Genomic DNA, 144,179 nt, shown 5'->3' with positions numbered 1-144,179 from the left:
ATTGGCATAATTATTGAATAATTTGTTGAATTGTAATTGTTAATATTGAATTTACCTTAGAATAAGTAATTGAATATGTTGGAATAATTAATAATTTTACTACATTATTGCATGATTTGTGTTTAATTATTTGCATTAATTTTAATTGTTATTGAATATTTTTTATTGTTTGTATTTATATAATGATTGAATAATTTGTTGAATTGTAATTGTTATTGTTGAATTTACCTTAGAATAAGTAATTGAATATGTTGGAATAATTGGTAATTTCACTACATTATTGCATGATTTATGTTTAATTATTTGCATTAATTTTAATTGTTAGTCTAGAGTTTTTTTTTTAATTTATTGAATATTTTTTATTGTTTGTATTTATATAATGATTGAATATGTTGTTAACGTTGAATTTACCTTGTAATTAGTATGAATGTTATATGTATAGATGTTATGTTATATACAATATTAGTATAAATGGAGTCAATTGGTTGTGGCTTTTGTCAATATTTGCAGGTTTGTGGATTTGGGTAGTATCCAGTATAGGGGAGGTGCTGTCGAATTTTTTTTAACATTCGAAGTTAATTATATAATTATTCGTATACAATTGTGTAGATGCGTAGAACGAAAACCAGAGCTGGTCGCTCACGTATGGTCGCAGCTAGTTCTTCTAGCAGCGAGGATGGCGTATCCTTAGGTGCCTCTCAAGAAGAGACACCTACGCCACCTGCACCGTCAACCAATGCTGCCTCTTCCAGCGCGGGTTCACAGCGCAGAAATAGCGTGCCTTCGCAGCGGAATCAGTTCACTCGCAAGTACGAGGAATAGTGGAAGGACGACCTTTCAATGTAAGTTTGTTAAGGTTTTAGTTTTTTCTTTTAAATTACAAAATAATTTATGAACAACTTATCAATATTTCATGAATTTAATTTATTTTCAGGTTCACAAACATTGAGGCCGCCCAAGTAATATCATCGGTGTTTAATCGTCGATGAAGATTCCATTATTTCAATGGAGTCAGGTATCCAGACATCCTGAATGGATACCTCAAATCGATGCATGGTTTAACAGATTTGAGGTTGATGTTAATTTCTAATTTCCAGCTTATTTCTAATAATTTATTAATATAATTGTAAATAAATTATTATTTTTATTTATCTAATTATTTATACATAGCACAAATTCGCCTCGGACAGGGCGCATGACAAAGTTGTGAGGAGGGTATGGGAAAATCACGCGGCAACTAGGTAACATCGAAAACAATACAAGATTTTTTTAGAATTTTTTTCAACTTCTAATTTCTCGCTATGGAAGTAGGTTGCGTGATTTTTGGTACGAATTACAAAAAAAAGGCAAAAAAAACCGTGAGAGATAGGGGTCTCCAAGGCTGGAACAACGTGGCGGTTTGGAGGGATTTCAAACCGATATACATCCCAGAAGATATATGGCCGCACTATCTTGAGCATGTGACGTTTGAGCGGTTCACACGACGCTCACAGTCTGGTGCTGGCAATCGGAATCGGCTAATTCATGGCTCGGTGACAACGCACACCGGCGGCTCCATTCTATTTGCAGCACATGCGAAACGGATGGTAAGGTTAATTTAAATGAAATATATCGTTAGATTAATTTGTTGTTAATTAATCTTTTTTCATTATAGGCTACGTCTCTTGGATGTGAGCCGAGCCCGATGGAGCTGTTTGTAGAGACGCACGTGCGGAGTTAAGACCGCCAAAAGGGGGCGCAACATTCGTTGACATCCGTGCTCAACACTTCGTGGTATGTTTGTTCAATCATTTTATTTTGTAAGTTATTATTTTTATTGAATTGAATAAGATAATTACTTTTTTTTTTATTTTCAGGAGACCTATAATAGCTGGTTGAGGGAGAGATATGGGGACAATCCTTTGACCCATCTGGAATTCGATCCGGATTTGTGGATGGAGGTTGGATCGTCTGGTGGACCCAATAAAAATCGGGTTTACGGGCTCTCCAACTCTACGGCCGAGAACTTGCAGGCGGCCCATAGTGTTTCAACCGTTGGGAGCTCCCAATCAGTATCGAGCACCCAATCTAAGGAGTTCGTGGCCTTGCAGCAACACACGGCTCAGCTCATCGAAAAATACGACCACCTATTAGCGGAGCATGCACAACTCAAAGCGGAGCATGCACAACAAAAGGCGGAGGATGCACAACGGTATGCACAACTCAAAGCGGAGCATGCACAACTGTATGCACAACAAAAAGCGGAGCATGACCAGCTTCGCGAATTTATCATGAACATGGCATAACAGAGTGGTGATACATGTGCGCCTCCTCTTTTTTGGCCGTATAACAACCAGCCTCCTCCTCCAGCTCCACCATTATGTTAATTTGTAATGAATATTATTTAACTTTAATAGTTAATTTTAATTTTTTTTTAAAACACATTTAGTTTGTAATGAATATTATTTAATTTTATTTCTTTTGTTTTTGATGTTTAATAAAAATTTTATTTGCATAATTGGTTTTTTTATTGCCATTAATTTATATAATTTTATATTATGTATTCTAAGTAATTTTTTAAAAACATATTTAAAAATAATCACAGAGGGTTTTACCGACGGAATATATCCGTCGGCATTTGACAGTAGCTGCCACCGTCACCGACGAATTTACAGACGGATATATTCGGTCAGTATTACAGACTCACCGACAACTTTACCAACAGACTTAATCCATCGGTATTTTACAGTGCCTACCACAATTACCGACGAATTTACAGACGGATATCTTCGGTCGGTATTCCAAACACTCACCGACAAATTTACCGACGGTATGAATCCGTCGGTATGTTACACTATCACCGACGGGATAAATCCATCGGTATATTTCAAGCGGGAAAGTTTTTTTTGGCGTGCAATTTCCGTCTGTAAAACCATCGGCAAATGTTTTTTTTATTTTTCCGATCGATATAGCGACGGACTATGGTATTACTGACGAAAGGAAAGCCGACAGACTTATTTCGTCGGTGATGATGTTGGTAAATAAATTACCGACGGAATATTTCCGTCGGTAAAACTGTGAATCTTGTAGTGATCCTTTTTATCCATGGTTGTTGTTGCTAGAGACTTCTTTGGTTGAAAGAAAAGTTTCTAATAGTTTGTTGATGGTTTCCTCCAAATGGTGCAGCTTATTAGTTACACCTAATTCTAGTTGTTGCGTTCCATCTTGAACTCTTGTGATCAGTTTATTATCATGAAATTCCTTTAGCAACTGGTCGCGGATAGCTTATGGAACAATTACTCTTTTTTATAGAAACAAAGACCATTTTGAATTGAGTGTGGACCAGTGGGATCCATAGTTGATTGATTGCTCACTTGCTGTATATATAGATCATCGTTTGCTACCCTCTTATATCATCCCAAAAAGTAACCTTTGGAACAAACAAAGGATTAAGAAGAGGGCTATCAGAGCGGCGAGAGAGGGCATCACCTGCTGAATTTTCACATCCTAATCGGTAAACAATTTTGTAGTCGTAGCCCAAAAGCTTTGCTACCTACTTTTATTGTTTAAGAGTGGCCACACATTGCTCCAGGAAATATTTAAGACTCTTGTGATTAGTTTGCATGAAGAATTTTCTGCCCAAAACATAGGGTCGCCATGTTTGAATTGCTTTTCTAATCGCAAGCATTTCCTTGGCATGGATGGACCATGCTCGTTTACTAATTCTCAAAGCGTGACTCATGAATGCAATTGGTCGGCCCTTTTGAGTAAGGACAACGCCGATTCCGTCACTTGTTAGTGTCAACAATGAAAGAGTCATTAAAATTGGGCCTGGCTAAAGTCGGGGTAGTTGTCATGGCTTGTTTGAGTAGTTTGAATGCACCCTCTACTTTGTTATTCCATTGAAAGCTTCCTTTTTTAAAGAGATTGGTAAGGGGACGAGCAAAAAATCCATAGTTTTGAACAAATTTGTTGTAATAACTTGTCAAGCCTAAAAATCCATGCAATTTAGTAATATTAGCAGGTTGTGGCCAAGCTACCATGGCCTCAATCTTTTTGTTCTTTACCCCTTCATGTCTCACAATATGGCCTAAATATTCCAGCTCTTGTTTGCCAAAATCACATATGCTTGCTTTGATGAAAAACTAATGTTGTCTCAGGATATCTAATTTGTGGTTCTCACATGTTCTATATGTGATTCCCAGGTAGAACTATAAACAAGAATATCATAAAAAAAAAAATTATCATGAACTTGTGAAGATGAGCATGAAATATGGAATTCATAATGGCTTGGAAGGTGGAAGGGGCATTACATAAGCCAAAAGGCAAAACTAGATACTTAAAATGGCCATTATGGGTTCTAAAGGCAGTTTTTGGAATATCAGGAGCATGTACTCGTACCTAATGATATCCAGCTCGCAAGTCTAGTTTGGTGAAATAGGTTGCCCCATACAACTCATCTAGCATGTCATCTACGACAAGGATGGGAAATCAATCTTTGATGGTGGCTGAATTTAGTGCCCGGTAGTTTGTGCAAAATCGTCAAGTGTCATCTTTCTTCTTCACCATCAAAATGTGAGATAAGAATGGGCTAGTCCTAGGTCGAATGACTCCCAAGAGGAGCATTTCTTATACTTGTTTTTCAATCTCTGCTTTTTGAAAATATACATATCTAGCAGCCTTCCTTCTGGTAGGTTCATTGCATGCATGACCACCATTGATTAGCTTCCCCTTCAAGATAGAAAGATGTTAGAGATACCTTTTGATTATCGGTTGTGCCTTGAAATTCGAAGAATTGAGTTACTTTGCTATGCCATTCAATCGGATATTCTCCAGAGTATTTTGGAAATGCCAACTTTTCCATCTAGGAAGAGAAAATCTATTTGTTGCCATCGTTCTCCTCCCGATGTGAATGGAGAGATCCTTTTTATCCATGGTTGTTGTTGCTAGAGACTTCTTTGGTTGAAAGAAAAGTTTGTAATAGTTTGTTGATGGTTTCCTCCAAATGGTGCAACTTATCAGTTACACCTAATTCCAGTTGATGCGTTCCATCTTGAATTCAACTCTACTGAGTCCAGCCTCTAAGGCCTTGATTCTCTCTTTGTTGAACACCATTGTAATCATGCTGTGATACCAATGTTAGGTCCCGATCAAGCAGCAAAAACAATTCTGATGAATACTTACTTTCTTTGGGCGAAAGTTAAACCACATGTATTTGTAAGAAAATTGTTATCCTTTATTCATTGCTAACATTCCAATAAATAATGTTAAGCTTAACAGATTAATTTCAACTCATGAAACTAACTAGCCTTATTTCAAGGAAATAAGTTGTAACAACTTATTTCAAGGAAATAAGTTGTAACAACTTTCAATGAGCAGAAATGCGAAACAATTGTAGAGAATAAAGTAAAATAGAAGTTTTAGACTTAGTCTAGCTCAAATTGAAAACCTGGTGGGATTCTTCATAGGGTTCGATCAGATCTTCTCGGCCTATCAAAAGCCTCCTAGTTCAACCACGTTGAGAATTAAGAAGGGGGGAAAAACAAAGAATCTCTATGCAACTGAATCTCTCTAAATCTCATAAAGTTTTTGAAGATAGCTAATGCCTTTAATTTTCATTCCAATAACTACAATCAGACTTGACATAATCAAATATGCTTCATAAGATCTCTCTGTATGTTGGCAGAACCCCAAGATTTAAGGAACAACTTCCTGGTTTGCATCCCTCGCTAGTGTATCAAAGTTTACATCAAGGGTAAATAAATGATTTAGGTTTCTAGCTCCTACATAGCAAAGTGGCCAAAGTGTGCAGGGCTAGATCCTAGACGTAAATTTGGTTGAAAGTTCAATATTAGATTTCAGTTGATACGGACCTGTAAATTCATCCTATATGATCGATTCCTTCGTCAAGCAGACTTCAAGCTCCTAGAAAATTCAAGTTCCTTATCAACTTGTCTCTCCTCCAAGCATTAGCAAATCAATAAAGCAAAACAGTGGGTCTCTTTCATTGTGACCCACTGTTTTGCTTTATATTGATTTGCATGTATAAGGAGCTATCCATATACAACTACCTACTCAGCATGAGACTGGATTATTGAAGAAGATGACGACCTTGGGCATATCGCATCCCTAGATATCGTTTATTCACATGGCTTATTCCCCACAGACAAGATGGTGGGTTTGTATACTAATTCTCGGACGTATTAGCTTGGGACTGTGCATTGTATCTCAACCTTGACCTTATCCTAAAACAAAAGGATGACATTGGTATCCTAAAACCACAAAAGTCAGGGAAATGCACTCATCGGGGCCATAATCATCTTATCCTTGTTCATATTCATTACCACACTACGTTTTTCTTCTTCTTCACTTGTTTAACCGCATCTCTTCACCGCATATGACTGAAACAAATAAATTTCGAGAATTCTTAAAGTGAACTATCCTTATTTTGGCTGATGCATTCTCTTTAAGACAAGTTAGAATTATTATTATTTCGCTCGAACTTGAGACCTTCTAATGGCCAAGTTGGGCTCAGATGATACATGGGATTACATTTTGCTTAATGCTACAAAAATATTGAATAGGTTTACGTGAGAGGAGAGAGGCGCCCATTCTTGAAGGCCAGGTTTTAATGGTTTTGTTAATGAGGGTGTTGTCCTATCCTGTTAAAAACAAAATAACAAATCGCAAAATACATTGTTCTTTTTATATCTAACACAACGTCTTTTTTTTTTCCTTCTCATTCCTAGAAAACATTTTGTTCTTGTTCCTCTGAGATTTCCAAGAATCCTAAGTGTTAATGCTAATTCATCACCAGTTAGATTCATTCAAAATATATATTAAGAGGGGGGCCGGGAGTCTTAGAATCATTTTCAACACATCCTGTAAGAGGGTTAAGAATTAAGATAGAAGCAATGAATTGAAAGGAGGCATGAAGCATGCACATGACTATGGCGATCGAGTGATAGAGACCCCAAGAAAGCAACCTAGACATACAGTGCACGTGAGAGCACCATTCACAAAGTCATTCACAGACGCAAACATTAAGAGATCGAGAGAAAGAGGCCTCCTTGCCTTCCCTTTCATGTTTGACAGTCAGAGGCTGAGAGCACTAAATAACAAGGAAAGAGAAGATGCCTTGCCTATCCCTTTGCTTTTTGCTTTGTTGGGAAAAGAGCACTGTTCCTGTCTTGATCACACCCCAGAACCCCTTATATTGGGATCCCCAACACCACTCAAAAATTAATCTCTTTCAAAACTTTCTCCCCTCGTCCTTTAACTCACACCTATTGCCTGCCTAGTTAGACCAAGCACATGAGCTAGCTAGCTTTTTCCCTTTAAATTCTCACCCTTGATCATTTTTTAGTTGGGTTTCTCGAAACTAAATTAAATTTTTTTTAGGAGTTTCAATATTTGAATTATTGCAAATCATAAGTTATCTTTAATAATAATCAATACAAATTACAAATGAGAAATCTCCTTAACCCTTTTAGAAAAAAGATATTGTTATATTTTTTAGTGCAAACTCTTTTCTTTTATATTTTTCAGATGTTTTGTACTATTATACTAAAATATTATTTAGAAAATAAGAGACATGATATTTTTTTTATAAAAAAACTTGAAAAATCTACAAATGGTAAAATTTATTTTTATTGTTAAATAATATTACATATATTATTTCATAACAATTTTAGAAATTTATTCAATCAAGTATATACTTGATTTTTTTACGTTTAGAATTGTAATTTCCTATATAAATTACATTCTAGTCCTCAATTTATAAAATTTATTACAGTTAAGTCACACTTGATTAATCATCCCATTATAATTTTTTACCAATGATTCTTATGAGTGTAACCCTTTAGGTTTCTTAATAAGTTGGCCCAAATATAAATCACAATCATAAATAAAATAGGATTAAATTTATTAATTTATTCTCAATTCAACTATTGATTGATTTACATTTTAAGATCAAGTACAAAGTCTAATAACGTGTTATAATCCTCAAAATATTAGAAAAGTCATAAGTGGTTTGAGTCAACTTTTCAGTGACTAGTTTTCCAGAATAATTATTATCCCTTCATCAACAATGTTTTGATTTAGATATTAGCATGTAATGTGTCTACTATGTCAAATCATGCTTGTTCTCAACACCATAGTCATTAATTATTTGAATACGATTTGAAACTCTTTTCAAATCTCATTTCACCTTATGCAAGGATTTATAATCAATACTATTTGAAAATTTGAGAACAAATAAAATATTTTTTTTAATTTACCTAAGATGATGAAACCTCTTTTGATTACTCAAATGCCTTCATATTATTTATGTTATACCTAATATCAGTTTGTTTATTATCCTTGATTAGGACAACATGTAGTAAGATTAAAATATAGCATTCCCTATATAAGATAACTTAGTAATCTCAAGTTTAAAGATTACTTACACAATTATTATGTGAGTCTATCCATAAACACAGATGATCTCTTCATATGAAATTCTCATGCGAGTCACTTTAGTGTACATGATATCTGACAAGCACGTATATATTAGTTCCATGTATCTCTCATACCTCAATTTATGAGAACAATTATTTTCTTTCATAAAAAAAATAAAATAATATGTATCAATCTCGACGACTATAATTAATGTCTAATTTTAATAGAGCATTGACCATGAACATTTAGAAATAATTCTTTGATGCAATAGAAATCCTATAATTATAAAAACTTTATAATTTATTTTACAAAGCATTTTTATCACAATAAATTTATCTTTACTTTAGATTCATTATCAAATATTAGATTTATTAATCAAATAATTGATGAATATTAATAATAAATAAATTTTTTTTATTAAAATTAAATATATTAACAATAACAAAGTTAAACAACCGAATGACTACAAAGCATAAAAGCTAATACTTTTAACTGGTATCCTAAGGAGAATGTTGCAGGACCACCAAGTAAGAAATGTAATCTTCTGCACATGAAATAATTTATCAAGGAGAGGGTCACAGACCCACAGGGCTGGCATATGCTAAGAATATATGTGCAATGTTTTCTCCCTTTGAAACTCTCAAAGGCAAAGCTGACTAGGGGCATGATCAGGTGTGAGTCCATGCCATGTCACGTGTTAACGTTGCTAAGGAGGCAAGGTGTAGGTCCTAATTCCAGTTTTGTTCCCTTGTGATTAGGTCGTGAGCAGGGTGCCGGGAACAGGAATTTTCTCTAGACAATAACATCTGTGAAGTTTTGTCATTTCTTTCTCATTTCAGCTTGAAATCCATCCATCATAAGCTTAGTCCATTTTGAATCTTGTGGACACTTATATATGGGTTTCATTCGTATTGTACTTGTAGTGATGACATTACCTATTTATTGTGAAGACACCCCTACTTAAGTCATTAATGAATTTACTGAACTAAAATATGTAGACAAACGAGAAATTAATCAAGTCTTTTCTAACTAATTCAAAACACATAAATACAACAAAAACAATAATTTAAAATAAATTTAGGAGTATCATTAATATAATGTAAGATTTGCAAGAGATTACTTGAAGATTAGTTCTTTCTTTTAATGTTTGATAAACTCTTTTATGAATCATAAACTATTTAATTATCTGGTTTCTAATGGTAATTCATATGAATCAACAAATCAAAATTTTTTTAAAATCCTTTTATGAGAGAGGAATTTATCATATCTTGAGTACTAACTATTTTCTTTTCTTTTCTAGTCTATCTGTGTAAATGTGTTCAGGTATTCAGTTGTCTATTAGTATGGAGAAAATTTTAAGGTATAACATCATGTTCATAGAAATACCAGGATACCCCTATTAATTATAAAATATCATTTTTCCCCTTTAAAAATATATCATATATTATTTCAAGATGATTATTAGAAATTCATGCAATAAAGTCCCTGCTTGATCTTTCTAAGTTTAGAATTGTAATCTTTTGTATTAATTAGAATCCAATCCTTAATTTCTAAAACTTATTTATAATCAAGTCTCATATAATTAATCATCTCTAGATTTCTAAAACTTAAGGATTTCTCAATCAATACTATTTGAAAACATATAAAAAATTTTCTTTAATTCACTTAGGGTGATGAATCATCTCTAGATTTCTTAAATACCTTTATATAGTTTATATTATACTCAATATCTGCATATTTATTACATTTGATTAAGACAATGTGTAGTCAAGATCAAAACATAGCATTCCTTATATAAGATAATTTGATCTTAAGAATAAGGATCACTTCCACAACTATCACATGAGTCTTTACATAGACACGAGTAATCTCTCAATATTGAATCTTCATGTGAGCTGATTTAGTGTACTTGTTATTTAATAAGCACTTATATAGTAGTTTCAAGTATTTCTCATACCTTAACTTATGAAAACATTTACTTCTTTTAATACAGGAAATGACATAATATGTATCAGTCTCAAAAAATCTAATTAATATCTAGCCTTAATTGAATATTGACCATGAACATATAAGAACAATGCTTTAATACAATAAGAATCCTCATAATTATAACTACTTTATAATTTCATTTGCAAAATATTTTTGTCTTAAAGATTTTATCTTTACTCTAGATTCATTAACCAAACTTAAATTAATATTAAAAATAAAAAATGCCTTGATAAATAAATAAAATGTATGTTTTACATGAACAAAATTAATGCTACATGTAACCACTTGATTGACTGAATGTGATATATACTAACAATCTTCCACATACATCAAAGTCAAACACTTCTATTTAATATTATATCGTTTCACATGGTGATCATTTTTCTATTTAGGATAGTGTCTTATTAAAAGAATCTGCAACATTCTCTTTGTAAACCCTCAGTCAAAAATAGATAAATTTAGGTTAAATGGGTGAGGGGTAACTATTAATTGAAAAATGATAAATTATAGAGAAAATCTTATGATTTGGGATGAACATTTCTAGGAGGTTAATTTAAAATTTAGAGAAGATAAAGTAATAAAATAGTTTGCGAAATATTAACTAATGATAAATTATGAAAACTCCCTAACCAGGTAAAAATAATAATTTGAAGGAGGAAATTTTGTAAATTGGGTGATATTATATGTAAAATAGAAGGAAATATCAAATAAACCAATGCATGACCCTTTGCGCAAGAAACATTGAATTTTAATATAATTCTCGTGCACAATCGCACTATTGGGACTGAAAGTGGTAAGAAATTCTGAGAAAAATTTTATGATAGTTATGAATAGTAATCTCCAAAGAATTAGTCTAAGACCCAAGATGATTTAAGTACATTATATGGTAAGCGAAATTCGGATTTTGGCGTAAAATGTTTAACTTTTCAATTTTACAATATTGAACATTTCTCTTAATCCGATCGTTGGATTGGGTTAAAATTTTACGTGGGGTCTTAAGCCATACTATTTTATCTTGGGGTAAAGTTTGAGGGTGATCGAAGTTCGGGATGGTCCTGAAAATAAAGGTACAATGCCGGGTCAGTGCAATAAACCAAAATTTAGGGGGGTAGGTTGGGGTATAATAGTAATTGACCTATAAAACCTAATGTAACTATGTTTGCTACTACTGTTCACGTTGGACAGCAGCTGAAAAAAGAGGAAGAGGCTTCTCTCTTACTTCTCTTCGAAAAAATCAATTGAAAAATCCTTTCAAATTATGAGATTGAAGCTTGCAAATAGATTTGTGAAGAGAGAAACACATTTAGGCTGAAATTAGAAAGCTTGGTTGGAGGAAAGGAACTTGAGGGACAAGTATGGATGGTGAAAAAGAATAAAATTGAAGAATAAATTGGTAAGAACTCTTCAATTTGAACTCGAAATTATTAATAAAAGTGTTCTACCTTATTTTTTCCTCTTGGATTTCATAATTAGTAAAGGATAATTGAAAAACCCTCATGTTGCTTCATGTTAGGTTGATTTTGCCCAATTATTGTTATAATGGTATGAGTTATTATCTAAAAAGTAATTAAGGCTTAAAGAAGGAAAACAAGAGAATGATATATTAAAGATGGCCAAGATGGCCTTTTTTTCATCTCAAAAATCAAACTTGCTTATCTTAATAAATCAAGTGGAGGAGCAGTCATCGCCTTTAAGCCTTGATACATCGATCATCCCCTCCAATCCAACCAAGAAATAGCACACCTCATCATCCATCCACGAAGAGGTACTTTGATTTATAAATTCTCATTTTTCATGCTATGTCAAGTTCTTCATATAAAAAAAATATTGCTTTTTCTTGGCTATTGATTCCTTATATTATGAGTTTTTATTCAAAGAAATAATTATGGCCTTTTCTTGAATAACGTTTTATACCTCCCATGTATTTTCCCTCCATTCAACACATTCACTATGACAGTCGATTTTTGCCTCTTCTCTGACAATCGGCTTAAGCACTTTAGCATGTACTTTAAAACATAAAGCTTTTTCCTTTTAATCTCTGGTTTGTGTGAAACATTTTCTCATCATCGTAGAATTCATCGGCCGACCAAATCAACTCCAAAATGTTTTTGTCCTAGCCATTATCTCAGTAATCACTTTGTTTGTTTTGCATCTCTGATCTGTTGCAAGCCATCTAGAAAATCAATTCCACTTCACTGCATCATTTTGCTTTATCATCTATACCTAATTCTTTCATGGGTTTTGCTCACTGTTTTTCTTTAATCTAACTTAATTTATCTTCAAGGTGGTTTAACCATGCTCAATATTGCTCTTCTCGCCTAGGATCGCCTCTTTAACCTTTGTCTTTATGCATTAATTTGCATTCTATCAATTAAAATGTGATGCTCACATCAATATTGCTTGGCAATTTATAAAATGTGCAATATGTGTGCAATAAGCGCTATTACACCATGCAAATGTTGTGGTGTTTTTTTTTTCTTATGTTTTTTTCTATTTTAATGATCATGAACTCATGCTGCCACATTGTTGTTTTTCTAGTCTCACTTTTATTCTCTTTTATGTGTGTCTAACCCGTTTTGACCTTGTGATAATATATACATATATGTTTCAAAAGAAATTTTTCAAGGGAAAATTAAACTGGGCTATAATATCAAAAATCAAGTTAATTTCTCATCAAAATTAGCCAAAACCATTATTTGTTTATCAAAGACAAATTTGTAGTGTCAAAACATATCAAAAGCAATTTACTGGGTCAAAGCCACCCATCATTTCACGGTAAAAATATTGGTTTTAGAGTCAAGAACAATTTTTGGTTGTCAAAAAATATTTTTTAGTGATCAAAATGGTTTCTAACACTAAGTTTTACTTTACCAAAATAATAATAAATATATGTTTAAAATCATAGCCTTTGATTCAGTTTAAAATCATTTAGATCTTAACAGTTGCATCAAATCATGCACGATCTGAACTGCCCAACCAAGTGAGCTCACGGATTGACCATAGACCACACCAAACTTAAGCCCAACCTGTGTCTCTTTCTCTTCCTTCATCAACAATGAAACTAGCTGTTATTTCTCCTGTTTTTTACCACCGTATACCTCGTGACCACCACATAAAGACGCGCCTCCCCACTCTGACAAACCCTGAGAAGTTCCTAATGTTAACGTTGCTTTTAGCAATGGCAAAAGGCAAGAAAACATAACGGGCAAGTTAAACGTTATCTTTGCCGATCACCCTTCCTAATTGGCTGTGAGATACACGACCACCATCAGTTCATGGACCAGATCAAGATCCTGTTGGTGAGCTGTTTGACACGCCAACATCTCGCCAAAATAGATATTAAGCCACAGAAACTGGTGGCGCGTATGTCTCTTATGCTGAGTGAACAGTGCAGGTAAACAGTCAAGGGTTAAATAATACTTTCATTGTCTAACTAGGGCAAAGTAGTAATTTTACTTAGACTCGGTAATTTCTCAAATATGAATTTTAGTTTTTTAATTTTTATTCTTATTCTTGTGTAATTAAAAATGATTATTTTTTTGTATGTTTATTTATGGATATTTGCTTGAATGAAATGTTTGCGGCAAGTTATAGCACACCAAACCCAAGGGATCAAAGACCTCCAAGCAATTTTGAGGAGAGATAAAGATTGTATCAATGTTCTATGATGAAACTAAAAAGATGAGGTTGTAATTTAATTTTTGAGGATTACCCGAGAGAAATGTCGGTCCTCGTGTTTGCTAAGTCGATGCTTGAATGATTGATCGATGGTTGATTAGTATGACTTGTTATTCGATTAATTGCTATCACGTACAGTTATATGTTGATTTTTTGTTTGATTTTGAACGATGCATCTTTGTTAAGTGTTTTTTCAAATAATATTTTGGACTTTTACTTTGATTTCAATTATATGACTTAATTCTTTGATATGAGAGTACTTAATGAATACTGATTGATGTTGATTGTAGATGTCAACTCACAATACAAAATTGAGTCGAAATGACTCAATGAATATCGATTGCCTAATTATTTTAGTGTCCTAACCATTGATATAAGATGAATTTTGATGATTGTCGAATTGATTTCAACTCCTCATGTTCAATCGGTTCACCCATAAGCATAAGCAGTTCATTTTCAACCGATCATTTTTCAAAATCTTGTGTTCAATTGGTTCAGCTATGAGTAGTTCGTTCTGACCAAATGATTTCAAAACATGTGTTTTTCTAATTGGTTCACCTATGAGCGGTTCATTTTGACCTATCATTCTCAAAATCTTGTATTCATTTAGTCCACCTATGAGCTGTTTGTTTTGACCAATTGATTTCAAAACATGTATTTTTATGATCGATTCACCTATGAGCGATTTGTTTTAACTGATATTTTCAAGATCTTGTGTTTAATTAGTTCACCTATAAGAGGTTTGTTTCGACCAAATGATTTCAAAACATGTGTTTTTTTTATCGATTCACCCATAAATGGTTCATTTTGACCGATTCTTTTTAAAATCATATGTTCAATCGGTCCACCTATGAGCAGTTTGTTTTGACCAATTGATTTAAAAACCTGTGCTTTTTTTATCTATCCATCCATGAGCAGTTTATTTTTAACCAAGTCTTTCAAAACTTGTGTTTTCTAATTGATACACTCTTGGCGGTTCATTAATTATTGATCAACCACTTGAAAACATATTTTCTTTATCATATTTTCATGTGGTGCATTATACATAAAGCTAAATCATGTGGAAAAAGTCATGTTCATCAAGACTCATTACATTATGGATTGGAATAGTGTTAGCAAAAGTCATGTTCATCAAGATTCATGGCACTGTGGATTGGAGCAGTATAGTGGCAGAGCTGTCCTTGTCACAGAGAGTTGCAAAGACTGCAGAGGGAGGGTGGGGTTGTCTTTTCATTGGGATGCATTTGGCATTAAATAGATGGTTTGGGAGAAAACAATCAATGCAAATTTTAGTGGGGCATGGTGGGGCAGCAGGCCCTAGGCTGCAAACACCTAGCGCTGGGGTTGCCATGCACTGCCACAGAGAGTTTCAAAAGTTGCAGGGGATGGGGTTGTGCACCAGGCTGCAGACACCTGGCGCTGGGGTTGCATGCCCTAAGTGCTAGAACCAGACCTGCGCACCTGGCTGCAGACCTAGGCGAGCGGGTCTGCAGAACCGTGCGCCTGGCTATAGACCCAGGCGAGCGAGTCTGTAGAACCGCGTGCCTAGGGTCTGCAGACCCGCTTCTTGGGATCTGCAGAATCGTGCGCCTGGGTTTGGAGACCACAGCGCTGGGTGCAGACCATCACTTTTAGGGTCTGCAAACCCGCTCCACTGGGTCCGAACCCATTGGTAATAGACCTAAGGCTAATGGATCCCACGTCAAGACCCAATTCTCTTGGGTCTGGTATCAGGATCAAAGGGTAATGAGTCCTGCTTCAGGACCCAAGACTAATGGGTCCTGCGGAGGACCCAAGGTTCTAGTCTTAGGTTTCTAAATATTATTATGTGTTATAAATATTATTATTTTCATTATAATTAAAAGTATTAATATTAAAAACAGTATTATTTGTGTTACAAATATTATTATTAAGGGTAATGGATCCTACATTAGGACCCAATTCTCTTGGAGCCTACGTCAGGACCCAAGGCTAATGGGTCATGTGGAGGACCCAATTCTCATGGGTCCTGCGACAAGACCCAAGGGTAATGGATCCAGCATCGGACCCAATTCTCTTGAGTCCTGCGTTAGGACTCAAGGCTAATGGGTCATGTGGTGGATCCAATTCTCTTGGGTTATTAATATCAAAAATATTATTATTATGGGTAATAATAATAATATTTTACCCAAGGCTAATGGGTCCTGCATCAGGACCCAATTCGCTTGGGGCCTATGTCAGGATCCAAGGCTAATGGGTCATGCGGGTGACCCAATTCTCATGGGTCTTATGTAAGGATCCAATTATCTTAGGTCCAGCGAAGGCCCTAAGGGTAATGGGTCTTGCATCAGGACTCAATTCTCTTGGGTCCCACGTCAGGCCCAAGGGTAATAGATCCTACATCAGGACTCAATTCTCACACAGGACCCAATTCTTTTGGGTCCGGCGTCAAGACCCAATTCTTATGGGTCATGCGTCCGGATGCAATTCTCTTGAGTCCAGCGAAAGACCCAAGGCTAATGGGTCCATTGTCCGGGCCCAAGAGAATTGGGTGCTGCGTCAAGACCCAATTCTCTTGGGTCCCGCATCAGGACCCAAGGTTCTATAGACTTAGGTTTCTAAATATTATTATTTGTATTATAAATATTATTTTTTTTATTATAAGTAAAGGTATTAATATTAAAAATAGTATTATTTGTGTTATAAATATTATTATTTTCATTATAATTAAAAGTATTAATATTAAAAATAGTATTATTTGTGTTACAAATATTATTATTATTATTATTATTATTATTATTATTATTATTATTATTATTATTATTGATAGTTTTAATATTAAAAATATTATTATTATAATTAATAATATTATTATTAAAAATATTATTAGTTGTATTATAAATAGTATTATTTTTATTATAATTAATATTATTAATAAAATAATTAATAAATTTGAAAACAATTATTATCAATATTGAAAAACAACCATAGATTTGATTTGAAGGGTAAAATTAAAAATTATTGTTATTGTTATTGTTATTGTTATTGTTAAACACGGTGGATTGCTATAGTGTTTCCCCACATGATTTTTTTTGTTTTTTTATGATTTTTTTCAAAATTATCTTTATCAATTTTATTATTTTAATATTGAGCTGGTTGAGAATTTAGCTTTATAATGTTTTTCTTTACAACATTGTGGATTGCTACAGTATTTCCCACATGATTTTTTTTATTTTTTTTTGTTATGACTTTTTCCAAAATTATTTTTATTGATTTTTTTTTAATATTGAGCTAGTTGAGAATTACAATTACAATAATGCAAAATCATGTGGGGAAAGCATTATAGCTTTCCTCACAAAACACCGTGGATTGTTACAGTATTTCCCCACAAGATTTTTTTTATTTTTTTGTTATGATTTTTTCCATAATTATCTTTGTCGATTTTATTTTTTTAATATTCAGGTGGTTGAGAATTTAACTTTGTAATTTTTTATTTTTTACAAGTAAAGCTAAATCATGTAGGGAAAACAATGTAGCTTTTCTCACAAAACACTGTGGATTACTACAACTCATTTTATCTAACTTTTTGATCACCAACACAATTTTTTTTCTCTCATGGAATATTAGCTTCATCGCACCTTCAGTTTCTGTTACTTATCTAGCACTAGTTCGCAATCATAATATCATCAAGCACATTTGCTCTATAATCCCGCGGCAGCACGAGGGCATGCCATCTAGTGTTATACTATACTACGTATATACATAAATAAATAAAAATTCCTAAGTGATGGTTGGACAATGATGGTGATATTTTGTATGTAGTTCATGTTCCATACTTCCATTAGGTATTTGACATTTTATCCAATGTTAAAAAGGGTGGTAAAAATCAAGAATTTAATCCCTTGTGTTTGATAATTGGAATGTTATGGTTCTTATGTGATTACTTTATTGTGTGCGCTACCAAAGTCAAAAGGGCATCATTTTTTCAAGGATGAGAATTCTAATTATTTGTCTATTTTTTTACCTTTTTTTTCTTGTGACCATTATAACGAGAGATTCCCTATGATTAATATATGCAATGCACATAGCTTTAGGTCAAACACTAGAAGGATATCTTTGCTTGATTTCATCTCCATCCACGTAACCAATTCTTTGCTTAGACTCTAGAAGATCTCATATCATAAATGACCCTTATGCCGTATCGCAACATGAAACGGTGTCGGGTCCCTTATTCCGATTTCATTTGTAATTTTTTTATTTATTTAATCCAACTTTTCATCTCTATGATTGTCAAGATTAATTTTCAATTGTACCTATGTGTTAAGAGTTTTTCCGTATGACATGTGTTTAATTGTACTTTTATAAAAATCTTCTGAATTAATATTAAATAATATATGAATTAGAAAAATTTGAATGAAATTATAAACAAAATTAGTGGGTTCCACGGAAACTTTTCCTACACGCATGCTAAATTTAAAATCTCATTTTGCATAGTGTTGATTAGCGGTTAAGGTATCTTTATATCTTTATAAAAATAAGAATATAAATTTGATATTCAGGAAACGCACTTGTTAAGAGGGGCAGCCACAAATCCCGAATTAGACTAGTTTTATTCTTTTAAAAAAATAGATATTAATAAAAATCGGATAACATACTTATTAAATTGAAAAGTTTGACAAATACACAGGTAAAGTTTTATATTTATTTATTGTCTTGGAAAAATGATGCAGCATGCCGGGAACCTTGAAGAATCAGCAAAGTAAGCCCCTTGCCTAATGTGTTTTAAACTTGAGGAAGTGCGAGAGGACCGTTATTAAATGCAGCGCTCGCATGAGGCTCTCAGGTTAAATTTGCATGATTAAAGACCACAGGCTCAGGCTCCGGCTCCGGCTCCACAGTTTAATTACCCATGGTTAAAAGCTAGGTTAAAAGCTAGTTTTCCATGATTGAAGTCCATCAAATAGACAGATAGATACTTTTTTAATTGTCATTTCTAATTTATGGTAAGAGGGCCTGTTTCAAATTCAAAATACTGTTGGTTTACAATGGGATCCAAGTACAATAATTTTATTTTATTTCAAATTAATTTTTTCTTAGTATTTTTATAGTATTTTTATATTATTTTGATGTACTAATATGAAATATTATTTTAATATATTTTTAAATAAAAAATATTTTAAAAAATAATAACTACTATTTACAATATCAAACAGACTCATAATAAATTTCCATGTGTATCTTAATCATCTATGGATTCACAATTGAATTATTACATTATGCTTACTCAGGTTTAACTATAGACTTCTAATTACCTGGTAAAAATATAGAATTTACAAGTCTGTGAGGATATATCATGGACAACAAAATAAAAACCAAAACTAGCTACTTCTACTGCGTCATCGATCAAGATCGAATGAATCTCTTGAGAATTCTAAGAGACAATCGTGCTTGTTTTGCAAAATAAGATATATAATATATGTTGTAAGATAAGTTTTTTTTTCCTGAGGAAATTGCAAGACTTTGGCCATCAATCTGAAACCCTTTGCAAAATTATATTACCCCAACATATAATATGAACATAACTTTATGTAACCGTTATATCTAGTAGGTAGCGCAGTGGTAAGAGTTTGGAACCAAGGGGTTTGCTTCTTCTATAGTTTCAGGTTCGAGTCCTGAGATTGCTAATATTGATAGTCACTGAAAAATTACCTGGTCATTAACTTCAAGGTCCGTGAGGATTAGTCGAAATGCACGCAAGCCGGCTCGGACACCCCATGTTAATTAAAAAAAAAAGTAACTCTTTGTTAAGAAAGAAATATGATTGATTGGTTTGGTAATTAAGAATATTTCTTTCTTGAATATCAAAATCTAAACCTTAAATAATATTTTGAAAAACAATTTTTTTATGAATTCCTTGATTTTTTACATAATAATTATTATTGTTATTATTATCTAGTCCTTCTGCTTTTCCATTTATATAATAGAATAGTATTTACAATCGTATCGGGCCATCTGCCTTGAACTTTTTTAATTACATTTTATTTTCAAATGAATTATTCCATTAATACTTGCTTCAAATACTTCCTACATATTAAAATTAATTAATTAATAATAGCATTTCCCGCGCACCAAACCTTTAAGAGAAATAAATAACTCACCAAAATATAGATTCCTCCACCTTCAAAGCTACAGCTTTTCCTTTGCAAATCAATGCTTAGATGTACGTGTTAAAATTAGTCTTCACACAAACAACAAATCTCCATCCTTCACCAACACAAGGACCCACCATTAAACACAAAAAAAAAAAAAAATCTCGTCTGATCACCACATACTACAATCACCCACACATGCATCTTTACTTCAACAAGATCAACGGCTTGAAATTCAAATTTGGATGGTGATCATTCAAGGTATGCAGCATTAAAGTAGGGGTAGTTTGGGGATAATAAACTGGTCAAAGAATCAGTGCCAAGTAAGCAAAATTCCAAGCTGGCAATGGCTGCAATTAGGATGGACACGCGCATGGAAGGATCCCTTTATAAAGTCCCTTGCTTCTGTTCCCATTCTCTTCATCTTCGAGGCGTGCAAACATCCTTCCTTTCTTCCTCATTTTTTTCCTGTCTCAGTCAAGCGTGACATTTTGTGCTCATTAGCCATCACCCTCTCTCTCTCTCTAGATAAGTTCTAGGGGGGAGAGATAGAGAGAGAGACAGAGCACACTTGCTTGTGTTTTAAATACTGCTCCTGTCTCTCTGATGTACTTCTTTTTTCATGACTATTAACTCCTATTTTGTGCCGGTATTGCAGCTTTTGAGTCTCTGTCAAAACCCACACAAAAGTGAAACATTTTCCCTAAGCCTTATCTCTCCTTGATGTACTCGTTTCCAACGTAGAAAGCATGCATAGGTGGGAGAAAACAATGGAGGAAAGATACAACAAGCATGATATGAAGAACCCATCTTTCTCTTCATCTCTTCTGGATGAAATCTACCGTTCTTTTGATGATGGTGAACCAAAACATGAAGAGTTGAAATTCTATCGAGAAACAATGCCGAGGAAACAAAACAAAGGTACTAGTGGGATTAAGATTGAACGAGAAGAAGGGATGTCAGCTCTTCAACGAGCTTGTTTGATCGAAAAATGGATGGAACAGAAGGTGAGTCAAAAGCTCATCACTCAACAGAGGAGGCAAAAACTGATAGAATTCGAGAGAAAATCACAGCTTGATCATGATCTTGACCAAGATGTCCTGTTTTTTAGCTCCACTTCAACCTCTTCAGATTCTAGCTCTGGTGGGTTCTCATCTTCTGATACAGAATCTATGTATGGTGGGTTCTCAAGGGCTTCTTCTTTCAATCCACCAAAGCCTATGCCAGTCAGGACAAGCGCGTCGGCTCGGTCAGGAAAAACAGAGAGGACTCTGTTTTATGAACAGAGGGAAGCGCATATGTTCGATGATTACCACTACAATTCTGCTTCAGAACAGACACCAAGGTTCGAAGAGAGCTTAATCAAGCCCGAATCAAGAGCCTTAAAGACTTACCGCAATCTAAAGAAGGTGAAACAGCCAATTTCACCGGGTAGCAAGCTCGCAAATTTCCTTAATTCCCTCTTCACCACAGGGAACACAAAGAAATCAAAGAATTCACCTACCAATGGAAACTTTGATGAAGAAAGGGAACTTAAATCAGGGCAAGCATCAACCTGCTCTTCTGCTTCATCGTTCTCAAGATCCTGTTTGAGCAAGCATTCGCCATCGACAAGGGAGAAATTACGCAATGGGGTTAAAAGGAGTGTCAGGTTTTACCCTGTGAGTGTAATTGTTGATGAAGATTGCAGGCCAGTCGGACACAAATCATTATATGATGTGGAAGAATCAAGTCTAAAGTCTGTTTCTCTGTCAACAGCATGGAAAATTGGGAAATCACCATCAAGAAAAATAGATGATGAGCTTAAGTACCAAGTAGTGGAGAAGAGTAGGAGAATTGAGGAAGTGGCGAGAGTGTTCTTGAAAGATTATCATCAAAACAAGAAGAAAAATGACGTTATTAAGATTGGTGCTGGCGGAAAGTACAATGATCGTTTCGAGGATGAAGATGAAGATGAGGACGAGGATGATGATGCTGCAAGTTATTCGAGTTCGGATTTATTCGAGCTTGATCATCTTGCAGTAATCGGAAAAGATCGTAGGTATTCTGAAGAGCTCCCTGTGTATGAAACTACTCATCTCGATACAAATCGTGCCATTGCTAATGGCTTGATGGTGTAGTTTCTTATAATAACTATGATGAGCTTAAGTACCAAGTATTTTTCTTTTTCCATAATGGATCCAATGTGAAGATCCATCTTCGAGGTTATTGGGAATCATAGGAATGGTGAAAGGTGATGGTATATGAAAATGTAGTTAATTTCTTAATGGTTGATGCCATCTCTAATGGCTCCAATTAGAACAATCTTTCTGTTCCATGCTACATGAATTTTGCAATGCCCTGGCTCCATGCGTTTTTTCGGTGCTATTAATTTCATGGGACATATGATGATAAAATTATGCAGGAAGCTGGCCAAATCTCAGCCCTGAATGCGTATATTTGCCTAGCTAATGTTAATGATTCAGTGTCGAAAATAACAATGATAAAATAAAGAAGAGAGAATATGATTTTACTGAAAAGAAACAAGTGGGGAGTGTTAATTCTTTGATGGTGATCTTAACTGGGAGAGAGAGACTGACAGCACAGGTTTTGATAGAACTGAGGAAAAGAAAAGGAAAGGAAAGAGAGATAAAGAAAGAAGTGAAGGAAGAAGAAAAATAAAAGATTCGAGATCGTAATCACAAGAAAAATAAGAGGGTGTGATGGTCAAGGCAAAGGCAGATCTTCGCCCATGGGAATAGAGAAAGTGAGAGCTTTTGCTTTGTCCTCCATCCTTCTTTCCTTTCTCTCAGTAATAACATAAATTATATATTAAAATTTTATTTATCAATTTAAATTATTATATTTTAATAATTTTTTAATATGATATTGAGTTTTAATAATTAAAAATTATGAGTTCAAATCTTATTATTTTTATTTATTTGATAAAAATTAAATATAAACTTGTATAAGTTTTAAATCTAAAAAACTTTAATTTAAAAAAATATATTAAAATATAATATAAATTATATCTAAAAATTTAAATTATTTACTTGAGATAGTTATTCCTTTACATCAGAAGGCATTGCGATAGCGTCCCCACCATTTCCAGCCGAGCAACATTGAAAACCTACAGAAGGTCGTCTCCCTCCTTACCAAGAATTCCTTCTTAATTTATCCAAGCTTTCTAAATTATCCATCTTAAGCAAATGTTTGCCACAAATAACTTATTCGTGGCCCACAAAACTAAAATTCAACGATTAATGCTATCAATACTTGTGATTTTCATTAGAATATCTCAAATTCAATCGTGAAGGAGGTAAGATAGAAGTTGGGATCGAGAGAAAACGAGTCTAAGATCCATTATGGCCTCAGTTGTTCTCTTTCCTTCAAACCTGAAAAAAAAAAGAAAAAAAAAAAGGAATTAATGCATTGCGTGTATCTCATAGAGGCAGGCATAGAAATTGTTCAAATTCAGAGGCAACATTAAAGAAGCAGTATGGTGCAAGACATTGTAACAGAAGCTGGTGGCCCTAAGAATTAATATAGGATAGCTAGCTGTAAATATCAAATGGGTTTACTGTCGACGACGATTGCATAGTTCTGATGAACTGTAGATCCATGTTCGCAGGTGCCACTTGAAAATTTCTGTCCTATAGGAAGATTTATGTTAAACGGAGAGCGGGGAAGAGAGTGAGCGAGCAAGGGAGGGCTATAAAGCTCTCATTTATTACAATTGGGTGGGGGTTTAAAAATGGAATTGAAATTTTTTGAAATTTTTTTGTTTTAAATAACTTTTTTAAATAAAAAATACTTTGAAAAATTAACGATACCATAATAATACCAAAAAGGCTCTTAAATATCCTCTCATCACCTTCAAAAGATGGAAAAAAATAAAATAAAAAAAATAAAGGTGGTGATTTGATTGCCTTCACTGGCTTTATACATGCATGCAACATTGTCTTCGCCTGGAAATTAAACAAATTATTTGATTGATAGCAAATCGCTACGTTGATTGATGCATTACAAGGGGGTAAGGCAATGTTGAGAATTATTGTACGTTTTCCTGTTTCATTTTCTCCTCAAAATCCTGCTATATATGTCTTTTTAAGATGCTCGTCCAAGTCTTTATAGAGAGCTGAGACATGATATGCCCACAAGGAATCATTTAAGTATGAATATGCCAATCAACAAAATTTTCTTGCCTCCAAGAATCCAACATTCCATCCTAATTATGCTGCTACGTGCAGTATATCTTTCTTGATTTTGCCATATGGAGTCTCGAGCTGCATTATTATACTATACTCCATGAAAACAAGATCAAGAGCTAGCTCTTGAGTGACACTTACTGCTCAATTCCCTTCCTCACGCATCAAAAGCACCGAGTAAATAGAATTTATTACAGAGATCAAGTTGAGAATATTAGAAGCAATGATTATTAAGTGGCTAGAACTAAGTTCAACTTGAAATCCTTGTAAGAGGCTAGGGGTTCATCCTTAGTAGGCCTAATAATAGTGGAACTATAATTCTAAGGGGTGTAACTCACTGGTCAGACTTTAAATTTACACTCTAGAGGTCACCAGTTTGAGTCTCACAAATCTCAGGGCCACTGAAAGCTTACATGGTCGTTAACTTCAGGATCCGTGAGATTAGTCGAGGTGTGCGTAAGCTGACCCGAACACCCACGTTAATAAATAAAAAATAATGGACCTATACGTAATTAATACGACGTGATGAGCATGCATAGATTAATTTGTAATGTGAAATTGGATAGTTCAAAGAAGTTTACTAATAGTAATTAGTCTAAATTTGTTTTAAATTTGTTTTTATTTATCTTTGAATTAAATAATTTTTTTTTGTTTTCAGATCATTTTAATATGTTGATTTTAAAAATATATTATTTTAAAATATTTTTAATCAAAAAATACTTTAAAAAACAACCGCTACCACACTTTCAAATATTCTCTTGACAAGAACGAATGATTAGAAGCTTAAAAAACAAGTGCAAAAATATTAGTGAAGGGCTCATTTGGATTTTTGTAATGAACTTATTTATGTTGAATATAACAGTGGGCGATAAAGTTATATTAAGAAGATTGAAATTGAGTTATATAGAGTATTATTTTTGCGAGGATTATGCTCCCTATCCTTCCTCTCTGGGAAATTCCGTATAGCAGGTGGGGTGAGGTCATGAGGTGGGGAAGTTGGCAGCAATGATGAGAAGAATAATGTTCGTGGGCGTGAAGTGAAGTTTTCTTTGAAAAAATGAACCTAACTGCCTAGCTAGCCCCCTCTTGTCATTCATTTGTTTAGTCTAATCACGTTGATGTTCTGTCCACCAAACTATGCACTCGTAGTTATCAATCTTAGCCTTGGTAACCGGTTAGTTTGAAATTTAGTTTTGGCCAGGTTTTCTTTAAACTATTAAAAAAAAATAATTTAGTTAAACTCGGTTGACTGGACTGAATAATATCCAATGATTTCATGGTCAATTCATATATGAAATGATCTAGTCAATATTTTTTTAAATTTTTGTGCAAAACAACATTATTTCCATTTTTTAAATTTTTTTTTAAAAAATTAATTAATATATATTAGTTTGCCCATCTATGATTTAACCTGCTCAACTATAATTCAAGTTTTAAGTTATATTAGGTTTTATAACTATTTTTCAAAGTAGGAGTAGACAAGTTTAGTGTTTTTTAATTATTACCATTGAATAAGATATAAAATAAAAACAGTACCTAAACTTTTTTATTAATTTTTGAAACTTTTTAGAAACTAGATAAACATCTTTGTATACCAGGAAAAAATGTAATTTAAATATTTAAGCAATTAAGCAAGATTATTTAGTTTAACAAAAGAAAAGCATGTTAAACATAAGAATGCTTCAAGAAAAGTCTAGAGTTCATGCATATTAAAATTATAAGCATGCAATAAACTTGTAAACATGTATATCATGGCAAGTAAATATATAAAAAACTATCATATAAAAATCATCCTATGAAAGACTAAAATATACTAAAGCATGCATTCAAAAAAGCATAAGAGATAGAAAAACAATCCTAGCATGCATATTGAGAAAAATGAATTAAATAAAATAAGATAATGATATTTACTTGTTGAGACACTTTAAAATTGATGAATTTGAATTGTTGTTAAGAATAAATCACGTGTCCTTAAAATTTTATTACTTTTTTCTTGATGCAAAGGATGTTTGTAATAAATCTTTCAATATTCTAACAACGCCCCCTTAGTTTTTATGCATTTCTAAACTAGGTATTTGAACTAAAAATTATATAACTTAAATGCCTCTTAACAAGATAATCATAACCTCTAGATTTTAAAGGAAAATCAAAGCATAAAAAGAAGAAGGAAACAACTAAAAAAGAGGTGAGGAAAAGTGAAAAATAATAAAGAGAAAGAGAGCTTATGGAAGTGATTGTTAACATTGGCAGGCTGAACTAAAAGAAATAATTCTTCACAAACTATATCTAAGTCTAAATTTTAGTTGAAAAAACAATTATTTGAAGACTAAACTATTATTTTATAATAAACTCAAATCCAGATCTGAGCACAAGCTAAGTCAACGCACTCGTGTGTGTGAGTTTAAGTCCAAAACTCATTTTAAAGACAATTGATCAAAATGTTTTTAAGCCGGTTGCATGAGCAGGGGATATTAATAAAAAAAATTTATTAACTATAAATATCTGAATTAGATTACACGTATGTCGGTTACATGAGCGTGTGCTGCCAATCAAAATATTTTTAAGTCAATTATACGAGGCTACTAATCAAAATGTTTTGAAGCCGCATGAGCAAGATTGTCGATTTAAAATGGTTTGAGCCTACAGCATGAGCAGGGGCTATGAGTTTTTAGATAACGGTTAGCCAACTGCATGAGTCGGGACTCATCACATACGCGATATCAATAATTGAAGAGTGGGATCTAGTCAGTCACAAGCACAAGGGTTATGGGTTAAATAAAGAATGTGCATTGGTTACTGAATTAGTTTTGTCTGGTCGTGTGAGGGCCAATTGAAGTGATGATGCTGAAACAAAAAGGAAAATTGTTATTGAAAGGACAATTTACATGTTTAATTATATCTTTTGAATTTGTAAACTATTAGTTAATTGTATTTTCTTATGCACATATGTTAGTTTATCTTAATAACCATATGTATTTAATATTGTATATAATAAGGTAATAGTAGAATTATTGGTTGTGAATTTCTTATGCATATATGCTAGTACTTTATCTTAATAACCAAATGTATTTAATGTTGTATATAATAAGGTAATATAAAAAAAAAACTCTGTTAAACTAGATCAGATTTATTAATTCAATATAATAAATCTTTATCTTTTCTGAAATAGGTGTAAAATGCTACGTAAATATCACCTAAAAATAGAAACTCGTTCAATTAACATATGATGGATCAAGAGGTTTGCTTTTCTTATGGTTTTAAGTTCGAGCCCTGTAATTACAAATATAACAGCTATTGAAAGCATACATGGTCTTTAATTTCAGGACTCGTGCAATTAGTTGAGATGCACGTAAACTGACATAGATACCCACGTTAATAAAAAAAATTGATAATATGTATGGATCCAAATCAAGTGTTCTAATATATTGGGAATATAAATAATTTAGGAAGAATATGTATATCAATTGAAATTCCATCTGCACATGGCATGCAATAAAGTGCTGGAAATTGACAATTGTAAATGGGAAGCAAAAGAAATAAAAAAAACCTTGCAATATATATATATATTGGTCACTTTGTCTATTTTACTTCCTTTTTTATTTTTTTATTTTAATATTTTTTTTATTTCAGAGGCCTTTAGTTTATATGACACAGAGATATGATCTCAACAATTGCTCCCACAATTCATACGATTTGACAAGTGATGGAAACGTGTTCATGAATATTAAACTAATTATTAATTAACAAAACACTAACGGTCTAAATTTTTTTGTATTTTTTCAATTTTTTTCTTTAATAATTCTTTTTAATTTTTTTCTTTAATATTAATTATTTTAAAAATTATGTTTTGTAATCTTTTATTGTAGCTAAATCATTGTACCCACATTCTTAAAGTAATATTTATTAGAATAGTATTAATTTTGTGTTTTGTTTTTTCAATTTATTTTTTAATATTAGGTTGTTTTGTGAAATATCCTTTGTATTTTTTTGTTTTTTTGTTAAACTATATATCGGTTTTATTAATTTTATTTTTTTAATTTCATTCTTCAACATTACATTAGTTGGAAGTGAGACTTTATAAGTTTTTATTTTTTTATTTTTTATGAATTTATCTTGATCTCATAATATAGATCACAATTTAACATTTTAACCTAAATTAAATCGTGATATAGTTTGGTTTTACATTTTAAAAAATTGAATAAATCCAATTTATTTTATAAGCCTTTTAGGTATTTTTATTTCACATGCCTTTAGTTTATAATTATGTTTTTTATTTGGTTAGGTTGGGTTTTGTTTTCAAATTAAACCAAATTTATATTCTAATAAAAATTGTCAAAAAACATTTCGAACCCAACCTGGAAAACAGCATTATAAAGTTCATTACCAACTTAAAAAAAATCCTTAGAGTGAGTTTGATGTTAAATAATTCAAATCCTCATTTTTTTCCTTACCAGCACAAGTTTCTTTCTTTTCTAAAAAACCCAAATTATTCATAGAAACCACTCAATTTAATCACAAAAATACAACCAAATATTCAATCATAATACAAAAACATGTGATTATCTTTAATTTTTAAATTGGATTGATCCAGATTAATCTGAGTCAACCAAATTTTTTTTTTCAATATATGTAAACTAAATTTAAATTTTAAATCAATAACAAAAATTGATGAGTTAATCTCTTATTTCTCCGTGGCTTATGTTATTAGTTTAAGTTGATATATAATGAACTTTATAATGTTATTTTTAATTTTTTATCTATGACCCGACTATTGTGCTAGGTTCATTAGGTTGGGTTTGAAAAATTATTGGACAATTTTGATTAGAAAACAAATTTGGTTTAATTTGTTGACAAAACCAAACCTAACCAAATAAAAAACACAATTATAAACTAAAGACCTATTAAATAAAAGTATGTAAAAAATAGAACAACTAATTAAAAGGTCTATAAAATAAATTGGATTTATTCAGTTTTTTAAAATGGAAAACCAAACCAAACTAAATTAAATCAAATCAATTGGTTTGGTATGTTATTTAATTCAATTCAATTCAACTTTTTTTTTATATAAAAATATCATAAACCGATAATTATTGACATAATGCATATGTGTATCAAAATGCACAATATGCAACTTAGCTCCGTAATTACAACAATGTAGTATGGTTCTGAGAATGCATAGCAACAGTTGATAACTAGTGCACACCTGACTGTACCTGATCCTCAGAGAATGGTACAGCAATATTTGAAAGTGTAGCAAAATCAACTTTTTCTTAATTTTATTAATTAAATCATACCCAGAGGTGTTTATTGTCCAGTTCAGTCCAGTTTTGTTCTAAAAACTTAACTGAAATGGGAGTCAAAATTTTAAAAAAATTAACTTGAATTGAATCAAAACTGGTTCAAACCGAACAAATTCAGCTCTGTTTGGTTTTTTTTTTTTCAAAATAGCTGGATCTATTTTCATTTAATTGGGTTATTTTTTATTGGGTTTGGGTTTTTTTAACATGTTTTGGGTTTTTTTGAATAATGATCATGTTTTGGTCTTTAAAGAAGGATATACGTAAATTTAAAATTGTTTTTACTTATTATAATTTTATATGTTTTTTATTAAATTTTTTAATTTAAAGCTTGAATTGTTTAGTGTCCAACTTATAAACCTTATCTCGAGCTGGATCAAATCAGGTCGGGTTTTATAATAATAGATAATTATTGTATATCAACGTGTGTACAAAACAAATTTCAAGACGAAACGGAACACCACTGCCTTCACAATTTTAACATTAAGCATTGAAAAATCAAAGAGATCATCAGCAAAGAAGAAGAAATTTGTACATTAGTTAGTGCAGAAATCACTGTCGAATTAAGGTATGATGAATGAATGTACATTATTCTGTCTTCTCCCCATCCTCTTTCTTCTTTTATTTTTTCTGCCTTTGCTTTCTTATTTTAATTTTCTCAATTGCAATTTAATTTTATAGCTAGAGTGCTCTGACCAATGCGTATTTGACACATTATCCAAGTGGGCTCCACGATCCCAAGAAAGAATTTGAATTTTTATTTATTTATTTAGGGTGTGTGTGGGTCTGAGTGGCAGTAATGGCGCTGAGATTGGCTAGCAGGAAGTTGGGGAGCAAATTCTTGCCCATGCTGTCTTCCACTTCTCTACTGCATTCACATGCCACTAGCTTTGGTAGGTCTTGAGTAATCTATGATTAGGCGTCTTCGTCTTCTTCTTTTTCTTGATGAGTTTCGATTTTAGCCCTTTTTTTTTTTAATTATAACTATTCGGATTGATTTTTGTGTATTTTAATTAATTTTTTAAAATTTTAAAATTAATGATCATATAAGTCTCCAGTAACTTTAAAATTTATAATACTCAAACTAATAATTTTTAAAAACATATACAAAACCTGACTAGTTTAATTATATTTCTCAGGACTGTCTTCTTTGAACTGCTGATTATTTGTTTTTATGGTTAAATTGATCCTGAACAAATCGCCTTAACCACACGTTAGACATTCTTAAAAAATAATATCTGGACTCAAACATGTTCGAGAAGAAGAAAAAAGTCCAATGGTTGGTAATGTTTTCAGCAGTGTGGCCTCAAATCATTTTGAAATTTTTTGAGTTTGAGAAAATTTGAATTTTTTTTTACTATAATTTTTTTAAAATTATTTTGATAGGATGATATTAAATTTTTTTTTTAAAAAATTATTATTTTAACATATTTTAAAAATAAAAATATTTTAAAAAATAACTACTAACAAACGACGTAATGTAAAAAAAAACTATCTGGTTTACAAGGATATTGTCTCCAGAGCCCATACATCCCTTGCGCATCTCTCTTATTCAACTGTGGTGTAAAAGCAAGTGGCTCGCTGATTCAGCTGCAAATCTACAAGGATAATGTCTCCAGTTATTTCATCTCAAATTGATTCCAGGCTTTATCCATACAAATCCAGAAACCAAAATGCCATGTCTTCCTTTGCTCTCGGCTTGCTAGTATTAAATCCTTGGAAAACCCTCTTCATAGAACCTGTACATCCATCCTCTCTCTCTCTCTCTCTCTATATATATATATACCTTCTAAATAAGCACGCACTACTTCTATCTAGCAAATTGTTCAACTAAAATGGATGGTTGGTATCTTCTTTTTCTTCTTCTTCTTCTTCTTGTTTTTTCATTGTTGTCTCATGGTTTTTATGAGTTATATAAGATCCTAAATTTGAATTTTTTTTATTAACATAAATGTCTGGGCAGTTTTCGCACACTTCAACTAATCCCATGGCCCTGAAATTAACGACCATGTAAGCCTCTAGTGACCATCATATTAATGATCACAAGACTCGAACTTGAGACCACATGGGCAGCAAACCCCTACACCTCTTATTTTTTTTTTATTAATGTGGGCGTCCGGGTCAGCTTGCGCGCACCTCGACTAATTTCACGAGCCTTGAAGTTAACGACCATGTAAGCATTCAGTGACCATTATATTATTAGCAACCAAAAGGCTCGAACATGAGATCACAGAAAAAACAAACCCCTTCATCCCAAACTCTTATAACTGAACTACCTACTATATGATTGATTAATTGCAGGAGATCTTGCTTCTAGGATTGTGGATGGTATAAGTAGTATCAAGCGCAGAGCAAATCAAGATCCTCTCAATGATCATTTCCAGGAAGAAACACAGATACGTGTGTGTGACATTAACCCAAACATGGCTGGGATAATAGCAAGCAGAACCTGCATCCTCTGTGGAACGCACAATGAGACACATGACCACATATTTTTTCAATGCTCCTACTCCAGCACCGTATGGGAAACTTTCAGCAGAAGAGCTCACATCCAATGGCCTACCAGCCCCTGGCATCAGCTCCTTCTCTGGGCAGCCTCAACTTATCAAAAAGGGAAGGATATATCAACCACCTCATCGCCCGCCTTTTTCTGTCAACCACCTCACCTCCGGCAGGAAAGAAACAGACGCATTTTCAACGACCACTTTCAGAGGCTCGTAAATTCTAATGAATATGTGATGTCATAAATAAAAAGATAAATAGAACGAAAATTAACAGATATCCGTTTCACACTTAATTGTTTAATTTTAAGAAGCTGAAGAATTTATTTATTAAAAAATAAAGATCAAACATTTGAATCAACAAAATTCATACACTGAAAATAACTCCATGCCTAATTAAAGTGTTATGAAAAGTAAAAATGGAAAATAGAAAATTGGAGAACAATATTGTTTGGGCTTGGGCTTCATCGGAATGGACCAACATTGTCTGTCTTATCATGACCTGCATATCCCATTTTCTCCGACTAAACTGAAAACAGAGGTGCTCGCTCGGCTGTCTAGGGTTTTTAACCTTTTTTAGGGTTTAAGCCGCCTCTCTTAATCAATATTCATGTTCTGCAGCTCCTAATTATCTCCTAGTTATTGACCGAACTGAGTTGAGTTGAGTTACTCGAGATGTCGAATCGACCAGAGCTACTAGCTCCACCTGAGATTTTTTATGATGATTCAGAGGCTCGTAAATACACTTCCTCTTCTCGAATTATCGATATTCAGGTACTCTTTTTTTTTGTTTTTAAGAACAATGTTTTAATGCTTATTCAATGATTTTGTTACCTGATGATGATGTGTGGTTGTTAATAGGCTAGGCTATCAGAAAGAGCGTTGGAGCTTCTTGCTTTGTCTGTTGATGGAATCCCTAGATTACTCCTCGATATCGGTATGTTGCATTTTACATTTCCATCACAATTACACCATGAAGCCACTCTCTCTTCTCTGTTTGTAAATGTGATTAATTTATGGCTTATGATTTGTTTACCAGTTAGAAAATAGCTATTTTGTTTTGTAACTGTGGTGTTTATCCTTTTAATATGTCTGTGCGGGACATTAGCTATTTATACGTCAAACTTTTGTTGTTTTAAACCTTGAATTCCTGATACTTGTTACATTTTTGTTGTTGTTAATTATTCTGTCTGTGTGCAGAATTCTGTTCTAAAGTTTTTAAATGCTTACTGTAATTGTTCTGGCCTTTTCAGGCTGTGGATCAGGACTTAGTGGGGAGACATTAACTGAAAATGGTCATCAATGGATCGGCTTAGATGTTTCACAATCAATGCTTAGTATGTCTGCTTGAGTTTGTTCAATTTTGTAATATTTCATCAGAGGTTCATGTTAGGTTTTTTTGCATATAGGAACTTTTAACATTTTTCTTGTCAAATCCAGATATTGCTTTGGAGCGGGAGGTTGAGGGTGATCTTTTACTGGGTGATATGGGTCAGGTATGCAATTAAGATTCAGTTTTATTTTATATGCTCCGCAACACAATAAAAAAACAAAAGGCTAATCAAGGCTGTGGGGAAAAATACAATTTCTTGGCCAATATAACTTTTTTAAAAAATTTATTTAGCAGGATGCCAGTTTTGTGCCTTTGTGGCCTTATGGTTGGGATAAGGTTGATGCGCTAAACATTAGTTACTGAAGCAAAGTTGTGCAATCTTCTAGTTTATTTCACTTTTGATCAAATATTCCGTGTCATATGACCACTTTAGGTTCAATACTTAATACTTTGTGCAGTTATGATATGTGAATGTTTGTACTTTTGGAAGCTATTTCAGTATAAGTCTTTTTTTCATTGTTAATATGATATAATATGCAATTAAACTTGCAAAATAGGTTTTAAGTTATTAGCTATTGCTGAAATGCTTAAGCTTATGTTGCAGGGCCTAGCACTTCGACCTGGAATTATTGATGGTGCCATCAGTATTTCAGCTGTTCAGGTTGTACTCTCTTGTATGCTGTAGACATTTATGCATGTATGCAAGTGTATTGTGTTAGAACTTGTCCAAAAAATTCAGTTTTTTCCTTAATTTATGTGATTCATTATTTTCAATGAACCTCTTTTAATTCTTACTCTGCTTCCTGTAGTCAGTCATCTTCTCTTTTAATTCTTACTCTGCTTCCTGTAGTCAGTCATCTTCTCTTTTAATTCTTACTCTGCTTCCTGTAGTCAGTCATCTTCTGATGTTCCACCTATTTGAATTATTTTAGTTAAGTAGAGGCTTCCCTGCATTTTCCTTGTGTTCTTTGATGATCATGTCTTTTATTAAAGAAAACAAAAATGTCTATTTATGAATTACTTTTTAAGGGAAGGCCCTTAAAAAACAGAAGATTGCAGTTTTTCAAGGCAAAAGGTTTAATGGACAATTAAATTTGCATTTTGGTTGTAAGGTCTGAACTTATCTTTCTTCCCTAACACGACCCATTTATTACTTCAGCTAAGGCCTAGCAAAGCTTGCTTACATGTTAGCTTTTTCTTGTACCAAGATCTTTATAGAAACAGTAAATTAAGGTAGAGAGGTGGACCTTTCTAGATGACCTAAATTTTTTAATCAGATGTACAATTAACAATTAATCTTTGTGAAGTTGGACGAGCAATAAAGAGATTTTGGGGAGGATGTTTTAGAATTGTTATGATATTGAGATTAGGGGTCTATGGTTTTCCAGTCAAAATCACTAACCAAATTTGATTTGCTGCTTTAATTTTTAGTTTTCTAATATATAAACCTCAACATCTGTTTCCAATTGAAATGTCAAGCTCCACACAATTGCTTTCCTTGTCCTCCTTTTCTTTTCATTCTGGAGGCAGCAACTTGGTCTAGTGTTGCTTGTTCATCCTAGCCTCGTATATTTCCATCTTTTCTTTCATATCCTTTGCATGGGTTGTTTTTTAAATGTTAAGTTGTATAACACTTTAGTGAGTGCCTTTTTCTCACTTTATTCTTTTGATTTGGCTCCCAGTGGCTATGCAATGCAGATAAGTCCTCCCATGAACCAAGACTAAGATTGAAGTAAGTTCCTTCTCTTTTCTTTTCTGCTTTAGGTTTATGTAGTCTGTCAACACTCAATCTGTTTTGGGATTCAATTTTATGGCAGGGCTTTCTTTGGATCATTATATAGATGTTTGGCAAGAGGAGCAAGAGCAGTGTTCCAAGTGTATCCTGAAAACATAGCCCAGCGTGAATTAATTTTGAGATCTGCAATGCATGCTGGATTTGCTGGTGGTGTTGTTATTGATTACCCACACAGGTATGCTAGGCTTCTATTTAGAACTCTCATGTTGCGTTTTTCATGATTGGTAAGCTCATAAATATTAAGTGTCGAATATGTGTTTTTCGTTTGGCTTTAATATCATCAGTCCTTTCCAACCCTGTAACTTGAATGTTCTGGTTGGGAATAAAAGCTTGCACATAAAATGTTGCAAGCTTTTCAAGAATCTAAACCTTGAGAGCTTGATGTGCTAGATACTCTGTCTGCTAATTCTTTGTTTTAGTATGCAAGTGTATTTACCCTGTTCTCTCTTTATCAATCAAGTTACCTTCTGATATGTAATTTCCTTCAAGTCAAACGATGCTAGAAGAAGAATCTTGCTATTAATTATCCTCTGGTTTCATATTCCTCTTCAGAGTTTCACCATTCACTGACTAAACAATTTTTTTGTCACAGTGCCAAGAGTAGAAAAGAATACCTCGTGCTTACTTGTGGAGTACCATCTATAAGCACTGCTGTTCCGAGGGGGAAAGGTGAAGATGGAGAAAGCTGCTCTGAAGATGAAAGCAGTGAAGAAAATCAGACGGTGGGTTGCTTTGTCTTGCTTTTTTTTTTCTTTTATCTTTTCAAGCTTTAACTGGGCTGTTTGTAACATGGTATCCTTTTCTTTTCAATTTGGACTTTTCAAATCACTAATAATTATTATATATGCTACCTTGAGAATGCAGGTTTGCATTTCAGACAGGAACAGACCTAAGAAAAAACAGAAAATAACCAGGAAAGGGAAGGGCAAGGATTGGATATTTAAAAAGAAAGAGCAACTGAGACGAAAAGGAAACGCAGTGCCTCCCGACACAAGATACACTGGTCGAAAACGGAAGGCTCGATTTTGATCTTTACACTACATTTGTAGCCAACCTGTTGGGAGATTATACATATAAATGGTTCTGTACCCAGACCTTTATGCATTGCCTGTTCCTGCTGCCGCTCTCCAACTTGATGATGCAGATGATGATGTTCACATCAATGAAAGAAAGTAAAGAAGATACATATTGCTTCCATTGTAAAAGAAAAAGGTAATTGTTCTGTGATAAAGCATCCATTGAAGTTATATTCCCTGAACGCATATTCGTTTTTGAATTTCCGAGAAGATAAAAGAGCATCTTCATTTTCTTTTACACAATATAGAGCTCCCTCTGCCTGCCAACACCTTGTCAAATAAATATTTTGAAATATTATTTTGATATATTTTTAAGTGAAAAGTATTTTGAAAAATAATTTTAAATACATTCTAAAATAAATAATGATTTTTTAATCATGGCATATGTGCTTGCACCTCCCTCAAACTCAAGGCAACAAAAATGGTTATGCATGCTTTTCAACAAATTTTTTTTCAATTAAGTCCATAAAAGTCAAATCTTAAATTTGGTCAAAATTATAATTATAAATATATGATATTTATAAGAAAAATGTTTAAATTTTTCAATGAGTATACCTATTTAAACTCGCTTAATTCTAACCTTGTCCATCACTTCTAGAAGAAAAATATTATTAAAAAATAATACATGGATGATGATATGAGAAAAATAAACAAAATTAAAATAAATTAAGAACACTTCAATGACCTTATAATAATTGTAATAATTTATTTTTCAAAAAAATGTTTTCCTATAATATCATAACTATAAAACCGTGGGACCAAAATAAAAATTTTGAAAAACATTTAGGGACAGAAATATATATAAATTAAATGTTGCATACCTTGAACAGTAGACATGTATTATTATTTTACGGTATTAACGATAATAACTGGCGAAAGTGCCTAATGATGATAATTATGTATCTTACAAGGATGACATTAATACAAAAAATAGTATAGAAATAAAAAAACAGAGAGAGAGAGAGAAGGTAAAAAAAGAGAAAAGCCCAGAGAGCCAAAGAGGAGGCTAAAAAGTCATTTACTCAAAGACCAACACCAAACAAAAAATGCATTAGCCCTCTGAATTGAATGTCTAAATAGACAAGAAAGAGGATAAAAGGTGTGCTGACAAAATCTCTGCAGATGAATTATTTATGAAAAATCTGAGACAAAAAAGGTTTGTCCTTGAACACCTTCATATATATATATATATATATATATATATATAAGCCTGAGTGAATGGCTATAAAAATATCTCGTTTCCACATGTAAAAAGCAATAATCCATGTACATCTAGGGATAAGGTGCTCACTTTCATGCACAGAATACACCAGTTGTTTTAATTTTTATTTTATATCTTATTTTCAAGATGAAGCTTGCATGAAACATTAATGTATATTACACAAGCTGGAAAATTTCTGAAGAAAGAAGGGGGGGGGGGGGGGGGGGGCGGCGCCATGTAACAGAAGAACAGCTTGCTGATCATACATATCGAAAGAGAAGACATTTACTAATTGAATGGAAAACACATAATTCGAGTTATCATACTTTGAATTGTCCATGTTTCAAATTCAACAGCAAACATTTAATGCAAGTACCTAAGCAAGGTCAACTCTCTTGGTGGAAAACAAAAATTACCTAGGAACCTCTACCCTCTCAGAAGTGAAGCTGGTAGTGGATTCAGATCCCCTTTACTCAGACACTGATGAAGGTCTTCTCCACAGTAGCACCATGATAAGTACTCAAGTAACTTTCTTGACATACTGACCTTGATAATATGTGTGTTCAAGGCAATTTTTTTGCAATTATAACGGACAAATGTCATTGTTATATGCATTTTCCTTGGACAAAATATGTTATAAACATTGGTTTTAGAATAAAAAGGCTGCATTTCCTTTAATTCATGGCAATCAATATAATCTGATCCTCTAATTGCACAAGCCATCCTTAAAAGTCTGAAACAGAGTAACCTGATATCACATCAGCAGTGGTAAAATGATTATTTGTCACGGTTCATCAGTTTTACAATCTTAATGAGAGGGTGCTTAGCTTGCTATTGTCTGATACAATTTGGGTGAATAAGTCAACAGAAAGCCACAAAATTATGAGCATACCTATACGCTTCGACAAGAACTTTCTCCATGTGGGTAACATTCCAAATTCCAAATGCTATTGTGTAGCATCCATGGTGTTATCTTCAAAACTCAAGGCTTCAGCATCTCCCTCCGCCTATACGAGGGGTTTGTCTTCTCCAAGACCTGCAAGCGTCAATTAAAAAAAAAAGGAAAGAAAACCATCAGTCATCAAGAAATCAACACTAATAAACTGTAATTAGACCATCCATGGATTTCACTCAAGTCCTGAAGGAAAGTGCCTAAGAAACCCAAGCATTAGGGGCATGTCCGGATTAAAAATAGATATTTGACAAAGTCAAGGAAAAATAAGGATGACCCTATAAGAAAACCAAAAAAGGCAAGTAAAAGAGACACAATAAAGAAGATGGAAAAACAAGCAAATGATAGTACTTTATAAGATATTAACCCTTCAACACTCCTGTATAAACCCTGTGGTTATGATTATTTTTTAAAGTGTCTTTGACTTAAAAATATATTAAAATAATATTATTTTTATTTTTTAAAAATTATTTTTAATATTAGTGCATCAAAATGATCAGGACTTTTATAATCCCATCAACTTTTTTTTCTTTCATTTATTATTTATTATTTTTTATAACAATTTCCTACTATTACATTATTGAAGAAAATTATTTAATAAAAATAAAATATAAATATATCATGTATTTTTCTTATAAATGAATTTAATGAAATTTTTTTTTTATCACTTGTGATTTTTTTCACTTGCAAATATTATCACATTATACACTAGAATCCATCTTAACCTCCATGATTTTAACATGTAACGAAGAAGATAAGAATTGATGATGCATCATCCTTCATAGATGACATGTCATTTATATATATTTTTTAAATATAGTTGGGTTTAGACTTCACCCAACCGCACTAAACATTTCCAGGTGCTTCTAAGCTAGGCTCTAAGCCCATCAACTATTTTTTTCCAATTTTTTTATAACAATTTCTTACTATCACATTATTGAATCAACATTGAAGAAAATTATTCAATAAAAATAAAGTATAAATATATTATGTATTTTTTTAATAAATAAATTTAATGAAAAAAATAAAGAGAAGTAAAAAAATATTAAAACAAGCAAAAACATATGAAATATATATAATACAGTGATAATTAAAAAATAAAAATACATGATCAATCTTCCCCCCATCATCTTATTTCTTATTAAGAAAAATCATATTTATTATTTTTATACTTACTTTCTATATTTTAAAAAATTACAATTTAGATTTTTAATAAATAGAAAATAAACTAAATTATAAAATCATATACGGTAGATGATATGAACTATTATGTGCACGAAACTATAATTTTCAAAAACATAGAAATACTAAATTATAAGTAAATTTGCTTTTTTATTATTTATTTTATCAAGTGGTGATGTTTGATATTATAATTCAACTGTATTTTTAAGAATTTTTTTAGTTTTAAATTAAAATTTTTAGATTAATTTAATGTGATAATATTAAAATAATTTTTTTAAAAATAAAAAATATTATTTGATATATTTTTAATTAAAAAATATTTTAAAAAATAATATTTACTGTACTCTCACGACACTCGGAACCTGAAAATCCGTTACCTCACCCAATCAATACCGTAAAACAAACGTAGCCTATGAAAATACCGATGCACATGAAAGTGTCAGAGAGTTGTCTTAAAGAAATAAAAATAAAGTTTAAAATGAAGCGAGTTTATATGTCCCATTTTTAAATTTCAAATCCGTGGAGGGACTAAAGCTTTTAAATCATTCTCTCTTCTAGCCATATTAGGGGTTAGCCTAATATGCAGCCTAGTAATGGCGGACTGTCATACATCCATCATCATCATCATCAACAACAAGAAAGGCAACAACATTCGATGGAAGATGATTGTTGTTGCTCACCATCAGTTTTACAAAATCTAAACCATCCTTGCCTTTCCCACTTGCAACAAGAACAACATAAACAGCCTCATCAAGTTTTTTTGCAGCAGCATCACCAGTTGTTTTATCCATTTCAGCAGCAGCAGCAGCAACAAGAACAACAGAGCCAGGGTCAAGGCACACCTCAAAACCCTTCACTATTCACTATGAGTTTCAAGTTGGGGCGCAATGAAGGAAGTGGCAACAGAAAGGCTAGTGCTTTAAATAATCAAGACGAAGTTGCTGCTACTCCTACATTACTTGATGGAAATGAGCATATTAATCCGCCACATGCCATTTTAATGCCTCGTTCTTGGCATCCCCTGGAAGATTATACCACCATCAAAGAACCGTTTTGGTAGTTTATTGCCAAACATTTAAAAATCTCATGACTTTTGTTTATTTTTCTATTTTTTAAACTGGGTACCATGTCATCTATGTGTTTGTGTAAATGTTACAGGAAACAACTCGAGAAGAAGCGGTGGGGAAGTGAGGAGGAAGAAATTAGTGGAAACAGAACAAGGTATTTTAGGCCTTTAGAGATAGAACACGTAGTTGATGAAAGTAGGGAGAGATGCAGGAATTTGGACATCAAATTTCCCATCTTTAATGAGCTTGAAGCTATATATAGTCTTGCAAAGATTGCTGAAGCTAATCAAACAGGCTCTGGCTCTGTTCTCACAGGCGACCATTCACCAACGAATGCGGGGGTTTCAGTGCCATCCAGTGCTACAAATCGGCAAAATGTTGGTGCCAACGGTGCTGCCAATAATGTAACTGGGGTTGATCATGGGTCAGAGAATTCAATTGGAGAGGAAGCTTCATTGAGAAAGAGCCAGAAGAGGAAGAGAAAGAGGAAATTGAAGGAGAAATTAAGTTATATGGCTGGGTTCTTTGAGAACACGGTGAAGAAAGTGATGGATCACCAAGAAATGTTGCATAGGAAGTTCTTGGAAGTGATTGAAAGAATGGATAGAGAGAGAACAGATAGAGAAGAAACCTGGAGACAACAAGAAGCTGAAAAGCACAACAGAGAAGCCATTTCTAGAGCACATGAATGGGCTTCAACTTCAAGTAGAGAGGCTCAAATTGTTTCTTACATAGAGAGAATCACGGGCCAAAGTATCAATCTTCCTATTAGAATGGCTCCACCATTGCTGCAACCAGAAATTTCAAATGAGCCCATCAAAGAAATTACATCTACAAAATCTGACAGCCATAGCAGATGGCCTAAAGATGAAGTTGAGGCATTGATCAAAGTTAGAAGTAGAATAGAGATTAAATTTCAAGAACCTGGCGTTAAGGGTCCTCTTTGGGAAGAGGTAAGTTCTTTAATGAGTTCAATGGGCTATCAAAGGAGTGCCAAGAGGTGTAAAGAGAAGTGGGAGAATATCAACAAATATTTTAGAAAAGCCAAAGAAAGTCCAGAGAGGAGGTCTCAGCGATCCAAAACCTGCTCTTATTTTAATCAACTGGATCAACTATACTCGAGTAGTCTCATTAACTATCCTTCGAGCACTACTTATATGCCATCACGTGGCATTGAGTTTGACATCGAAAAGCAAGGGCATTCGGAGGTTTTAGAAGCCTTTGCTGTTGGGAAAGACCACCTTGCAACTATAACAAATCCCCCTGGTGAGAACATAAAAGGTGCTGAAATGAGCTCTTCGAGATTTGAGTTTGATGGTATCGCTGAGAAAAACGAAGAACTTGAAGAAGGAAGCAGTGAGCAGGATAAAGAAGTTTACAAAGATGATAAGCAAGAGAATGGCGAACAAGGAAAAGATGACGGAAGTGGTGACGAAGAAAATGAAAATTGAGGCTAGATGTTAGATGAAATTTGAGGCAAGTAGTGTGTAGCTTCTTTCTGCCAGTATCTATTCGATTTAGAATTTTAAGTTTTGCTGGAACTGACTGATGATACTAGTTACAGAATTATTTTGCTAAGCGATCAAGCCAGATGTTAGAGTTGGCTTTTACAGAGGAGGGTGGATTTTGAACATTCACTTTGATATTGAAGCATGAATTTCATCTAACTAACTGGTTTTGAAATAAATCTAATTGGTTTCTTAGCAGAAGTTTTAGTTATTAACATTTCCAAGTATGTTAGCCAAATTTGAACGAAAATCATATGTTAGTTTCCTTGATAATTATTGATATGAACCTTCATATTCAGGTGTGCTTAGTTTGAGGCTGCCTCTATCTACATTTCCGAAAGCTAATGAGATGTAAGACCATCCCTCCCCTTGAACGTTTCCCCTTCTTTTTAGATACTCCGGTTTGATTATTACCTCCCAAGGATGCAACATTTAGGAAATGATTATTCCTGAATTTCACCTCAGTTTAACCTTCCCCATCCTAATCTGCCCGTTGCAAGTTCAGATTTTAAGATCATCTTCAATTTCATTATATTTTTAATAAAGAAGGAGCAAGTTCATATTGCTAAATAACAAAGCAATATTTTAATATGCTATAGATCCTTCGAAGCTATTAGAAATGTGAATCGACTTGTTTGAGTCACAACGGTAGCCCGGAATCCATTGAAATAATCAAATCAATGAAAAAGAAGAAGAAAAAAGAATAGTCAGGGTATGTACTAATAAAAGAAAATCAAGAAATCTTATTTTAGCATAGGTAACCAATCATCCAAGAAAAGGAGTTTCAGATTTGGACGACAAGAGAAGGATTAGTAAACCCTGCGGATTTTAAATCTTTGAATGATAATATCTTAGCATAGCATGGAGTTCCTTGTCTCAAAATGAAAACCTACACAGATCAAAAGATTGCATGGATTCTAAGCAAACTTATGTGATACTGAGCATTCCCATCATAGAAATGGGCAAAAAGTTGCAGCAGGCTACAATCGCATCAGATACAGCCCACCCTTCCTGGACGTTCAGTGCTCCTGCAAAAGATAGACGATGTTACATCTCAACATCAACGTTTCGTGCTGGAATCTGTGGTAAAGTGTTGCATTTAATTTCAAAACAGTCTGGAAGTATCAACGAAAAGAAAAGAAAAAATAGAGAAAAGCTAGCGTAATGCATGTGCTGCTTGAACAAAATTCTCACTTCATATGCAGCAAATATCTGTGAGCTTAGAAGTAAACCCGACGATTCAAGAACTCAATATATGAAGAGATTTCAAGGCTTGTAGTTACCATTTGCGGTAGCATTTGATGCACATTGCAAACTATCTTCTAAGAATCAACATACCAAAAAGAAATTTAGATATATGGGGATTGGGCGAAAATAAGAACAATCTATCCTTTGTAGCAGAAAGAAAAACAGAGGAGCCCAGTGATTGTAGGCTAATTTCATCTGCAGGCGTGCTCCACCCTTGGCCCTTGGAATTGCAGCAGCCCTAGTAAACCATGATTCACGTCATGTAACAAAAGTAGTTAAATTGAGTCACGCTATTAATGGCCCAAACATAATACTGCTCAACAAAAAAAGAACAATACTTCAAAGTTTCAACCCATTTTTTTTTTTTTTTCCGAAAACAGAGAAGGCATAATAAGAGAAAAGGAATCACAGTTCCCAACATCGGGCTCCGTGGTTTTTTAAAATTTGATGTTTTTGATTAAATAAGCCAGGTTCATGAGTTTTATAAGTTAGATGATATTGTTTTGTTTTTTTAACTTATTTTTTTTAAATTTTATTATTTGATATTGGTTTTCTTATAAATACACTTTGTAATTTTTTTTTCTATTGAGTTATCTTGATCTCATTACCTGACTCGTGAGTTTAGCCAGTTAACTTTGGTGGACTGGTGCCATTTTTTTGGCTTTTAATTGCTTATTTTTTTATTCTTTTTTATGATTCAATTTTTTGAATTTTATCATTTAATATTTGATATACTGAAAGTTAGAGTTTGTTGTTTTTTTATACTTGGTGCTTCTGGTGAAATGGCATGGGTCACCGGTTTTACAAGCTAACACGAGTTGATATCGATTTTTTTTATTTTATTTTTTAAAAAAATATTGGGCTTCATGATTTTCCTTTCTTTCTTTTTTATCGGGTTATCTCAATCTCATGACGTGACCCGTGAGTTTGGTGGGTAGACCTATATGGACTCGGGCCTTTGTCCGACTTAAAATTGCTTTTTTTTTTAATTTTTTTGTATGGTTGATTCTTTTATTCAATTTTATTCTTCAATATTTGATTGGTTGAAAATTGAGTTTTGTGTTTTTTTTCAAATTTGGTGATTTTAGTCAAACGACTCTTGTAACAGGTTTTGTAACTTAACACGGGTTGATATTTTTTTTAGCTTATTAATTTTTTGGTTTCATATTTGACATTGATTTTTTTTTCTCTTCTTTAAAACGCGTTTGCGTCGACTTAACATCATTTTTTCCCTTAATATTTTTTTTTATTAATTTGCAGTGGAGCACAGGCCAATTATCTAGTCATAGATATTAACAAAAACTAATTGAGACCGGGAAATAATTGTTCCCCTCCTCATAAAGTATTGTCCATTGGAGCAATATTTTTTTTTAAAAAATAAATTTAGTTTTTTTTTAATTTTATCATTTAACATTTGATTTATTAAGGATTAAGTTTTATAATTTATTTTGATTTGCTTTATATGAAGTTATCTTAATCTCATGACCCAATTAAAGAGTTTGACTAGTTAACCTAGGTTGATTTAAGTCTTTTTTATTTTTACTTTTTTAATTGATTTTTTTTTCAATTTCATCCTTCAACATTTAATTGATTTAGAATTGAGTTTCATAATTTATTTTGATTTGCTTTTTGGGTTGTCTTGGACTTGTGATCCAGGTTTTACAAGTTAACCCGAGTTGACTTGGATCTTTTTTTAAATTATTTTTTAAATTTTATTCTTCAACATTAGATTAATTGAAAATTGAGTTTCAATATGTTTTTTTATTTGCTTTACCTAAGGTTATTACGGTCTCATTATATGAGTTATATTTTACATGTTAACCTATGTTGGTCCAGGTCGATTTAATATGTTATTGTCTCAATATATATATAAAATATTATTTTGAATTTTTTTTAGTTAAACCATGGTTTTTTTTTCCCTGTTGTCTAGGTTTTCTTTGGGTTTTTCAAGTTAATTTGGTTACATCGAGTCAATTCATATACAATTTAATTTTTTCTTCTTCTTGAAAACACGTTAAAATACCTAGATTAACATTTTAAAAAAGTTGGATTTGACTTACATCATAACACATAACACATAAAACAAGTAAATCATCTAATATCTAAAATTACACTTGAGATGACATTTCACTTTGAAATACATCATTATTTCATCTACAATTAAAGCCAAAAAGATGGATTTGTGTCTTCACCATTACGAAAGCTAGCGATTTGGTTCATCAAGTTTTGAATTGAAAGATCATTTTGGCATTTTTATTGGGATAACACATTTTCCTTTCTAAACAATCTTGATTTTTTTTCTATCAAGAATCTTTTGCATCAGTAACCGTTGATTATGTGGCATGATAGTGGGTATATATATATATATATATATATATATATATATATATATATATATGTGTGTGTGTGTGTGTGTGTGTGTGTGTGTGTGTGTGTAAAATACACTACATCATAGTTTATCACCTTTTTACCTTAGCTATAAACTAGATCATTGACATGCGAGGATCAGGTTCAAGTTTTCTTAAACATAATTTTTTTTAAATATTATTGATATTTTTATAGTGAAAAAATAATTTAAATCAAACTGGCCTATTAAAAGCCTAATTAAGTTCTCAAACTTATTTTTTTTGCAAATTCATCCGATAATCATTTGATTTAACCTTGAATTTGCATTATCTTTCAACCTTGGGTACAATGGAGTACAATTGGGCTCCCAAATTTGTCCAAAACTTCAATTGGGTTCTTCCATACATTTGAAACCCTTCTCAACCTATTCTTGCTAAGTTTGCAATCTTTTTGTTATTATTATTCTTATGTTTTTTTTTTATTTTCAAAAGAAAAAAAAGGTAAATTTAGGGGGAAACCTAAATTTGGGTCATGACAATAATTATGAGATTCCTATTGCATCAAAACATTGTTTCTAAAATATTCATTGTTGATACTCTCTTAAATACTAGACAGTTAGTAGAGTCGTAGAGATTGGAATATATGATGTTTTTTTTTTTTTATGAAAAGAAGCAGTTGTTCTCATAAGCTGAGGTGTAAGAGATACCTAAAACTAATATGTAAGTGCTTGTCATAAGACATATACACTTAATTGACTTGCATGAGAATTCCAAATGGAGAGATCACCTATGTCTAAGGAAAGGCTCACATGTGTAAGTGATCCTTAGACGTGAGATCACTAAATTATTGTATATAAAGAATGTTATGCTTTGATCTTGTTACATGTTATTTTAATCGGGGTGATAAAGGGGAAGACATTTGGTATAACATGAACTATATGAAGGTACTTGAGTGATCAATAGAGGATTCATCACTCTAGGTAAATTAGGAAAAATATTCAATCTGTTCTCAAATAATATTGACCGAGAATTCCTTGGTCAAGGTGGAATTAGATTTGAAAAGAGTTTCAAATCTTATTCAAACGATCAATGACTATTATGTAGAGAACAAACATGATTTAACATGGTAGACATACTCCATGCTTTAATGTTAAATCAAAATATTATTGATGAAAGGATATTAATGACATTAAGAAACTGGTCACTCAAACATTAAGTCAAACCACTAATGACTTTTCTAATATTTAAGGGATCATGACACGTTGCTAGACAATGGACTTGATATTGAAATATAAATTAATCAATTGTTGAATTGATAATAAATTAAATTGTTCAATTTATTTAATTCTATTTAATTATAATTATAATTTATATTTGAACCAGCATATTAGGAACGTAATGGGTCACATACATTAAGAACCACTAGTCAAAAATTAAATTGGGATGATTTAACTAAGTATGACTTGATTGAAATATATTTTAAAAATTAAGGATTAGAATATAATTAAAACATGGATTATATTTCTAGACCTAGAAAAATCAAGCAAGGACTTGATTGAGTTAATTTCTAAAATTATCCTGAATTAATATATGGATGTTATTCATGGGGAAAATTGATATTTTGCCAATTTATTCTTATTTTTAGGTTGTTGTATGTTAGACAGAAAAACTACTTAAGTCACATAATAGAGAGCTAACACTCTAGACATAACAATCCCTCCATTCTAAATAGGAATTTAGGAGATTTCTTGTTGGTGGTTCGTGTGGATTATTGTTGGAGGCCAGACAATTGGACGACTTGTGGTTTGCGAAAACGCATTCTATAAAGAATTATTCAAAGTCAAAGAAGATCATATTTTCAGGTAATAAATCCCTAAATAACTCTAGATTTATCTAATAGGATCCTAGAGACTCTCGAGTAATTTTTTTTATTGTTTTTACTGTGTGTATAATATTCAGGAAACCCAATAGTGGCATCAGAGCCACTGTTAGACAATTAGGGTTATTAATTGCATATTTTAATTGTTATTGGAGTTAATTTCAAATTAATTTTAAGTGAAAAATTATATTCCCAAAATTAATTTTTCTCTCCTGATTTTTTCAATAAAATAAAATAAATTGAAAGTCTATTGTTCCAACCAGATCTGGCTAGATTATTTGAATATAGCCAAAATGTTGTATTTTAGCCGACATCTGGAAGAAATAAAAAAAAATTGTTTTTCAAGGCTGTTTTGGGCGTTGCCATGGCCTTAACATATTGTGAATATAACTCTAAAACTTTATGCCTAATTACAATTTAGGGTCTCAAGATAAATTATGAATTTACCCTGTATAAGGTGGACGTCGATGGTGGGTAGTGTGCCCACTGCAGGTAGATGAAAAAAGAAGGGGCAAATTGCAATTCTGCCCTTTAGCTTAGTTTAGGGTTTTGAGGGGTAAAATTATGATTCTACCCTGCAACTTATATCTAATTACATTATGTATATTTTTGGCTGAAATTACAATTTTAACCTTCCATATATTAAATAATGATTTTATATTGAAATTAAAACCTTTAATTTTTAATTATAGAATTAATTTTATTAATTGAACCCCTTAATATAAAATTGTTTAATTCAATTTTTAAGTTTTATGATATTCTAATAGGATTAGGATTTATTTAATTAAATAATATTTAGAAAAATGGTTTTTCTAAAATAATAAAAATTGTTTTTTAAGCCATAAAATTTGTTTTTGTTATTAATTTTTTTTAAAATGTTTTTTCATGAAATTTATGTTAAATAAAATCTATTTTATTTGGGAATTTATAAAATGAGATTTGATTAGATATTTCTATGTGTCAGAAATATTATTTTATAGTAACAGAAAAAGCAAATAATTTGAATCGAAGCATGCAATGTAATTTATCATGATATTAAAATATTTTTATTCATAATTGATTATTATGGACATTAAAGACCAATGTGATTGCATTTTTATTTGATAGTTGAATGGTTGTATTTTTTATTAAATAGGGCCTACGTGTCCTGTCTTATCTCTATTTATCTTATGGGCTGTAAATTATGTTCTCATCTGATTCTTCTTGAATGTAACTTAAGGTTTCTTAATTAATTATGTAAATTTATATAATTTAGAAATGTAGTAATTTAGATAGAAAATTATTTTGCAATCCAAGACAAACAAAGAAATGGCGATGAAGTCTACAACCAAGGTACTTGCAAAGGACTTATGAGGATTTGTTATGCCAAATATTATAAATCATGAATCTGGACTCACCACTTAACAAACAGAGTATTAAGATTGATTAAGATAATAATTACAATCCATGTTAATAACAATCTTTCTTGAATTTAAACATTAATGTCCATATGAAGTTTGTGCTATACTTATTCTTAAACCGTTACTGTAATCTTTTCAACTTGGAAAAAATAAATTTAACTAAACATAATAAAAAAGAAATAACATAAATAAACAAGATAATAATATAGCTATGATATAAATTAACTAAATATAATAAAAAAATGATAAGCATAAATAAGAGATTAATGATAACATAACATGAAATAAAACCTGAATATTATAAAAATGCAAAGAAAGAAAGGAAGAGAATGAATCTTGATATGAAAAGTAATATGTCTAAATGAATGGCAAATGACTACTTTTAAAGGCTAAAATATAGAACTATTGATGGTGGCTAATTAATGTGGTGGTTTAACTAATAGGGTGGCTAATTATTGATTTTGGTGACTGAATAAAATATCATTAATATCATCATATTCAAAATTGATGATCTTCATAAAAGTTGTAGGTATTTATCTTAGCTTTTCAAAAGAAAAAATGAGCTTATTTGAACTTCTACAACTCAAGATATGGGCTGAACATCGAATAAACTGCAGAACATATTAAGACTTCTCTTTTGTTGCTAAGATTTCAACTGAAAAATAATAGTATTGAGTCTTGAGCTCTGCATGAATATTTTAGGCCTACGTTTTATCTTTCCATCAAGATAAACCACACCTAAATTCAATGTTAATAGTCTAGTTATATCCCAAAAACTGAATGGTGTTCTAGTTTCAATAGAACCAGCCCAACTAGGATATCTTCTTTAAGCCTAGCCCTCTCTTTGTATCTTCACATAAACCTCAATTTCAATAATTAAACACCTCAACCAGTCATGCATTGAAAACATGCAATTACCATAAATTAAAGATATCTTATATTATCAATCTGTTATTATAAAACATGCTTAAGTTATGGAATTTAATAGTACTTTAAGTGCAATATGATGATATAAAACCTTAGTAAAAATATATTTTTAGTACTTATCACACCCCTAATCAGCTTATTACTGGACCCTAGTAATTAAAGCATTAAAATAGAAAACAATTTAGAAAATCCATGATGCGAACCTCATGATCACGTGGTCACGCAACCCACAATCAAGATTGAGATCTGATCTCGGAAAGCTGAAATAGGTATGATAGGAGTGTGACACAATGGAAACCTTCCCCAAGGCACCAACACTATTGGAATGAGTAGAATGACACCACAAAGGCAGTTAATCTTCGATAAGTCAGATTCAGTTCATTTAAGAACTGAAGAATGCAAAAATCACTCTCACACGTTAAAAGTGAAAAATTCAGAAGTTATATTCATCAAAGGCTGCTGAAATTTTGGTTATATGAGTTTAAATAGTTCTTGAAAAATTAACCCTAATGGACCTCTTATGTGGACTTATATGAGGTCCATTCAAAACTGACCCAAAACCCTAAACTGAAAAGCCCATAACTTGATACAATCAAGCCTTGAATCCTAGCTAAAAACAGAGTATTAATTAAGCCCAAACAAGCCTTGGGCTATAGCTACAAAATAAAATAAAGCTCCTAATATTAAATCCATGTTCCGCTATGAGAAGAAGAGAAGGAAGTAAAATATTACAGAACTAATTTAAAGCTTATTTATAGCCTTCCATGTAGCCCATTAAACCTGAAACAAATGGAAAAGGTAGCCACCCACGTTGTTTCCAAGTTGTAGTAGGATTCTTTTATTTCCTTTGATGTCCTCATCTTATGGCCCAAATAAGGTTGTATTGGGCCTCTCTTGCACATAAATAAGATGTACTAGGGCCTCCTCTTGATACTCCAATGGACTTTTCAATCTGACTTGGTTGAAACCTTCAAAACCAATGCATTCAATGCCTCTTTCAATGCCTTTGTCTTGGACCGAGTCATTGGACCATTTGGAACATGTAATGGGTCCTTGTTGGTGTTTCTGGGCTGGTCCATATCAATCCAAAACCAAAGCATTCATTATTTTACTTTCACTAATCAATTCAAATAAACAAACTCTCATTAGATTTTATATTCCTCCCACGTACCTTTTAATAAAGATATTAATAAACCTTATTTTTTCTGCTCAATATAACAACACATAGTTATAGGGCTTTGTTTGGAAGAAAACAAAATTTGTTCTAATGTATTTCTAAGGTTAACTTCCTTGGGTTGGGATATATATATATTCTCTTTCGTTTTTTCCTGATTTTTTTATCAAAACTTAAAACACAATGCATTATTAACCCATGTAGCATGCTTTAGGCTAATGACTATTAGACTAGTTGGTCTTATGGCATTAGGTGTTGAGACACTCCTACAAGCTTAATAACTTGGGTTATAGATACTTAAATGTAAATAGTGCAATGTTTGATTCTTTAAGCTTTCTCCTTAACCCATGTAACAAGCTTGGGGCTAATAACTCCCAAGTCAATTAACTTTAGGGTATTAGGTGTTAAGACACCCCTTCATACTTAATTGCTTAAGTTAGGGAGGTTACGAAACAAAACTTATCTATGTTTTTATTTATTTATTTTATTATTATTTTTTATATTATATATATATATATATTTTTTATTATTATTATTATATAATCTCTCATTCCCTTAGTCGCTACCTTTGACAAAAGACACAAATAATATAATAATCCAATTTGCAACCCATAATCATATGTGTGTGAAAATGATGGTTTATGAATACTTGCTAAATAAAAACATGAACATAATTAATTGATAACAATACGAGAGTTTATAAACTTGAATAATTCAAAAAGACACATATGATAAAACCTTGTTATGAATTTTGCAAATAACCATTGAAAAATATTTACTAGGATGCGTATTAAGAGAAAAAACAAATTCCTCCTTACTCTATCATCATAACAATTACAGTTTTGTCAAATGGTTTTAATAACATAAAAAAGAAAGTTTTTTTTTAATGGTTTTAACTATTCTCCCCAGAACCAAAATGAGTCATTGTCCTCAATGTTTAAAGTGAAAAAGGTATTGCATAGAAGACATCACCTGAAATAGCAACTACTAAAAAACCTGAAATACATTTAAACAAATATAACCAAAATAAATAACAAAACAAAAAATAAAATGATATGGGTTAAGCCAAAAGCCAAAAATAAACTTCTGGTCCACTTTATGATCAAGAAAAGACAACAAATTATTATAAAAACCATTAACATTTAACAAAGCTATAGGTTTATGGTGAATGTTCAGTTAGACCCATAAGGAAATATGAAATATCTCTTCGAATATGCCCAAACCACCTAGTAAGGCAATAAAGGGGACAAAATGTTCAAGCAGTTTAGCTATTTGTTTAGACATTGTCAAGAACTTTAGCTCCTCTCCAAATGTTTTTCTAGTGATGTTCTCTTTGGCTAAAGCTTTTTGGGATGATACCTAAAGCTTGACTACCCCATTGGAATGTAGCCGTTGACACACTCCACATTAACCCAAGGCTTTCTCCTCCATACACTAAATGAATCTTTCTTTTAGCCAGTACCCGACCAAGATGATTTGTTGATTCTAAAAACTCTTTTTTTCCTAGGACTAGATCCACCAAAAACACAATTTTTTTTTATTGTATGAGCTGAGGATCCTGCCATTTTTACACTCTCCAATACTTCTTGAATGAATGGGTTGAAAAAAAATAAAGGGAAGGGTTAGAGATTTTATAGACATGGAAAATAAATGCAATTATATCACCTATATGGATAGGCCAAATGGAAACTTTGTTTTTTGTTTCTAAACATTTATATTTACAAGTAGTTGTGATTGTGGCTCACATCATCCCTTGATTTTATGTCCATGAATAACTTAAATGCCCTCTATTGGTCGGGGATAGGCTTCCCATCCAATTTTCATAAAAACTAACAAACATGGTTTGTTTTAATCAAATTCCCAAAACTATATCTAGCATATTATTTATGAAAATGGGGTCATAAATCATGAATTACACGATGCACATCTCTACAAGGATACGTCTCAAGAGTCAATAAAAGATTATCTAAGAACTCCTTACTCGTACCATCCTTAATGAATTATATTTTATCTTCATGGTTTATATATCTTAAATAATGACATTGTGCATTACAAGTCCATCTGGCACATCTGTAACAAAGTTTCAATCATTTTGCACGATGTTTTTTTTTTAAAAGTGCTTTTACCTATCCCATGCATGTGTGAAATAAAAGAATTAAAAGACTCATATATAATCAAACCTTTGCTTCAATTATCTAGCAAATATCTTTAGAAATTCCATGGTGTATTAACAACCTCAATTAACACGTTACACGGTAAAATGGGAAAATATTTTTTAAATTTGTCAAGAGTGGTGTTCATGTTTTAGATGAGCGGTGGAGAAGAGATGCAAAGAAAAGGGAAGAAACAAAGAATTAAACAAATATTAGTTATCAAAGGAAACTGAAAAAACTGACTTGAGAGTCATGGAGTAGTGTTATTCGTCATTTGACCGGAGTTATAAAGAGACTAGCAAAACAAAAGTCACAATAAAAAGAAGCACAAAAACAATGTGAGAGAAAAAAATTTAATCACTATTTATAAACAAGATCATTCAAACCAATGAATTCATTTTCACTAGGAAAATTATCAAAATATAGTTTTAAATGATGTTCATTCTCCTTAAAAACACTCTCATTCTTTAGATTCTCAATATCAAAAGCCTCATAAGAATACACATGTTTCACAATAAATTAACTACTCCATCTTGATCTTAGCTTTCGAGGAAATAAGTGAAGAAGAGAATTATAAAGCAAAATCTTTTAACCAACATTAAATGATTTTCTTAAGATTTTCTTGTCATGAAACACTTTGATTCTTGCTTTGTGAATTTTTAAATTCTCATATGCATCATTTCTTATTTCATCAAGCTCATTTATTTATAACTTATAAAGTTAGCTAGCATCATCAAGGTTTGAATTGAAAAGTTTAAGAGCCCAATAAGCTTTATGTTTAAGTTCCACAAGAAAGTGACAAGGTTTTTCATAAACTAGCATATAAAGTGACATACCTAATGATGTTTTACAAGCAGTTCAATTAGCCTAAAGTGCATCATTAAGTCTTAAAGACCAGTCTTTTTTATTAAGGTTCACTGTTTTTTTCAAGATTTGTTTGATCTCCCTATTAACAATTCTACTTATCCATTAGTTTGAGGGTGATAAGGGGTGATAACCTTGTGTGTGATTCTATATTTATTCATTAAATATTCAAATGGCTTTTTGCAAAAAATGTGCTCCACCATCACTTATCATGGCTCAAGGGATTCCAAATTGACTTAAAACATTTTCTTTCAAACATTTGACCACTATTTTGTGATCATTATTTCAACTTGGAATTGCTTCTATCCATTTTAAAACATAATCTATTATGACTAATATCTACAAAAAATCAAATGATGGAGGAAATGGTCTCGTGAAATCTATACCTTAACAATCAAAGATTTCAATAAAAAGAATAGGATTTAAAGGGCATCATATGATGTTTTGAAATGGATCCTAACTTCTGACAATTTTCATAAGTTTTGCAAAATGAATGTGTGTCCTTGAAAATGGTGGGTCAATAAAATCTGCATTGTAAGAATTTTGCAATAATCTTTTTTTGTCGAGAAATGACCTTTATATGCCTCAAAATAACAAAATTTAATGACACTACTTACCTCATTGTCGGGAATGCAACTTCAAAATATCTGGTTAGGACAATACTTGAATAAGTAAAATTTCTTCACTTCATTTAAAATTTTTCTTTTATCTTGGGTACTCCAATGAGTTGGCAAATTTTCTATAAGAAAATTGACAATGTTAGCAAACTAAGGCATTGTAGCAGCATAAAATAAAGATTCATACAAAAAGTAATAATTGATTGGTGTTGAATCAAAAGTTGACTCTATTGTCAATCTTAACAAATGATTAGTGAAAACATTTCCGGTGCCTTTCTTTTCTTTGATTGTGATATGAAATTCTTAGAGGAATAAGATCCACCATACCAATCTAGCCTTAGAATCCTTCTTAGAAAGAAGATATTTTAATGTTGCATGATCACTAAAAACAACAAGTGCGCCAACAAGATAAGATATTTTTTTTTCATATGCAAATACTATTGCAAGTAATTCATTTTCAATGATGGAGTAATTCATTTGAGCACTATTTAAAGTTTTATATGCATAGTAAATCACAAGGTTTCTTATCTTTTTTTTTGTCCTAAGTTAGCACCTACGGTATATGATGATGACTAGCCCAAAACTAATATTAATCACGCCAAAGACCCATTAGAGGTACCGAGTGGGCCAATTATAAGAGCTACGACAAAAAAATTGAAAGAGATATTGAATAGGCTTGTTTAGAACATATAGATCAAGATGGACCTAGAGAAACTTGGAGTGCCGAAGGAGCATAAAGGACAATCTCTAATTCATGTAATCTAAATCCAAGGAGAGCCCAATCCAAGTCCTAATGAGGGTTGATGTGTTCGGCCAAAAAGTCAGCCTTGTTTTGGGCATATTTTTTTCCTATTGTTACAAGGATTAAAAGTCAACAATTTTTCTCCTATTTGTGCAAGGTAATTCAACCAGATTTGATCTTTAATGGGAGAGGATCATTATCATTCAAAAGAAAAAGTTTCCTACTCCACCAAGGAAACTAATGGGCGAAAGATTTTGTTTCATAAGCTAGGGAGGATTATTTAATGATTCTCCTAGTCTAGGAAATAATCTAATTAATTCAGCAACTAAGGATGAAATAATCATTATTTTTGTCCAAGTAAAACAAGGAAACCAAGGTCTACAAGGAAAATCTAGAGGCAACAACAAAGATTTTCAAGTCAAAATTGATTTTCCTAGTTTATTTGGAATTCCTAAAGCGATAGCCTTTTCCCAAGCATGCAAGAAAGGCTTATTCGACTATGACACTTTATAAACTAGGGAATCAAACTTATTATCTTTTATTTTTCTTTGATAATTACGACATCAACTCTAAACCTTTATTTTAATTTTATTTTTCATATTTTGGGCTTATTTAACTAAGGGCTTGGGTCTAATTGTAAGCGGGCCTTATACAATTCCACAACTTGTGTAAACCCCGGGAAATAAAGATTGTGTAAATTGTAAACTAAATAAATGGAAAATAAAAGTGAAGAAATTCATGTACAGATTTAAATAAAAACAGGAATTCAGAAATTTTCGGATATAAATTTCTGAACAAAATATTTTGAGACATTATAAATTAACCTGAAAATATAAGTTGAGGGGTGGAATTATAAGAAATGAAAAGAGGTATAACTTGGTTATAAGAAGAAAAAGATGTGGGGGCAAAAATAATACACTTAAAAGAAATTGGGCCTAACTGCAAATAAGAGAAATTATGGAGTATAAATACTTCTCTCCTTACCAAAAATCTACAGCAATCATAAGGAAAAGGGAGGGAGTTTTTGAATTTGTTCTTGCCAAATCAAGAGAGGTACACTAAATTTTAAGAACCCATCCAAGATTAAAGGTTTATAGGTAGAATAAACACTTGTGGGCAAGTGATTAACAAGAAAATTTGAACAAGGAGAGAAGAGGGAGGGCCGACTGTCATTAGAAAAGAGGGAGTCAAAATTTTTTAACTGGTTGAAGATCAAAGCCTTAATTCTCACCAGGTAAAGAGTTCTAAACATGGTTCTATAAGTCGTTTCAAATTCGATTACAAATTGATGCTTTAATGTTGAATTCTAGATTAGGGTTCTTAGACTTGAATTGGGGAAAATGTATTAATTGTTAGAATTGAGTTAATTCATGTGTTATATGTGATTGGGGGGATGAAATTATGAAGATTTATCAAATGAAATGTATGGGCAACTAAGTAAGGGGCAACTGGCCATATAAAGAGCAAAGAGGGAAAAGGGGGGAAATTGTGGTTCTCCTTATTAGAATTATGATAATAGGTTTTTTTATGTGGATTTGGTGTGTAAATGGAAACGTTGATGAATCTGGACAGATTTGTCTCCTGACTCTCGGAGAGAATTCAAGTAGGAGGATGAGGGAATTAAGATATGGTTTCCTTCATAAAAAATTATTTTTGGATGTTGACTAACTAAGTAAATTGGTCTTGCTCAATTTAGAGCTATAGAACTCTAGTTATGGGTCACCAACCAAAACTGGGTTATGACATACCTTGTAGGACAGCAAGTCCGGTTTGTTGATGAGTAATTGTGAATGTCTTGGGGATAAAAATGGGTTCTCCTCCCTTTAAAGGACTTGTAGCTTCGTGTCTTAGCTTTCCAACGGGAACAACCTCGCTTGAAATGGAGTCATAGAACTCCATATATAGTTAAAAATTTGAGGATAGGTCGAAGTGCGACCTCTGCTGGTAGATTCAGAAAGTTGTTAAAGTGACCATCTCGATGCGTTAAGGGTAGGGATTGAGTCCCTCCCTTTCAGAGAACATGTAATATTACATTTTAGTTTCCAAAAATAAATGAGCCATGTTAAAAATGAAAATTTGTAATGATAACTATGGTCGGACAAAGAATGATTATATTAATGGATGAAATGACAAAAGCGTAAGATATAAAGAAATGAATAATTGAAAGAAAGACCTATATTGACTGTTAATATGGTTATTATAAAAATTATCTTGATTGAGGATAATTTATGAGATATGTCTGTGATTACAGAGGAACCACACGCGTGGTGCAGCAACAGCAACAAGGGAGCACGAGTAGAGCTTCTACTGCAGGTAGGTGATCCACACCTAAGTCTCCTAATTAAATTTAATGATTTAATATGTTATTAATATAAGATGTGAATTAGCGAATGTTGGATATTATGTGAAAAGATGAAAGTTTATGTAATGATGTTGTTAGTTCGGATAGTATCCCGAATGTGTGTGTGTTCTAGGTGAATGACCCTTGTGTGAATCGCCAAGTGATGGAATTATTGCTGACATAGAAAATATGAGAAGTGTGATACGTGGAATGGACTAGCATACATTTAGTGTATATTAGGATCCCGGGTAAGGGGATCCCAATGCATCGGTGCTTATGGGGCATGGATTAGCATAAATTTAGTGTATGTTAGGATCCCGGGTAAGGGGATCACCATGCATCGGTGCCTATAAGGCATGGACTAGCATACATTTAGCGTATGTTAGGATCCCGGGTATAAGGATTACCATGCATCGACTAACATACATTTAGTGTATGTTAGGGTCCCGGGTAAGGGGATCGTTACGCATCGATGCCTATGGGGTGATGATGATACCAATGAAATCGGTATCGATAATGCGATAGGCGGAAATAGAAGTGGTTGATTTTATGGAATATTGAATGGAAGTTGGAAATGGAAGACAAAACAATTTAGTAATTGATAGGGAAGAGTTCCAATGAAAACAAAAGGAAGAAGTGAATAGAATAAGAATACATGCCTACCTTTTTAAATTATTGGATAATTGTGTAACTATGTTTATTGTGGTATTCATGTTTCTATAATATGTATTTTGTTTCAGGACCATCACATGCACGACAGAAGTAGATTTTAGCTTTTGTTCACTTTTGTTATGTAGTCCAGGGAGGTTTACCTTGTATTTTGTAAACATTGAAACATTTGTATAACTTAATTTGTATAATTAATGTTTAAACTAGAATAGATGAACTTAACTCTGTAATTCATATAACCATGTTCCATGTATGCGTGTTTATGTCATTTATCCCTCTATAATGATATTTGTTGTTCAATGTATGTTATAAATATTGTGGCTGAGATGATGATGATGTTTGTGGGATTGAGACCTAGGATGATTGGGTTGTGATTGAGTTATGAGATGCGGGATATTAGAAGTGTAAACAGGTTCTATGTCGATAACTTAGGACCCCTCGGTATAGAGGAGACTCTACAGAAATTTCGGTAGATTTTCATATGAATACCTTATATAAGTTTAAGATTTAAACAATAACAGTTAGACAGTAACAGTTCAAGGTTTAGACAGTAACCATAAGACAGTAACAGTTCAAGATTTAAACAGTAACAGTTAGACAGTAACAATTCAAGGTTTAGATAGTAACCATAAGATAGTAACAGTTCAATTTTGATAGAATTTTATATGAATACCATGTGTATATAAATTTTTTTTTGCCCTATTTGCTTTTGTGTTTGGAGGTGATTTGTTCCGGAAAAATTGGGATTGTTACAACTTGGGTAAATTAGGGTTTAGAAGTTTAATTCTCAGTATTAATAATTTCCTTGTAAGATGTGTATGGAAGATTTTGAAATAAAAAAAAACTTATTTTTGCCACAAACTTTGTTTTATATGTTGGTGAGATATTCTCCATTCATTAGTTCTTTAAAGGACTAAAAACGACTTATCGAAAAATAACTGACTTCGAGGTGTCATCCTTATACTTCTCATTTACGGATCAATATTCATTAGATGGGGGTTAATTCCAATAATGTTAGTGCCTAGATACAAGTTATCTTTGTGTCACACTCTTATCAAATCTGATTTACTTGGCTTTCTAGGAATTAATGTCTTTGTGTGTGGGTTGCTTGACTGTGTGATCAAGAGGTTCGCATCATTTCACTACCAGAAAATTGATAAATACAAACGGAAATACCGAGGGAATATTTCCATCAGTAAATTTCCGAGGGATTTTACCGACGGAAATATTCCCTCGGTATATACCGTGGGAAAAAAAATTAAAACAAAGCAAAAAAAAAATGATGACGTGTCATTTTTACCAACGGACTTACCGACGGAATTACCGACGGAAAAAATTCCGTCGGTGATTCCGTCAGTAAATTTGTTGGTAAATTGTGAACACTGTTCATCATGTTAATTACAAAGGGAATCACCGACGGAAAATTCCGTCGGTATTTTCCAGAGAGTAAATCACCGACGGATTGAAAAGTCGTCGGTGTTATTTGGCGGTTTTCTGAAAAAATTCAATTAATTTAAAATTTTCATTTAAATATTACAGACGGAATCACCGACGGATTGAAAAATCGTCGGTAATTTTTTGGCGGTTTCTGAAAAAATTTTACGAAATTGAAAATTTAAATTAAATATTACCGATGGAATTACCGACGGAATAATTAAAAAATATTAATATTTAATTATCCGTCGGTAAATCCATCGGTAAAGCGTTCCAATAAAAAGCCTGAATGCCCTTATTTCACAAGAGACAGACCCGTTTCTTATTATTCTTCTTCTTCTTCTTCTTCTTGTTCTTATTCTTGTTCTTCTTCTTCTTTTTCTTCTTCACTATATGTAAAAAACATCATTAAGGTATGTCTTCTTCTTCTTCTTCACTTTATGTAAAAAACATCATTTCTTATCTATTTCTTTCTCTTCTTTTCTCTCCTCGTCTCCTTCTCTTTTCCTCCATGCTTGGGTATGTCTTCTTCTTCTTTCTTTTTTTATCCTCTTAGTTTTTTTTTTTAATTAATATGCTTAATGAAATTTTTTTTCTCTCCTTAGCTTCACTTGCAACTACATTAAGGTAAGATTTTTTTTTCTTCTTTTTTCATGATTTTTTTCACTATATTTGTTTTTTATTTTATTTTTAATTGTTTTTGTTCTTAATAGTTGTATAAATGTTGTTGTGAGATTTTTTTTTCATATGAGATCAATTTTTAGTAGATTTATTTATAGGATTTTTAAATTTTTAGCAATTGCAACTTCATTTTTTTCATATGAATTAATTTTTTAGTTGAATTAATTTTTTTATTTTATTTATTTGTTGCAAATTTGTTTGAATTGATTTTCTTATTCTTTTTTCCAAGCATTTTGAGTATATATTATACAGTGTTAATTTATGTTAATTTAATTATTTTATAATTTTATAAAATGAATTTTTTTTAAAATGTTTTTCAATAATCACCGACGGAATTCCGTCGGTAATTCCGTTGGTAATAAAAAAATTATTACCGACGCGTCTGTTCCGTCAGTAAATCCGTCGGTAATTATATTACCAACGGATTTACCGACGGACAAAACATTACCGACGAACGATTCACCGACGGATCATTTCCGTCTTTGATTCCGTCGGTAATATAATTACCGATGAAATATGTGTCTTACACCGACGGAAAAATTCCGTCGGTAAAACTGTTAAATCTTGTAGTGTTTGGTATCAGAGCTTGGCTCCATTAATTAGGTTATATCATTCTGAAATTTTTGTTTCTTGTTGATTCCACAAACAAATTCCTTAGTGTCCAAACTCTTCTTCTCTTTGAATTTGCTGAATATCAAAAAAATTTTTTTTGTTATTTTGTCTTGTTACTGTCCAAAATATATCAATAACATCATAAAATTCAATAAAAATAAGAAAAAAAATAGTAGTTCAAAAGGAAGTTTATTTGCTCCTACCTCAGAAAAAAGCTAAACAAAGGGAAAATGGATCAAATTAACTCAAAATTAGCTCAAACTTGATAGTTTGATATCGTTTGTTTAGGGTTTCAATTATGGATCTAATCAAGTCTTATTTATCATGTTCTTTTTTGCATCCACATAACAAACCCTATCGTAAATTGCTCAAATTTAATATTCTATCTATTTGGGTTGAAGTCGCATTATATATCACATTTTAGCTCATTTGAACATCATTTACCTTAGGTTCCAGATCAGACTTAACTTGTCGTAAATGAGTTTGTATTGCATCAATTTTGAAGCTTGTCCATTTATGTTGTTTTTGTTCTTGCATCATATATTCATCATATATAATGTATTCGGGTATTGTTTCCATCATTTTTGCATACTTCACAATTGATTTTATTTGAGTCTTCAATTTCGTTCATAATCTGGATAGATTTGCTTGCTACTCACGAGACTATCGTTATAATTTTGTTTTTGCTTGTTTTTGTGTTTTTTTATTGCTTCTTGAGTAGTATAAACTTATATGGACTGCATTTCTAAGTCGGTTCTATTTGGTATTGGATTTAGTTCCACAAGAGCCGAAAGAAGGTAAGACGAGGAGAAAAACCAAATTTTAAGTGAAACATGAGCGACGTGAGGAAAGTTTTTTATACCAATAACCAATTTTTGCAGGTATAATTATGTCTGATAAGAATAACACACCACCCTCTCCCGAGGGTGATGTAAAGTTCCAAATTCAAGCCTTGACAAAGATAATGAAAAGGGTGAATTTTATGATGGGGAACATGTGTGACAAACTTGAGAAGGTGGAGAAACATGGTAATAAAGTTGATACAAGTACCCAAGATGTGAGGAAGGTTGGGGTTGACCTGAAATCAAACAATGGCTGACCTGAAAGACCAAAGTCGAATGATTATGATGATTTTGAGGAGAACGTTAACAATTTTGATGATGGTGATTTTAAGGATGAGACCATAGGCCGTAGGGGAGGTTTTTGGAAGCTTAGAAACTAAAGGGATTGATGTGGACCAACCCAGAAACACCAGCAAGGACCCATTACATGTTCCAAATGGTCCAATGACTCGGTCCAAGACAAAGGCATTAAAAGAGGCATTGAATGCATTAGTTTTGAATGTTTCAACCAAGTCAGAATTGAAAGGTCCATTGGAGTATTAGGAGGAGGTCTTAGTACATCTTATATATTTGCAAGAGGAGCCAAATACAACCTTATTTGGGCCATGAGGTGAGGACACCAAAGAAAACAAAAGAATCCTACTACAACTTGGAAACAACATGGGTGGCTACCTTTTCCTTTTGTGTTTAGGATTAATGGGCTGCATGGAAGGTTATAAATAAGCCTTGAATCAGTTCTCTAATACTTTACTTCCTTCTCTTCTTCTCATGACAGAACATGGATTTAATATTAGGGGCTTTATTTTATTTTGTTAGCTACAGCCCAAGGCTTGTTTGGGCTTAATTAATACTTTGTTTTCAGTTAGGATCCAAGGCTTGTTTCGATTAAGTTATGGGCTTTTCAGTTTAGGGTTTTGGGTCAGTTTTGAGTGCACCTCATATAAGTCCATATAAAGGGTCCATTAGGGTTAATTTTTCAAGAACTATTTAAACTCATGTAAGCCAAAATTTCGGCAGTTTTGATGATAATTACTTCTAAATTTTTCAGTTTTAACATGTGAGAGTGATTCTTGCATTCTTCAATTCTTGAATGAACTGAATGTGACTTATCAAAGATTAACTGGCTTCGTGGCGTCATTCTACTCAATCCAATAGTGTTGGTGCCTTGGGGCAGGTTTCCATTGTGTCACACTCCTATCAGACCTATTTTAGCTTTCCGAGATCAGATCTCAATCTTGATTGTGGGTTGTGTGACCACATGATCACGAGGTTCGCATCAGTTGGTATCAGAGCTAGGCTCCGAAACAAGGTCATATCCTTATGTTATTTTTGTTTTTTAGTGTTCCTTTAAGTTTTTCAGTATTTGCGTCAATCTTCTTGTTCTTTGTATCTGCGTCATCTAAGAAAAAAAAAAGGGTTATATTTCATCTTGTTACTGTCTCTAATCATATCAGTATATTAAAAAGAAAAAAAAACAAAAGAAAGAGAGAGAGAGGGATTAGTTGAAATTTCAAGGATCATTCAATTCTTGCTGCAGAAACACAACTCTTGGTGAACCATAAGCAAACCACCTCGGAATCAATTAAACTTCACATTCAGTCTATTGGGGGTGAGATCACATCATTTGTCAAATTTGGGCTTATTCTGATATTGTTTGCTTGAGGTTCAATTCTGCCGTAGAAACACTACTCTTAGTGAACCATAAGCAAACCACCTTAGAATAAATTGAAACTTCATATTCTGTGTATTGGGGATGAGATCGCACCATATATTAAATTTGGGCTTATTTTGATATCGGCTTCTTGAGGTTTTAATTGGAGGTTCAATTCTGCCGCAAATTGATCATACAAGGGGTTTGGGTACCTAGATATAAAAGAACGACCTATAAATTGATTTTTGTTGTTTGTTTAGTATTATAATACTAAATATTGAATTTGAGGTTATTTCGAGATCGTTTGGTCTGGGTTACAATTCTGTTACATAAAAATTGCGTAACAAGTTAGATTTGCGTCAAGTTTCAAAACATGATCCTTACTGTTTAGTTTTGTCCAAATCTTTTTGTTTCTATTATATTTGGATTATCTAGGAGTCAAGTAACTGTTTTAGCTAATATTTTCTTCTGTTTTATTTCATGTCTTCATTTCGTCCACAATTCGTACGAATTTGCATTGCTACTCGCAAAATCATAATCATAGTTTTGTTTTACTTTGTTTTCAGTATATATATTGATTCTTGAGTCTGAAAATTATAATTAGAGTGTGTTGCGAAGACTACTGATTTTGATTTGTTGATTTCAGTTCCTAAAGAACCAAAAGAAAGTAAATTGTGAGGTAAAAGGCGTAGTGAGCTTATTAGAGTGAAAAGCCTTGATTTTTTTTTGGTGTGATACACGAGAGGTGTGAGGATATATTTTGTGCTACTAACCAAATTTTGCAGATTCAAAGAATGTCTGAAAACAACGAATCAGCGACACAAAACGTTGACGTAGCTTTCCAATTACGAGCCATAGGCCAGCAACTTGAGCTGTTGTCTAGAACGTACAAGGATCTGAAAGATGAGGTGAATTCAATAAAGCAACAGAATAGTGGGGCTGATCGCCGAGGAAATATGGTCCATATGGCCATACGGAATGTCAGTTCTGATTTTGAAGAGTTTGTTGACGAAAACGCAGATGCGGGTGAAGATGACTATGATGGGGACTTGGACACCATTAAACTGAAATTTCCTAACTTTCAAGGTAAAAACGATCCCGAGGCTTATTTGGAATGGGAGAAAAAGGTCGATTGGATTTTTGATTGCCATAGCTATTCTGAACAAAAGAAGGTGAAATTGGTGATAATTGAGTTTACGGAGTATGCATTGATTTGGTGGGATCAAATTGTAATCAGTAGGAGGAGGAATGGGGAGCGACCCGTTCAGACGTGGGGGGAGATGAAAGTCTTAATGAGAAGATGATTTGTGCCAAACCACTATTACAAAGACTTATATATGAAGCTCCAAGGTTTGAATTAAGGTTATAAGACAGTAGATGAATATGATAAAGAGATGGAGATAGCAATGATTCGGGCCAATGTTGTTGAGGACATAGTTATTAAACCCGACCCGGGGATTGACCCGGTCAAAGAACCGGGTCCCGGGTTTTATGGGAAAACCTGGGTTAACCCGGGTAAACCTATAAAACCCGGGTTATTTAGAGGTCAAATTGGGTTAAAGATAAGAAATGAAAAAAGGGAGGCACTGAAGGGGTGAAGTGGGACCCAATATGGCAGGACGTGGGAGAGGGATGAACATGATGTTGTCAGTTGTTTTGTGCAGAGAAAGGCCTCTTGATTTGATCACAATCTCCTCACAAAATTCATCTTCCCTCTCTGCTCCTTGACTCCCCCATGCTTTAAAGCTTAAAAACATCACACAAACCCTCTCTTTTATATCTTTCCCCTGCAAACATTAGCTAGAGAGGATGAGAATCACGGCTACAGTGCTCCTTGACTCTCACATCACACAAACCCTCTCTCTTTTATATCTTTCCCCTGCAAACATTAGCATGATTTCTACATGCTTGAAAACATTAGCTTGAGAGAGAGAGAGAGATGTTAAAGACTTCATGATGGTAATAAAACATGTGGTGCTGGTAGTGCTACAGTGCTACCTGTTGCCTCTCTCTCTGTGTTAATAAACCTTGCTAGATGTTAAACATGGATTCCGGAAAGTGGGGCCAACTCAGGATCCAAAGACGTTCAAATCCAGTTCCAATCTGGATAAAAGAAAGAAGAGGATGAGAATCACAGCGGGGGGCTACTACCACTGGAAGAAGAAAGCCTTTAGTACTTGATTCCCCGCTCTTAGTCATCGCTCTGTGAAGGAGTGGGTGAATAAACATCCAACTGCAACGGGACGTATTCGACCCTGTTTTGAAGCAAAGCAAGGAAAGGCCTCAAGATCTCCAAACCCAGATCGACTTGCAAATTGCAATCATCTCAAGCGGATCCAACTACAAAATGTCGGGTCTCGTTCGGGTCGATCGGGTTGCCCGGGTCGTGGGTTGACCCGCCGTGTCGACCGGGTTTTGCCGGGTCGTTGCATCGGCCGGTCTTTTAACCAACCCGGACCGGTCCAGCCACTAGGTCGACCAGGTCCCGGGTCAACCCGCCGGGCCGGTCCGGGTTTAATAACTATGGTTGAGGATAGAGAAGCTACCATAGCTAGGTTTCTTAATGGGTTGAATCAGGACATTGCCAATGTGGTTGAGCTACAACACTATATAGAGCTAGAGGACATGGTTCACATGGCTACGAAGTTGGAGAGACAACTTCGGAAGGGACATGCTCGGCCCGCGTTTAATTCGGGCTCTTCATCATCTTGGAAGCTGAATTTAAAGAGAGAGGATATTGTCCGGCCGAGATCTTTTGTTCCTTCTAGAACTGAACCACCAAAGGCTAAAGTTGATGTCGCTACTGATGCCAAAGGTAAATCTGAAACTCAACCTAAACGTACCCGTGATGATAAATGTTTCAGGTGTTAGGGACATGGACATTATGCTTCAGAGTGTCCAAACAAGAGAATCATGATTATTAGAGATAATGATGATATGGAATCTGAAAGTGACAGATCTGATTGTGAAGGCATGCCACCATTGGAGGATAGTGATGGGGATGAGTTAGCATTACCGGTTGAGGAGTCCTTGGTTATAAGACGAACACTTCAGGTTTAGGTCAAGAAAGATGAAACTAATCAACAAAGGGAGAACGTCTTCCATACGCGTTGTTATGTACAAAGCAAGGTGTGTGGTTTAATTATAGATAGTGGAAGCTGTGTTAATGTTTGTAGTACCACCTTGGTTAGTAAACTGAATTTGTGTACTGTTAAGCATGCTTGCAATGGCTAAATGATAGTGGTGAAGTGAAAGTGACTAAATAGGTTGTGGTTCTATTTTTTATTGGGAAATATGTTGATGAAGTTTTGTGTGACGTGGTACCAATGTAAACAAGTCACATCTTGTTGGGGAGACCATGGCAATATGATAGGAAGTCAATTCATGATAGGGTTAAAAATATGTATACCATTGTAAAAGATGGTAAAACCATCACTCTTGTACCTCTTACACCCAAACAGGTGTATGATGATCAAATAAAGCTAAAAAGTGAGCATGAGGTGATGGGGAGAGAAAATCAAGGTGAGGAACAAGGGGAGAGAAGACCATCAGATTCGGCTAGAACCCAAACCACTACAACCCATTCGGCCACCCATCCAAACACAAACAAATATTCGGCCAACACTCCAAACAAATCAAACCATTCGACCACAACTCAAAAACACCTAAATCTGGCCGAGAGTGGAGGTAAGACAAGAGGAGTGAAGAAAGTCAGGAAGGGTGATGAGAATTGTGTGGAAAAACTAAGAAACAACCCAATTTTTATGCTAGAGAGGGTGAGGTCAGATTTGTATTTTTCACTAACAAGCCAATGATTTTACTTGTGTACAAAGAGGCTTACTTTAATACTAATGATCTTGATCATATTGTGCTTAGTGTTGCTATTTCTTTGTTGCAGGAGTTTGATGATGTGTTCCCCGACGATACTCCTAGCGGATTACCATCATTGAGGGGGATAGAGCATCAGATTGATTTCGTACCTGGAGCTTCAATTCCTAACCGACCAGCCTATAGAAGCAATCCTGAAGAGACGAAGGAGCTTTAAAGGCAAGTTGATGAGCTGATGGAAAAGGGCTACATTCGTGAGAGTATGAGCCCGTGTGCTGTACCCGTGCTACTTGTGCCTAAGAAGGATGGAACATGGAGGATGTGTGTTGATTGCCGAGCCATCAACAACATAACAGTAAAGTATAGACACCCCATTCCTAGGCTTGATGACATGTTAGATGAGTTACATGGATCCTGTATTTTCTCTAAAATTGAATTGAAAAGTGGGTACCATCAAATTAGGATGAAAGAAAGTGATGAGTGGGAAACAACATTTAAGACTAAGCATGGTTTGTATGAATGGTTAGTAATGTCGTTTGGACTTACAAATGCACCTAGTATGTTTATGCGTTTAATGAATCATGTGTTGCGTGCATTCATAGGTAAGTTTGTGGTTGTGTATTTTGATGACATTCTGATCTATAGCAAGAACTTAACTGAGGATCTTGATCATTTGCGTAATGTACTTAGTGTGTTGCGTAGTGAGAAATTGTATGCTAATCTTAAAAAGTGTGCCTTTTGCATGGAGAAAATTGTGTTTCTTGGTTATGTTGTAACTGCACAGGGTATCGAGATGGATGAGGAGAAAGTTAAGGCCATCCGGGATTGGCCTACACCCCAATCGGTAAGTGAGGTAAGGAGTTTTCATGGGTTATCTAGTTTTTACAGGCATTTTGTGAAAGATTTCAGTACAATAGCTGCACCCTTGAATGAAGTTGTTAAAAAGTCAGTTGGGTTTAAATGGGGTGAGGAACAAGAATTGACTTTTATTCTTTTGAAAGAGAAATTATGTTCTGCACCTGTTTTGGCTTTACCTGACTTTACGAAAGCATTTGAAATACAATGTGATGCGTCTGGAATGGGAATAGGTGTTGTTTTGATGCAGGATCGGAGACCTATTGCGTATTTTAGTGAGAAGTTAAGTGGAGCGACGTTGAACTATCCCACTTATGACAAAAAAAACTCTATGCATTGGTAAGAGCACTTGAGACATGGCAGCATTACTTGTGGCCAAAAGAGTTCGTAATCCATTCGAATCATGAGTCCTTGAAACATCTGAAAGGACAAGGTAAGTTGAATAGGAGGCATGCAAAATGGGTTGAATTCATTGAAATTTTTCCTTACGTAATCAAGTATAAGCAAGGCAAAGAGAACATCGTAGCTGATGCACTTTCGCGCAGGTATGTTCTTTTACACACCATGAATACTAGATTGTTAGGCTTTGAATATGTGAAGGAATTGTATGCTAATGATTCTGACTTTGCCAAGATTTATAATGCATGTGGACATTCAGCTTTTGGTAAGTTTTATTTGATGGATGATTATTTGTTCAAAGAGAATATATTGTGTGTTCCTGCTAGTTCTTTGCGTGAATTGCTTGTTCGTGAAGCACATGGGGGTGGTTTAATGGGTCACTTTGGGGTTGCGAAAACCTTGGATGTATTGCATGAGCATTACTATTGGTCAAAGATGAAAAGAGATATGCAACAGATTTGTGAACAGTGCATTGCTTGTAGAAAGGCAAAATCTAGAGTACAACCACATGGACTATATACACCATTACTTGTGCCTACTGAACCTTGGGTAGATATCTCTATGGACTTTGTTTTAGGTTTACCTAGGTCAAAGAAAGGTAGAGACTCTATTTTTGTTGTGGTTGATAGGTTTTCTATAATGGCGCATTTCATTGCATGCAATAAAACGAATGATGCATCTCATATCGTAGACTTGTTTTTTAGGGAGATTGTACGCTTGCATGGCATTCCTAAGAGTATAGTGTCAAATCGTGATGTTAAGTTCCTTAGCTACTTTTGGAAGACCTTATGGGGAAAGTTGGGAACTAAACTCTTATTTTCAACAACATGCCATCCTCAAACAGATGGACAAACTGAGGTAGTGAATAGAACATTATCCCAACTTTTGCATGCTATAATTCAAAAGAATTTAAAAAGTTGGGAAGAATGTTTGCCTTTTGTTGAGTTTGCTTATAATAGAACCGTGCATTCGACCATTAGTTTTTCTCCTTTTGAAATTGTTTATGGTTTTAATCCACTAACTCCTATGGACTTAATTCCCTTTTCTTTTGAAGAAAGGGTAAGTTTACATGGTGAAAAGAAGGCAAAGATGGTGAGACAACTCCATGAGGGAGTTCGACTGCAAATAGAGAAAAAGAACGGACTTTACGCTTCTAAAGCAAATTGACACGACCAAAAGATTGATGTCTTCTCCCAAGTGCAGGAGTGTCGAAGTAATAAATAACCCGGTAAGACCGGGGTCGAACCACAGGGAGGTTAATTGTATAAATTATAGTTAACAGCAACAAAATAACAACAACAATAATAGTAATAATAATAATAATAATAATAATAATAATAAAGAGGAAGAAGAAGAAGTTGATGAGAACTTTGAGATGCAAGATTAATGTAAGGATTAAACAATGATAACAACAAATGTCAAGGTTAGAGGATCCACTAATGGTATTTCAAACAAGTACAGTATAAACTCTTATTATTCAATTGGAAACCACACACAAAGGAGGTTCCAATCAGATTATAAATTGTTAACATGATTACATTAGTTATCTTATTCGAATAATGCTAATACTTGTAAATGTTGTCAGGCCTATGTCTTATCTTTCCTTCCATATAAAGTAGACCTAAATCCGAGATCTACAGCTCCAGATATCACCCGATTACCGAACAGTGTTCAAGTTTGGACTACACCAATCATCTCTTTTCTAAGTTTGCCCATCTCTTTGTCCTTTCAATTTCAGTACTTCAACTCATCAATCAATTCTTTTATTTATGTGATAGGCCTGCATTTAAGATGAACATTTACCATAAATTAAAGGTATCTTATATTATTAGATATGTTATTATAAAACATGCTTTAGTTAAGGAGTTATTGATACTTCAAGTGCAAAATAATGATATAAAACCTTGATAAAAATACACTTTTAAGTACTAATCACAAATAAGGGACGTAAACTAGTTATTTTCCAACCCGGTGATTGGGTTTGGGTGCACATGCATAAGGAACGATTTCCTAACCAAAGAAAATCAAAATTACAGCCTCGTGGTGATGGTCCATTTCAGGTTTTAGAGAGAATCAATGACAACGCATACAAAATTGACCTTCCAGGTGAGTATGGTATTAGTGCTACCTTTAATGTTGCTGATCTTACGTTGTTTGACACATATTTTAATTCGAGGTCAAATCCTTTCGAGGAGAGAGGGGATGATGTGGACCAGCCTAGAAACACCAGCAAAGACCCATTACATGTTCCAAATGGTCCAATGACTCGATCCAAGACAAAGGCATTAAAAGAGGCATTGAATGCATTGGTTTTGAATGTTTCAACCAAGTCAGAATTGAAAGGTCCACTGGAGTATCAAGAGGAGGTCTTAGTACATCTTATTTATATGCAAGAGCAGCCCAATACAACCTTATTTGGGCCATGAGCTGAGGACACCAAAGAAAACAAAAGAATCCTACTACAACTTGGAAACAACATGGGTGGCTACCTTTTCCTTTTATGTCTAGGATTAATGGGCTGCATGAATAAGCCTTGAATCAGTTCTCTAATACTTTACTTCCTTCTCTTCTTCTCATGACAGAACATGGATTTAATATTAGGGGCTTTATTTTATTTTGTTAGCTACAGCCCAAGGCTTGTTTGGGCTTAATTAATACTTTGTTTTCAGTTAGGATCCAAGGCTTGTTTGGATTAAGTTATGGGCTTTTCAGTTTAGGGTTTTGGGTCAATTTTGACTGCACTTCATATAAGTCCACATAAGGGGTCCATTATGGTTAATTTTTTAAGAACTATTTAAACTCATGTAAGCCAAAATTTCGGCAGCTTTGATGATAATTACTTCTGAGTTTTTTAGTTTTAACGTGTAAGAGTGATTCTTGCATTCTTCAGTTCTTGAACGAACTGAATCTGACTTATCGAAGATTAACTGGCTTCGTGGCGTCATTCTACTCAATCTAATAGTGTTGGTGTCTTGGGGCAGGTTTCCATTGTGTCACACTCCTATCAGACCTATTTCGGCTTTCCAAGATCAGATCTCAATCTTGATTGTGGGTTGCGTGATCACGAGGTTCGCATCAGGGATTTTGGCAATAGAACTAGGGATCAATTAAACTAGAAGGGAAATTTTTGTAACTTTGGCAGACATGATGTGGATGGTGATTTGAATGCTATCAAACTGAAAATACCTATTTTTAAAGGTAAAAATGATCCTAAGGAGTATTTAGAGTGGGAGAAAATGATGGATTGGATTTTTTATTGTCATAACTATTCGGAGGTGAAGAAGGTGAAATTGGTAGTCATTGAATTTACAGATTATGCATTGATTTGGTGGGATCAAAATATGATTAGTAGGAGGAATAGATAAAGGCCAATAGCATCATGAGATGAAATGAAAGTGTTGATGAGAATACAATTTGTGCCTAACTACTATTATAGAGATTTGTATATGAAGTTGCAGGGTTTGAATTAGGGTTCTATGTCTGTGGATGAGTATTTCAAAGAGATGGAGATCGTAATAATTTGAGCCAATATGATTGAGGATAGGAAAGCAACTTTGGCTAGATTTCGTAATGAGCTGAATAGGGACATTACGAATGTTGAAAAATTACACCATTATGTGGAATTAAAAGACATGGTCCATATGGAAACAAAGGTGCAGAGGCAATTAAAAAGAAGGGGCAACACACGTTTTCAGACCAATCTGGCTTCATCTTCATTAGTATGGAGGCTGAATGTGAAGAAAGAGGGGGTTGTCCAACCAAAACCTTATATGCATGCAAGGGCTGAACCACCTAAGGCTAAAAAGGATGCTTATATGGATGGGAAAGGCAAATCTGAAACTCAAAGATATTAAATGTTTAAGGAAGGAGCACATTGCTTCTCGATGTCTAAATCAAAAGGTTATGCTTCCAGAAGACAATGAGGAGGTTAAATCTAAAAGTGACAAATATGAAAGTGAAGAGATGCCAGCTTTGAAGGATTGTAGTGATGATGAGATTGCATATCCTGTTGAAAGGGAGGCTTTGATTATAAGGCATGTGTTGAACATGCAAATAAAAAAAGATGATGTGGATCAGCAATGAAAAAATATATTTCACACTCGATATCACATCTAAAACAAGGTATATAACATGATAATCGATGAAGGTAGTTGTGCTAATGTAGCTAGTAATACTCTTATGAAGAAATTGAATCTAAGTTGTATTAAGCATCCTAGGCCTTATAAACTGCAATAGTTAAATGAATTTGGTGAAGTGAAGGTCACTAAGTAAGTGTTGCTTGTATTTTATATTAGGAAGTACTTTGATGAAGTTATATGTGATGTAGTCCTAATAAATGCTAGTCACTTACTTTTAGGGCGTCCATGACAGTTCAATTGAAATGTGATTCATGATGGGTTTAGAAATAGGTTCACTATTATAAAATATGGTAAAGCCATCACTTTTATAGCTCTTTCTCCAAAAAAGGTTTATGATGATCAAATGAAATTAAAAAAAAGAATGTGAGGATAGGAAGAGTGAAAATTCATGTGAGGACAATGGTAAGAGAAGACCACTAGATTTGGCTAAATCTAAATCATTAATTAAATCGATTGAGAGTTGAGATAAAACTTGAGGAGTGAAGAAAGTAAGTTTGTGTGATGATAATAATTTGGAAAAAATAAAGAAACAACCTATTTTTTATGCAAAAAAAGCTTAAATCAGGTTTGCATTTTTCACTAAGTCGATGATCTTACTTATATATAAGGAGGCTTATTTTAACACTAACGATCTTGATTCTACTGCTCATATTATGATTGTTTCCTTGTTGTAGGAGTTTGATGTTGGATTCCCGGAAGACATCCCTAGTGGATGACAACCAATAAAGGGAATTGAACTCAGATTGACCTTATACCAGGAGCTTCGATTCCTAACCGTCTAACCTATAGAAGCAACTTGGAGAGACGAAGGAGCTTCAAAGGCAAGTAGATGAGCTGATGATGAAGGGGTACATTCATCAGAGTATGAGCCTTTGCATTATGCAAGTGTCACTTGTGCCTAAAAAAGATGAAACTTGGAGGATGTGTGTTGATTGTCAATAACATAATAGTAAAGTATAGACATCATATCCCTAGGCTTGATGACATATTGGATGAGTTGTATGGAGCATGTATTTTCTCTAAAATTACCTTAAAAAGTGGGTACCATAGATTAAGATGAAAGAAGGTGATGAATGGAAAACAACATTTAAGACTAAACATTGTTTATATGAATGGTTAGTCATGTTGTTTGGGCTTACAAATACACCCAGTGTGTTTATGAGATTGATGCATCATGTTTTGTGTGCATTCATTGGTAAGCTTATGGTTGTGTACTTTGATGACATCCTAATTTATAACAAGAACTTGAATGAACATCTTGATCATTTATGTAGTGTGCTTAGTGTGTTGCATAATGAGAAATTGTATGCTAATCTCAATAAGTGTATCTTTCGCATGGAGAAAATTGTGTTTCTTGGATATGTAGTAACTGCACAGGGTATTGAGATGGATAAAGAAAAGGTTAGGGTCATCCAGGATTGGCTTACACCTAAGTCTGTGATTGAGATAAGGAGTTTTCATGAACTTGCTAGCTTTTATAGAAGGTGTGTGAAGGACTTTACTATTGCAGCACCTTTAACTGAAATTGTGAAAAATCCAGTTGGATTTAAATGGGATGAAGAACAAGATAAAGTTTTTAATTTGTTGAAAGATAAACTTTATGTTGCGCCTGTTTTAGCTTTATCAGACTTTACAAAAGCTTTTGAAGTTGAATGTGATGCTTTAGGTATAGGTATAAGAGCTGTGTTTTATTTCAATGAGAAACTTAATGGGCAGCCTTGAATTACCTTACATATGGCAAAAAGCTCAATGCCTTGGTGAGAATGTTAGAGACTAACATCATTACCTGTGGCCTAAGGAGTTCATGATACATTCAGATCTTGAATCATTGAAGCACTTGAAAAGGCAATGTAAGTTGAATATGAGACATGTTGAATGAGTTGAATTTATTAAAACCTTTCCATATATGATCAAGTATAAGCAAAGGAAATAAAACATTGTGGTTGATGCATTTTCGTACAAGTTTGTTCTCTTATCTACTTTAGATGCTAGATTTCTAGGATTTGAACATATAAAAGAATTGTACAAGGATGATAGTGATTTTGCTAATGTTTCCAATGCTTGTGAAACTTTAGCTTTTGAAAAATTATATAGACTTGATGGATATTTGTTTTAAAAGAATCGTTTGTGTGTTCCATTAAGTTTTATGCGTGAATTGCTTATACATGAAGCAAATAAGGGTGAATTGATGGGGTGTTTTTAAGTTGTTAAGACTTTGGATGTATTGCATAAGCATTTTTATTGTTCAAAAAATAAAAAAAGATGTGCAATGCATATGTGATAAATGCACAACTTGTAGGAAATCAAAGTTTATGACTTAACCACATGGCTTGTATACCCCTTTGCTTGTACCTAAAGAACCATGGGTAGACATTTCAATGGACTTTGTGTTAGGTTTTCCTAGGTCGAAATGGAATAGAGACTCAATCTTTGTAGTTGTTAATAGGTTTCCAAAGATGACACTTTATTCCATGTCACAAAACCGATGATGCAACTAATATTATTGGTTTATTCTTTAAGGAGATTGTACGACTTTATAGGGGTCCTTATAAGCATTGTTTCTGATAAAGATGTTTAGTTCCTTAGCTATTTGTGGAAGGTGTTATGGGGAAAATTAGGTACTAAACTGTTGTTTTCAACTACTTGTCATCCTCATATAGATGGATAAACTGAAGTAGTTAATATAACCTTAACACAACTTCTGTGTATTGTCATTCAAAATAACTTAAAGAATTGGGAAGACTATTTGACATTTATAGAGTTTGCATATAAATATAGTGTGCATTCTACTACTGAATTTTCACCACTTAAAATTGTATATGGATTTAACCTTTTAACTCCTATGGATTTGATTCCTTTACCTGTTGGTGAAAAATGTTAGTTTGGATGGTAATCGTAAACCACATGTGGTGAAGACGCTTCATAAGAGTGTGCGGCAACAAATTAAAAAAAGGAATCGGGTGTATGTAATTAAAGCCAACAAGGGGCGCAAATAGGTTGTATTCTAGCCAGGTGATTGGGTATGGGTGCATATATGTAAGGAGAGATTTCAGGCCCAAAAGAAGTCCAAATTACAACCACGAGGAGATGGGCCTTTTTCAGATCATTGAAAGGATAAATGACAATGCATATAAAGTTGATTTGCATGGTAAGTATAGTGTTAGTGTTTTAATGTTTCTGATCTTACTTTGTTTGATGTAGGTAATGATTCGGGATTGAATCCTTTTGAAAAGAAAGGGGTTGATAAGGACTAACCCAACACCAATATTAATCACGCCAAAGACCCATTGGAGGTACTAAGTGGGCCAATTACAAGAGCTAGGGCAAAAAAACTTAAAGAGGCATTGAATGAGCTTGTTTAGAACATATGGATCAAGATGGACCTGGACAAACTTGGGTCACCAAAAGAGCACAAAGGACAATTTCTAATTCATCTAATCCAAATCCAAGGAGAGCCCAATCCAAGTCCTAATTGGGGCTGATGTGCTAGGCCTAAAAGTCAGCCTTATTTTAGGCTTATTTTTTCCTAATGTTACAAGGATTACAAGTCAACAATTCTTCTTCTATTTTTGCAAGGTAATTCTACCAGATTTGATCTTTAATGGGAGAAGATCTTTATCATTCAAAAGAAGAAGTTTCCTAGTCCACCAAGGAAACTAATGGCAGACAAATTTTGATTCCTAAGCTAAGGAGGATTACTTAATGATTCTTCTAGTTTAGAAAGGAAAATAATTAATTCAACAACTAAGGATGAAAGAATCATTATTTTTGTCCAAGTTAAACAAGGAAACCAAAGTTTACAAAGAAAAGCTAGAGGCAGCAACAAAGATTTCCAACTTAGAATTGATTTTTCTAGTCTATTTAGAATTCCTAAAATCAACAGCCCTTCCTAAGTAATTAGTACTTAAAAGTGCATTTTTATCAAGGTTTTATATCATCATTTTGCACTTGAAGTATCAATAACTCCTTAACTCGAGATTGTTTTATAATAACAAGTCTGATAATATAAGATACCTTTGATTTATGGTAAATGTTCATTTTAAATGCAGGCCTATATCATAAATCAAAGGATTGATTGATGAGTTTAACTATTGAAATTGAGAAAACAAAGAGAGGGCTAAGCTTAGAAAAGAGATGCTGGTTGAATTCAAATTGGAACACCATTCGGTTATTGGATCATAACTGGAGCTGTAGAACTTGGATTTAGGTCTAGTTTATATGGATAAAAAGCTAAGACATAGGCCTAAAACTTTCATGAAGAGTCCAAGATTCAAAAGGACCTTTTGCAAGTTCAAATTGTAGCAACAATAGAGAAATCAGAATTTGTCCTGCAGCCCAGACACTGTTTAGTGTTTAGCCCATATCTCAAGTTCTTGAAGTCTAAATAACCTCATTCTTATTTTTTTGGAAATGTGAGACAATTTCTCAGAACTTGCATGAAGACTGTTTGTTCAAATTCTGATGTTAGCAATGATGTTTTCTGCAGACAAGAAGATAAGGATTGTTACCAAGTCAAGAGGTGGCCACCCACTCAACAATTAGTCATCAAATCAATAGTTCCAAATTTTGGTCTATAAAAGGAGGCATTTGCCATGCATTTAGGCATCTTGGTTTTCAGATCAAGATCTTGCTCTTGCTCTTGCTCTCTTTCTTTATATTTTGTAATGTTGAAGTTTTATTCCATGTTATATTTTCTTTAATCTCTTGTTTATGCTTTTCATTTCCTTTACTATACTTATATAATTATGTTCTTATCTTGTTTATCTATGTTTCTCTTATTAATAATGTTCAGCTAAGTTTATTATGTCAATGTGAAAAGGTTACACTAATGGTCTAAGAATAAGTATAGTATAAACTCAACATGGACTTTAATGTTTGATACTAACATGTTTTGTATTTATTATCTTACTCACTCTTAATACCTTGCTTGTTAAATGGTTAATCTAGATTTGTGTTGAACAACCCTTGGTACAACAAATACTTGGCACTTTCATAGCCCAACTGTATGGTATAACCGACACCCGTGCTATGAAAGGAACTTGATTTGTTGTTAACATAAGTTATTACCATGAATACCTGACAACATTTACAAGTATTGGCATTAATCAAATAAGATAATTAATATAATCATGTTAATAAATTATAATTCGATTGGAACCTCCTTTATGTGTGGTTTCCAGTTGAATAATAAAAAGAGTTTATATTATACTTATTTGAAATATCATTAGTGGATCCTCTAACCTTGACAATTATTTTATATTTGTTTAAATCCTTACATCAATATCACATCTCAAAGCTCTCTTCAACTCCTTTTCTGTTATTATATATTTCTTTATTTGTAGTTTATACAGTTAACTTCCCTATGGTTCGACCCCGGTCTTGCCGGGTTATTTATTACTTCAACACTCCTACACTTAGGAGAAAACACCAACTCTTTGATCGTGTCACTAAACATGCAAGAAAGGCTTATTCGGTTATGACACTTTATAAACTAGGGAAATCAGACTTATAATCTTTATTTTTCTTTGTTAATTGCGGCAACAACTCTAAACCTTGATTTAATTTTATTTTTCAAGTTTTGAACTTGTTTAATTAAGGGTTTGAGTCTGATTGTAAGTGGGTCTTATACAAGTCCATAACTTGGGTCAATTAGGGTTTAGAAGTTTAAGTCTCAGTATTTATAGTTTTCTTATCAGACGTGTATGGAAGATTTTGGAATAAAAAAAACTTATTTTTGCAGCAAACTTTATTTTGTGTGTTGGTAAGATATTCTCCCTCCATTGATTGTCAAGAGGACAAAAAACGATTTATTGAAGAACAATTAACTTCGTGGCATTATTCTTATACTTTTTATTTGTGAATCAATATTCGTCGGGTGGAGGTTCGATTCCAATATTGCCGGTACCTAGATATGAGTTATTTTTATGTCACACTCCTATCATATCTGATTTACTTGACTTTCCAGGAATTGATGTCTTTACATGTGGGTTGCTTGACCGTGTGATCAAGAGGTTCGTGTCAATATAATCACTAGTGTCACATATTATTTCAAAAGGTAATGATCAATCAAGAGGTTGAATGACAAAAGCAAAAGTATGCAAGTTTTTAAGTTTAACAAGGGCTTCTTCACAATGTTCAGTCCATTCAAAAACATTATCCTAACAAAGACTTGTTCACAATGTTTAGTACATTCAAAAACCTTATCCTTTACTAGAAGGTTACACAATGACTTAGATATTACACTAAAATATTTGATAAACCTCCTATAAAAACCAATATGTCCTAAAAATAATCTAACATCTTTAACAGATTTTAGTGTTACCAAGTTGGCAATTAACTCGATTTTAGACTTGTTAACTTCAATTCCTATTGATGAAACAATGTGACTAAGTACAATACTGTTTGTTATCATAAAATGATATTTTTTCCAATTTAGCACAAGATTATTCTCTTCACACATGCTTAAGACCTTTTCAAAGTTAAACAATTATCAAATGAATCATAAAAAACAAAAAAAATCACCCATGAAAATTTCAAGAAAATATTCAACCATATCACTAAATATGCTAAGCATGCATATTTGAAATATAACTAGTGCATTACATAATCCAAAAGGCATCATTCCATATGAAAAAGTACCAAATGGACATGTAAAAATAGTTTTCTCTTGATCTTCAAGTGGAATTTCAATTTGATTGTAACCTGAAAAGCCATTTAGGAAATAATAAAACTCATGACCTCTAACTCTTTCTTGGATTTGGTCCATGAAAGGCAAAGGAAAATGATTTTTTATAGTCATTGAATTAAGTTTTCTATAGTCAATGCTCATGCGCCAACCAGTTATAGTCCTAATTTGAATTAACTTATTTTTCTTATTTATTATCACAATGACTCTAGACCTTTTAGATACAACTTAGGTAGGACTTACTCATTTGCTATCAGAAATATGATAAATGATTTCATTATCTAGAAGAATAATGACTTCATTTCTCAATACTTCTTGCATATTAGGATAACGCCTTTGTTGCATTTCTCTAGAAGGTCTAGCATTTTCCTCTAAATAACTTTTATGTGTGTAAATCAAAAGACTAATTCTTTTTATATCAGCTAGGGTTCATCCTAATATATTTTTATAGTTTGTAATAACTTACCTTCCTTTTATGCATTAGATTTGAAAGAAATTATTACCAAAAAAGTTTCAATTTCTTCCAAAAATGAGTACTTGAGATTATATGGTAATGGTTTCAAATCAGGTTTTGGTGATTGAACACTTGAAGGTTTAGACTCAATTGATTATGGTGGAAATTCCTTAATTTTTAGTCTTTAACTACTTGCCATTGATTTTTCTTGAAAATAAATCATTTGCAAATTTTTAGATTCATTAAACTCAATTTAACTAGGAGTAGTTTCAAATTGATCACAAACTAATTTCTCAATAAAATCTACTTCCTATAAATCATTATCATCTCCAGGTTGCTTTTGTTAAAGACATTCATTTCCAATGTCTTGATTCCAAAGGATAACTTCATCACTTCATTCATATAATTAATCAATGCATTAGAAGTTACAAGAAATGGACGTTCTAAAATAATTGGAATTGAATTGCATGCTTCAATAGGTTGTGTATTCAAGACAATAAAATCCACATAATAAATGAATTTATCAACTTATACTAACACATCTTTAACTACTCCTCTAGGCACCTTTATAGATATATTAACAAGTATAAAAGTTATGGAAGTTGGTTTTAACTCACCTAGATTGAGACTTTGAAAAACTAAATATGGAACAGTCACACTAGCTCCAAGATCAAGTAAGTTTTTCAATTTTATGCTCTCCAATAAGACATGAAATTGTAGAACAACCAGGGTCTTTATATTTCAAAAAATATTTTTTTTTAAGAATGACAATTGTTTAGCTAAAAATGCTTTCTTTTTCACATTCATTTTTCTTTTCAGGGTGCACAAGTCTTTAAAAATTTTAGCATAAGAGGGCAGTTGTTTAATAGCATCAAATAAAGGTATATTGATCTTTATCTGTTTGAAAATTTCAAAGATTTCAGAATTGTAATTCATTTTCTTTAGATTAGTCATGGCATGAGAAAATAGAAGTATCGGTGAGGAATCAATCTTTCCATCGTAATGTTTAGGTTTCACCTCTTCCTTACCTTTAGAGATTGATTTATCATCTTTCTTACAAGGTTTAAGAATAGATTTTTCAATAATTTTACCACCACAAAGAGTCATGACTGATTTGATTTGGTCTATGTGTTGGTTCTCTACATTTGAGTTGTATTGCCCTTTAAGATTTTGTTATGGTTGAGAAAGAAACTTACCTTTCTCCTTAAAACTAGGAGCATGTGTGAATTTTGCAAAAATATCTTTCAAATTTTCCATAATTTTAGCATTTTGAGTATTAATTGATTCTTGTTTTTCAATGAATGTATATAATAGTATTTCCTCAAATTTTGAAATCCACTCGTCTAATGATCCAAAATTTTAGGACACCACTAGGGTAAGTGAATATGAGTAAATTTAGCAACATTAATCAAGGATATCACAGGACATCACACATCATTTCATTTTACCTGAAATTCAGTCACATCACAAACACTAATCTTTTCTTTGCAGGAAATTGTGAGATGTTGTTGGCGCATTGCCGGCGCATCCTTGTAATTATAAATCCCCCAAAAAAAATGAAGGGAAAACAAGCATAAGGTATATTCCTCAGTTAATTATAATTGACTATAGTCTTTTGAATTAAGACATGCACTTAGATCCCACAATACATATACATTCCTCCTTACAAGCATAAGGTATAAAATGTTGGATTTGGCCATGCTAATCATATTCCGATTGCAAGTTATTAGCTGTACCAACTATTAAATTAACCCAGTTGAGTTTACTCATAAGAAAGGAGTTAATTTTGAGATATGTGGTAGGTGTAGGGACAAGTCTCGAGATTACATCTATTTGTTTTTGTATTTTAAAATATTTTTGAAATAATTAATTAATTTTATTTATTTTAAATTATTATTTTTTAATTTTTTTTGGATTATTTTGATGTGGTAATATAAAAATAATTTTAAAAAAATAAAAAAAATAATTTTAATATATTTTAAAAAATAAACACCTTAAAAAACAACATTTATATTACTTCAATTCACGTTTTAATTGCGGAAGGTTTTGTATTCGTTGTAAACGACAGATATCATCAATATGATATTTTCTAACGCGTAACCCAAGGAAATAAACAAAAATTGTGGTCTCCCTATGTCGTACAGTTTTTTTGTGACATTTGTGAACTTTTCCGATTGGAGGCCAGTTACGAGTCCTCGACAAGGGTATAAAAGCTAGCTGGCACTCTCAAGTCATTCAATGAAGATGTATAAGTGCTGCGTCGTTTTCTTGTGATGAAGGTGTGAACCACGACCACATGATTGGAAAAATTTCTATTCATGGTTTTTTTATATATATTTAAATCAATTAAAAATTCCATAAATATCAAGAAATTTTATATTTCAATTGTTAGTGTCTAGAGCGAGAGATAGATGTAAGGAGGACATACAAAAATGAGAGAAATAATTTTTTTTTTTTATCTTTCATCCTTGTGTTTGTCTTTTTTCTTAAAGTAAATTTATGAAATAACTATTAATAATTACTCTTGGAGTAATATAAAATTTATCAAGAAGATCCTTATAAAAAAACACAAAAATTACTCCTTGTGTTTTCATCTAAATCAAACCATAAACCACGTAAAATTACAAATTCTAAGAATTAGTTAATTCTGTTTTGGTAGGTGTTTCGTTTTTTCAATTGAAATGGAATGTTTCAGTTTTGGAGTGTTTCGGCGTGTCGTTTCGGGGTTGTACTGTTCATATATATATATATATATATATATATATATATATATATATATAAATTTAACAAACATAATTCAAATTCAAGATAAATTAATTATAAATTATGCAATACAAACACAATGTCAAACAAATATAATTTCAAAATTTAAAATATTTCTAAATAGTCAAGATTAAATAGATCTTTAACTTAAAAGTAATTCAACTTAAACAAAATATCAAAATATTATGAAAGTAAAATGTTTTAACACAAATATTTTAAATATAAAGTTAGGTCAATGTTATCAAGGCTAATAGAATCTAAAGCATCCCTTGTTTTGCTCAAATTCCTACAAAGTATAAACATGAAAAAAATAATATGAATATAAACCATATTTATTAGTGATAAATCTAATTTTAAAAAATTAATATCATTGTTAATGAAAATAGTAATAATAATTTTTAATATTATTATCAATATCATTGTTATTAAAAATAATAATGAAAAAAAACTTTTTATAATTGGGTGGTTTAATTAATTAAATTAAACAAGATTCATGTTTCTAGATAAATAAGTTGAAAACTAATTTGTTGTCTTATTAGGCTACCAGTCATTTTCTTTAGCTGCCATTGTAACTAAAACGAAACTGTAAAACATTGTTTACCCTACACTTTGCACAAACTCATAATTCATTAATCATTAATTGTAGATTTTTTTTTGTTTTTTTTTTTTTTAATTTGGTGCTTGTCGTTTTCAGCATTTATGATTTAGTCTTAAAGCTTCATTCCAATCACGTTTTAATCTCTAAAAATATAGAGAGGAGAGGGAAAATCAACATAAAAAATGAGGAGAGAGAACATTTTTGATCGGCCACATTCTAAATACAAAATAATTGATCTTAGTATTAGTGCATTTATCTTAAAAAAAGAAATTCAGTGGAAATAGTTTTTGTCTTTTATTATGTTGGAAAAAATAAATATAGACTTGTAAAGGTTTTTTTTTTTTAACTTTGAGTTTTTATATTGTTTAGAGGGTGTTTTAAGCATTGTTAATGAAGTTATTGAGATTCTTATAATGTTTTTAGATAAAAAAATATTAAAAATTGATATTTGAGATCTAAATAGGATGAACTTTGATTTTTTAGACACCTTTGATAGCTTGGAATTGTGGTAGGTGACAAAACAATGTTTGCCCAAGCAAAAATGTCATTCACGCCATAAAAAAAAAGAAGAAGAAAACATCCTCTTGGTTCTGAAAAACAAAAAAAGCAAGTGGTCATAGTTTTCTAGGCCTTCATGTGTTTTTTTTTTATAAAAAAGTTAAGCATGTGAACCTAACCTTTCAAGTCTAAGCGTGCAGGAGCTATCTTTCAACAATATGGTTGAACTTGACCCTTTACTAATTTTTTTCAGTTGCTTTTTTATATTGTAGAACAATTGTTTTTAATTAAAATTATTACAATGATATTTAAAAAATCATTTGATTATGTTATATTTTTCAAAGAAGAGCTAATGAGAATAAAATATCTTTTTTTTTTGTTTTTTAAAGTAAATATTTTAATTATTTTCTCAAATTAATTTTTCTTTTACTTTTTTTTAATACTACTACATCAAATTTATCATGATATGATTTTTTTTATTAAAATTTTCTTTTTAGATGATGATATGTTTTTATTTAATAAAATATGCTTCTAATAAAAAACATTCATAAAAAAACCACGATTAAGGAAAGAGATTTTTCCTAAAAAATATATTCCGGATACAAAACGATTGATCTTAGTATTAGTGGGTTCATCTTGAAGAGGAGAGTTCAGGGTAGATAGTTTTTGTCTTTTATTATATTGGAAAAAATAGATATAGGCTTGTAAAGGGTTTTTTTTTTTTTTATTTGAGTTTTTATAGGGTGTTTTAAGGTTGTTAATGAAGTTATTGAGATTCTTATAATGTTTTTAGATGAGAAAAATATTGAAAATTGATATTTTAGACATAAAAAAATTAGATTTTGATTTTCTAGAAACCTCTAATAGCTTGGAATTGTGACAGGCGACAAAACATTGTTTGCCCAAGAAAAAATATCTTTCACGCCATTAAAAAAAAAATTCCTTTTGGTTCTGAAAAATCAAAAAAAGCAAGTGGTCATGGTTTTCTAGGCTTATATGTTTTTTTTTTAAAAAAAAAATTAAGCATGTCAACCTAGCTTTACAAGTCTAATGAGCTATCTTTTCAAGATCTTGTGTGGCTGAACTTGAATTTCTTCACTCTTTACTACTTTTTTCAATTGTTTTTTTATAAGAAAATTGCTAGAGCCGAGAGGTAATGCATGTAATTATTTTAATTATTGCTATTGATTACAAAACACCGAAGAGTTAGGTGTTACATCATCACAGAAGGTTAGGTGAGGATCACATTGAAGCACAAGTCAAGAGACCTGGAATATAAAATAGTTTTATGAGCACGTGATCCTTTTTTGGACATACGGTGTTCCACTGTTCCTCAAATCACCTTGGAAAAAACAGGTGGGCCCCTTTGTCAACGTTACATCACATGTGCGATGCATTTCTATCCTTCATTCAATATTGTACGTAAAAAGTCTTTGCTGAATCTAACCGGAGTGTTCGCATGTGCTATAAAAGGTACGAAAGTCTGAAATAAAAATACAAATAAAGAAAACTTACGAACTGACAAGTCATGTTTTTTATTTTTTAGGTTTAAAAATTCCCAAGAAAAAGGGTATCTAACCCAATACTTTACTTTTTAGTTCAATCATTAGTTAAACTAAAGATAATATAAGAATAACCGTCTAGGTGGTGACCCAGTAGTAAGTCTTTGCTGAATCTAACCGGAGTGTTCGCATGTGCTATAAAAAGGTACGAAAGTCTGAAATAAAAATAAAAATAAAGAAAACTTACGAACTGACAAGTCATGTTTTTTATTTTTTAGGTTTAAAAATTCCCAAGAAAAAAAGGTATCTAACCCAATACATTTTAGTTCAATCATTAGTTAAACTAAAAATAATATAAAAGTAACGTGAGTCCTGCAACTTTCAAGACTCAATATATTTGAAATCAATCATCAACTCAACTTAAGGTAATTAGTATCTACCAAATGTATTTGAGTTCAACTATTAGTTAAACCCAACGTAACATGAATCTAGTAACTACCAGATGATATGTAACATGAATCTAGTAACTTGTCAGACTCAATGCACTTGTGTTCAGCAATCGGCTTAACCAAGGTGCTATAAAGTTGATGAGTAACAACATATCGACTCGAGTTGATATTTAATGTTAAAGGTAATGATCTCTCTATATTCATAGATATGTAAAAAGATATCTTAAAGGACTCATTACACTTACCATCTCATTAATGATATATAAAAAATATTTCTCCCTCATTTTAATCAAGAGGAAAAAACTTTCCAGTCTTTTATTTCCCTGAAAATAATAAGGTTCAAAGGTTATAAATACCACTTGAACCACCTAGGTCAAGGGTTCATGACTTCTTCTACTCGAACTAGTTTTTGTAATTTTCAGAGCATTAATCATCCTCAAATACAAGAACAAACACCTCGGTTCTTAAAATTAAAGGCTCTTGTAAGTCATCTATTGCCTTTCCCTTAAAGTTACTGACTTTATCATCGAGTCTTTAAGTCCTCTCGATTGAGATTATTTTTGCAGGTTTTGGGGCTTTTACTACCAATTAGGTACTTCCTGAGCTAAGGAATAAAGAACTATATTCTTGAACATCTTGATTAACCACTAACCAAATACCAAATAACTCTTTATTTGAATACTCTGATTTTAGGGCATCATTATTGGCATCGTCAAAACTTCTAAAAAAGTCATAAATAACTCTATTATTTGATTGTTTCCCTACTTATAACCATCAATGACAAATAATCAGGGCACTCCTAAAATAGGACGAGTTTCTGATCTCCCTACAACAACAAATACTCTTACTCTTGCACATCCAACCATTCAATAACTTATAAATCAGGTGCAACTCCTTACCCAAGCCATGTTGGCAAATCAGTATATGAGAGAAAATCCTCCTCTATAGGTCTCAATCCCACCATAATAAGCTACTGCATCTCTCAACTCGCCTCCTCGGCAACAAGCCCTACTTAATGTTCGTAGATAGTTACACTACTCAGGGGAATGTGGACAAAATAATTTTATGGGGGGTTTTCAACCTCAGGGGTCATAGAACCATTTCAAAGAACGTACACACCCTCATAACGCTCAGGCATGAAGTGGTTTTTCTAGGAATCCATCTTAGTAGTGTAAGAAGGAGGCTGTCTGTTACACCAAAAACTTCAAGCTCACTTGAGCCTAATAGGCGTAGGAGTAGCAAGAAACTAGAAAAAGAATACATCTAGAAGGATGTCTACAATCCTTATCAAATCAGAGATTCTTATTTATCCAAATGTGTGTTGAAAACCCGAATACCCAGAGACTATATCGCCATAAAGATAACTCTAAACAACTATGATGGGCTCACAGATCTCAGGGAACATGTATAAAATATACGCAACACTGTGGAGTTGATCATTCATGACAATCATTTCATATGCAAAATCCTCCCAACAACCTTCACATGTTCAGTAAAAGCATGGTACAACAACCCAAAGTCAGATTCAGTCATAAGTTTTAATGATCTTTGTACCAAGCTAGTGGCATGCTTTAGTACAAGTATTCTAGCCAGAAAGAGTTCCACTGAACTCTTTGGAATTACTGAAGTGAAGGATGAGTTTATGAGAGTATACTTGAAAACATTCAACAAGGAAATGCTTAAGGTTGAAGAGTTGATTGAACTTATAGCATTAGAAGCCCTTATTAGTGGAGTGAAGGAAAAAAAATCTTATAGAAAGAGTTGTATGCCCTACTGGATAGAAGGTTTCTAAGAATGAAGCAAGCCATGAAAAAACATGATGAGGAGGAAAGCATGATGCAACATGGTCCTTTTTTTTTTGAAGATAAACAGGCAGAAAGGTCCCTTAGACATAGTAGCTTACCCAAACAGGATTGCTCTCCGAAGAGGTATAACCCTAAGAGCAACTAAAAGAAACCGATGAGGGAACGTTTAGGCTACTCTGAAGCGCATACTCTTCCATTAAACACCACTCTCATTGAAGTCCTTGTGGCCATCCAAGGCAAGGAATTTTGCTATCCCTCACCCATTAAGTCTCATCCAAACACCCGCACATCCAAGAAATATTGTCTTTTTCATAAAGATGGAGGACATGACACTGAAGATTCTTATGTCTAGACAAAATAAATTGAAAGGTTGAAAGTTAAAGGCTATTTTAGTCAGTTTCTGAAGAAGGATTCTCACTTAAAGCATAATAGAAAAGAGCCTGGTCAATCTATAATTGTTGTGTCTGAGATCAATATGATCTTGAAGGGTACCTCTTCTGGAGGTGACTCTAATAATGGAAAGATAAAGTATGGGAAGAAAGTTCTCATAGCTACTAAATTGTTGGACCAATGACACAAGGCAATAGTTTTTACTCCTCAAGATGGGGGAAGAAGTGACTTTTTCACATAAAGACACCCTTGTCATTACCATTATTATCTCTAGTCATAAAGTACATCGGGTACTAGTAGATGATGATAGTGTAGTTAACATCATTTCTATAAAATTCATGGTCTAGATGAGGATCCTTTCTTCAAAACTAACACCAGTAAAGACTCCCCTCATTAGGATAAAAGGTTCAGACATCCAGTTAAAGGTGCTTTTGAACTACCTGTTATTATTGGCACTCCTCCAAGATGTGTATTGACATGACCAAAGAGTTTTTCCAAGTACAGGAGTGTCGAAGTAATAAATAACCTGGTAAGACCGGGGTCGAACCACAGGGAGGTTAACTGTATAAACTACAAATAAAGAAATAGATAATAATAGATAAGGAGTTGAAGAGAGCTTTGAGATGTAATATTGATATAAGGATTAAACAAGGATAAAATAATTGTCAAGGTTAGAGGATCCACTAATGGTATTTCAAACAAGTATAGTATAAACTCTTTTTATTACTCAACTAGAAACCACACACAAAGGAGGTTCCAATCAGATTATAAATTGTTAACATGATGACATTAGTTATCTTATTAGAATAATGCTAATACTTGTAAATGTTGTCATGTATTCATGATTATAACTTATGTTAACAACAAATCAAGTTCCTTTCATAGCATAAATGTCGGTTATACCATACGTTTGGGCTATGAAAGTGCCAAGTATTTGTTGTACCTGTTAGAGAATAATATAAATCATATCCTAGGACCTCACCTAAAAGCTTAAGCTATTGGGTTGAGATGATTCTTTGACATGATATCAGAGTCTTGATGACCAAATGGTCACGAGTTCGAATCTCACAATCCCTATTTATTTGATAAAAATTAAGCACAAGGTAAAGTGGGCCTGTGCAAGTTTTAAGCCCAAAGAGCTTTCACTTGAGGGGGTGTGTTAGAGAATAATATAAATCATATCCTGGGACCTCACCTAAAAGCTTAAGCTATTGGGTTGAGATGGTTCTTTGACAGTACCAAGGGTTATATAACATAAATCTAGATTAACCATTTAACAAGCAAAATATTAAAAGTGAACAAGATAACAAATACAAAACATGTTAGTATCAAACATTAAAGTCCATGTTGAGTTACTATACTTATTCCTACACCGTTAGTGTAACATTTTCACCTTGACATAATAAACTTAGCTAAACATAATGAAAGAGAGAAACATAAATAAACAAGATAAGAACATAAATAAGATATAAGTTAACTAAGTAAAGGAAAAGAAATGAAAAGCATAAACAAGAGATTAATATAAACAAAACTTAAGCATTACAAAAATATAAAGAGAGAGAGCAAGAACATGATTTTGGTCTGAAAACCAAGATGCCTAAATGCATGGCAAATGCTTTCTTTTATAGGCCAAAATTTGGAACTATTGATTTGATGACTAATTGTTGAGTGGGTGGTCACATCTTGACTTGGTGACAATCCTTATCTTCTTTTCTGAACAAAACGTCATTGCTAACATCAGAATTTGAATAGATTGTCCCCATGAAAGTTCTAGAAAATTGTCTCAGCTTTCCAACAAAAAACGAATCGATGCATTTGGACTTCTAGAACTCGAGATATGGGCTGAACACTGAACAATGTCTGGGCTGGAGGACAAATTCCGACTTCTCTGTTGTTGCTAAGATTTGGACTTCCAAATAGGAGAATTGAGTCTTGGACTCCTCATGAATATTGTTTTAGGCCTATGTCTTAGCTTTCTAGCCATATAAACAAAATTGAAATCCAAGATCTATAGCTCCAGATATAACCCAATGACTGGACAGTGTTCTAGTTTGGACTGAACCAGCATCTCTTTTCTAAGCTTAACTCTCTCTTTGTCTTCTCAATTTCAGTAGTTGAACTCATCAATCAATCATTTGATTTATGTGATAGGCCTGTATTTAAGATGAACATTTACCATAAATTAAAGGTATCTTATATTATTAGACATGTTATTATAAAACATGCTCTAGTTAAAGAGTTATTGATACTTCAAGTGCAAAATGATGATATAAAACCTTGATAAAAATGTACTTTTAAGTACTAATCATCTACCATGTTAAATCATGTTTGTTATCTACATAATAGTTACTGATCATTTGAATAAAATTTGAAACTCTTTTCAAATCTCATTCCACCTTGACCAAAGATTTCTTAGTCAATATTATTTGAGAACAGATTGAACATTTTCCCTAATTTACCTAGGGTGATGAATCCTCTATTGTTCACTCAAGTACCTTCATATAGTTCATGTTATACTAAATGTTTTTCCCTTTATCACCCCGATTAAGATAACATGTAATAGGATCAAAGCATAGCATTCTCTATATAAAATAACTTAGTGATATCAAGTCTAAAGATCACTTACACAACCGTTATGTGACCCTTTTTCCTAGACATAGATGATCTCTCCATTTAAAATTCTCATACAGGTCAATTCAGTGTATATGTCTTATGACAAGCTCTTACATATTTGTTTTAGGTATCCCTTACACCTCCGTTTATGAGAACAACTGCTTCCTTTCATAAAGAAAAGAGTATCATATATTTCAATCTTTATGGCTTTACTAAATGTCTAGTATTTAAGAGAGTATCAACAATGAATATTTTAGGACAATATTTTAATGCAATAGGAATCCCATAATTATTGTCATAACCCAATTTCAGGTTTCCTTCTAAATTTACCTTTTTTGTTTTGAAAATAAAAAATAAAAAACATAAGAATAATAATAACAAAAAGATTGGAAATTTAGCAAGAATAGACTAAGAAGGGTTCCAAATGTATGGAGGTACCTAATTGAAGTTTTGGACAAATTTGGGAGCCCAACCGTAGTCCATTGTACCCAAAATTGAAAGATAACACAAATTCAAGGTTAAATCAAATGATTATCGGATGAACTTGCATAAAAAAATAAGTTTGAGAACTTAATTAGGCTTTTAATAGGCCAATTTAATTTAATCATAGGCCCAATTAAAAATTTAATTAAATTTTAGAACTCATTTAGGTCAATTTAAAATAATTAATAAGTAGATAGATTATGTCTCTCTATTTCTTTAGTGGAGTTAAATCTTATCTTTTAGGATATATATAACAATCAATTATCCGGAAAACATTAGATTTAATATAATAAGAAAGTGTACATTAGAAAATAATTGTAACAAGAAGAGTAGCTAAGTAACACTAGGCGGAGTTTAGCATTGTGCTTAAAATACTGCTTGTCTAAAATTTAATTTTTTTATTTAAAATTAATTTTTTAGTATTTTTTATCATTTTAATATGCTGATATCAAAACTAAATTTTAAAAAAGTATATATTATTTTTATGCATTTCATAGTAAAAACACTTTGAAAAGCAATCGTTACCACAATACTAAACATTACTTAAAGCATTTTCAAGCTCGTTTTATGTATAAAACAATATTTTTTTTCTAATTTGAAATATAGTAAAATATCATTTACACCCAAATTAGTATATAACTTATCATTATGCCAAGTTGGTATATTAGCTGAAAAAAAAATCTAATTAAAGAAGGAAATCACTAATTCCCTTCTCAGTAATTTATTGGAACAATATTTTTTTTTCTAATATTAAATTTAGTTTTATTTCAATTTTAATTTTTAATTTTTTTAATTTTATCCATATTGAATTTATTAGGGATTGAGATTCATAATTTATTTCAGTTTATATTATATGAGGTTATTCCAAACTCATGACATAAATAGTGAGTTTTGCGGCTTAACCCAGTTGACTTGCGGGTTTGGTGGATTAATTCAGGTTAACTCGGGTTTTTTAAGGATCATTTTTTTAATAGATTTTGTTTTTTTAGTTTCATCCTTCAACATTCAATTGATTGAAAATTAGACTTCATAATTTATTTTGATTTGCTTTCTATTAGGTTATCTCGGTTTTATGATTCAGATTTGACAAGTTAATTGAGGTTTTTTTTGTTCTTTTTTAATTGATTTTTTCAATTTTATTCTTCAACAATCGGTTGATTGAGAATTAACCTTCAATATTTTTTTGATTTGCTTTCTATTATTTTTTTGCGGTCTCATGACCTGGGTTGATATTTTACATGTTAACCTAGGTTGACCCGGGTCTATCCAATATCTTATCCTCTCTCTCTCTCTCTCTCTCTCTCTCTCTATATATATATATATATATATATATATATATATATATATATATATATATCGTCTTGAAATTTTGTAGTCAAACTATGTTTTTTTATTTCATTGTCTATACTGTCTTTTGACTTGTCAAGTTGATTGAATCACGAGTCAATCCCTATACAATTTAATTTAATTTTTTTTATTAAAAACATGTTAGTAATGCTAGTATATTTTTATTATCATTTTGAAAGAAAAAATATCGATCCATCTCGTGAATAAATGATCTAGTAAGTTGCTATGAGTGCAAATACTTTCATAAAAGAATTTACATCATTAAATTTTATTAAAAAATATAAATTTATTTCAAATTAAAGGATCGCTAAAACATGACAACCTCTATGTCTCCAACCTAGGTGTGGCATTAATTGGCCTATAAAAGAGCCACATAACCTCTTTTATCTAATTATTATACTTGTGAGTGTAGTGTGCGTGGAAAGAGATGGGAAGGAGTCCATGTTGCTCCAAGGAAGGACTCAACAGAGGAGCCTGGACTGCCTTGGAAGACAAAATACTGATGGCTTATATTAAAGCCCATGGAGAAGGCAACTGGAGAAACCTCCCCGAGAGAGCAGGTACTCGTAGAAACATTTAGCTTTTGCATATGTACGAGTGGAGTTCGTTGATGCTCCTTTAATGGAAACATGATTTAAATAAAGTTCTTAATTTTATATAAGATTTCATGTTGAATGAAATGGATATTGTGAGTGTATGTAGGTTTGAAGAGATGTGGTAAGAGCTGTAGACTCAGATGGTTAAATTATCTTAGACCAGACATCAAGAGAGGCAACATTTCCCATGATGAAGAAGAACTCATTATCAGGCTCCATAACCTTCTTGGTAACAGGTTCTCTCTCTCCCCCTCTCTCTCGTTTGTGCTTTACGCAGTTTACCTATGCTTTTATGAGCAGTACTAGTAATTATTACTAGCATTCTTGAATGAGTAGATGGTCCCTAATAGCTGGAAGGCTACCTGGGCGAACAGACAATGAAATCAAGAATTATTGGAACACTACTCTGGGGAAAAAAGCTAATGGCCAATCATCTTCACAATCCAAACAAAGCTCTCAAAGCAAATCTAGAGCAATTAAACCCATGACCAGCACCCAACCATCAAAGTCAACACAGACAACCCAAGTAATCCGCACCAAGGCCACTAGGTGCACCAAGGTTTTGCTCTCATTACAGTCACCACCACCGACACGGACACCACTACCACCACCTGAAATTCTCTCCTCAACAGCCATGAACGACCCCTCTCAAGCTTCCTTGATAAATCATCAACAAGATGGTCCAAATTTTCATTGCGGAACTGAAGAGGTTCATGCATGTCATGATGGCTCAGATTTCTTCAATTTCGGGAAGTGGAATGAAATTCAACCAAATGATATAGACGGAGATACACTAATGAAGAGTGGTTGTAACCGGAATTTGTCCAGGGGTTCTGAATATTCCTTGGGCTTATTTGATGACCTCATGTTCAAGGACTGGGCACTGAATCATTGTCCTGAAGACAATGCAACTTTGGACCTAGAGTCTCTCGCACATTTGCTTGATTCTGAAGAGTGGCCTTGAGATTAGACACTGACGAGAAACTACAGCAAAATCTCCACCCTAGAAGATATATTGGCACTTGTGGCAAGAAACTTGCCGACATGATCTCATATTGAAATAATCCGTTGAAAAAACTCTTGTCGGTGATTTGTGGTCTTTCGGTAATAATTTTACAGATGGATTTACTGACGAACAAAGCACGCCAAAAAAAACTTTACCCGCTTCATTCTGTCGGTACTTCCATAGCTAAATATAACATATCATTAATAGAAAAACCGTATGTCATGCCATCAGTGATTGTTTTCATCAATAGATATGTTTGTCAGTGAATTTGACATGTAACCGTCAAACAAACCGTCTGTTATTTTGTAGGTGAGTACACTGTGGCAGTGATATTTACAGTAATTCATTTCTAACTCTCTCGAATATACCGATGAAACCCTATCAATAATAATTAAAAAATGTATTTTTTTTAAAATAAATTAATATAAAATTCAAATATTTATTACAAGTTTAAGCATTTATAAGTTCAAATACAATTAATCTAAAATAGAGGGGTTAGAGGAGAAGGAGGAGGCGGGTCTTCATCTGGATCGTGGGGCGAATAAGAGGGAGCAATGTACCACCCATTTGTGATCTCATCTCCAATACCAATCAGTGAAGTTTGGTCGTCTCATCACTAAGTTGTTCATAATCAGTAGCATAATGGGCAAATAGCAACATCTCATGCCAATCTTTGTAAGTGATTACCATTTTCTGAATAATCTTTTTGACATTCATGTCGACAACTTTTACAACGCTGTTCATCTTTGGCCTATACGATGAGGAATTGGAATGCTTGATTTTCTATTTGGTACAGAGCTCCACTATCATCTTGTCGTTGAAGTTCCATGTATTATCGATCATTATGTTTTCTGGTGGACTATATTAGCAGATCAAGTCTTTTTCTATAAACCTTTTCACCACATTTTGTGTGACATGAGCATATGAATTGCCTTCTACCCATTTTATGAAGTAATTGATAGCCACGAGGATGAACCTATGCCCATTTCTTACTTTTGGGTTAACAAGCCTGATAACATTAATTCCCCACATCGTAAATGGCTATGGAGTCTACGCTTTTCATAGCGCTGATGTGTCATCTTAAAAGAGACTATAGGAACATATCACGATGCTTGATATGAGCAGGAATAAGAGAAAAACAACTTTTTTTGGAAGCTGATTTAATGGGATTGTTCATTAAAACACGTAATCATCTATCTCTCCCCCCCCCCTCTCTCTTTTTGTTTTTTGTTTAAAGGCACTCATCTCACAACTTTCCAAATAAATCTCTTCATCTTTACTTGACATCCTCTGCTAAATATAAAAGAAATTTCTAAGACAAAAACATTGCTCATCCTTTCCATCTTGCATTTAGCCTTTTTGCAAAAATGATAAGGATATTTTATCTTGGTATGAAATTTCTTGAGAAGATTATTAAAAAAAATATGTGTTTACAATCATTTGTGCACAACATTTGTAGCACACATTTCTTTTGGTTTATTGGTTCTGAAAATGACTAATGTATTTTGAACACATTATGAATTGTTAGAATACAACATGTTGCATGAAGTATTCTTTGAATATATTATGAATTGATTGCATGAAATATGTTAAGAACTATTACGATGTTTTGATTGCATAATTATATACTTTAATGAAGTATATGTTTATGATCAAACTATTTGAACTATTTGCATAATTATTCCTCTTTTTTATTTTTTGTCACAAATAAGCCAAAAGGGGAGATTGTAAATGTCAAAATGGCTAGCTTTAATTTGTGAAGGATTATTTGCGTTGTTAAAGATGAATTTGTTTTGATTGTTAGTTTATCTAAAATTAGATAAAGAAATAGTCATGTTTATCTTTTAAGATATGACATGATTATTTCTATAATTATCTAATTTTTTTGGATAAATTATATAGGATGTTTAGATAGAAGATAAATACAAGTTATTTGAAGATGTCTATTAGAGAAGTGTTTTTGTAAAACATAAATAGCAGTCTGTTAAGAACGTAATAGACTAAGAAACTTGAAGATAATGTTCTTGCTCTTATCACATAGATGTGAATATGAGGAAGGATAATCCAAAGCATTATAAGGCGAGACTAACATTTGCAGCAAAGCAAGAGTGCCCAATCAGCTAAGGAGTTATACAGTGTTTCATTGAAGAGTTGGAGAGCCTACAAACTCCTAAAGGGAGTTCATGTGTTAACTATTAGCAATTCTATGTTCTAGTTAGGATGACAACAGTTTGAAGATTGTCACCTGTTTTGGCAAGCTATTGCAGTAAAAGACAAAAATGAAGTGTTTTCTTTTACAAGTAAGGTATTACAGTTATAAAGATTTTGGATTACAAAATACTCCGCTTGTAATATTCTAAACTAGTGAAAGTTGTCTGATTAGTACTTAAAAGTGTATTTTTATCAAAGTTTTATATCATCATATTGCACTTAAAGTATCATTAAATTCCTAACTTAAGCATGTTTTATAATAATAAGTCTGATAAAATAAGATATCTTTAATTTATGGTAAATGCTCATTTCAAATGCAGGCATGTTTCACAATTCAAAGGATTGATTGATTTGTTTAATTATTGAAAGTGAAAAGACAAAGAGAGGGCTAAGCTTAGAAAAGAGATGCTGGTTCAATCCAAACTGGAACACCATTCAGTTATTGGATCATAACTGGAGCTGTAGAACTTGGATTTAGGTTTGGTTTATATGTATGGAAAGCTAAGATATAGGCCTAAAACTTTCATGGAGTCCAAGATTTAAAAGTGCCAATTTCGAGTTCAAATGGTAGCAACAACAGAGAAGTCGAATCTGTCCTGCATCCCAAACACTGTTCAGTGTTTAGCCCATATCTTGAGTTCTAGAAGTCCAAATACGCCGATTCTTATTTTGTTAGAAAGCTGAGATAATTTCCTAGAACTTTCATGAAGACTATATGTTCAAATTCTGATGTTAGCAATGACGTTTTGTTCAGACAAGAAGATAAAGATTGTCACCAAGTCAAGATGTGGCCTCCCACTCAACAATTAGTTATCAAATCAATAGTTCTGAATTTTGGCCTATAAAAGGAGGCATTTGCCATGCATTTAGGCATCTTTGTTTTCATACCAAGATCTTGCTCTTGCTCTTTTTCTTGGTATTTTGTAATGTTCAAGTTTTATTCCATGTTATATTTTCCTTAATCTCTTGTTTATGCTTTTCATTTCCTTTACTATACTTGTATACTTATGTTCTTATCTTGTTTATCTATGTTTCTCTTATTCATAATGTTCAACTTAGTTTATTATGTCAATGTGAAAAGGTTACACTAATGGTATAATAATAAGTATAGTATAAACTCAACATGGACTTTAATGTTTGATACTAACATGTTTTGTATTTATTATCTTACTCACTCTTAATACATTGCTTGTTAAATGGTTAATCTAGATTTGTGTTGAACAACCCTTGGTATAACAAATACTTAGAACTTTCATAGCCCAACTGTATGGTATAACCGACACTTGTGCTATGAAAGGAACTTGATTAGTTGTTAACATAAGTTATCACCATCAATAACTAACCACATTTACAAGTATTGACATTACTCAAATAAACTAATTAATATAATCATGTTAATAATTTATAATCTAATTGGAACCTCTTTGTGTGTGGTTTCCAGTTGAGTAATAAAAGGAGTTTATATTATACTTATTTGAAATACCATTAGTGATGCTTTAACCTTGACATTTGTTTTTATCATTGTTTAATCCTCACATTAATCTCACATCTCAAAATTCTCTTTAAATTATTATTATTATTATTATTATTATTATTATTATAGTTAACCTCCTTGTGGTTCGACCCCGATCTTGCCGGGCTATTTATTACTTCGACACTCCTGCACTTGAGAGAAGACATCAATCTTTTGGTCGTGTCATTGTCTATCCTAGGTTTGGCTACCCCAAAGAGTTTTTTCTTTTATATTTTGAAGAGTTCTTCAAACGGTTTTCCCTTCGTAACCAAATAACTTGTTCATTTAAGTTTTTCATACTTATATTTATTTGATTACTGATTAGTGTGTGTAAGGTGTTAGTAGATTGCTTCTTAACATATAGTGAACAAAAATAGGACTTTTAGATTTCATTTCTTTACATGTTGATGAAAATATTATTCTCGATGGTAATAAAAACAAAAGCACAGGTGGTGAAAGACTTACATGCAAAGACAGGACAACAAATAGAGAAAAAAGAATGAGTAATATACATTTAAGGCTAATAGAAGATGCAAATTAGTAAGGTTTGAACTAGGAGATTGAGTTTGGGTGCAGATGAGGAAAAAAAAGGTTTCTTGAACAAAGGAGATCAAGATTAATGCCTCGAGGAGATGGTTCTTTTCAGATTATAAAAAGGATTAATGACAATGCCTATAAAATAGATCTATCAAGTGAGTATAGTGTTAGTGCAACATTTAATATTTCTTATCTTTTTTTATTTGATGTAAGTGATGATTTGTGCACGAATCCTTTCAAGGAGAGGAGAGAGGCAATGATGTGATTCGAGAAACACCAAGAGATCCGTTAGTGATTCAAGTTGGTCTTGTGACAAGACTTAAGGCTAAGAGATTCAAAGAGGCTTTCAATGGACTTTTTCAAGATAAATGAGCTAAAGTGTACTTCAAAAAAATATTAAATAATAATAAAGTACAAACCTTGATTAATTAAATTCATTTTCAATAAGGGCTTGTAGTTGGGTATTCAAATATTATAAAAAGATTGGAATAAAAAGATTCAATTTTGCCAATTTTGACCTTTCACTATTTTTTGGTCATAACTGTAGCTACAAAAGGGATTTTAATGTGATTCTAGTTACATTGGAAAGTATACATCTATAGCTTTCCAATAATATATGGAAACCCTTCTAATTTATTAACAAGAGAGAGAACCATGTGCTTGAAGTTGGACTTTAATTCTTCTGATAAATTATAAAAACAACTTTAGTCTTATTTAAATTAGTTGGGCTATCATTTTATTTACAAAAACAACCCCTTATATCATTTTACTAGGCCTTTATTTAAATTTGGATTCATTAGATTATTATTATTTATTAGGTTTATCCATATTTATTAGGGATATTCTACTACACTTAGGTTTCTTTCTAGTATAAATACTCTTTTGTAAAGACTTTTTTTTTATATATATATAAAAGACTATTTTTAATTAAAAGAAATTGGTGTTGTTATCTTTTGTGTAATTGAGTGGTTTCCTTACTAAGTTCTTGATTGAACTTGCAAACTCTTCGAAAGATCTTTGTTGTGATTTTATACTACTTGTTTGTGTTTCTTTATAGGCGTGGGGTGATAGTGATGATTGCGTATAACTTTGGTTCTTCGAAGCAGGTTCTTGTTGGGTCAAGTTGCAAACTATTCAAGTATGATTTTAGCATATCTTGAGAGGTGTCCACATTAGTTTTTATATCATATCTTACTTGTCTTTTGTCTCATTTTCCTACTTATGTCATGTTTTCACCAAAGAAGAGGGAACAAAGAAATAATCTTGCTCAAGAATGCAAAGACTTATCTCGTATGTACAGGGTTATCTGATTCTCTATAATCCATGGGTCCAAGTTCAATTTTCAATACCATTGGTTCTTAAGTACAGGGTTATCTTTGAGTTATGGTTTATTTATCCCAAACTTGATTTTTAGCTTTCTGGGTTTGTCATTACTTTGTTGTGGGTTTCTAAATCTTTATATTCACAGGGTTCGCATAAGTTGGTATTTGAGTTAGGCTCCAAAAATCAGATTATATTCTCTTTGTTTTCATTGTTTAAATTTTTTATCGCATATATCTTGTTCTTATTTTTCTTTGTATCTTGTTTCATATTGGTTTGGGTTTTTTTTCCTATTGTCTAGTTTGTGTTATTGGGTCTTTTTATAATGATAAAAAAAAGCTAAGTCATTTATTTTCATCCAATTTATCTTCTTAAAGTAAAAAAAAAAACAAAAGAACAATCATATCACAATTTGAGTTTATAAAGGCTAATTCATTCAGGAACTAGGTAAATTCAAGTTTCTTGGGTTTGGCCTCATTAAAATCAATTGGGTACCTGTACTAAAATTACCTTAAAGGAAAAATCTATAAAACTATCTTCTAGGTGCTTTTTATTGTTTTGTTCTGGTTTTTTGGTTAATATCAAGTTGACTTAGGGGCATTTTTGTATTTAAATAAGTATTGAATATTATTAAAAAAACATGCTAGTGCTTGCAACGCATACGACAACAAGTTGGAGGCCCCATGCCATATGGAAGGTGTATGCGAGGCCAACTAGTGACCAAACACCGCCTTCCGTTATGGCCTTTGAATCCTTATGGTATCCCCTCCATGACTTGGCAACGTGTGTGGCCAAACGAACCTCCGATTTGGTGCACAAGACCTTTTTTCCTTCTTTTTTCTCTCCTCCTCGATTTTCACACTCGTCCTTTCAAAATTTCAACCCAACCCTTTAATTTATTATTCCTTTAGATTTGGTCCATATTCTTTTAGTTACTATTTGTTTTATTCTTTTAGTTATAATTTCACCCCCCTTTAGATTTTTTTTCCTATCAAATTTGACCCTTATTCTTTTGATTACTTTTGTTTTTAGTTTGACAAATTTTTTAAATTGATTTTTTTCATCATTCAACATTAAATTGGTTAGCAATTGAGCCTCTTGATTGAGCCCAAGTCTAGGATTTCATGGGTTGCGAGTTTTAGAGATTAACTCAGGTTTAGGAGGTTCGACAAGGTTTGCTTTTTGTTTTTTTTTCTTTTTTTAAACTCATGTTTTTTCAGTTTCATCCTTTTATATTTATTCAATTGGAGAATGGGCTTTGTTATTTTTATTTAATTGCTTTCAATAGAATTTTTCATTAAATTTGAAAATAACCTAAGTTGTCTCGGTTCTTTTTATTTGTTGTTTTTTGTTGAATTTACTTTGACAAATGTTTTAATTATATATTGTTTATTGTATTACCTCATGAACGTATATTGAATGTTATCTACTCACTAAGTTATTGAACTTACCCTCTCGTGATTTATCATTTTCAGACTTATAGCTTGTTACCATGTCATTTTTGTTGGACCTTTAAAACCTGCTCTTTTGGTTATAATTACTACTTTTCCTTTTTGTCTAGTGAGTGTTCCACAATTACGATATTTGTATTAACTCTTGTATTAAGTTAATCAATTTATATTATGGAGTTAGTTATGTTAGCATGTTGTAGATAAATCTATTTTGTATGTAAGTTTGGGTTCACATAGGTATGGAAACCTGTATGGGGACCTTGCATATACGCCGGTCATGGATCTGAAAATCGGGTCATGACAAACTTGGTATCAGAGCTTTAGGTTAAAGAAATAGTAATATAATTAATTTTGTAATATGTGGAGCATTAAGATTTGTATCATCTTGTCTATTGTCTTTAAATTCTGAATTCTCATCAAACATGTCTTCATCATTTGTGATAGATATGCTTTCCTTTAATTATGTCATAATTATTGTTGTTACTCATTTTGGACCCCATGTGCTGAAGATGGTGTGTACCCCTTTTGAATCGAGTGCAGGAGTTTAGCTCATGTTTGCTGCAAGATTGACAAAAGCAGAGAAGGAAGAAATGTTTGCCGAACCCTGTTTGAGCTATTTTCTGCCCTCTTTATCCTTCCTCTTTGCTGCCAAAATCGCCAGGTTTCTTAGACTGACTAGGAGTCTTCATAATGCTAAATTCATTCTTTCTTTCTTTAGAATTAGTGCATTGAATCTTTCCTAATAAGAGCAGTGATTAGGCTATATAAACCTCTTCTACTGGGAGACCAAAAAGGGAGAAAAAACAGAAAAAAAAGAGACAGCAAGAGGAGAGAATAGCGCAAATAAGAGGGAAACATAGGGTTTCTTTCTTTGATCCTTTTGTCACCGCGAAAGAAAGGAAAAGGAAAACAGAAAGGAAGGAGGCGGAGAGTAGAAAGTAGAGAAAACAAATGGAAAATATTAAGTTTTCTTAAGATTATCAAAAGCCAAAACCAGCAGGGACTGCCTTTCAGTCTATGCTCCATTCCCTGCAATGGATCTGCAGAATAGAGAAGAGGGAAAGAAGAGAAAATCAAAGCTAAAACAAGTAGAGAAAAAGGGACGAAGACACAGAGCTAAACGTAGGAGACAGACGAAAACAGAGAATAAAGGGAAAGGGCTGGAACAGACGAACACGGACAGACCAAACAGCACGCCTTCAACATCACTGCAGCTCCTTCATCTTTCTCCAGGTCTGTTATTCAGTTTCTGCATGCATTTCTTAGTTGTATGTGTTACTGTTCAAGTGAAATTTAATTCACTTGAACAATGACCAGCCAAGGCACGCGTGAGGAAACTCGCGTGCCTTTGTGCCCAGCCCGGTCACTGGTTTGGGCCAGGGACCCAGCTAGGCCTGCTGGGTTCAGACCAGCCACATGGGCTGAGCTGGACCCAGCCCTTGAAAAAAAACGAGTAATATCGTTTTTTTTTTCGTGTATTTATTTTGTGGTTTTTGTATTTTATATATATATATATGTTTGAAAAAAAAAAAATTCTTGTGTGTTGCATACAACCAATACCCTAACATGTCTTGAACGTTTTTATAAAAAAAAAATATTTGAAGTTTTGAAAATGTGTTTTCGCATGGATTTCTTAAACACAAAACAAAAATTATTTTCTTGCATTTTGGATTTTACAATGGAATCTCCTTGGATTTCTATCTTAATAAATTTAGTTTGATCAAACACAGATTTCAAAAGATTTGCATTGGTTCTCCTTGGCACTTTGTAGATATATTTAAAGGTAAGATCCATATTGGCCAAGGGTTCTTGCTTTTAGACTTTGAACCCAAATCCATTCATCATAGCAAACCCTTGGAAAACTAATTAAGAGAACACCAACACCATAACAATTATAAGGCAAACCAAACACCAAATCACTTACCTTAGGTATGGCGTACTAGGGGTGTTAATACCTTCCCTTTACGCAACCAGTCCCTTGCCTTAGAATCTCTGAAAGACTAGTTAGGGTTCTTAGTGACCATAATACTAGGTGGCGACTTCCTTATTCACAAAACAAAACCCCGAAATCATTCCCCGCTCCCGGGGAGGGTCGCCACGCTCCGCCGCGAGGGTGCGACAATTATCATGCTATTATTCTAGCATGACTTAAATGTTCTCGCTTTTTATAGGAAATATCGAGGAATAGACAAATAGTTAGTACTAGTAGAGTATGTGACGATCATGATGATGTACCTATTATGCATTTGAGGACTGCAAGGTAGGGGAGTAGGGGTGGTGCACCCGTACCTTGATGTGTTGAAGAGGTACCTCTACCAGTGGAGGAGAACCTCAGGAGTTAGAAGAGGAAAATGTGGTTGGTGAAACATATGTAGGGGTGGCTGACCCTGAGCCTGTTATAGAGTTTCAGTAGCTTAGTCAGGTTATGTGAACCTAAATAGAGTTTACTATGGAGAGAGATAGGAGAAGGGATAAAGATGTACAATTGTCATCCCACACTGTTCAGAGAGTCAATGTGTCGTTGAATGACTTCATGAAGTTGGCACCTCTTACCTTCACTGGGATGGACAACTCAAAGGATCTTTAAAAGTTCCTTGATGATATTTAGAGGTTGTGTGAAGCTTTGGGATATACAGACCACCAGACTATGAGTTTAGCTTTATTCAGGTTAAAGGGAGATGTGACAATCTCTTTGTTTGAGTCTAGGAAGAGAGCAAGGCCGGTAAAGGCTTAGTGGATATGTAAGGAGTTTAGCATCATGTTCTTAGACAGGTTTCTCCCTTAAAGTGTTAGGGATGCTTGAATTTATGAGTTTGAGAGGCTATCTCAATGGAGCATAACAATGTATGAGTATGATCTGAATGTCACTCAATTATCCAGGTATGTAGAACATCTTCTAGCATTTAAGAAGTGGAGAGTGAAGAGGTTCATTCGAGGAATCAAATCCTCGATGTATATGGTGATGGTATCTTAGGTGTTTTCTACTCCTTAGTTGTTGACAACACCAGGTTAAATGAGGCATAAGAATTAGAGGACATGGTTGCAAGCTAGTTTAAAAGGCCTAGAGAAGAGGGTCAGTCTTTTAGATAGCAATGATCGAGTACAGGTTCGTATAGGGGATGAAATGGTCGTCAGGGCTAATAGGTTTCAAGGAGGTTTAAACATAGATCTTCAGCTAGTGACTCAGGTAGTCAGAATGAAAGTAGTGGTGCTTAGAGCTATAGTCAGGATTCAGTTCAGAATGCACCTCGTAGCTCGTTTGTTCCATATGGAGATAGTTATTTATGTTATAGGAGGACTGAGGTTTATTTCGGTTGTGGCCAGATAGGTCATTAGATCAAAGAGTGCCCTAGGAGAAAACTATCAGCTTCAGGGGCATCTACTTCAGTTCAGCCTTTTATCTAGGCACCATCGATGAGCCAGTCTGTGGCTTATGGTGGTAGAGGTTTTGGTGGTCGTGATCAAATAGGTTGGGGTGCAAGTAATAGAGGCCAAATATAGTAGAGCCCGGGGCATGCCAGAGTCTTTTCCTTGACTCAATAGGATGCTTAAGCATCCAACACAGTTGTTTCAGGTATTCTTCATATTTACTCTTTTAAAGCAAAAGTTTTATTTGATACAAGCTCAACTCATTCGTTTGTGTCCCTATATTTTTCTATGAGGTTAGATAGGCAACCAACTCTATTAGGATCCCCTATTTTAGTCTCTACTCTCTTAGATGAATCAATATTAGTATTGTTTATTGCTAAACATTTAATAATCTCATGACTTTTGTTTATTTTTCTATTTTTTAAACTGGGTACCATGTCATCTATGTGTTTGTGTAAATGTTACAGGAAACAACTCGAGAAGAAGCGGTGGGGAAGTGAGGAGGAAGAAATTAGTGGAAACAGAACTAGGTATTGTAGGCCTTTAGAGATAGAACACGTAGTTGATGAAATTAGGGAGAGATGCAGGAATTTGGACTTCAAATTTCCCATCTTTAATGAGCTTGAAGCTATATATAGTCTTGCAAAGATTGCTGAGCTAATCAAACAGGCTCTGGCTCTGTTCTCACAGGCGACCATTCACCAACGAATGCGGGTCTTTCAGTGCCATCCAGTGCTACAAATCGGCAAAATGTTGGTGCCAACGGTGCTGCCAATAATGTAACTAGGGTTGATCATGGGTCAGAGAATTGAATTGGAGAGGTAGCTTCATTGAGAAAGAGCCAGAAGAGGAAGAGAAAGAGGAAATTGAAGGAGAAATTAAGTTATATGGCTGGGTTCTTTGAGAACACGGTGAAGAAAGTGATGGATCACCAAGAAATGTTGCATAGGAAGTTCTTGGAAGTGATTGAAAGAATGGATAGAGAGAGAACAGATAGAGAAGAAACCTGGAGACACCAAGAAGCTGAAAAGCACAACAGAGAAGCCATTTCTAGAGCACATGAACGGGCTTCAACTTCAAGTAGAGAGGCTCAAATTGTTTCTTACAAAGAGAGAATCACGGGCCAAAGTATCAATCTTCCTATTAGAATGGCTCCACCATTGCTGCAACCAGAAATTTCAAATGAGCCCATCAAAGAAATTACATCTACAAAATCTGACAGCCATAGCAGATGGCCTAAAGATGAAGTTGAGGCATTGATCAAAGTTAGAAGTAGAATAGAGATTAAATTTCAAGAACCTGGCGTTAAGGGTCCTCTTTGGGAAGAGGTAAGTTCTTTAATGAGTTCAATGGGCTACCAAAGGAGTGCCAAGAGGTGTAAAGAGAAATGGGAGAATATCAACAAATATTTTAGAAAAGCCAAAGAAAGTCCAGAGAGGAGGTCTCAGCGATCCAAAACCTGCTCTTATTTTAATCAACTGGATCAACTATACTCGAGAAGTCTCATTAACTATCCTTCGAGCACTACTTATATGCCATCACGTGGCATTGAGTTTGACATCGAAAAGCAAGGGCAACCAGAGGTTTTAGAAGCCTTTGCTGTTGGGAAAGACCACCTTGCAACTATAACAAATCCCCCCGGTGAGAACATAAAAGGTGCTGAAATGGGCTCTTCGAGATTTGAGTTTGATGGTATCGCTGACAAAAACGAAGAACTTGAAGAAGGAAGCAGTAGCAGGATAAAGAAGTTTACAAAGATGATAAGCAAGAGAATGGCGAACAAGGAAAAGATGACGGTAGTGGTGACGAAGAAAATGAAAATTGAGGCTAGAGCTTAGATGAAATTTGAGGCAAATAGTGTGTAGCTTCTTTCTGCCAGTATCTATTCGATTTAGAATTTTAAGTTTTGCTGGAACTGACTGATGATACTAGTTACAGAATTATTTTGCTAAGCGATCAAGCCAGATGTTAGAGTTGGCTTTTACAGAGGAGGGTGGATTTTGAACATTCACTTTGATGTTGAAGCAAACTTATGTGATACTGAGCATTCCCATCATAGAAATGGGCAAAAAGTTGCAGCAGGCTACAATCGCAGCAGATACAGCCCACCCTTCCTGGACGTTCAGTGCTCCTGCAAAAGATAGACCATGTTACATCTCAACATCAACGTTTCGTGCTGGAATCTGTGGTAAAGTGTTGCATTTAATTTCAAAACAGTCTAGAAGTATCAACGAAAAGAAAAAAAATAGAGAAAAGCTAGCGTAATGCATGTGCTGCTTGAACAAAATTCTCACTTCATATGCAGCAAATATCTGTGAGCTTAGAAGTAAACCCGACGATTCAAGAACTCAATATATGAAGAGATTTCAAGGCTTGTAGTTACCATTTGCGGTAGCATTTGATGCACATTGCAAACTATCTTCTAAGAATCAACATACCAAAAAGAGAACTCTGACCATATATACATGAAAGAAATTTAGATATATGGGAATTGGGCAAAAATAAGAACAATCTATCCTTTGTAGCAGAAAGAAAAACAGAGGAGCCCAGTGATTGTAGGCTAATTTCATCTGCAGGCGTGCTCCACCCTTGGCCCTTGGAATTGCAGCAGCCCTAGTAAACCATGATTCACGTCATGTAACAAAAGTAGTTAAATTGAGTCACGCTATTAATGGCCCAAACATAATACTGCTCAACAAAAAAAGAACAATACTTTCAAAGTTTCAACCCCTTTTTTTTTCTGAAAACAGAGAAGGCATTATAAGAGAGAAGGAATCCCAGTTCCCAACATCGGTCTCCTTGGTTTTTCAAAATTTGGTGTTTCTGATTAAATAGTCCGGGTCATGGGGTTATGGGTTTTATAAATTAACATGTGTTGATGATATTGTTTTGTTTTTTAATTTTTATTTTATTTTATCATTTAATATTAGTTTTTTTAAAAGTAGGCTTCATGATTTTTTTTTAATTTTCTATTAGGTTATCCTGATCTCATTACTTAGCGTGTAGGTTTGATGGGTTAATTTTGGTGGGCTGGTGCTATTTTTTTGGTTTTTAATTGCTATTTTTTTTTCTTTTGGATCCTTTTTTATGATTCAACTTTTTGATTTTTTTTTAATTTCATCATTTAATATTTGATATATTGAAAATTATGGTTTGTGGTTTTTTCATACTTAGTGCTTCTGATCAAATGACATGGGTCACGGGTTTTACGAGCTAACACGAGTTGACATCGATTTTTTTTAGATATATTTTCTCTTTCAATCTCATCATTCGACATTTTTTTTTATTTAAAAAAAAAAATTGGGCCTCATGATTTTCCTTGCTTTTTTTTTCTATCCAGTTATCTTAATTTCATGACTTGACCTATGTGTTCGGCGGGTTGACCTATATGGGCTCGGGTCTTTGTTTGACTTAAAACTGCTATATTTTTTAATCTTTTTGTATGATTTATTTTTTTTATTCAATTTCATCATTTAATATTTGATTAGTTGAAAATTGAGCTTTGTGTTTTTTTTTTAAATTTGGTGATTTTAGTCAAACGACTTTAGTAACAGGTTTTGTAACTTAACACAGGTTGATATTTTTTGTTTGCTTATTAATTCTTTAGTTTCATATTTGACATTGATTTTTTTCTCTTCTTTAAAATGCGTTTGCGTCGACTTAACATCATTTTTTCCCTCAAATTTTTTTTTACTGATTTGCGGTGGAGCACATGCCAATTATCTAGTCATAGATATTAACAAAAACTAATTGAGACGGGGAAATAATTGTTCCCCTCCTCACAAAGTATTGTCCATTGGAACAATACTTTTTTTTAAAAAAAAAAAATTTTGTTTTTTTTTTTTTAAATTTTATCATTTAACATTGAATTTATAAAGGATTAAGCTTCATAATTTATTTTGATTTGCTTTATATGAAGTTATCTTTATCTCATGATCCAATTAAAAAGTTTGGCTAATTAACCTGGGTTGATTCAAGTCTTTTTTATTTTTATTTTTTTTAATTGATTTTGTTTTCAATTTCATCTTTCAACATTTGATTGATTTAGAATTGGGTTTCATAATTTATTTTGATTTGCTTTCTGGGTTGTTCTGGTCTTGTGATCCAGGTTTTACAAGTTAACCTGAGTTGACTTGGGTCTTTTTTTTTTGTCTTTTTTAAATTATCTTTTTAATTTTATTCTTCAATATTAGGTTGATTGAGAATTGAGTTTCAATATGTTTTTTTAATTTGCTTTACCTAAGGTTATTACGGTCTCATTATATGACTATATTTTACATGTTAACCTAAATTGGTCCAGGTCAATTTAATATGTTATTGTCTCAATATATATATATTTTTAAAATATTATTCTGAATTTTTTTTAGTCAAACCATGTTTCTTTTTTACTGTTGTCTAGGACTATAGGTTTCCTTTGGGTTTTTCAAGTTAACCTGGTTACATCGAGTCAATCCATACACGTTTATTTTTTTTCTTCTTGAAAACACATTAAAATACCTAGATATTCTTTTTAAGATTTTAAAAAGTTTGGATCTGACTTGCAGCATAAAACAGGCAAATAATCTAATATCTAAAATTACACTCGAGATGACTCACTTTGAAATACATCATTATTTCATCTACAATTAAAGCCAAAAAGATGGATTTATGTCTTCACCATTACGAATGCTAGCGATTTGGTTCATCAAGTTTTGAATTGAAAGATCCGTTTTTATTGGGATAACACATTTCCTTTCTAAACAATCTTGATTTTTTTTTCTATCAAGAATCTTTTGCATTAGTAACTGTTGATTATGTGGCATGATAGGGGGTATGTATGTGTAAAATACACTATATCATAGTTTATCACCTTTCTACCTTAGCTATAAACTAGGTCATTGACTCGCGCGGGTCAGGTTAAATTTTTCTTGAACATAATTTTTTTTTAGATATTATTGATATTGTTTTAGTGAAAAAATAATTTAAACCATGGGAGGGTTGATTCAATATGACTTGGTTGACTTTGTGAGTCCAAAACAAATCTGGACGACCCTTAAAAAACATGGTTTGACAAAAAAATAATTCAAGATGACATCTTTTTTAATATTAAGATAACAATATATTTGATTAATTTGGATCAACATGGGTTAACATGTCAAATCTGTGACCTAGGTTATGTGACTATGATAACTTCATATAAAACAAATCAAAACAAATTATAAAGTCTAATTTCTAATCAACCCAATGTTGAAGTATATAATTGAAAAAAAAAATCAATTAAAATAAGGACCTAAAAAAGTGACCCTAGTTAATTTGTTAAACCCGTGACTTGGGTCATAAGACCAATATAACCCCATAGAAAGAAAATCAAAAGAAATTACGAAGTTTAATTCTCAATTAGTCCAATGTTGAAGGATGAGACTAGAAAAAAAAATCAATTAAAAAAAATATAAAAAATCCAAGTTAATCCACCAAAATCATGACATGAGTCATGCGACTGAGAAAATCGCATAGAAAGAAAATAAAAAAATAACTTGATTTAACCTGGATTAACTTGTGAAATCCGTGACTAAGTTTATGAGACTGAAATAATCCCATAAAAAATTTAAAATAAATCATAAAACTCAATTCTCAATCAATTTGTCGGACCCAAAATTGAAAAATAAAATGACACTTTGTATACCAATAAACCAATTTCACTGTTCAGAGTCTCAATGTAGAAATGGCACTTTGTAATTTTTGGGAAGTTTAATGCTATTTACGTGGAAAGAGCTCTTTGTGGTTCTAGGAGAGGCTTGGGTTTTGTGGGATTCTTGATTATCATTGTCGGGATTTGTCCAGGGTAGGTGTGCTCATCACGGCTGCATTGATTTTATATGGCGGTTGTGAAACATGGCTTGACTTGGATGGAGTATTTCTTTGACTTTTTGCATCATGATTTTGCCTTTGCATCATGATTTTCCCATCCTTTTTTTCTTGTTTCTTTAATAAAAAAATGCAATTAAATGGTTTTTTTCCCAATTCAGTTGCTCTACCTCAGGATTCTTTCTCCCAATCTTCGGCACATAATGTTTACGCCTCGAATTCATTAGTTCCACTTTAAGGTTCCTTCTCCGAATCTCAGGCACGTAATGTTGATGTCTTTAGCAATCAAACAACAAGGGTTGTTCAAAATTTAAACTTTGATTCTATTTCTCCCTCTAAATCTTCTAAGGTTGTATCCAAGTCTAGAGACACCCCTGAAAATTTAGATGTAGCAAGGTGTTTCTTACGCGCACCTATTGGTTCTTTGAATACACATACTTCGCATAACGATGCATCAACTACTTTCTTGCAATCAGATCCAATACATGAAAGAGCGTCGCAGATTTGTTCCACCTTTTCTCCTATATTTCATACGTATGAGGTTGCCTCTACTTCAAATGCTCCAAATATTTGCCAGAGCTTCCGGCCTCAAGTTGAACTTTATGATGAGTCACCTACATCTGAAATCGTGAATGATTTGCTAAAACCTTTCACTCAGGAGCATACATTTGGTCAAGTTTTGTACCAAAGAAATCGTCGAAGTAAGGATTTCCAATATCTTTAGCATCTTTTTTTGTCTCCTCTTTTTTTTCATCCCAATTCTCTCTCTCTCTTATTTTATTATACTTAATTTATTTGATCTTTTTTCAATAAATTTTTTCTCACTTTTGCATCATTTTAATCCAAACCTTTTCTTTAACTCCACTCATTGTGTAGGATCATATAGCGAATATATAGATTTTGGAGACAAAGACCTTCCAAGTGAATATTGTGGCGTGCTTTTTTGGATTCAAGAGCGTGTTTCTGTCTCTATAAAATGTCATCCCAGGTTTTCAGCTTGTTATATGCATGGTATTATAAAATTACCAAGATCAAGACCAACTCCTCCATTCTTAAACAATTTATTGAATCTAAATAATGGCTTCATATCTAAAACATCATGTAATAATGTTCGTGTGTATAATAGTATGTTTGCATTCACATCAATGGAAGCTAGAATTGACCATTCTGTTAATGATAAACCATGCTCTTATGTTTTCAAAACTGATGGTCTAATGGGTTCTCCTCTTCCTCTTGAAGGTGAGCAACCGAATTCTGCATAACGTTTATCTTTATGACATAATGAATGAGATTTCTAATAAGCTCACTGCATTTGGTGGAGAAGGGTGTCAGCATTCACTATATATACATATTGTCAAAGGCCTTATTGAAATGCTTAATTCAACAAATGAGATGGTTAAGCTATTTCGTTCTGCTAGAGATAGTTGTTTTCATTATGATAATTGTAATTATAAGTTGCGACTACTTGGTAGAAGGTTGGATGATGTAAGACAATTTGATGACCCCACATCAACTTATATTGGTGGCTTAGCTGTCGGTGATATTGGTGATCCATTCTCCGAACGCGATATCATCTTTGAAAGCCATTTTGGTTCTCTCCAACAAATTTCTAATTTCTAAATTACATCCAAAATTTATGGCGTTGCAGTACCCACTTCTTTTTCCTTATGGTGAAGATGGATTCCGTAATGACTCCTAAAGAAAATTATTATCCAAGCTCGTGTAAAAGATGCTGAATAACAATGCGAGCTTATTATGCCTACCCCATTCAAGATCGAAGCGATGAAGATTACACTCTACTTAAAGGAGGTGATTTATTTCAACAATTCTTAGTTGATGCTTTCATTAATGTCGAGGAAGATCATGTCGACTATATTAGAATGAACCAAAATAGCTTAAGAACCAAGCTTTACAAGGAATCCATGATGCAGTCTTACGAGGCGATTCTATCGGTGCAGATGCTGGAAAAATCATTGCTCCATCGTCATTTATAGGGAGGGTTAGATATATGATTAATAACTATCAAGATATAATGGCAATTGTCATACTTATTGTAATCTAGATTTGTTTATTACATTTACTTGCAACCTCAATTGGCCTAAAATTCAAAGAGAACTCAAGAAAAGAAGAAACTATACACATGAGGATAGAGAAGACATTGTCTCTCGCCTTTTTTGAGGTAAACTTGATGATATGATATCTTATATGAAACCAGGAAAACCTTTTGAGAAAACCATTGCTGTTATATATGTTTCCCAAAACATTTTTTGAGAAAACATTTCCCAAAACGTTTTAAATCTAAAACAACATTTGATAATAATGGTTTTGTTTATTATATATGTTCTAACTCTCTGATTGTGCATCAAAAGTATCATTAAGTCTTTTATTTTACATATGTATTTATTGTTTTTATTTGGGTTTTTATAATAATTGATGTGCTTTTTAGTAATGAAGTTTCTTTTAATGTTTCGATAGGTTTTTGGAGCTTAAATGAATTATTTCAAAAAATTCAACGTCGGAATTCGGAACAAAGAATTGAAGAGAAATTTAGTTGAAGATTGAAGAAAATCTTGGTTCAAATAAGTGCTCCAAATTTGCTCCAAAAATCAATTTTATTCCAATTCTAGAAAAGAATATCATATGATCTATTTCAAGCCCAAACTTGCCTTATGTTGTGTGCAAACTTCAACCATCAAACACTTAAGGTTTTAATGTCAATCTTAGCCCAAATAATAGGTACATTTGTATCCTTATTTGATGCTTAAATTCAGCCCCAAATCAGCCCCCAAATCAGCCCAAGCACAATCCATGATCTTACATGTCCACACAACAAATAACATTTGATTTATTTTGGATAATTCATTGATCCAAGAGGGCAAGCACATGGATGGAAAGCTGGAGGGGACATTGTCACATTATTTTGGGTCAAAAAGAAGAAAGAGACAGCTCACAAAGGAGGAAGAAAAACGTGCACCAAAGTTTTCTCCAAGCTGGCCTGATTTGATTTTCCAGAACACCTTTCGGTGTTTTGCCCATAAATTTTGACTCAGATGTTCAAATGATCTTTTCTTTAATGATCTGGAAAGCTAACAGAATGGCCTATAAATATGTCTCTAATAGCCATCTTCAAAAGAGGCTTCTAAGAGGGTCGAATTGCTGTCCAAAGTTAGAGTCAGATTTGTGTCCGAATATTTACTGAAATTGTGTTGTATTCTTCTTTATAGATTTCAGTTCTTTAGCTTGTAAAACTTATTATTTCAGTGTGATTCAAGTTATTTCATGTTTATTGAAGTGTTCTTATATATAATCATGGTTGGCTAATCTCCTTCTTGGATCCAAATCAAGGATGATGGTGATTGAGGTGAGTTCTTTAAGATATGAATGAATCTTAATGTTTATCTTCTTATTTTCTTCATGAATGTTTTATTATTGCAAAGAAATTTTAGAAATCATTTAGGTAATGTTATAATCTTGATTTTTTATGCACAAACCTTAGTTTTGGTATAGAGATTGCTTGATTCAATGTCTTACTTAATATGAAAGTACTTGTTCATTCTTAAGCAATAATCAATCTTCATCTTTTTAAACTTCATTGTAATATCTTCCGATCTAATATCACCATCGTTGATATTAGGTTGAGTTATCTTATATATGTTGAATTGATTTGGACCAAGACTTACTTTTACTTGTCATTTAAAATCTATTTACACTTTTTCATCTTTGAAAACAAATCCATCAATCATTTTCAACCAAGTTATTGTTAATTTAATTTCTCTTGAGTTTTTTTGTTACCTAGCTTAATTTCCAGATCTAGCTCTCTGTGGATATGACCTCGATCTTACCGAGTTAATTGCTACATCGCACACTCGTGCACTTGCGAGTTAAAACAAGCCGAACATAAAAAGCGGTCAAGCAATTTTGGCGCCGTTGCCGGGGAGCTAGCAAGCAAAGGTAACAAATTTATATTTGATTATTGGAAAACCAAAAAAAAATACATATAAATAAAAAATCAAATGGCTGGTTTTACCGCCTAAAAAAAAAAAATTGACCTCAACTTTTCGGATATTGGACTGTGGACTGGACTATTAATTATTGGATTTTGGTTGGTTCAACCATTTTTCTTTTATTGTCTATTCTAGTTAGTTTCTAATATTTATTTTTTATATTATAAGGCTGGTTTTACCGCCTCTTGTTTATTTTATTTTATTTTGTTGTTATTATTTTTCCTATATTTATTGTCTGAAGTGCTTGGCCGGTTTTACCGCCTCTTGTTTATTTTATTTTATTTTGTTGTTTTGTTGTGATTATTTTTCTTATAGTTATTGTTTGAAGTGCTTGGCTGCTATTACCGCCTTTTTATTCATGCTTGTTATAATTATCTTTTAATATTTATTGTTGTTAATATTGCTTATTAGTTGGAGAGTGAATTTCTTAATTTGCTGTATTTTTATTTTTGAGCTATTACTTTATCTTTTACGTTTCATTTACTTTTATTTGCAAAATTTTTTTTCTTTCCTTTCCTTTCATATTCATATAATTGTTATATTATTTTTCATCATGGCTAATGTTGAAGATGTAGAGGGTGAAGGGAGTGTTCAAGGTAATGGACCTCCACAATTCAATGATCAACCTAATTTTCGAACTCTTAGGGAGTATCTTCACCCGGCTAGACAAAGTACACCTTCATGTATTATCTTGCCTCTTAACCAACAAGCTTTCAATTTGAAACCGGGCATGATTCAACTTCTTCCCACATTTCACAGTATAGATTCTGAAAATCCATACATACATATTAAGGACTTTGAAGAGGTATGTAATACTTTTATTGATAGAACATGCACCGAGGAAACCATTCGGCTTAAATTGTTCCCATTCTCTCTAAAGGATAAAGCCAAGCTTTGGCTAAACTCCTTGCGTCCTAGGTCTATAGGTACATGGAGAGAAATGCAAGCTGAATTTTTGAAAAAATACTTCCCCACTCATAGGACGGCAGCCTTACAACGTCAAATGATGAATTTTTCTTGTAGTCCAAATGAGTCATTTCACCAAGTTTGGGAAAGGTTCAAAGACTTGTTAAATGCATGTCCCCACCATGGTTTTGAGATGTGGAGGTTAGTGAGTTTCTTCTACGACTCTCTTACCGCAGATTTTAAAAAGCTAGTGTCAACCATGTGTAATGGTGAGTTTTATGACAAAGAACCAAGTGAAGCCTTTGATTTCTTTGATCAATTGGCTGAAAACACAAAGCAATGGGAGACTTCTCTCCCACTTCATGTTGAGTCTAGAAACACCATTTCTCATTCAAGTGGGAAGTTTCAATTGAAAGAGACTGATGACCTCAATGCTAGAGTAGCCTCATTGGCTAGGAAAGTAGAGTCTCTTGAGATTAAAAAAGTGCATGTCATGAGTGAACAACAAGAGGAAAGTTGTGTTGTTTGTGAGAGTAAAGGGCATAGGACAACTGAGTGTCCTATCATTCCAGCCTTCAAGGAAGTGCTATATGGCCAAACTTCTGATTCAAGTAATGTTAGAAAGCCATTTTCAAACCAAGTAGGCAATCCCTACTCTGAGACCTATAATCCTGGATGGAGGAACCACCCAAATTTTGGATGGAGAAATGAGGGCTCTTCAGTACCTCAAACATTTCAACCTCCACCCCAACCATTTCATGCTCCCACATATAACACATACCAACCACCTCATAAGAGATCCCTAGAGGATACTCTTCAACAATTCATGCAAACACAAGGAGGAATCAACAACCAAGCTTACAAATTTCAAGACCAGACCAATAGGACTTTAGATGACATTCGAAGTCAACTAACCAAGTTGACTCAATCACTAAGCATTCAAGAGAAGGGAAAGATTCCAGCTCAACCAATGCCAAATCCTAGAGGTCAGGTACACATGAGTGAATCCTCATCTAGTGAACCTTCAAACCATGAACAAGTCCAAGCCATCACTACCCTTAGAAGTGGAAAGATTGTTGACAAAGCTATAGGTTTTGAGATTCCTAGAGGTATTGTGGAGGAGAAATCTAAGGAAAGTGAAGAGGAAATCAAAACACAAGTGACAAATGAGAGCTTGAGTGACAAAGAAGGTGAGATAAATGAGAAAGAGATGAGTGAGAAAGGAGATGATTCAAGAAAAATTGGAGTCAAAGTGAGTGATTTAGAATTTGTTCCTAGAGCACCATTTCCACAAAGGTTAGGGAAACCTAAACATGATCTTATGAACTCGGAAATCTATGAATTGTTCAAACAAGTGAAAGTCAACATTCCACTCCTTGATGCAATTAAACAAGTCCCATCTTATGCAAAGTTCCTCAAGGACTTATGCACAGTTAAAAGGAGATTGAATGTGAAAGAAAGAGCCTTTCTAACTGAACATGCTAGTGTCATCATCCAGTTTAAGACCCCTCCCAAATACAAAGATCCTGGTTGTCCTACTGTTTCATGCATTATTGGAAGTCATAAGATAGACCAAGCTTTGTTGGATTTAGGAGCAAGTGTGAATTTGATACCCTACACTGTTTACGAACAGTTAGGTTTAGGAGAAATCAAGCCTACTCGAATCACCCTTCAATTAGCTGATAGGTCAATCAAGATTCCCAGGGGTATTGTTGAGGATGTGTTGGTCCAAGTAGATAAATTCTACTTTCCTATTGATTTTGTAGTGTTGGACACCGCACCTATTCAAGGTTCTAATGCTCCCATCCCAGTCATCTTAGGTAGACCTTTCCTAGCTACATCCAATGCTTTAATCAACTGTAGGAATGGGGTGATGAAATTGTCTTTTGGGAATATGACTGCGGAGATGAACATATTTAATGTCTCCAAACAAATTGGTGAACATGAGGACATTAGAGAGGTAGATTTGATCCAAACAGTTTGTCAAGAACACTTTGAGAGAGAGTGGATCAAGAATCCATTGTAGAGAACTTTAATTCATGATGAAAGATTTTGTTCTTTGGAATGTGTTGATGAGGAAGTAAGAGAACTCGAGACTTATCTAGATCTAATGCCTATTATGTCAATAGGTCAATGGACCCCATCGTTTGAGCCTTTGATTTCACCCCAAGTGAAAGTTGAGGCATCTCTTGTCCAACCTTATAAACCAGAAAGGAAGCCTTTACCAAGTGATCTTAAATATGCTTTTCTAGGGGAAGATGAATCATATCCTATTGTGATTTCATCAAAACTTAGCATAGAGCAGGAACAAGAACTTTTGAGAGTGGTGAGAAAACACAAGAAAGCAATTGGGTGGACTATTACTGACTTGAAAGGAATTAGCCCTCTTTTATGTACACATAGAATCTATCTTGAAGAAGAGGCTAAATCTGTGAGGCAAATGCAAAGACGATTGAACCCAAACATGAAGGAAGTAGTGAGAGGTGAAGTGCTTAAGCTACTTGATGCAGGTATCATTTACCCCATTGCAAACTCAAAATGGGTTAGTCCAACCCAAGTTGTCCCTAAGAAATCTGGAGTCACGGTAGTGAAGAATGAAAATAATGAGCTAGTACCAACTAGAATCCAAACTGGATGGCGTATGTGCATTGATTATCGTAAGTTGAACATGGTGACTAGGAAGGACCATTTTCCACTTCCATTTTTAGACCAAGTGCTTGAAAGAGTAGCCGGAAGAGCTTTTTATTGTTTTCTTGATGGATACTCAGGTTACAACCAAATTGAAATTTCTTTAGAAGACCAAGAAAAAACCACTTTCACTTGTCCTTTTGGTACCTATGCTTATAGAAGAATGCCTTTTGGCTTGTGTAATGCACCAGCCACTTTTCAAAGGTGTATGATAAGTATCTTTAGTGACATGGTGGAAATTGTTTTGGAAGTTTTCATGGATGATTTTTCAGTTTATGGGGATTCTTATGAGTTGTGTCTAATGCATTTGGAAAAAGTTCTTGAAAGGTGTGAGAAGAGCAATCTTGTACTCAATTGGGAGAAGTGTCATTTTATGGTGACACATGGCATTGTTTTAGGTCACATTGTCTCTTCAAAAGGGATAGAGGTAGATAAGTCAAAGGTTGAAGTCATTCAAAAATTACCTACCCCTCGGACTGTGAAAGATGTGAGATCCTTTTTAGGACACGCTGGTTTTTACCGAAGATTCATTCATTCTTTTAGTACCATTGCCAAACCATTGTGTAACTTGTTGTCACAAGATGTTCAATTTGATTGGACATCAAAATGTCAAGAAGCTTTTGAAAAGCTTAAAGGGTTGTTGACCACTGCACCAATCATGCAAGCTCCTGATTGGTCTTTACCATTTGAACTGATGTGTGATGCTAGTGATTTTGCGGTAGGGGCTGTTTTAGGGCAAAGAAAAGATAAGAAGCCTCATGTCATTTATTATGCTAGCAAGACTTTGAATGATGCTCAATTGAATTACACTACAACTGAAAAAGAACTTTTAGCTGTGGTCTTTGCATTGGACAAGTTTCGGTCTTATTTGGTTGGATCTCTTGTTATTGTTTTCACTGATCATGCAGCGTTGAAATACTTGCTCACAAAACAAGATGCCAAGCCACGTTTGATTCGATGGATCCTCCTACTCCAAGAGTTTAACCTTGAAATTCGAGATAAAAAGGGAGTAGAGAATGTAGTGGCTGATCATTTGTCCCGTCTTTCAAGCTATGAGACCACAATTGATGAATCTCCAATAAATGAATTCTTTGCTGATGAAAATTTATTTTGTGCAGGTACTGTTTCCTACATTGGCTCTCCATGGTATGCTGACATAGCAAATTACCTAGCCACAAGTCAGATTCCTTCTCATTGGTCTAAACTTGACAAACAAAAATTCTTGCGCAATGTGCGTACCTTTTTTTGGGATGACCCCTACCTATTTAAATACTGCCCTGACCAAATTGTTAGGCGGTGCATCCCTGATCATGAAATTCCAAGTGTAATTAATTTTTGTCATGCATTAGCCTGTGGTGGGCATTTCTCTTCCAAGAAAACCACTGCCAAGATCTTGCAGTGTGGTTTTTATTGGCCCACCATGTTCAAAGATGTCCATGCCTTCTATGTTGCATGTGACCGATGCCAACGACTAGGTAACCTCACTAGGCGTAACATGATGCCCCTGAACCCCATTTTTGTTTTGGAAATATTTGATTGTTGGGGGATTGATTTCATGGGACCTTTTCCAAGTTCATTTGGTTACCAATTCATCCTTGTAGCTGTTGATTATGTGTCTAAATGGGTGGAGGCCATTGCATCTCGAACTAATGACCATCGAGTTGTGGTCAAATTCTTGAAAGAAAACATTTTCTCTCGTTTTGGCATGCCCCGGGCTATGATTAGTGATGGGGGAAAACATTTTTGTAACAAGCCCGTTGGGATTTTGATGAGAAAATATGGTGTAATTCACAAGGTCAGTACCCCCTATCACCCACAGACTAGTGGCCAAGCTGAGTTGGCAAATAGGGAGATCAAGAACATTTTAGAGAAAACAGTCAATCCAAACCGTAAAGATTGGTCCCTACGACTAGTTGATGCTTTGTGGGCATATCGCACTGCTTATAAGACCTCTTTAGGAATGTCTCCTTATAGGCTAGTTTATGGAAAGCCTTGTCATCTCCCTGTTGAGATTGAGCACCGTGCATATTGGGCCATCCGGCAATTCAATGACAATGAAAATGAGGTTGGCAAAAATAGAAAGCTTCAATTGGATGAATTAGAGGAGCTGAGAAATGATGCATTTGAAAATGCAAAAATTTCAAAACATAAGATGAAAGCTTTGCATGATAAACATATTTTTAGAAAATCCTTTCATGTTGGTCAAAAGGTTCTCTTGTATAATTCACGATTACATCTCTTTCCTGGGAAGTTGAGGACAAAATGGATTGGTCCATTTGTGATTAAATCCATCTCTGAGCATGGTGCATTTGAGGTAGAAAATCCTAAGAATGAAAATGTTTTCAAAGTAAATGGTCATCGATTGAAACCTTATCTTGAAAACGTTGTGGTTGAAGTTGAGACATTGGATCTTGAAGATCCAATACCATTGTAGTATCAGAAGTAATGAGTTTTTATTTTTATTTTTATTTTTATTTCATTTTTATTTATTTATTTATTTTTCGTTCTTCCATCTTTTATATTTTCTTGTTCATGCATTAGGGACAATGCATTATTTTAAGTTGGGGGGTGTGAGGTTCTTTATTTTCAAAAAAAAAAAAACATCAATGTTTTCTTTTAGTTGTGATATGCAGGTAAAAAAAAAAAAATCAAGCAAGAAATCAGCTCATGTCCAATTCAATCAGACATTCATCCTTGAGAACAAAAGGGGAGTAACAGTTTTCTAATCTTTATACTTTTCTTCTCTTTTTTTTTTTTACATTGAGGATAATGAAAAACTTAATTTTAGATATTTGATTATGTTGAATGCTTGAGATAACCATGCTTGTTAAAAAAAAAAAAAACTTGCATTCGTATGTGAATGAGACTTGTTTAGGATTAGCATTACATTTTTGGATTCATTATTGTGTTGAACATTGCATGCTTTAATTTGGGATAGATAATATCTTATAAAGCAAGATATAGCATACTTTTTTCTTAAGATTATTGAAGTACATCTTTCCTTGTAAAAGTTGTGTGAGTTGTGTGATTATGCATGAAAGATGAGTGTGATGCTTTACTTGTGATCATCCCTTTTGATCTAGTCCTAAACAAGGTTTAAGTAAATAGAGTAATCATTATTACACAAATGTGTATAAAGTTCTATCTACTCCAATGTTTTGAGTTGCTCAGTAACTAGGGGTATTCATTACAAATGTTTATCTTTACGTCAAACGACAGCTTGAAATATGAGTATGCAAAGCACTTTAAGTTTGTGACTTTGTGAGTAACCGGGTGCATTCATCACAAATGTTTGTATTCGCGTCAAAAGGGAAGTGACCACTTAAATAAAAAGAATAAATAATATCAAAAAAAAAAGAAAAAAAAAGAAAAGAAAAAGAAATATATAGATACTTCTCTAGTTTGCTACCTTGTTTGTAGTAGTGAGAAGGGAAGATTACAAGTTGAGTTTTCGCGTGAATCAATTATGTTGGTTGCATGATAAATACGATTGAATTTTGAATTTTGTATGGATGTTTGATTTAGAGAATGTGAGTATGCTTATTTTTCTTTATTTGCTATTGTGTACACTAAGTTAAAGATACCAATGTTTGCATGATAGGTCCTTTAAGTGTGATGAGTCGAGCCTAATTATGTTATTATTATTCTTTTTATTTCAAAGGTTTTATGTTTTGTTTTGCTTGAGGACTAGCAAAATCTAAGTTGGGGAAGTTGGGGGGTGTGATTATGCATCAAAAGTATCATTAAGTCTCTTATTTTACATATGTATTTATTGTTTTTATTTGGGTTTTTTATAATAATTGATGTGCTTTTTAGTAATGAAGTTTCTTTTAATGTTTCGATAGGTTTTTGGAGCTTAAATGAATTATTTCAGAAAATTCAACGTCGGAATTCGGAACAAAGAATTGAAGAGAAATTTAGTTGAAGATTGAAGAAAATCTTGGTTCAAATAAGTGCTCCAAATTTGCTCCAAAAATCAATTCTATTCCAATTCTAGAAAAGAATATCATATGATCTATTTCAAGCCCAAACTTGCCTTATGTTGTGTGCAAACTTCAACCATCAAACACTTAAGGTTTTAATGTCAATCTTAGCCCAAATAATAGGTACATTTGTATCCTTATTTGATGCTTAAATTCAGCCCCAAATCAGCCCCCAAATCAGCCCAAGCACAATCCATGATCTTACATGTCCACACAACAAATAACATTTGATTTATTTTGGATAATTCATTGATCCAAGAGGGCAAGCACATGGATGGAAAGCTGGAGGGGACATTGTCACATTATTTTGGGTCAAAAAGAAGAAAGAGACAGCTTACAAAGGAGGAAGAAAAACGTGCACCAAAGTTTTCTCCAAGCTGGCCTGATTTGATTTTCCAGAACACCTTTCGGTGTTTTGCCCATAACTTTTGACTCAGATGTTTAAATGATCTTTTCTTTAATGATCTGGAAAGCTAACAGAATGGCCTATAAATATGTCTCTAATAGCCATCTTCAAAAGAGGCTTCTAAGAGGGTCGAATTGCTGTCCAAAGTTAGAGTCAGATTTGTGTCCGAATATTTACTGAAATTGTGTTGTATTCTTCTTTATAGATTTCAGTTCTTTAGCTTGTAAAACTTATTATTTCAGTGTGATTCAAGTTATTTCATGTTTATTGAAGTGTTCTTATATATAATCATGGTTGGCTAATCTCCTTCTTGGATCCAAATCAAGGATGATGGTGATTGAGGTGAGTTCTTTAAGATATGAATGAATCTTAATGTTTATCTTCTTATTTTCTTCATGAATGTTTTATTATTGCAAAGAAATTTTAGAAATCATTTAGGTAATGTTATAATCTTGAATTTTTATGCACAAACCTTAGTTTTGGTATAGAGATTGCTTGATTCAATGTCTTACTTAATATGAAAGTACTTGTTCATTCTTAAGCAATAATCAATCTTCATCTTTTTAAACTTCATTGTAATATCTTCCGATCTAATATCACCATCGTTGATATTAGGTTGAGTTATCTTATATATGTTGAAGGAATCACCAATACATCACCATTAGAATTGATTTGGACCAAGACTTACTTTTTCTTGTCATTTAAAATCTATTTACACTTTTTCATCTTTGAAAACAAATCCATCAATCATTTTCAACCAAGTTATTGTTAATTTAATTTCTCTTGAGTTTTTTTGTTACCTAGCTTAATTTCCAGATCTAGCTCTCTGTGGATATGACCTCGATCTTACCGAGTTAATTGCTACATCGCACACTCGTGCACTTGCGAGTTAAAACAAGCCGAACATAAAAAGCGGTCAAGCACTCTCCCCAAAACTTTGTCATTAAAGATGGTATTCGACTTGACAACAATATTTATATTTTGCCTTATAGTAAAGAACTTCTTATTCGCTATAATGCTCACATCAACATAGAAATTTGTTGTCAATCAACGCTTATAAAATATCTTTTCAAATATGTGAGCAGGGGATCAGATAAGTGTAGAATGGTTATTGCAAAGGAAAACCATGATGAAATACAAGCATATTTCAATTGTCGTTTCATGTCCTTTTGAGGCTGTTTGGCGCCTCTTACAGTTCCCAATTCATCTTCATGATCCTCTTATTGAGCGTTTATGTAATGGACTTGGTAAGTAAGGGAAAAGTACTGGAATTTTTATTATAGCTTTTCTTGGACCTGAGCCTTACAGGTTTAACAAAAAGAAAATTGGGGAAATTTGAATTAACAACTGAAACGAAATAATTTAAAGGACTTGAATTGAAAGAACAATGCAAAGTTTGATAAACCCTAATCTAGATTTCTGGGCAGCTTCGAGGTAGCCCGGGCCTCCTTGGGTGAATGAGATTTGCTTCAAAGCAATTTCCTGCCTATCTGCTGCCCCTTCCTCCCCTTTTTATTGTAATTCTCGGTTAGTTGAGAATTAAGGATAATAGATAGATTTGACAGCTGTTTTATTTATCTGTGTTGTATTTGGACTTCCTTTCTTCTCCCAAACGGTGCCGTTTGCTTTTGAACTTACTCCTTGCCAACTGTCAGCCGCAGGAGCCTCTTCATCTCAGCCCTCCACGTGAGTATCTTTTGTTCAATCCTGACCATACATGTGCTTACCTTATCTCTTTGCTGCAGGTAAGTCTTCTCCAACACGCCTCCTTCATTTCTTCCCCGGCTTCACTTGGTCTTGCTCCTTTAGGCGCTGCCGGACTGTTACAACTCTCTTCCCCTTAAAAAACCTTGCCCTCAAGGTGAGGGTAGGAACCTTTTAACCACTCTTCATCGACCCAAACAACGTCTTCTTTGGGTTGTCCTTCCCATCTTAACAACACTTCTTCCTTCTTCTTCCTCCTTGAGACTTGGCTCCTTCGGTCAAGTATCTCTGCTGGTTCGGGCTGAGATTTCAGCTTGGTTTCGAGAATGGGTAGCTTCGGTTCAGGAATGATTCCTTTTCCAACCCATTTCTTCAACAGTGAGACATGAAAGGTGCTATGGATTCGGGCTTCCTTGGGAAGATCTAGCTGGTAAGCCACTTCTCCCACTTTCTTTAAGATTTGGAACGGCCCGAAATATTTATAGGCTAACTTCACGTTTTTATTTCTTGGCATGCTGGACTGTCGGTATGGCTGGAGCCGGAGGTAAACCCATTCCCCTTCTTTGAACTGGATTTCTTTTCTGCCTTTATCTGCTTGTTTCTTTTGTCTCTCCTGAGCTTGAGCTAAGTTATGTTTGATTTCTGCAATCTGCTCTGTCCTGTGTTGTAAATGCTCTTCTGCTGCTTAATTTTTGGTTGAAACGGGGATGTAATCTGTGAGGCTTGGGGGCGGGTAGCCGTAGGTTGCTTCAAATGGGGTAGTTTTGAGAGATGAGTGGTAGCTGGTATTGTAACAGTATTCAGCCATTGTTAGCCAATTGGACCAACCCTTCGGGTTATCACCTACATAGCATCTCAAATACCCTTCCAATGTTTTATTGGTTGCCTCTGTCTGCCCGTCGGTTTGGGGGTGGTATGCTGTTGACATCAGCAGCTTGACCCCTTGAATTTGGAATAATTCTCCCCAAAACTTGCTAGTGAAGGTAGGATCCCGGTCGGTTACTATGTTGTTTGGGAGCCCATAAAGCTTTACCACATTCTGTGAAAATAGGTTGGCGATTTTTGTTGCACTGTAGGGGTGGGATAAGGGGATAAAATGGGCATATTTGGTAAGCCTATCCACAACTACCATAATTACTGAGTATTGATTAGATTTTGGTAGCCCCTCTATAAAATCCATAGATATGGATGACCATGGTCTGGTGGGTATAGGTAAGGGTTGTAGGAGCCCGGAGGGTTTTGTGTTCTCTCCTTTTGCTCTCTGACAGACTTCACAGTGTTTTATATAGGTTTGTATGTCTGATTTCATCCCTACCCAAAAGAAGTCTCTCCTTGCCCTTTTTAGTGTTCTCTCAAACCCTGTGTGCCCTGAGGTTGGACTGTCATGAATATAATTCAGTATATCATTTTTTATAGGGCTGGATTTACTTATGTAGACTCTGTGTTTGTAGTATAGTATCCCTCCCCTAAGATGATATTTCAAGGAACCTATGGTCTCTTGGTCTAGTTGTTGCATGATAGTTTGAATTTCTGGATCAGTTTTATAACTATCTTTCAATTGATCAGCCCAGTTAACAATTGGGGTAGAGATAGCCCATAGTGTACCTTTTTCTGTAGTGTCCTCCTGTCTAGAGAGTGCATCCGCAACTAGGTTTTCCCTTCCTGCTCAAAATTCAACCACAAAGTCATATCCAATTAGTTTGGATAACCATTTCTGCTGTGTGGGTGTCCCGACCCGCTGCTCCAATAAATACTTGAGGCTCTGTTGATCTGTTTTAATCTTAAAGGCTTGGCCCAATAAGTAAGGCCTCCACTTCTGAACAGCAGTAACTAGTGCCAGGAATTCTTTTTCATAAGTGGATAGTGATAGTTCCCTCCCCTTTAGACTTTTGCTGAAATAAGAAATGGGTCGGCCCCCTTGCATTAGCACAGCTCCGAGTCCTATACCTGAGGCATCACACTCTACTATAAAACTTTGGTTGAAATCTGGTAGTGCTAGGATGGGGGGTTGATACGGCCTTTTTTAATTGTTCAAAGGCTTGGTCCGCTTCTGAATCCCATTTAAAAGCCCCCTTTTTCAGCAGTCTAGTCAATGGACCTGCAATCTCCCCATAACCTTTGATGAATCTGCGGTAGTAGCCTGTTAACCCTAAAAAACCCCTTAGTGATTTGAGTGTGCTTGGTTTCGGCCACTTGATCATTGACTCTACCTTGCTGGGATCAGCATGCACTCCCTGACCTGATACGATATGCCCCAAATACTCAATTTCACTGCTTGTAAATTTACATTTGGACTGTTTGGCAAATAGCTTATATCGGACTAGAGTCTCAAATACCATCCTCAGATGTCTCTCATGCTCTTCCACATTATGGTTGTAGACTAGAATGTCGTCGAAGAAAACCAGCACAAATTTTCTGAGATAGGGTCGAAAAATATCATTCATCAAACCTTGAAAAGTGGAAGGGGCATTTGTGAGGCCGAAAGGCATCACCAGAAATTCATAGTGCCCTTCATGAGTCCTAAAAGTTGTTTTTGGGACATCTTGTTAAAATCGCGATTCAACTCATAAAATTGTACGTTTTTACGAGTTGAATCAGGCTTTACGTGCTAAATCGTTTATGAAACTCGAAACCGGGTAAAATCGGGTCAAAATCGGGTAAAATCGTTAAAATCGGGTGAAATCGCGATTTCACTGTTGATTCAACGATTTTGCCCGCAGGAAATTAAATACAATTCATGAGCCACGTGTCGACCGCCTATTGGCTATACCAGATCAAATGCAATTCATTAATCTCTCTTCACCGAATCAATCAGTCTTCTCTCTTCTCTTCACATTCATTGTTCAAGTTCAGAAATCCCTAAATTGAAAACCCAAAATTCGAAATCCTCACTGAGGATTCCTCAGTGACTCGGTGTCTCGGACTTTCGGTCTCTTAATCTCTTTCTCTCAGCCAACAACCAACCACCGTCCACCTCCACAACAGCCCTCGCTAGTCGCCCCTGATCTTTTTTATTTTTCCATAATCGACGACCGACGTCGTCCATTTCAGCAGCCACCGTGAGAACCAGAGTCCACACAACAACAACGGCGTCTCTCCAGTCTTCTCCAGTCTTCACCAGGTAAGTCTTTACCACAACCACTGGTTCTTTTTCCCTGTTCGTGGGTGCTTCTTTTTCCAGTGCCAGGGGTGCTTTTTTTCCATTTCTCCGTTTCTTACTCTAATGTAGTGATGTTAATATTAGTTTGATTGGATTCGCAGGCTCCAACTTTGACTGCAATATTAAGCTGCATCTGCTCAGCCTCGGTGGTAACTGCTCAAAACAGAGGTAAGCTTCATATCTTTATAGTTTCTTTACAGTGAGGATTTCAGAACAGAGGTAGCGTGTGTGTAAGTGTGACTCTGTTTTTTCTTGCACTGGATTTGGATGCTGAGTTGTGAATTGTGAATTTGTGATGAATGGATTTTATTGAATGCTGCTGATGCTGCTGTTTGGATTTCGAAAACAAAGTCTGTGAGTCTGTGATTGTGAATGGTTTGAGAGAAAACTGGGTTCTGATTTTGAAAATGGTTTGTTTATTTTTCAGAGCTTACGGGACAGAGAGGAAAACACTACAAAGTTTGTGAACAACAAATAAATTATTTGGAGAAGAAAAACGTAAGTCTTTTTTGATAGTTGGATGTTTAGTATCTAAAATGTTTATGAATTCAGTATTAGTTTATGAATGCAGTATTAGTTTCCGAATGCAGTATTAGTTTTTTTTTTTATAGCTGGATGTTTAATATTAAAATTAATTATAATCATAAAATGTTTGGATTGATTACAGGGTTGATTGAGTTGATCTTTGAATTGTTAAACTTATGGCATCTAGAAAAAATGCTTCTGGTAATAGGCTTGATGTGGGATGGCAGCATGGTATAGATGTTGATAAAAATTCTAGAAAAGTTTTGTGCAGGTATTGTCAAAAAATTATTAGTGGAGGTATATTTCGTTTCAAACAGCATTTGGCTTGCACTCGTAAGGATGTTGAGCCATGTCAACAAGTGCCAGAAAATGTTAAGCAGATGATTTTGGGTGTTTTAGTGAAAAATCTAGAGGCAGCTGAAAAGAAAAGAAAGGCCCTTCAATATAGTGGAAATGATGATGATGATGATGAAATAAAAGAAATTAGCTCCAAGGACAAAGGAAAGAGAGTAGCTAGTGGGAGTGGAAGTACACAAACAACTCTAAATCAATTGCTAAAAAAGGATATTAGAGAAGAAGCATGTCGACAAATTGCTAGGTTTTTCTACACTAGTGCAATTCCATTTAATTGTGTAAAAAACCCTGAGTTTATTAAGGCACTTGAAATGGTTGCAAAGCATGGGCCAGGTTTCAAGCCTCCATCCTACTATGATATTAGAGAGAAGTATTTGAAGCAAGAAGTGGATCAAACAATGAAATTGCTTGAGGAGTACAAGCTAGAATGGAAAAAAACAGGTTGTTCAATAATGTCTGATGGATGGACAGATAAAAAAAGACGTTGTATTTGTAACTTTTTGGTTAATAGTCCTAAAGGGACAGTTTTTTTGTCATCGGTGGATACTTCTAATATGTCCAAGACTGCTGATAAGGTATTTGAGATGTTAGATGCCATTGTGGAGAGGATTGGGGAGGAAAATGTTGTCCAAGTAGTCACTGATAATGCTGCAAATTATAAGGTAGCGGGACAATTATTAATGGAAAAAAGAAAGAGTTTGTTTTGGACACCATGTGCTGCCCATTGTATTGACTTGATATTAGAAAATTTTGAGAAGAAGTTAGAGGTTCATCAAGTAACTATTGCTAAGAGGAGGAGAATCACCTCATATATTTATTCAAGAACCATTCTTATTTCCATGCTAAGGCACTTTACGAAAGGAAGGGATTTGATTAGGCCTGCTGCCACTCGGTTTGCTACTCCATATTTGACTCTAGGATGTTTGAATGATCATAAAATGCAGCTGATGACTATGTTTACTTCCAACCAGTGGAGTTCATGTAGGTTTGCAAGAATAGAAGAAGGGAAACGAATTCAAAATTGTGTTTTGGATAGCAGGTTTTGGCATGATGTCACTATATGTATTAAGGCATCATATCCTCTAATTAAAGTGCTTCGATTAGTTGATTCAGATGAGAAACCAGCTATGGGTTTTATATATAAAGCAATGGATGAAGCAAAAGAGAAGATACAAGTGAATTTTGGTTCTGTGAAAAAAAGGTATATATCTTGCTAATTTTTATTTCAAATGTTGTCATCTATTAATATGAATGTTTTTCAATTGAGATATTCCTATATTGTAATGATATTTTTATTGTTTTTTTTTTATAGTTATATACCTATATGGAATATTGTTGATACAAGATGGGAACTTCAACTCCATAGACCTTTACATGAAGCAGCTTATTATTTGAATCCCCATTATCATTATAATCCCAATTTTAAGGTTAATGCCAACATTAAAATTGGATTATATCAATGCTTAGAAAGGATGGTGCCTAATGCAAATGAAAGGTGAAAAATTGACTTACAACTTGAATCATTCAAGGATGCAAAAGGGTTGTTTGGCATTGACGCTGCCAAGACAGCAAGAGATAAAAAAAACTCCAGCTCAATGGTGGGATTCTTATGGGGATGAATGTCCAGAATTACAAAGATTTGCAATCCGAGTTCTAAGCTTGACTTGTACTTCATCTGGATGTGAGCGTAATTGGAGTGCATTTGAAATGGTAATTTTTTTTTTGTTTTTTATTTTAAATATTGAAATATTTGATAAAAATCTTATAAATTTGAATTGTTTATTTAGGTTCATACAAAACAAAGAAATCGTTTGCACCAGAAAAAAATGAATGACTTGGTATTTGTAATGTGCAATCTGAAATTGAATGATAACCAAGTCAAAAAGCAAGCTGGTGATTTTGGTATAGAAGATGATCTTTCATCTGATGATGATTGGATAACCGAGGGAGAAAAACATCCAAACTTTGATTTTCTTGGTGCTATTGACAGTGCAACACGAAGACAAAATGGTGATGAAGATGAAAGTGATGAAGAAGAAATTCCTAATGATGTTGAAATGGAGAGTCATGGTATTGAAGATGATTTGGATATTCAAATTGATGATATTGGTGTTGGTACTAGTAGTAGCACTAATGTTCATAATATTAGTGTTGGTACTAGTAGTGATACTAATAATCCTTTTGATGCTAATGATATTGATGAATGCTTGAGGAATGATAAGGAAGATGAAGGGAATGAAGCTGGTTTTAGTTTACATGACACACCAGCAGATTGTTTGTTTTAAGTTTGTTAATTATTAGTTAATGAAAAGTTATTTTAAATTATGTATGACTTTTATTTGAACCATGTATTTTAAGATGTTTGAACTATGTATGAATTTTTATTTGAAGGCTTGAAATATGTATGAATTTTTATTTGAAACATGTTTTTTAAGATGCTTGAACTATGTATAAATTTTTATTTGAAGCATGAATTTTTTTTTATGTATTTTAAAATTCCTTACGATTTTATGATTTTACGATCCGTTTTTACGATCCGAGTTTGTGTGCAGCTTTCCGTGCCGTGTTAAAATCGTGATTTTAACAACCTTGATCTTCTTCCTTCATTCTGATCTAGTGGAAGCCTGATCGGAGGTCTAGCTTGGAAAAAACTTGAGAGCCATGTAGTTCATCTAATAGTTCTTCCACAACTGGTATGGGAAACTTGTCTTTCACAGTTTCCTTGTTGAGGGCACGATAGTCCACACACATTCTCCATGACCCATCAGCCTTCCTAACTAGTAGGACTGGCGATGAAAAAGGGCTTTGGCTGGGTCTTATGGTACCCATTACCAACAACTCCTTAATGAGTTTTTCTATCTCAGACTTTTGGTAGTAGGGGTACCTGTAAGGACGTACACTTATTGGGGAGGTACCTTCTTTCAACACTATAGAGTGATCATGTGATCTGCTAGGTGGGATTCCTTTCGGCTCTTGAAAGACTTCCATGAATTCTAGCAACGCATTCTCAATCTGTTTTGGAATTTTATTCTGGACTGATCCCAGCTCCCAAATTTGCAAAATCAGTCCTTCTTCGACTCTTCTCAATTCTTGTAAAAAGGTTGGGCTGCAGTCTACTTCTGATTTCTCCACTCCCATTCCACAAATCGAGACCCTCTTCCCCTCCTTTTGGAATTCCATTTTTAAGGCTGAAAAGTCCCAAAGAATGGGCCCTAAACTTTTGAGCCACTGGATTCCTAACACCATATCGCATCCTCCCAGCTGTATGACATAAGCCCGAGTGATAAACTGGTCTCCTTGAATCATCAGTTTGATATCTGAGCAGCTTCCCTCACTTCATAGCTTGGAACCATCTGCAATGTTCACCCCGATAGGCTTGTGTTTTAAAACCTTCATCCCTACTCTTCTTGCTACCCTTGGATGTATGAAATTATGTGTACTTCTTGTGTCAATTAGGGCCACGAAATTATGGCCACTTAGCTTAACTAACACCCTTATGGTTTTAGGATTGGGACTTCCAATGATTGCATGAAGGGATATGCTAATTCCCTCCTTGCCTTCTTCCTGCGGGTCTCCTAGATCAATCAGGTCTTCAGGAACAAAATTTTTATCCTCCATCTCCTCCTCTAATTCCTCTATCAAGAATAACTTGGGTCCTCCACACCTATGGTCAGGTCCCCACTTACTATCACATTTAAAGCAAAGCCCCTTGTCTCTTTTTTCCTTCATCTGTGCAGGGGTGAGTCTCTGTACCAGAACTGGTTTATTTTCAGCCCTGGGCTGAGTTGGTGTTGGGTTTCGGCCTTGAAATCCTATAGCACTAGGTCTCCATGATTTCCTCATGATTGTCAGATTTTCCTCCTGCATCCTTGCTAATCCATAAGCAGCCACTAAATTCTGGGGGTTTAGCATCCGTACTCCCATTCTTATCTCCTCCTTTAATCCACCTAGGAAGCAGCTCAGCCTGTGAGAGTCATACAGCCCTCTGACCCGGTTCGAAAGCATCTCGAATTGGGTTTTGTAGAGCTCTACTGTTGATGTCTGTTTGATACTTATAAGGGCCTCCATGGGGTCATCATAAGATGAGTTTCCAAAACGAATTTGGAGGGCCTTAACGAAGGCCTCCCAACTGGTGAGAATTCCGGTTTCTTCTAGTTCCTGATACCATGTTATGGCCTTTCCTTCCATGTGAAAACTGGTTATAAACAATCTGTGTTGAGCTGGAGTGTTGTGAAAGTGAAAGAATTGATTGGCCTTGTATACCCAACCAATAGGATCATCTCCATTGAACCGGGGAAACTCCAATCTGATTGATTTGAGCTGAACCTGTTGAAATCCTTCATGTGGTACCACTTCATGCCTTGTATTTCCATTGACTGACCTGGTGGAGAATTAGGAGGGGAGCCCATGGGCCTTTTTCCTTGGGCCTTAGCCATCTGATCCATCCTGGTAGACATGTTTCTTAATTGCAGAACTATGTCTTCCAATATTTGCTGCTGATTCGGTTGGTTTTGTTGTTGTGCCTCCTGTTGTTGTTTCATTCCTGATACTGTTTCTATCAATTGTGAAACTCTTGTTCCTTCATCCATCCGAGAATCGTGGCTCTGATACCACTTGTAATGGACTTGGTAAGTAAGGGAAAAGTACTGGAATTTTTATTATAGCTTTTCTTGGACCTGAGCCTTACAGGTTTAACAAAAAGAAAATTGGGGAAATTTGAATTAACAACTGAAACGAAATAATTTAAAGGACTTGAATTGAAAGAACAATGCAAAGTTTGATAAACCCTAATCTAGATTTCTGGGCAGCTTCGAGGTAGCCCGGGCCTCCTTGGGTGAATGAGATTTGCTTCAAAGCAATTTCCTGCCTATCTGCTGCCCCTTCCTCCCCTTTTTATTGTAATTCTCGGTTAGTTGAGAATTAAGGATAATAGATAGATTTTACAGCTGTTTTATTTATCTGTGTTGTATTTGGACTTCTTTTCTTCTACCAAACGGTGCTGTTTGCTTTTGAACTTACTCCTTGCCAGCTGTCAGCCGCAGGAGCCTCTTCATCTCAGCCCTCCACGTGAGTATCTTTTGTTCAATCCTGACCATACACGTGCTTACCTTATCTCTTTGCTGCAGGTAAGTCTTCTCCAACACGCCTCCTTCATTTCTTCCCCGGCTTCACTTGGTCTTGCTCCTTTAGGCGCTGCCAGACTGTTACAGTTTACAAATGCATTTGCCATTGCAACACCCTATTGTTTTCTCAAACAATACATCATTGCCATCTCTCTTAAGGAGACCTAATATTGATAGAACAATGCTTATATAGTGGTTCAACTGTAATAGAATTGATTCTAAAGTTTGATCTCTCTATTATTTTGAATCCCTTCAAGATTTGTTTGGGATCCTGGCCAAAAGGTATGAAGGTCAGGAACAAAGGGTAGATCCATTGGCGAAATTGCCTATGTTCATCCATCTGCTGGAAAATTATATTTTTTATGAATCATGCTTAACCATGTCAAAAGAGCAGAGAGCTTTGATCATCTAAAAACTATTGGTGGTATTTTTCAATCGACATATCAGGCAACTTGCAAAGCATTAGGCCTTCTTGGAGATGACAAAGAATGGATAGAATCTTTACAAGAAGCCATTTTCATTACTTCATCTTCACAATTAAGACAACTTTTTGTTAGTATCATCCTTTTCTATGAAGTTGCTGATCCAAAGTTATTATTTTCAACATTTTGGCAATATATGTACAATAATATTATTTCAAGATTAAGATCTTTATACCAAATGCCAAATCTACAATTTTTTGATGATGAGATCCAAAATTATATGCTCTATCAATTATAGCTGTTGTTCAATGCTTCAACTACATCTCTCTCTAAGCATAATCTACCTATGCCTAATAGTAGATTAATGACCGAGATACGAAACAAGATGTAAGAGAAGAGCTGAATTATGATCTTGATGATCTTAAAAACCAACATTCCATTTCTTTTCCTAAATTAAACAATGATCAAAGATATATTTATGATTGTGTTGTTGATGCTATCCTTTAAAAAAAAATCAAATCTATCTTTCGTTCATGGTCATTGTGGCATTGGAAAAACCTTTTTGTGGAATACTATTATGAACCGTATCCGCTCTAAAGAATTGATTGTTTTAGTTGTTGCCTCATATGGGATTTTGCTTCATTGCTACTACCTAGTGGTAGAAAAACCCCCTCAAGATTTAAAATTGCACTTAATGTGAATGATAATTCAACCTACGAAATTAAAAAAATATACACATATATATGTAGAAATTTAGAGAAGTATAATCTCTCAATCATAAATTTACTGATGGCAGAGTATAAATATATATAGGCTAGAATCAGTTCCTAACATGACAACTACTAGATTTGATTCTATCCTTTGTTATGAAGGAAATAAATAATAATTACATGATCATCTAAAATAGAAAATAGACATAACATATAGGAAATATAATAACTACAGGATCTTGTATATTGTCTCTTGATACTACAGTATCTAATCCATTAATCTTCAGTATTTGCAATTGTAATCTTCAAGACTCCCTCTCGAGCTGGATCTAGTGGATTAACTGATCCAAGGTTGTTGAGCAAACGATGAAACTGACCAGATGGCAGGATTTTGGAAAATACATCAGCAAGTTGATCATGGGTGCGCACATAGGATGTCTGAATAAGTTTAGCTTGAACCTACTGACGAATGTAATAGCAATCTACTTCGAGATGTTTTGTGCGTTCATGAAACACTGGATTAGAGGCAATATGCATGACAGCTTGATTGTCACAAAATAAGACCATAGGTGTATGAGAGACAAAACCGATATCTGCAAGTAGATTCTTGAGCCAAATTAAATTGACCCTACGAGTTTAGCGTAATTTTAATTTGATCATTGATCTTGGATATTTTTAATTTCATCCATGATTTCACTCAATTGTGTCCATAAATCCATGCTCCTTTTGGAAAAAGGTTTTTGGTCTTGAATTTCTTTAATTTGAACCTTAATTGACCCAAAACTTTGATTTTCTTGCAATTTCAACCGTGATTTCATCTAATTGAGTTTGGAAAAATTAAATTTCATCATTTAAGATTCCAATCTTCTTAATTAAACCCAAATCAAGCTTCCAAACTTAATTTTCTTACAAATTAAGCCCCTAAAAAATTTAATTTGACCCATTAAAAGCCTAATTAAGTTCTTGCACATAATTAATTATTTTAAATTGACCTAAATTAGTTCTAAAATTTAATTAAACTTTTAATTGGTCATATGATTAAATTAAACTGGCCTATTAAAAGCCTAATTAAGTTCTCAAACTTATTTTTTTATGCAAATTCATCTGATAATCATTTGATTTAACCTTGTATTTGCATTATCTTTCAATTTTGTGTACAATGGAGTACAGTTGGGCTCCCAAATTTGTCCAAAACTTCAATTAGGTTCCTCCATACATTTGGAACCCTTCTTAGTCTATTCTTGCTAAATTTCCATTCTTTTTGTTATTATTTTTCTTATGTTTTTTATTTTTTATTTTCAAAACAAAAAAGGTAAATTTAGGAGGAAACCTGAAATTGGGTTATGACAATAATTATGAGATTCCTATTGCATCAAAACATTGTTCCTAAAATATTTATTGTTGATGCTCTCTTAAATACTAGACATTTTGTAGAGCCATAAAGATTGAAATATATGATGCTCTTTTCTTTATGAAAGGAAGCAGTTGTTCTCATAAGCGGAGGTGTAAAGGATACCTAGAACTAATATGTAAGAGCTTGTCATAAGACATATACACTGAATTGACCTCTATGAGAATTTCAAATGGAGAGATCACCTATGTCTAGGGAAAAGGGTCACATGACGGTTGTGTAAGTGATCCTTAGACTTGAGATCACTAAGTTATTTTATATAGAGAATGCTATGCTTTGATCCTGTTATATGTTTTCTTAATCGGGGTGATAAAGGAAAAAACATTTGGTATAACATGAACTATATGAAGGTACTTGAGTGAACAATAGAGGATTCATTACCCTAGGTAAATTAGGGAAAATGTTCAATCTGTTTTCAAATAGTATTGATTGAGAAATCTTTGGTCAAGGTGGAATGAGATTTGAAAAGAGTTTCAAATCTTATTCAAATGATCAGTGACTATTATGTAGAGAACAAACATGATTTAACATGGTAGACATACTTCATGCTTTAATGTTAAATCAAAATATTATTGATGAAAGGATATTAATGACACTAAGAAACTAGTCACTCAAACGTTAACTTAAACTACTAATGACTTTTCTAATATTTAAGGGATTATGACAGGTTGTTAGACAATGAACTTGATATTCAAATATAAATTAATAAATTGTTGAATTGATAATAAATTAAATTGTTCAATTTATTTAATTTTATTTAATTAGAATTAGAATTTATATTTGAACCAACATATTAGGAACACAATGGGTCACACACATTAAGAGCCATTAGTCAAAAATTAAACTATGATGATTTAACTAAGTATGATAAAATACAAAGAAAAAGAGCAAGAGCAAGATCTTGGTCTGAAAACCAAGATGTCTAAATGCATGACAAATGCCTCCTTTTATAGGCCAAAATTCAAAACTATTGATTTGATGACTAATTGTTGAGTGGGTGGCCACCTCTTGACTTGGTAACAATCCTTATCTTCTTGTCTGCAGAAAACGTCATTGCTAACATCAGAATTTGAACAAATAGTCTTCATGCAAGTTCTGGAAAATTATCTCAGCTTTCCAACAAAACAAGAATGAGGTCATTTGGACTTCTAGAACTCGTGATATGGGTTGAACACTGAGCAGTGTATGGGATGCAGGATAGATTTTGACTTTTCTGTTGTTGCTACAATTTGAACTTGAAAACGGTCCTTTTGAATCTTAGACTCTTCATGAAAGTTTTAGGCCTATGTCTTAGATTTCTATCCATATAAACCAGACCTAAATCCAAGTTCTACAGCTCCAGTTATGATCCAATAACCAAATGGTGTTCCAATTTGAATTCAACCAGCATCTCTTTTCTAAGTTTAGCCCTCTCTTTGTCTTCTCAATTTTAGTAGTTAAACTCATCAATCAATCCTTTGATTTATGTGATAGGCCTGCATTTAAAATGAATATTTACCATAAATTAAAGGTATCTTATATTATCAGACTTGTTATTATAAAACATGCTTAAGTTAGGGAATTTAATGATACTTTAAGTGCAATATGATGATATAAACCTTGATAAAAATGCACTTTTAAGTACTAATCACACCCCCTAACCAGTTTATTACTAGTCCCTAGTAATCAAAGCGTTAAAATAGAAAAACAATTTGCAAGTTCCACAAAGCAAGGCATTCATCATTCAACTTCCATTAATCTATCCAAATAAACAAACTCTCATTAAATTTATATATCTGCTTCATACTGTTTAAACAAGATATTAATAAACCTTCTTTTTATGTGCTCAATGTATGAAAACATAGATGATGGGGCTTTTATTGGAAGAAAACAATATTTAGTTCTAATGTTTTTCTAAGATTAACTCCTTTGGGTTGAGATTATTATTATCTTTTTTTTCTTTTTTTTATTAGTTTTCTTTTTTCTAAAATAAAACACAATGTATCCTTAACCCATATAGCGAGCTTTAGGCTATTGACTCCCAGACCAGTTAGTCTTAGGGCATTGGGTGTTGAGACACCCCTTCAAGCTTAGTAACTCGGGTTGTAGATACTAATATGTAGATAGTGTAATATTTGATTTCCTTAAGCTTTCTCCCCAACCCATGTAACAAGCACTAGGCCAATAGCTCCCAAGTTAGTTGACTTTAGGGTACTAGGTGTTAAAACACCCCTTCGGGCTTAATTGCTTAAGTCAAGGAGGTTATGAAACCAAACTTATCTACTTTTTTATTTATTCAATTTGTTTTTATTATTATTATTATGCAAATTATATACTATCCTTTTCCCTTAGTTGTTACCTTTAACAAAAGAACATAAATAATGTAATAATCTAATATGCAACCCATAATCATATGTTAAAGTGTTTGTGAAAATGAAGGTTTAAGAATACTTGTTAAATGAGTATATGAGCAGAATCAAGTGATAACAATGCGAGAGTTTGTAAACCTAAATATTTCATGAGAAGTATGTGATAGACCTTGTTATGAATATTGCAAATATCCATTGGAAAATGTTTACTAAGATGCGTCTCAAGATTCAATAAAATTCCTCCTTACTCTGCCATCCTAATAACAGTTTTGTCAAATGGTTTTAATAACAACAAAAAGAATGTTTTTGTTTTGTCAACTACTGCCCTCCCCCCCAACCAAAACAAGACATTGTCCTCAATGTCCTCAGGTAGAAAGATAGAGTATAGAAGACATCACATGAAACAGCAAACACTGAGAAACCTGAAACACACTTAAACAAATATAAGAAATAACAAAACAAAAAGGAAATGCTATTAATAAAACCAAAAGACACAAGTTTTTACAAACTAAGGTTTAAATTGTAGTTGTAATTGTGGCTCATATCTTTCCTTGGTTTTACGTCCAAAAAATGCTTAAACGCCCTCTATGGGTCGGGGATAAGCTTCCCATCCAGTTTTTTAAAAAATTGACAAACAAGGTCTTTTTTAGTCAAATTCCCAAGACTAAGTTGATCACGTTCTTTATGAAATGGGGCCACAAATCATGAATTGCACGATGCATATCTCCATCAGAATACGTTTTAAGAGTCAATAGAAGATTATCTAAAGACTCTCTATGTTTTGAAATAAATCCTACCTTTTGACAATTTTACAGGTTTTGCAGAACGCATGTGTGTCCTTGAACATGGTGGGCCAATAAAATCCACATTGCAAGATTGTTGCAATTGTCTTTGTTGACAAGAAATGTCCCCCACATGCCTCGGAATGACAAAATTTAATGACACTACTTACCTCATTGTCAAGAATGCATGTTTGATATATTTGATTAAGACAATATTTGAATAAGTAAGGGTCATCCCAATAAAAGTTCTGCACGTCGTTCAAAAACTTTCTTTTGTCTTGGGTATAATGAGCTAGCAAAAATCCTGAAGCAAGAAAAATATCAATATTAGCAGACCAAAGTATTGAAGCAATAGAAAGTGAAGATTCATTAGGAAAGTAATCTTCGATTGGTGTGATGTCAGATGTCGAATCTATGGTCAATTTTGACAAATGATTCGCGACAACATTTTCGGTGCCTTTTTCTTCTTCGATTTCTTCCTATTTGAAAGTTTCAAATATTTCAGAATTGTGATTGACTTTCCTTTGTTTGGTCATGGCATGAGGAAATGGAAGTATTGGTGGGGAATCAATCTTTTCTTTGCAATGTTCAGGTTTAACCCCTTCCTTACCCTCAGAGATTGACTGATCATCTTTCTCACAAGGTTCAAGAATGGATTTTTCAATAACCTTACCACTGTGGAGAGTAATGACTTATTGGACTTGATCCATGTGTTGGCTTCCAGAACTTCTTGCACTTGAATTGTATTGCCCTTTGGGATTTTGCTGTGCTTGAGATGAGAACTTACCTTTCTCCTGAAAATTGAGAGTAGATGTGAATTTTGCAAGAGTATCTTTAAAATCTGTCATGGTTTGAGCAAGTTGAGTTTTGATTGTATCTTGCTTTTCAATGAATGCATACAATGTCTCATCAAGATTTCTTCTAGGAGGGGGAACATAAGGAGGTGCATATCCATGAGAATTTTGAAAATTATGGTGTGCTTGAAATGGTGGTTGTGAAGTTTGTGCATTATTGTTATCACTGTTCTAAATGAAATTTGAGTGATTTCTCCAACTAGGGTTGTATGTTTGCGAGTATGGGTTATGATTAGGCCTTTGGAAACTGTTTAAAGTATGAGCTTGTTCATGGAGGCATTCCTTGAAAGAAGGCAAAGTTGGACAGTCATTGGTTGAGTGTTCATTGGTTTCACAGATTTGACACACAATGTCTTGAACATATTTTAATTGACCACTCTTTTTCAATTCTAGTGTCTCGACTTTTCTAGCTAAAGATACAAATTTGGCTTGGAGGTCATGATCTTCCCTAAGGTTGTACATACCTCCACTAGATGTATGAGGTTGAGTTTTACCCGGTGCCTCATAAGTAACTGTAGTGTCTCAATTTTAAGCATTTTCAGCTAGCAAGTCTAGGTACTCCATTGCTTAATTAGGGTCTTTATCATTGCACATCAATTCCATCATTTGTCTATCTTTAGGTGTTAATCCTTCTTAAAAATGTGAAATCAATCTCCATGTTTCAAAACCATAATGAGGGCAAGTATTAAGCAAGTCTCGATACCTATCCCAACATTGGTAAAATGTTTCTCCTGGTTTTTGAGTGAAAGTGGTGATTTGTCTTTTGAAAGAGTTTGTTCTATGATAAGGGAAAAACTTCTTTAAAAATTATTGTTGCATTTTATCCCAAGCACGAATGGATCCTGACCTAAGATTTTGTAGCCATGTTTTAGCTTTATCTTTTAATGAAAAAGGAAAAAGCTTTAATCTAATGGTGTTCATGCTACAATTTAAGTCATTATAGGTGTTACAGACCTCCTCAAATTCCCTTAAATACAAGTATGGATTTTCTAGATCTAAGCCATGAAAAGAAGGTAAAAGTTGAATAATGTCTGGCTTAAAATTGAAGTGAGATGCATCAGGAGGAAAAACTATACATGAGGGTGCACTTGTTCTTGTAGGATTCATGTGGTCTCGAAGTGTTCTAACTCGATTATTCTCACTATTCTCATTATGAAGCGACTGGCTATCTTCTTCGGCCATATTTTTTGAAAATGATGAGGATACCCTATAAAGTCTACCACTTAATATACGTGACCAAACTCTCATGCACGTGTAGGAAGAGAATAAAATGAAGAAAAGAAAAAAAAAAAAGAAACGAAACAAAAGTTAGATAAAAGAAAAGTGAAAAGTGAAAAGAGAAAATAAAATAAATATTATAATTTATACAAGAATTTACCTCCCCGACAACGGTGCCGAAAACTTGACACGATTAAAGAGTTGATGTCTTCTCCCAAGTGTGGGAGTGTCAAAGTAATAAATAACTCGACAAGACTGGGGTCGAACCACAGGGAGGTTAACTGTATAAACTACAAATAAAGAAATAGATAATAACAAAAAAGGAGTTGAAGAGAGCTTTGAGATGTGATATTGTGTTAAGGATTTAAACAAATATAAAACAATTGTCAAGGTTAGAGGATCCACTAATGATATTTCAAAGAAGTATAATATAAACTCTTTTTATTATTCAACTGGAAACCACACACAAAGGAGGTTCCAATCGGATTATAATTTATTAACATGATTATATTAATTATCTTATTAGAGTAATGCCAATACTTGTAAATGTTGTCAGGTATTCATGGTGATAACTTATGTTAACAACAAATCAAGTTCCTTTCATAGCACAGGTGTCGGTTATACCATACAGTTGGGCTATGAACGTGTCAAGTATTTGTTGTACCAAGGGTTATTCAACACAAATCTAGATTAACCATTTAACAAGCAAGGTATTAAGAGTGAGTAAGATAATAAATACAAAATATGTTAGTATCAAACATTAAAGTCCATGTTGAGTTTATACTATACTTATTCTTACACCATTAGTATAACCTTTTCACCTTGACATAATAAACTTAGCTGAACATTATGAATAAGAGAAACATAGATAAACAAGATAAGAACATAATTATATATGTATAGTAAAGGAAATGAAAAGCATAAACAAGAGATTAAGGAAAATATAACATGGAATAAAACTTGAACATTACAAAATACAAAGAAAGAGAGTAAGAGCAAGATCTTGGTCTGAAAACTAAGATGCCTAAATGTATGGAAAATGCCTCTTTTTATAGGCCAAAATTCAAAACTATTGATTTGATGACTAATTGTTGAGTGGGTGGCCACCTCTTGACTTTGTAACAATCCTTATCTTCTTGTCTGCAGAAAATGTCATTACTAACATCAGAATTTGAACAGATAGTCTTCATGCAAGTTCTGGAAAATTATCTCAGCTTTCCAACAAAACAAGAATGAGGTCATTTGGACTTCTAGAACTTGTGATATGGGTTGAACACTGAGCAGTGTATGGGATGCAGGACAGATTCCGACTTTTCTGTTGTTGTTACAATTTGAACTTGAAAACGGTCCTTTTGAATCTTAGACTCTTCATGAAAGTTTTAGGCCTATGTCTTAGATTTCTATCCATATAAACCAGACCTAAATCCAAGTTCTACAGCTCCAGTTATGATCCAATAACCAAATGGTGTTCCAATTTGAATTCAACCAGCATCTCTTTTCTAAGTTTAGCCCTCTCTTTGTCTTCTCAATTTTAGTAGTTAAACTCATCAATCAATCCTTTGATTTATGTGATAGGTCTGCATTTAAAATGAACATTTACCATAAATTAAAGGTATCTTATATTATCAGACTTGTTATTATAAAACATGCTTAAGTTAGGGAATTTAATGATACTTTAAGTGCAATATGATGATATAAACCTTGATAAAAATGCACTTTTAAGTACTAATCAGTAACACAACACAATCTAAGGGCAGGTTCTATTCATTAAGTGAGACAAAGGGTAGGTTGACTATCTAGTCTCAAAAAGGGTCTCATATCTGCCCAGTGACGATCTTCGTAAAGACAGTATGGGGGCATTGCGAGAAATTGTTAAGGCAGGTATGCCCACCATTGCCAAGCAGGCACTAGATATGAGTTGGGTGTTTCACGCATCTGAACCCTGACCAATAGTCATAAGTGTTGTAACCCATTTTTGGGTCCCCGCACAAAAAAGGAAAAAATATATAAATATATAGTCGGAAGAATTTGGAAAAAATAATAATAGCAGTAGGATGCTGGAGCGCCCATAAAATTGTCAGAAAAATTGATACAAGGATTGAAATTTTGACAGTATATACTTGAATGATGAGAGCCCTGTTGAAAAAGAAAATTCAATTTGAGGAGAAAAGTTTGAAATTAGATGTTTATAGGCTCAATTGGATTTTATTGAAGGTTTAATTTAATTTATAGAGGGTTTGATTGCAAGAACATTTGATTTTTAAGTCAATTTGGGCTTTAATTGGAAGAAATTAAAGTTCCAGGGTCAAATTACAATTTTTGAGAGTTGATTTGGTCAAATCAGGTGCTTAATTGCATAAATAATGAAGTTTGATGGCCAATTAGGGACCAAATTGAAGAAATTTGAAGTTTATTAATCAATTGAGGGTCAAAATGCATAAATTCAAAACCAAGGACTAAAGTGAAAAGGGCAGCCAACTATAGGGGCGGCGATTGAAGTTGGTAGGGATGCAATTGAATTGATTCTTACAATCAAAATTACATTTGAGGACTTAAATGAACAAAGGATAAATTAAGGACTGATTTGGAAGTGGACATGCTGGCGCCATATTTAAATGAAACGGCGCGTTTTGTCCAAAACGACGCCGTTTCATGTTAAAAAAAAGAGTCCTTCTTCTTCCCCTGGACGTGCAGCAGGGGAAGATAAAAGCTTTTGTTTTTTCTTTTTTACTCCTTCCTGCCATGTGCCCTGCTAAAACTCGAAGTCCCTCACCCCCTCATGATGGGAAACCGGGGAGCCGCGCCCTGGTAGCCACGCCCATTGGCCAACTAACCCGGTGCCGTGGCAGGGCAGTAAAGCCTTGTTCCCTATGCGCAGCAATAGGACGGCAATAGGGGCGGCCCCGCTCCCTTTGCCCTATAAATACCACCCAACGCCAGCACAAAAAGGGGACGAAAAAGGAAGAGAGGACGGAGAGAATAGAAAGAGAGGAAACAAAATAGAGAGAGGAAGGAAAGAATATGGGGAAGCTTGA

At 33.5% G+C, this 144,179-nt stretch overlaps 5 protein-coding genes, 1 long non-coding RNA gene and 1 pseudogene across 7 annotated transcripts; 5 read left to right on the top strand and 2 right to left on the bottom strand.

Moving 5' to 3' along the window:
• Positions 1–20,983: 20,983 nt before the first annotated feature.
• Positions 20,984–22,333, top strand: LOC7463766 (protein BIG GRAIN 1-like B). The gene has a single exon (XM_002324151.4). The coding sequence runs from the start codon at positions 20,984–20,986 to the stop codon at positions 22,331–22,333; it is 1,350 nt and encodes a 449-aa protein (XP_002324187.4).
• A 10,375-nt stretch (positions 22,334–32,708) lies between these two features.
• LOC7476668 (18S rRNA (guanine-N(7))-methyltransferase RID2) lies at positions 32,709–36,645 on the top strand. The gene is made up of 9 exons (XM_002324152.4): positions 32,709–32,972; positions 33,060–33,135; positions 33,452–33,535; positions 33,639–33,694; positions 34,136–34,192; positions 35,214–35,263; positions 35,349–35,501; positions 35,919–36,048; positions 36,191–36,645. Exons 1-9 carry the CDS (start codon positions 32,874–32,876, stop codon positions 36,353–36,355), a joined length of 870 nt encoding a protein of 289 aa, XP_002324188.1. The 5' UTR covers positions 32,709–32,873; the 3' UTR covers positions 36,356–36,645.
• A 3,583-nt stretch (positions 36,646–40,228) lies between these two features.
• On the top strand, positions 40,229–106,688 carry LOC7476669 (trihelix transcription factor DF1). 2 transcript variants are annotated; one of them, XM_052448852.1, is made up of 3 exons: positions 40,229–40,793; positions 40,896–42,263; positions 106,536–106,688. In XM_052448852.1, exons 1-2 carry the CDS (start codon positions 40,318–40,320, stop codon positions 42,253–42,255), a joined length of 1,836 nt encoding a protein of 611 aa, XP_052304812.1. In that variant the 5' UTR covers positions 40,229–40,317; the 3' UTR covers positions 42,256–42,263; positions 106,536–106,688. The 2 variants fall into 2 exon arrangements, with proteins under 2 accessions (XP_052304812.1, XP_002324189.4); XM_002324153.4 differs by lacking the exon at positions 106,536–106,688 and having other exon boundaries at positions 40,896–42,513.
• LOC112324945 (uncharacterized) lies at positions 43,036–43,872 on the bottom strand. The gene is made up of 2 exons (XR_002978934.2): positions 43,596–43,872; positions 43,036–43,340 (listed from the first exon to the last, which is right to left on the bottom strand). It is a non-coding gene; the product is annotated as an uncharacterized LOC112324945 (long non-coding RNA).
• LOC127904682 (transcription factor MYB123-like) lies at positions 93,107–94,579 on the top strand. The gene is made up of 3 exons (XM_052448853.1): positions 93,107–93,259; positions 93,402–93,531; positions 93,632–94,579. The coding sequence occupies exons 1-3, from the start codon at positions 93,127–93,129 to the stop codon at positions 94,257–94,259; spliced, it is 891 nt and encodes a 296-aa protein (XP_052304813.1). The 5' UTR covers positions 93,107–93,126; the 3' UTR covers positions 94,260–94,579.
• An 8,415-nt stretch (positions 106,689–115,103) lies between the features above and the next one.
• On the top strand, positions 115,104–117,482 carry LOC112325036 (uncharacterized). Its single transcript, XM_052449079.1, has 3 exons — positions 115,104–115,221; positions 115,756–116,646; positions 116,758–117,482. Exons 1-3 carry the CDS (start codon positions 115,104–115,106, stop codon positions 117,480–117,482), a joined length of 1,734 nt encoding a protein of 577 aa, XP_052305039.1.
• Positions 117,483–124,373: 6,891 nt separating this feature from the next.
• LOC127904717 (uncharacterized) lies at positions 124,374–133,506 on the bottom strand (annotated as a pseudogene).
• Between the last annotated feature and the right edge of the window lie 10,673 nt (positions 133,507–144,179).

Source organism: Populus trichocarpa, chromosome 18 (genome assembly GCF_000002775.5).
Source record: "Populus trichocarpa isolate Nisqually-1 chromosome 18, P.trichocarpa_v4.1, whole genome shotgun sequence".
Taxonomy (NCBI): Eukaryota; Viridiplantae; Streptophyta; class Magnoliopsida; order Malpighiales; family Salicaceae; genus Populus; species Populus trichocarpa.
This window is presented reverse-complemented; position numbering and strand designations above follow the sequence as displayed.

Excerpts from the sequence above, each read along its gene's own strand:
- LOC7476669 (XM_052448852.1), top strand. The coding sequence starts at position 40,318 with ATGCAGCCTAGTAATGGCGGACTGTCATACATCCATCATCATCATCAT. Across the intron at positions 40,794-40,895 it reads ACCATCAAAGAACCGTTTTG|GAAACAACTCGAGAAGAAGC; the intron begins GTAGTTTATTGC and ends TAAATGTTACAG.
- LOC112325036 (XM_052449079.1), top strand. The coding sequence starts at position 115,104 with ATGGCTAATGTTGAAGATGTAGAGGGTGAAGGGAGTGTTCAAGGTAAT. Across the intron at positions 115,222-115,755 it reads TCTTCACCCGGCTAGACAAA|CCTTTGATTTCTTTGATCAA; the intron begins GTACACCTTCAT and ends AACCAAGTGAAG. Across the intron at positions 116,647-116,757 it reads GAGCTTGAGTGACAAAGAAG|GGAAACCTAAACATGATCTT; the intron begins GTGAGATAAATG and ends CACAAAGGTTAG.
- LOC7463766 (XM_002324151.4), top strand. The coding sequence starts at position 20,984 with ATGGAGGAAAGATACAACAAGCATGATATGAAGAACCCATCTTTCTCT.
- LOC127904682 (XM_052448853.1), top strand. The coding sequence starts at position 93,127 with ATGGGAAGGAGTCCATGTTGCTCCAAGGAAGGACTCAACAGAGGAGCC. Across the intron at positions 93,260-93,401 it reads AAACCTCCCCGAGAGAGCAG|GTTTGAAGAGATGTGGTAAG; the intron begins GTACTCGTAGAA and ends GAGTGTATGTAG. Across the intron at positions 93,532-93,631 it reads CATAACCTTCTTGGTAACAG|ATGGTCCCTAATAGCTGGAA; the intron begins GTTCTCTCTCTC and ends TTGAATGAGTAG.
- LOC7476668 (XM_002324152.4), top strand. The coding sequence starts at position 32,874 with ATGTCGAATCGACCAGAGCTACTAGCTCCACCTGAGATTTTTTATGAT. Across the intron at positions 32,973-33,059 it reads CTCGAATTATCGATATTCAG|GCTAGGCTATCAGAAAGAGC; the intron begins GTACTCTTTTTT and ends GGTTGTTAATAG. Across the intron at positions 36,049-36,190 it reads GCAGTGAAGAAAATCAGACG|GTTTGCATTTCAGACAGGAA; the intron begins GTGGGTTGCTTT and ends TTGAGAATGCAG.